Source organism: Zingiber officinale, chromosome 3A (genome assembly GCF_018446385.1).
Source record: "Zingiber officinale cultivar Zhangliang chromosome 3A, Zo_v1.1, whole genome shotgun sequence".
NCBI lineage: Eukaryota > Viridiplantae > Streptophyta > Magnoliopsida > Zingiberales > Zingiberaceae > Zingiber > Zingiber officinale.
The window spans coordinates 2,518,217-2,647,528 of NC_055990.1; the positions used below are offsets into that span (position 1 = coordinate 2,518,217).

General features: G+C 37.3%; 16 protein-coding genes across 24 annotated transcripts; 5 read left to right on the top strand and 11 right to left on the bottom strand.

The window, feature by feature from the left end:
• The first annotated feature begins 11,468 nt into the window (after positions 1 to 11,468).
• LOC122053456 (nuclear poly(A) polymerase 1-like) lies at positions 11,469 to 15,431 on the top strand. Its single transcript, XM_042615508.1, has 10 exons — positions 11,469 to 11,610; positions 11,696 to 11,773; positions 11,852 to 11,959; positions 12,203 to 12,265; positions 12,472 to 12,633; positions 12,811 to 12,924; positions 13,032 to 13,094; positions 13,182 to 13,511; positions 13,727 to 13,891; positions 13,970 to 15,431. The coding sequence occupies exons 1-10, from the start codon at positions 11,497 to 11,499 to the stop codon at positions 14,834 to 14,836; spliced, it is 2,064 nt and encodes a 687-aa protein (XP_042471442.1). The 5' UTR covers positions 11,469 to 11,496; the 3' UTR covers positions 14,837 to 15,431.
• Positions 15,432 to 19,470: 4,039 nt separating this feature from the next.
• Positions 19,471 to 22,792, bottom strand: LOC122051014 (ras-related protein Rab11D-like). The gene is made up of 2 exons (XM_042611916.1): positions 22,437 to 22,792; positions 19,471 to 20,055 (listed from the first exon to the last, which is right to left on the bottom strand). The coding sequence occupies exons 1-2, from the start codon at positions 22,652 to 22,654 to the stop codon at positions 19,614 to 19,616; spliced, it is 660 nt and encodes a 219-aa protein (XP_042467850.1). The 5' UTR covers positions 22,655 to 22,792; the 3' UTR covers positions 19,471 to 19,613.
• A 173-nt stretch (positions 22,793 to 22,965) lies between these two features.
• Positions 22,966 to 24,619, bottom strand: LOC122051013 (uncharacterized hydrolase YugF-like). Its single transcript, XM_042611915.1, has 5 exons — positions 23,937 to 24,619; positions 23,701 to 23,793; positions 23,487 to 23,554; positions 23,282 to 23,420; positions 22,966 to 23,172 (listed from the first exon to the last, which is right to left on the bottom strand). The coding sequence occupies exons 1-5, from the start codon at positions 24,564 to 24,566 to the stop codon at positions 23,167 to 23,169; spliced, it is 936 nt and encodes a 311-aa protein (XP_042467849.1). The 5' UTR covers positions 24,567 to 24,619; the 3' UTR covers positions 22,966 to 23,166.
• An 824-nt stretch (positions 24,620 to 25,443) lies between these two features.
• On the bottom strand, positions 25,444 to 35,826 carry LOC122051015 (calmodulin-binding transcription activator 3-like). 2 transcript variants are annotated; one of them, XM_042611917.1, is made up of 14 exons: positions 35,697 to 35,826; positions 35,412 to 35,593; positions 34,805 to 34,924; positions 34,536 to 34,651; positions 32,949 to 33,037; positions 31,800 to 31,842; positions 30,923 to 31,097; positions 30,684 to 30,806; positions 30,274 to 30,596; positions 29,335 to 29,721; positions 28,659 to 29,224; positions 28,004 to 28,580; positions 25,987 to 26,304; positions 25,444 to 25,766 (listed from the first exon to the last, which is right to left on the bottom strand). In XM_042611917.1, the coding sequence occupies exons 2-14, from the start codon at positions 35,449 to 35,451 to the stop codon at positions 25,653 to 25,655; spliced, it is 2,991 nt and encodes a 996-aa protein (XP_042467851.1). In that variant the 5' UTR covers positions 35,452 to 35,593; positions 35,697 to 35,826; the 3' UTR covers positions 25,444 to 25,652. The 2 variants fall into 2 exon arrangements, with proteins under 2 accessions (XP_042467851.1, XP_042467852.1); XM_042611918.1 differs by lacking the exon at positions 35,697 to 35,826 and having other exon boundaries at positions 30,684 to 30,803; positions 35,412 to 35,690.
• Positions 35,827 to 39,182: 3,356 nt separating this feature from the next.
• Positions 39,183 to 40,478, bottom strand: LOC122051019 (VQ motif-containing protein 9-like). The gene is made up of 2 exons (XM_042611921.1): positions 40,323 to 40,478; positions 39,183 to 40,199 (listed from the first exon to the last, which is right to left on the bottom strand). The coding sequence occupies exon 2, from the start codon at positions 40,161 to 40,163 to the stop codon at positions 39,294 to 39,296; it is 870 nt and encodes a 289-aa protein (XP_042467855.1). The 5' UTR covers positions 40,164 to 40,199; positions 40,323 to 40,478; the 3' UTR covers positions 39,183 to 39,293.
• Positions 40,479 to 40,696: 218 nt separating this feature from the next.
• Positions 40,697 to 41,779, top strand: LOC122051018 (WEB family protein At3g02930, chloroplastic-like). The gene has a single exon (XM_042611920.1). The coding sequence runs from the start codon at positions 40,697 to 40,699 to the stop codon at positions 41,777 to 41,779; it is 1,083 nt and encodes a 360-aa protein (XP_042467854.1).
• A 65-nt stretch (positions 41,780 to 41,844) lies between these two features.
• LOC122053457 (glycine-rich cell wall structural protein 1.0-like) lies at positions 41,845 to 43,288 on the bottom strand. Its single transcript, XM_042615509.1, has 3 exons — positions 43,242 to 43,288; positions 43,075 to 43,096; positions 41,845 to 42,830 (listed from the first exon to the last, which is right to left on the bottom strand). Exons 1-3 carry the CDS (start codon positions 43,286 to 43,288, stop codon positions 42,345 to 42,347), a joined length of 555 nt encoding a protein of 184 aa, XP_042471443.1. The 3' UTR covers positions 41,845 to 42,344.
• Positions 43,124 to 47,503, bottom strand: LOC122051016 (protein DETOXIFICATION 27-like). Its single transcript, XM_042611919.1, has 8 exons — positions 47,199 to 47,503; positions 46,208 to 46,749; positions 45,969 to 46,055; positions 45,832 to 45,888; positions 44,141 to 44,379; positions 43,692 to 43,810; positions 43,425 to 43,511; positions 43,124 to 43,348 (listed from the first exon to the last, which is right to left on the bottom strand). The coding sequence occupies exons 1-8, from the start codon at positions 47,451 to 47,453 to the stop codon at positions 43,295 to 43,297; spliced, it is 1,440 nt and encodes a 479-aa protein (XP_042467853.1). The 5' UTR covers positions 47,454 to 47,503; the 3' UTR covers positions 43,124 to 43,294.
• Positions 47,504 to 48,224: 721 nt separating this feature from the next.
• LOC122051020 lies at positions 48,225 to 55,078 on the bottom strand. 2 transcript variants are annotated; one of them, XM_042611922.1, is made up of 13 exons: positions 54,801 to 55,078; positions 54,326 to 54,666; positions 54,114 to 54,215; positions 53,157 to 53,237; positions 52,542 to 52,651; positions 52,309 to 52,444; positions 52,135 to 52,233; positions 50,653 to 50,758; positions 50,161 to 50,564; positions 49,914 to 50,087; positions 49,642 to 49,839; positions 48,797 to 49,114; positions 48,225 to 48,437 (listed from the first exon to the last, which is right to left on the bottom strand). In XM_042611922.1, exons 2-13 carry the CDS (start codon positions 54,596 to 54,598, stop codon positions 48,345 to 48,347), a joined length of 2,094 nt encoding a protein of 697 aa, XP_042467856.1. In that variant the 5' UTR covers positions 54,599 to 54,666; positions 54,801 to 55,078; the 3' UTR covers positions 48,225 to 48,344. The 2 variants fall into 2 exon arrangements, with proteins under 2 accessions (XP_042467856.1, XP_042467858.1); XM_042611924.1 differs by having other exon boundaries at positions 50,161 to 50,558; positions 54,326 to 55,078.
• A 150-nt stretch (positions 55,079 to 55,228) lies between these two features.
• LOC122051021 (uncharacterized protein At1g10890-like) lies at positions 55,229 to 58,095 on the bottom strand. 4 transcript variants are annotated; one of them, XM_042611927.1, is made up of 6 exons: positions 57,939 to 58,041; positions 57,825 to 57,837; positions 57,524 to 57,661; positions 57,178 to 57,372; positions 55,790 to 56,009; positions 55,229 to 55,662 (listed from the first exon to the last, which is right to left on the bottom strand). In XM_042611927.1, exons 3-6 carry the CDS (start codon positions 57,634 to 57,636, stop codon positions 55,396 to 55,398), a joined length of 795 nt encoding a protein of 264 aa, XP_042467861.1. In that variant the 5' UTR covers positions 57,637 to 57,661; positions 57,825 to 57,837; positions 57,939 to 58,041; the 3' UTR covers positions 55,229 to 55,395. The 4 variants fall into 4 exon arrangements, with proteins under 4 accessions (XP_042467861.1, XP_042467860.1, XP_042467862.1 ...); XM_042611926.1 differs by lacking the exon at positions 57,825 to 57,837 and having other exon boundaries at positions 57,939 to 58,095; XM_042611928.1 differs by having other exon boundaries at positions 57,178 to 57,369; positions 57,825 to 58,054.
• Positions 58,096 to 63,098: 5,003 nt separating this feature from the next.
• On the bottom strand, positions 63,099 to 72,171 carry LOC122053458. The gene is made up of 8 exons (XM_042615510.1): positions 71,923 to 72,171; positions 71,261 to 71,380; positions 70,977 to 71,172; positions 67,409 to 68,342; positions 66,171 to 66,234; positions 63,768 to 64,618; positions 63,572 to 63,674; positions 63,099 to 63,472 (listed from the first exon to the last, which is right to left on the bottom strand). Exons 1-5 carry the CDS (start codon positions 72,169 to 72,171, stop codon positions 66,180 to 66,182), a joined length of 1,554 nt encoding a protein of 517 aa, XP_042471444.1. The 3' UTR covers positions 63,099 to 63,472; positions 63,572 to 63,674; positions 63,768 to 64,618; positions 66,171 to 66,179.
• On the top strand, positions 63,899 to 64,612 carry LOC122051022 (ethylene-responsive transcription factor ERF014-like). The gene has a single exon (XM_042611929.1). The coding sequence runs from the start codon at positions 63,899 to 63,901 to the stop codon at positions 64,469 to 64,471; it is 573 nt and encodes a 190-aa protein (XP_042467863.1). The 3' UTR covers positions 64,472 to 64,612.
• Positions 72,172 to 72,498: 327 nt separating the features above from the next.
• On the bottom strand, positions 72,499 to 73,153 carry LOC122053459. Its single transcript, XM_042615512.1, has 3 exons — positions 73,051 to 73,153; positions 72,876 to 72,968; positions 72,499 to 72,674 (listed from the first exon to the last, which is right to left on the bottom strand). The coding sequence occupies exons 1-3, from the start codon at positions 73,151 to 73,153 to the stop codon at positions 72,499 to 72,501; spliced, it is 372 nt and encodes a 123-aa protein (XP_042471446.1).
• An 11,152-nt stretch (positions 73,154 to 84,305) lies between these two features.
• On the top strand, positions 84,306 to 96,233 carry LOC122051023 (oxysterol-binding protein-related protein 1C-like). 4 transcript variants are annotated; one of them, XM_042611932.1, is made up of 10 exons: positions 84,306 to 85,107; positions 85,197 to 85,553; positions 87,718 to 87,808; positions 88,673 to 89,121; positions 90,602 to 90,757; positions 92,329 to 92,496; positions 92,573 to 92,713; positions 94,349 to 94,579; positions 94,667 to 94,780; positions 95,398 to 96,233. In XM_042611932.1, the coding sequence occupies exons 1-10, from the start codon at positions 84,532 to 84,534 to the stop codon at positions 95,563 to 95,565; spliced, it is 2,451 nt and encodes an 816-aa protein (XP_042467866.1). In that variant the 5' UTR covers positions 84,306 to 84,531; the 3' UTR covers positions 95,566 to 96,233. The 4 variants fall into 4 exon arrangements, with proteins under 4 accessions (XP_042467866.1, XP_042467867.1, XP_042467865.1 ...); XM_042611933.1 differs by having other exon boundaries at positions 88,676 to 89,121; XM_042611931.1 differs by having other exon boundaries at positions 84,307 to 85,107; positions 87,709 to 87,808; positions 88,676 to 89,121.
• Positions 96,234 to 96,578: 345 nt separating this feature from the next.
• Positions 96,579 to 98,827, bottom strand: LOC122051025 (DELLA protein SLN1-like). The gene has a single exon (XM_042611934.1). The coding sequence runs from the start codon at positions 98,712 to 98,714 to the stop codon at positions 96,825 to 96,827; it is 1,890 nt and encodes a 629-aa protein (XP_042467868.1). The 5' UTR covers positions 98,715 to 98,827; the 3' UTR covers positions 96,579 to 96,824.
• Positions 98,828 to 125,508: 26,681 nt separating this feature from the next.
• On the top strand, positions 125,509 to 126,167 carry LOC122053508 (cell division cycle-associated 7-like protein). Its single transcript, XM_042615565.1, has 3 exons — positions 125,509 to 125,771; positions 125,870 to 125,967; positions 126,077 to 126,167. Exons 1-3 carry the CDS (start codon positions 125,595 to 125,597, stop codon positions 126,165 to 126,167), a joined length of 366 nt encoding a protein of 121 aa, XP_042471499.1. The 5' UTR covers positions 125,509 to 125,594.
• The last annotated feature ends 3,145 nt before the right edge of the window (positions 126,168 to 129,312 follow it).

Below are 129,312 nucleotides of genomic sequence, written 5' to 3' on the forward strand. Positions count from 1 at the left end.
TTTTTTAAATTATTAATTTCTAATTTTAATGATGAATTCTCCTCCTCAAGTATTAGATCTTGAGTTGGTTTATTATTTACAACTTGTTCCTTGAGGATTTGATTTTCCTCGAGGAGCAATTTGTTTTTATTTTCTAATTTAACTAACTTATTATTTAAGCAAGAAATAATTTTAAAGAACTTTCGGTTTAAGGTTAGGAATATCTCTTCGGAACTTTCGGAAATGAGTACGGACTCGTGGCTCGATTCGAGTTCGGACCCGTCTTTCGATCCGTCTTCCGATTCTGCTTCGCGGGCCATCAGCGCGAGGTGGCTCTGGTGCTTCTGATCTTCTGCTTCCGATTCGTCCGAGGAGGAGTCGTCCCACGTTGCTTTGAGAGCCTTCTTTTTGGTCGGCTTCGGTTTGTCGATCTTCAGTCTTAGGCACTCATTTTTGTAGTGCCCTTTTTTGTTGCATCCGAAACATGTCACGTTCCTCGAATTGGCTGGTGAACTGATCTTTTGTAGATCTTTCTTGCTGAAGCTTCTCTTCCTCCTGGTGAACATCTTCCTTACCAGGTTCACCAGGTGTTCTTCATTTTTAGAGTTCTGGTCAGAGTCTTCTTCAGGTTCAGCCTTGTTCTTCTTGGAGGAACCTGCATATAAGGCAATTACTTTCTCGGCCCCAGTGTTATTCTGCTCATGTAATTCCAATTCACAAAACAGTTCATCTAATTTAAGCTTAGTTAAATTCTAAGAAATTTTGTAGGCATCCACTATGGATGCCCGCAAACTGTTACGTGGAAATGCATTTAACGCATACCTGATTAAGTCTCTATTGTCCATCTGGTGGCCTATTGCGTGGAGCCCGTTGAGGATATCCTTGATTCTCGCATGTAGTTGACTTGCTGTTTCTCCTTCCTATATTTTTATATTAAATATTTTATTTAATAATAAACCCCTTTTTGTTACCTTTGCGTCGCTAGTTCCTTCGTGCAGCTCGATCAGTTTGTCCCACAGTTCTTTAGCGTTCTAGTGCGGTTCTACCCGGTTCAGTTCTTCCTTTGTTAGTCCGCATTGCAAAGTGTTGATTGCTTTGTTCTCCGTCGATGCCTTTTTCTTCATGTCCGGAGTCCACTGTTCTGGATCTAGTGGATTCCCGGAGTTGTCGACTGGAGGTCTGTAGGTTTTTGTGACGGTTAGCCATTGGTCGAAGTCCGTCTTGAGGTACACCTCCATTCGCTTTTTCCAGTACAAGAAATCATCCCTGTTAAAAAGGGGAGGTCGCACTGTGCTGAAGCCCTTGATCTGCGACATTTTAATCTGCACAAAAAAACAAATAGAGAGGTTCCAAGACTTGGCCTTGGATTAGTAGTGCGGGGAGAATTAAAAAAAATAACTAAATTGGTGTTGCACCAATTTAGATTTAATTGCGACGGAAGGAGATTTCCAAAAAGGTAATAATACCAGTTTGGAATTAAACGAAAAACTGAAATCCGAAAGCAAGAAAAAAATCTAAAAAATAGATCACCCCGTCTGATTGGTGGTTGCACCAAATCAGAGCGGTACCTGCTCTGATACCACTTGTTAGACCGTGATCGTATGATAGGGGGGGTGAATATCGATTACGAAAATTCTTTCGAAAAGAGTAAGCGCAGCGGAAAAGAAAGAACAATGCTAAAACAGAACCTTTTTACTTGGTTCGGAGCCTGTGTCGACTCTTACTCCAAGGCCCGTACTCGTTGAGTACTTTCGTTGGGCAATCACTATCAATTCGAATGATGATTACAAAAGAATTAAGTATAAGAATTGACAGAAAAGAAAATACCGACAAAATGAAAAGAATTAAATTGAAGAGAGCGCTTTTGTCGGAGTGGCCTCGCGGCATTGCAGGAGCACAGTAGAACAGTCTGAGAGTTTTTGAGTTTTTGTTGAAGCTCCACCCCTGACCCTTCTTTTATATGAGACTCGGGGCACCCCGGATACCTTCCGAGCGCCCTGGTGTGACGTGGCAGGCCCAACCAGTGAGCTCCACGTGTATACGCTGCGAAATAGATAATATTTGCCTCTGGGCGCCCGGATCCCTTGGATCTAAGCCGGATCGACGCCTAATGTTCCCTTCCCGGGAACGCGTCCTCACAGTCACTCCCTTCCAGTGACTTACCTTTACTCACCTGCCAGACGCGCGGTCATCCCTTCGACCCATCTGGACTTCTCGCCAGCTATCCAGTCAGCCCTTCGACCTAGCTTGACTTCGTGCCAAGCGTCCGGTCAGCCCGTCGACCCACTTGGACTTCGTGCCAAATGTCTAGTTATCCCGTCGACCCATTTGGACTTCGTGTCAAGCGTCCGGTCAGCCCGTCGACCCGCTTGGACTTTGTGCTAGACATCCGGTCAGCCCATCGATCTGTCTGGACTTCGCCTGCACACTCGGTCATAGTGTTAGATAACAACAGACCTAACTTAACCTAATTTGTCATTCATCAAAACCTAAGTTAGACCGTTAGTGCTAACCGCACCAACACTACAAACATACAAACTTCTGTACGTGATTCCAACTTGTCAGTATCTCCCTTCAACACATGTGATGGACTACCTCATATCCGAATATGACTCAGACTAGGCTTACGCTCATTCCACAATTCCATGAGAGTAAAGGGTACTGATTTAGAAGGTACCATATTCAGAATGTACACCACTGTTTCCAGATCATATCCCCAAAATGAATTTGGTAATTCTGAATAACTCAACATCGATCTCACCATTTCCATAAGAGTCATATTCCTTCGTTCTGCCACACCATTCTGATGGGGTGTACCAGGTGTAGACAATTGGGATTGAATCCCAGCTTTTGATAAGTAATTCCTAAACTCTCCAAATAGGTATTCGCCACCACAATCAGACCGTAGTGTCTTGATACTTTTACCATGACGTTTCTCCACATCAGCCTTGTACTCTTTGAACTTATCAAAGCATTCAGACTTATGACGCATCAAGTAAATATATCCATATCTCGAATAATCATCTATAAAAGAGACAAAATATTCAAAACCACCTCTTGCCTGGATAGACATAAGACCACACAAATCAAAATGAACCAGTTCTAACATATTTTTGGCTCTATACCCCTTGGCCTTAAAAAGTCTCTTGGTCATTTTACCTTCCAAGCAAGATTCATGGCTAAGGTCCAAAATATGGAATAAAAAGTATTTCCACGACTCTACCACCCGGCCAATCCTGTTCCACTTAATCCCTTTTTCATGGCCACATATCTTTACGGCTAAGGAATGGGAAATCTTTCTCCTGTTACATGAATCAAATGTTTCATTTCATCCAGGAAAAGTCATCCCCTTCTCAACACTGTCTTTGTCATTTGATACAATAGCGTTCCCTTAGATAGGAAGAGATTTGATAAATACTGATAACTCTCGGATAGAATATTAGAACGGAAAGATCCATTAGATAATGAACTCTTGCTTCTAAGCCATTTCTGGCGATGAATCAACAATTCACAGTACTTTTCTTGCCTATTCCCGATGAACCAGCGTGTATACATAGATGTAGGAGAATCCGTTTGGGAAGTAATAAGCACCTTTGACATCTCTTCATATGCAAAGAATTCTCGACGTGAAAACACAGAGACAAAGGACTGATCTTTGAATAGGAAAAAGAATGGATCTGCAGGGTCCCAAATGAATTGGCTTATTCGAAAAAAGCCTTGTTCTTTGGAAAATCTATCTCGTGTCCGGTACTGCATGGTTCTCCTCTGCAAGAACTCCTCCTCATGCTCTTGAAGCTCATCCTCTTCATGATAAATGCTTCGCTTGCCCCGAAATGATCCGGCCCGATAGGGTATACCCCTTGGCCTTAAAAGGTCTCTTGGTCATTTTACCTTCCAAGTAAGATTCACAAGTTGGAAAGTTTTTCAACACTAATGAACCCAAGAGTCCTTTGAATCCTACTCAAGTTAATATGACCAAGTCTTAGATGCCAAAGATATATTTGGTTCATTTCCGAAGGTTCCTTTCTCTTATTAGAATTAGAAGATGTGTTACTAATTTCTATTTGTTGCATCGTGGGAGTTATTGGATTTAGAGTATACAAATTGCCAACGAACGTGCCAGAACAGATAACTTCCCTATTTATCTTGATAACACCTTTGCTATCATAAATAGACAGAATATCCATCCTTGTATTGTTTAGAAACTGAAATCAAGTTCTTTCTAAAACTTGGTACTTAAAAACAATTTCTTAAAACTAATATTTTATTCCTATAAACATCTCTCACTACAACAGCTACTACATCTTTAGCATTGCCCATGTAAACAGTGATTTTTTCCTTCGTGTAGTTGTCGGGTTTCCTGAAACCCCTGTAATGATTTGCAGACATGATCAATGGTTATCATATCTACATGTCAGGTACCGGTAAATGACACTACTAAACATGTTCTAACTACTAGAGAATGAGATATACCTATATTGTTCTCTTTCTACGAGGCCAGTCCGCCTATAAATGTCCAAACTGCTTACAAATAAAGCACTTGCCTTTCGGCTTCTTCATTCCTGCTTTTAGTCCAGTACCTAGAGATCATACAGTCTTGCCTGTCAGTCCAATTCTAGTGTCCGAAGAGTTCCTTGAGATTATACGTCATGTCATGGCCAGTAGGCATGGTCTGATGCTGATGTTGCAGCACATTTGATATAAAAGCCAAATGTAACTCCGTGCCATCTCATCTGTCTTGACCCATTTCTTATGATACTCAATCTCCTCTTTACTAGAATCACTATTAGGCACATTAGGGCAGACCTCTAACAGTACAAACTTATAACCTTCAGCAGTTAGGACAATATCCAGGTTTCTTTTCCAATCTATGTAATTGGGACCAGTAAGTTTATTCTCTTTCAGTATAATAGCCAGTGGGTTAAAAGTCATCCTAAGAATCACAAAAAAACCTTTTGGTCAAGACTCTAAATTTAGAATAATATTGATTCCTCAAATAATATTATTTAAATTTACCAACACTTCAAAACATCGTGAATTTTGCATGCCACGTTAGTGTGGACGTATACAAAATCAAACTTGATATTTAGTCCATTAAATAGGATTATGCCCCTTCAGTTGGAGAAGATCACACACACCTAAATAATTTCTTATAATCATCCATAAAGGAAGTTTGATCTAGTGATCTGCAAACAAACTCATCCGTTGTGGAGGGAGACACTCAGAGCCAACACGTAAGTTTGTCGCATCACTTACAAGCCAGTAATGGAGACCGTGGAATTTATTTAAAAATCTCTCTCCCACTTAGTTATTTAAGGTGTGGAATTTTAACATGCACACGCACACCACAGCAAATAAGGCAATAAATATGGAAAAATAATTTTCCAACTATTATGGTCTTTTCCATCACTGTCCTCCGTGTGCTGTCAATCCTAGCTGCTGCCATCTTTAGCCACCGCAATCGGGTTTAGTCGCCGCATCTATCTTGCTTCTTTTTCCGATGTGCCTCTGGTCCACGATTAGTATCACGCCTTGCAAGGATACTATCCATGACAAAAATAGAATTTTACATATATCGATTCTATATTCCACAAAGGAATGTATATGTAATCTAGATCAAAACAAAAATGCAAAATCCTAAAACTAATACTGCTCCTGCTGTATTTAATACATACAATCATGCACACACATAAAATTCCCTTGACATGTTCAAAGGGTCAATCACACACAATCTCTATAAGCCATAATAGTTGGAACCTGCAACCATAGAGTTAGCATGTCCTACTATTATCCTGCCTAAATTATGTATGACATGTGCATAATTAAACTGAAAATCAAACACACGGAGGCAAACCTTAGCTCTGATACCAATTGTTGGTTAATACTTGGAATATCGTACCGGTTCCCCTGTACAAAATTTTGTACAAGTCTTGAACCATTCCTAACAACCTATTGTGTTCTTTAGAAATTAAATTAGGAATCACAAACGGAACTTAACATTATTGATTCCAAATTTAACTTATCTGTTCTTAGAGGTTTAGACTTGGATCGCAAACGATACTTAACATTATTGATTCAAATCCACCCATATTACAAATCAATTAAATATTAATTTCAGAGATTGGCTTCCAGGTTAAACATGGCGAGACACTAGACCTTCTTGGGTATGGGAGCATCCACCACTTCCTAGAAAAAGCCTTTCAACGAAATTTAATATTTAATTTCCTTATTGTAACCTTAGGTTTAACCAAAAGGAACAATTGAATCACAAGATCAGAAAAAAAAAACAAAAGAACACAAACTCGAATCACAAATTCGAAACCTAGAATCATATGCCTCTTGTGTTTGGTATTTCAAATCTATACAAAGAAAACTAGTATCGTGCGGAATAGAATTACTAGTTATACCTTTCTTTGTAAGCAACAACCTCTTGATCTTCTATCGTATTCCTCTTCTTATCTCGGACGTCGTGTGGGTGACGATCTACCGAGACGAGAACCACCCAAGCTTCCTTCTTCTCCAAGCAAGTTTCGGCCACCACAAGAACTCCAAGAGAAGATGAGATTCGGCCACCACCACCAAGCTCCAAGGGATGCTAGAAACAAAGTCTCTTATCTCTCCTTCTTCCTCTAACAAAATCTGGCCACCAACCAAAACCCTTGAGGTGAAGATGTCGCCGGCCAAGGAAGAAGAATAGGAGATGGAGAGGAAGAGAGGGGTCGACCACTAACCAAGGAAGAGAGGAACCAAAGAAGATATCTTGTTATAAGGTGAGACACCTCTACCCTCTCTTTTATATTCCTTGGTCTTGGCAAATAAGGAAAGTTTTATTAAAACTTCCTTATTCTTTTTGCCAATGAAAGGAAAGTTTAATAAAATTTCCCTTTCAAACTATATATGGTCGGCCACCTTAATCCCTCCAAACAAGGAAAGTTTTAAAATCAAAATTAAAACTTCCTAATATGTTTCCAGAAATTTTTAAATAAAAATTTCTCTTTTGAAAATTCCCTTCATGGTTGGTTATAAAAGGAAACTTTTATAAATTAAAATCTCTCTATTAAAACATGTGGATGATTTACAAAAAAGGAAAGTTTTCTCTAAAATTAAAATCTTCCTTTCAATCTACAAATAAGGAAAGATATCAAATCTTTTCTTAATCTTTTGTAGAAACTATAAAAGGAAATATTTAATTTTAAAACTCTCTTTTAAATCATGAGGATGGTTACAAAAAAGGAAAGTTTTATCAAAAATTAAAATCTTCCTTTTAACTACAAATAAGGAAAGATATCAAACCTTTCACTTAATCTTTTGTGAAAAACTATAAAAGGAAAATTTTAAATTTTAAACTCTCTTTTAAAACCATGGCTTCCACATAAGAAAGATTTAAAAAATAAAAACCTTTCAATTTATTGTGGCCGACTACACCAAGCTTGGGTTCAAGCTAGGGCTGACCACCTAATGAAACCAACTCACCTTGGTTTGGTCGGCCCTAGCTTGGGCTCCAAGCTAGGCTTGGCCGACCACCTTAAGGTGGGTAAGAAGGTGGTATAGATGGGTATAATACTTTATAAATAAGAGGCTACGATAGGGACCGAGAGGAGAAATTAGTTTTGGTCTCCTGATGAAATTAAGCTTCCCGTGTTCGCCCTGAACACACAACTTAATTTCATCAATAATAATTCATACCACTAAAGAATTATTATTGAACTACCGCACCAATCCCAAATTACATTTTGGGCTCCTTTTTATTATGAGTGTATTAGTCTCCCTGTGTTTAAGATAACAAATGTTCACTAATTAAGTAAGTTACTGACAACTCGCTTAATTAATATCTAGCTCCAAGAGTAGTACCACTCAACTTCATCGTCATGTCGGACTAAGTCTACCTGCAGGGTTTAACATGACAATCCTTATGAACTCCTCTTGGGGACATTCTCAACCTAGATCACTAGGACACAGTTTCCTTCTATAATCAACAACACACACTATAAGTGATATCATTTCCCAACTTATCGGGCTTATTGATTTATCGAATTAAATCGCACCTTTTGATAAGTCAAAGAAATAAATACTAGATATATGTGCTTGTTATTATATCAGGATTAAGAGCACACACTTCCATAATAACAAAGGTCTTGTTCTTTTATGCAGACAGTATAAAAAGAACTTACTTTAAATGGTCCTGCTCAATATACTCAGAGTGTACTAGTGTAATTTTATAATTAAGATAAACTAATACCAAATTACACTACGACTATTCCAATGGTTTGTTCCTTTTCCATCTTAATCGTGAGCTACTGTTTATAATTTATAAGGAATTGATAACATGATCTTCTGTATGTGACACCCCACACCATGTTAGCTACAATATAAATTAATTGAACAACTACACTTAGCATATAAATGTAGGCATTTGACCAATGTGATTCTTTATTTCAAAATAAATATTTACAAAAAACTAGACTTTTAGTATACACTCTAACACTTTGTTGACACTGTATATCATATTCTCCCAATTCGGTTACCCATTTGATGAGGTGGTCGACTATCTCCATATTGGTAAGGGCTTTCCCCCATAGTACTATTGGTCAAGACGATTATTGGGTGCACCAAGAAATAAGGTCTTAAGTGACGAGCCATGAGAGTAAATCCGTAAATCAACTTTTCCAGGGTCGTATATCGAGACTTGACCCCTTTTAATAAGTGAATGAAGAAGTGCACTAGCTGTTGTACATCATCCTGTTCTTTTACCAACATTGCCCCTACAGCCTCAGGGGTAGCTGACAGATATACCTAGAGCGGCTCTCCAACAATAGGCTTAAATTATAAAGGCAAGGTCTCCATGTGTTGCTTTAGTTCCTCAAAGGCTCTGCTGCACTCTTCATCCCACTGAACCTTAGCAGTCCTTTTGAGTACCTTGAAGAAAGGGAACACTCGATCTGCATATTAGGATATCAACCTGGAGAGTGTCGTAATCCTGCCCATCAGCTTCTGAGTTTCTTTCAGATTCTGAGGCGCCTGCATATCCCGGAGTGCCTGAACCTTAAACCCTAAAGATAAAATCTAATTGATAATCTCGAAGTGTCTAGATAAAATCCATGCACCTTTATTCATTCAACAGTTGTTTATTTATTTATTTTAGCTTCTAGGTTAAGTATTTTGTCTATAGGATTTAGTGATGGATTATAATGTTCAAACTAAAAAAAAATTAAATGCTAATGGGGTATAGATCAAATCCTTTGTTCCCAAAATTGTCTATCCCTGTGTCTCACTCGTCGCCCCAGTCCACTGTCGGCGGCCTCCGGCTACCGCCTCGATCAACACTATAACCCTTGAGGAAGGTGAACCCAGGGGAATCGTCATCATCACGATCGGCGTTAGAATCCGGCCGAATCTGAGCAAGGGCTCAGATCAACGGCTGAGGAAAGTCTGCTCAGATCCGACCGGATTCCGACGCCGAACGTGTCTATGGCGATCCCCTGAGTGCACCTTCCCCAAGAGTTATAGTGCTGATCGGGACGACAGTAGAGGCTTCCGACGGTGGACTGGAGCGATGAGTGAGATACAAGGACAAGCAATTTTAAGGACAGAGGATTTGATCTCCATAGGATATATATTTAGGATGCTAATAGTTTTTTTTATTAGTTTTTATTTTTTTTAGAGTTAAGTCAATTAAAATTTTCTATTAAGATTTTGGTGTTAGATTTCTGTGTTCAAGCCAAAAAAAAAAAAAAAAAAAAAAAACTGAAAGCGAAAAAAAAAAATTAAAACTAAAATTTTTTTGACACTCACAAGTACGGTATGTGTATTTAAGATAGGAGAGCTATTTTTCTCACTCCTGCTGACACCCTCCTCTCTCCGGGCTCATCATAAAATATAATGATATTTACCCTTCTACCATTTTCCTTATTCCTCATTCACGTTTTTTTGTTTTAATTTTTTTAAGGTTTGTTTTTCTAACTAATTTTATTTTTTATCAGTTTTGTTTTTTGAATAAATTTTTTATTATATATTTTAATCTTTGTTTATTTTTTATCTTAGATTTCAAGAGTTATTATTTGTAAAAATTTAAATAGTATAAAAATATGAATCAAAATAAAAATTATAAAAATATATATATATATATATAATTTTATTTTGTTTTGTTTTATTTTATTGATTTTTGTTTTTTTTAATCAGTTTTTTTTATAATTTTAATTTTTTTTATTATATGTTTATAATTTTTTATTTATTTTTTAGTCATAGATTTTCGCACACATTCCCTTCCTAGTCCCATCATATTATTTACCTTTATACCATTTTTTTTAAAGTATTTTCTCGACAAAAATGTCATGTTTTTTTTATATTTGTAATATGAGATTGGATCTTTTGTCCTCAATTTTCTCTGTCCTCCTGTCCCACTCGTCCCTCGAGCCCACTACCAGCGGCCTCTGGTCGTCACCCCGACCAGAACTATACTATAAGGGAAGGTGAACCCGGGGGTTGCTATCAGGGCGATCGACGTCGAAATTTGGCCGAATTTAAGCAGGAACTCAGATCGTCAACGAAAAAAAGTTTACTCAAATCTGACCGAATTTCGGAGTTGATCGCGTCAATGGCGACTGCATTCACCTTCCTCCTAAGATATAGTTTTAATCGGGGTGACGGCCGGAAGCCGCTAGCGGTGCCGCCGACGATGAGCTAGGGCAATGAGTGAGATACGAGGACAGGTGATTTGGGATAGAGGATTTGATATCTTATCATCTTTGTTTTTTTTAATAGTAGATTTTAGGGGTTATTATTTATAAAACATTTAAAAGTAAAATATGGATAAAAAATAAAAAAAACTGATGAAAAAATAATAATTTAAATTTATTTTAAAAAAAAACTAAGGAAGTAAATAAAATTGGAAAAAATAAAACTAAGAAAGTAAATAAAATTGGAAAAAAAATAAAATAACTTGTTATTTTAAATAAGAGGGGTAAAAAGGTCATTTAACAAGGGAGAGAGAGGGGGTGTGCTGTCAAAGGGTGGGAAAAATAATTTACTTAAGATAGGATTCGGCTGATTTAATAAAAAATAAAAAAATTGAATTGAGGCGCGGATGGAATCAGTGACTAAATTTAAAAACATTTCGGCCCGGTTTTTTCGCCTATATATATAAGTGGAGTGTCTTCTTATTCCTTACGTCACTACCTTCTCCTTTAGGGTTCTTCTAGAGTTTCTCTTAACCTTCATCTCCTCCTTCTCCGTCTTGTTTAATTGGGAAGACGAGATCGGCAATCCTCTTCGGTGAGGCTGAGCGAGGGTTCGAGAAGCTACGCGATCGTGGCAAGTTTTCTCCTAGAGGTTCTTTCCTATTCTCTTTGATTTTCTAGGATTTAGTTTAGAGTTTTTTTTAATCTTGTTTATAAGAGATAGATAAGAGCGAAGAGAATAGCCGTTAGGAATGTTTGTTGATGGTTATTTACTTTTGGAGGAATTGTTGTGCTTAGGGTTTTGGAGGAATTGTTGGCAAGCGTGAGTTATTTGTCACCCATGGAGAACTCTGGAGTCGTTAAACGGACTAACGGTCATCTTGGGGTCACCGAGCCAATCTCATGGAGTGGGCCGACAGAGTATGATCTCATCAAGACAGGGGAGCTAGAGAAGGTTCAACCTTGTATACCTAATGATTTCCCTTAAAATTTGTTATCAATGACTGTGTTTCTGTAACATTCATTATCTTTTGTATCAGTATCTTGAGGGTGCTGGGTTGTATGAAAGCCGGGAAGAAGCAGTTTGCAGAGAAGAGGTTTTGGGAAAATTGGATCAGGTGGGCCATCTATTGTTGATGCCTTTGATACATTATTCATCTCTTTTGCTGGTCCTGATGGTTGTTGGGTTTTTGCAGATTGTGAAGCTTTGGATTAAGAAAGTTAGTAAGGCCAACGGATTCAATGAGCAATTTGTCCAAGAGGCAAATGCAAAGATATTTACTTTCGGATCTTACCGACTTGGGGTAGTCTCATCTTTCCCTAAAACTCTGCAATTTTGTGATATGTTTATTACCAACTCGTCAAGTGTACTGATATGTTCATCTGCCTATTCCTATTAAACTTGTGAAGAGCATCCGAATATATATATTTGCATTATTTTGGTAGTGATTGATAATGAGAGAGGTTTAGGCTCCAAATTTACTAAAGTTTGTGCCTGTTCTATGATGTGTGGTGTTATCTGATTTCTTTCGTTTTCTTAATCTTAGGTGCACGGGCCTGGAGCGGATATAGACATTTTGTGTGTGGGTCCACGATATGCTACAAGAGAAGTAAGTATTCCTATCTATCTTTAGACATTGTTGTTTTGTGTTTTTGTTTTCACTTTCTTTGACATAAGCATTTTGCATACAACTTAATGTAGCCAAACTCAAATGGTTGGTAAATACATGGCTGTATTGCAGTTGATTTGAAACAAGCACTTGAATCTACTGCTGATTTTTGAATGTTATTAACCTATTTTTGAATCTTTTTGCAGGAAGATTTCTTCATACAACTACATAACATGTTGTTTGAGATGTCAGAAGTGACAGAATTGCACCCTATTCCTGATGCTTATGTCCCTGTAATGAAGTTTAAGCTCAATGGAGTTTCCATAGATCTTCTATATGCTAAACTATCGCTTTGGATCATTCCTGAAGTAAATTTTCTTTTCTTTTTCTCCTCAAACTGTATCTTTTATCCACACAAGTCATTTGATTTTTCTAACCTTTGAACCTTATGGACTTAAATCTAATGAATCATAAATAAAATGTGAAGAAGATTCAGATTTCTAGAATATTACTAAATCTGATTTCTCTTATATGTTGTCTTTCAGGACCTAGATATCTCACACGACTCGACATTACAAAACGCTGATGAGAAGACTATTCGCAGTTTGAATGGGAGTAGAGTCACTGATCAAATATTACGCTTGGTGCCAAATATTCAGGTGACACTTTGACACAATCCCTTGAATTTTGTATATTGTTCTTGTATTTTCCCAAGTTATACTTTTGCATGATCTTATAAATTTTGTACATGTTTTGTTTGCTTCAGAATTTTCGCACAACTTTGCTTTGCATGAGGTTTTGGGCAAAACGTCGCGGAGTATATTCGAATGTACGCTTATCGCATTACATGCTGTTTTTTTCTTTCCTTCGTCACATGAAGAAATCTTCTCTCATTACTTTTCCTTCATTTTGTCAGGTTACAGGATTTCTTGGTGGTATAAATTGGGCAATACTCGTGGCTCACATTTGCCAACTATACCCAAATGCAAAGCCAAGCATGTTGGTATCACGTTTTTTCCGTGTCTACGCCCAGTGGAGATGGCCAGCCCCTATCTTGCTTTGTAAGATTCAAGAGGGCACTCTTGGATATCCTATCTGGGATCCAAAGAGAAACTTCAGAGACAGACTTCACCATATGCCCATAATTACACCTGCATATCCTTGTATGAACTCCAGCTATAATGTATCATCGAGTACATTACACGTTATGATGGAAGAATTTCAGCGTGGAGATCAAATATCTAAGGTGCATTATTCTCTATATATTATTCTCTTTTATAAATTTGCATGAATCTGACGTCTTGTCTACTAGATAAAATCTATAATGAATATTTCATCAGTTTTTTACTTGTATGCTTGCTTTTTAGTAGCCATTTGATGACTTGATGATTCAGAAAATAGTTTATCATAATCACAAGTTTTATCCATCTTCAAAGTGCCTTATGGTGGACAATGTGCCAGGCAATGGAGGCTGGCAAAGCCGACTGGGATCGTCTGTTTGAGCCTTATACCTTTTTTGAAGCCTACAAAAATTATCTGGAGATCGATATAACTGCTGAAAATGATTCAGACCTTCGGAACTGGAAAGGCTGGGTGGAATCCCGTCTCCGAACATTGATTCTGAAGGTAAATTAAGCGCAAAACTGAACTATATTTATTGGGTAGTTAATTTGTTTTTTTAACGACTTGGAACTTCTTTTACAGATCGAAAAGCACACTTTTGGCATGCTTCAGTGTCACCCTTGTCCGCGTGAATTTTCGGACAAATCTAGAACTTTTCATTGCTGTTACTTCATGGGCCTTCAGAGAAAAAAAGGAGTGCCAGTACCGGAAGGCGGCGGACAATTCGACATAAGAGTAACTGTGGAAGGGTTCAAGCATTCGGTCAGCATGTATACTAAGCGGAAACCAGGAATGGAGATTCGAGTTAGCCACTTAAAAGGAAGAAATGTTCCATCATTCGTATGGCCTTCTTCTCCTTCCAAAGTAGTTTCCAGAGGGAGGACCTCAGTTAGAGTCCGGGCCGTAAAGGCTGTTGAGGCAGTGGCTAAAATGGCAGACAGATTTACTGACATGCAACAATTGGATGAAGGCACCTCTACTGAATCCACTAGATCAAAAAGGAGAAAGATCTTGTATGATAAAACAGAGGAGAATGGTACTCAACAAGGAATTTGTAGCGGCAGCAACATTTACATACAGGATGGAGGTACCATTGCACCTCCTTCTACTCCTCCCACAAAAGAAGTCATCACAAATGCTGCTGGTTGCTCTGTGGAACCTTCTCACACCGGTAAAACAGTGATCCAAGTAAGAACGCCCAGCGGCAGTTATACGCAAAATGGAGGGGCTGAAGAACTTGCTGATCTATCTTTGGTGTGGACTCCTGTTAAGACCACCAACAACCAACGCAGGCCCTTAAGGTATTTGGTTTTGCCAGTCGTTTCTCAAATTTCACCATCATGCAATTTACTCTGTGGTTGCTTGTTGTATAATTTGAAGCTTATTTTATCTGTAACCTGTTGCAGGGTGCGGTTATCTACTGTGTTTAGATCTAGTGGACAAACATAGTGATGTTACTCGTCGAAAGTTGAGTTCCATCTGCCATGACAAGCTTCATGCTACTTCCGAGTGAAGACAGGCACAAGATGAAGACACTGATGCCAACGTGATGTAGTCTGAGTTGCTCTGTAGAACGTTCTTATCCTGTGGCTGTGACATAGAATGAAGGTGCCGAAGAACTTTCTGCTCTATCTTTGGCGTGGGCTTCTGTTACTACCACCGACGTCCAACACAGGCCCTTGAGGTATTTGATTGTGCCAATCATTTGTCAGAATTCGCCAACACGATTACATTTTAGTTTATTGTTAGATTATATGCATCATGGAGAAGCTATACTCATCTGTGGTTGCTTGTGTTATATAATCTGAAGCTTATTTTATCTGTAATCCCTCCTTCCTCTTGCAGGTTGAGTTGCTAGCTACTGTGTTTAAATCTCCGACGACAAGCTTCATTCTGCTTCCGAGTGAAGACACTGATGCCCACATGACGTAGTTTGATAAAAGTTAGATTCTGTTTTTTTCTCTAGTTCATTGTGGGTGCTGAGAGCCTTTTAAGTGTCCCATAACTCAAGTGTAAACTTACTTATTATATAAGGTAACTGAATTAAGTTTAAAATGATAAGTCGTTAAAATGATTATTTTTTTTTGTGAGCTTGAGTTTATGTTTAAATTTGATTTGATTTTGATTCGTTTACAAGTTATCGAGCTCTCAAATAAAGCTTGTTTAATGTAATTGTTTGAAACTTTTATATTTTAAATTTGTTTGGTTTGTTATTAAATTTGATAATATAAATTTGTTTATTTATTTTAAAAGTTTATTTATTTATTTATTTATTTATTTATTTATTTAATATGTTGATAAAAATTTTATTCTTAAGAAATTAAACATGTTTAAATTTATTATTTAATTTAATAAGTTATTCATCAAATTTATTTATTTAATTAATCTTATATATTGAACATTCAGCAAATCAAATGCTTAACTTGTTAACAACGTTAAATAATGCTTGATGAGTCATCAACTTCAAGATAAAAAAAGGTTAAAAAATTTACATTTTTCATTTGAAAAGAAACTTTAGCAGAGCTAAAATATTTTCAACACAAAGATCAAATCATGCAAATTTTAATGATTACTCCATAAATTATCCTATAGAAATAGTAACAAAATAGCTAACGCAGATGATGGGAATCATTGTACTGCAAACATATTAAACAAAAAATAAGGCAACGAAATTGATTATTTTAAAGTTATTTATCAAGATCTATATTTCACTATATCCCTGTTGTAAATACTAACAATAAGATCATATTTTATGAACATGAAAATTCTATATAAGAACGAAACTTCAACCAAACAATATGATTAAATTTGCATTTAATTAACAATCCAAACCAATATATACATCATCATTCATTCTTTTTGAACAAAATGAAAAAAAAAAACAGCAAACATTTGATTCATTATACTAATTGATAACTTTTAGTAATCTCTTTAACTTGTTTCTTATCTGAATATGTTAATCATTTTGGCGTGTGGAAACAACTCCCTTGCAACAATGAACTTGATTTTAGAGAAAAGAAGATATAAACATGGAGATCACATTCCAATTATATAATACTATTGTGTTAATCATTTTGATGAAATTAGCATAGTGAAATTCTTCATTGCTATTATTAATTTCTCTATTCTTTATGGATCCAATTTTTAAATATTATCTTCATGATAGAGAAATTAGTATATATAATGATAAGTTAACCAAACATTTCACAATAGCCAACAAAAAAAAAAATTAAATTATGCAAATTCATGAACAAACAATCCCAAGTTTGACTTTAATAAAAGTTATTTTATTAATTTTTTGTATAGTTAGCTACAGGTATCTAATTCTTCAAACTAACTAATTTTGAGGACAATCGGTCCGAACCTACAAAAGTTATCTAGTTCTTCAAATTAACTAATTCTAGGGGACAATGATCCATAAAAATTTTTCATCGATTAACAAAATAAAGTAGGAGGCGCTCGTGATGATCTATCCAGATGACTTGCTTTATCATAGATCATTATGAGTATCTTTTTGAATAGAAATATATGGAAATTTAGATTAAAAAAATATGGAACTATCGAGTTGATCCCATAATTATAGAAGGAGATAAATACAAGAAATCAAACCGATAAGTGTATGGGTGGAGGTGGAGATCCTACGAAGGAAGATGAAATCTCCTATCAAGATTTAACCCCGACTTCTAGACTATTTAATTTATTACCCATGCACCCGTTAATTAGATTTATGAACATAAAAAAAATGGTATTCTAAAAATTACAAGTTCATGTCTTATTTAAAGAAATTGCATTCTAAAATACTATTATTGTTATTATTTATGCAGCATTATTTGGATAATAAAGGTTATGATGCATGGCATTATATGACAAAGACTTGAGGGAACAAAAGGAAGACTATTCATAGAATTGATCAAACAAATTAAAGGCACGAGTGTGTACACATTTTTCTTTTACGATGAATTAATTAAAATGTTTACCCATTTGTGATGATGATGATAATTGATGGATGTGATCCGTGAGTGGAATTGCAACACCAATTTCTTCTCCTCTTCTTCCTCCTCCACATATTCACATCACATGCTACTTTTTATCTTCTTCTTCTTCTTCAATAATTTTTTCTGGTTTTTGATTTGATCATGGCCAGCTAGCTAGCTAGCTCTGGTTATTCTGAAAGTTTCGGATGAGGATCTTGGAAGGAGCTGGCTCCTCCACATCTTGCTCTGGTTCCACGTCCCATCCGGGATTCATGGCGCCGCCGCTGTCGGTGGGGAACTGCGGCAGCGCCGCCATTTGTGATCGCGGCGGCTGGAGGAACGGCGGCGGCGGCGGCGCGTCGAAGCTGGCTGCTGCTGCTCCTCCTCTTTGTCTTTGCATGTCGTCGTTTAAGAGCGATAGATTGAATTTGTCGTGGCCACGGTACTTGGGAGGGATGGCGTTGGAGGAATCGGCAGTTGCACTGACGGTGGTCGCGAAATGACTCGGGGGCGAGATGGTGCGGTCGAAGAAGGAGGCGACGGAGGAGGAGGAGGATGAGGAGGAGGAGAGAGGGGAGGGGATCATGTTGTGGGCGGATGGCCGGAGGAGGAAAGGGGGGACGACGCCGGCGGCCGCGGCGCCGAAGAGGTCGAGGCGAGGGCGGGCGGGGAAGGGCGCGGCTACGGCGGCGGCGAAGGGGGGAGTGGGGAAGCCGGTGAACTGCTGCACCATGGCGCGGAAGTTGGAGGCCTCGGTGTTGATGACGGTGGTCGGCGCCCGCCGGGAGGCTCTCGTCCGCTTCTTGGCCCCTCGCGGCGGCGGCGATTGAGATGGAGCGGAGAGAAGCGGCTGCGGCGGCGGCGGCGGCGGCGGGGAAGGAGGAAGAGGAGGAGGGAGAGAGCTCCAGGCGGCTGAGGCTTGGAGGGAGAGGGGCGCCGCCTCCGGAGGGGGCGGGAAGGGGAAGGGCGCGAAGTAAGGCGAGAAGGAATCGAAGATGGAAGATGAGGAAGAGATGAAGAGAGGTGGATGAGACGGAAGGAGGTTTAAGAAGGAGGAGAGATCAGCTCGGGAGCCGACGGCGTCGTCGTCAAACTCCTCGTTGTCGCCGCTGCTGGAGCTCTGGTTGCTGCCGCTGTTAGTAGAATCCATGAACGACAGCAGTAACAGCAGCAGAAGAAATGGGAGGGGAAGGGGAAAAAAAAAACAAACAAAACACACAAGGAGAGGAGAGGAGAGGAGAGGAGAGGAAGAGAGGTAAACAGAGGAATAATTGAGACCATGCTTCCGCTGATACTTCATTTAAGAATTGGTGGGGCCCATCCAACAAAAGCTTATACCTTCTTACCAAGTTAATTCGCCTCTGTCAAATTGTTATTCAAATATTCCTCTTGGCTATTTAATAAAAATTGAGACACACAAATGCTTTCTAATTTATAGTTTTTCAATTTCTTAAATATCGGATCTAATTTTGATGAATCAACATATGACTTTTTTTAATAAAAATTGAGCTGATAAAATAATAATAAATAAATAAATAAATAAAGCAAAGAGAGAGGGGTTTGGTTAGTTTGGTAAACCATTTGGAGGGAGGATTTAGCTGCAACCGCCGGACTCCCTCCGACTCGACCAAATTGGTTGGACCATGTCTCCAGTTTGTTGCAACCACATCGAATATCCCAGCAATCTCTCCTTATTTTAATCACTCCATCGTCGTAACGCATTACAATAATCATTTTTCATTCCATTGTTTAAGATTAAAATTAACATGATCCGAGGGTAATCCAGACTCGCCATGCAGCTTTATATATACAAGTATATACATGGCATCTGTTGTGAGGTGGATTATTTTGACCGGTAACACCGGTCGACATTAATTAGCTGATGCGTATTTACAACTTATATTTTATTATCCATGCTGCAATTATTATAATTATATATATATTTTTTATATTTTCTTATAAAATTCGCCACACATTTTTGTTCTTCTAGATAATTTAGCCTTTTTGAGAGAGTTTCGGATAAGAAAGAACAAGTATATTTTTAAGTTTATAACTTATATATTAGCTTACTTGGAAAACAGGCCATTTCACTTAAATCTACAACCAAAATAACACAAACCAAATCAATTTCATTCCAAGTTCAAAAGTTGATCCCTTAACGGGATACCAATTGAGAGATATCGCTGGATAGGAACTCATAAATGAATCGAACAGTCAACTTTACAGTCACCAATAAATGAGACGACCGATACTTACGAACTCATACAGCATGCCTTGTTCTTCGGTATCTCCTGAGCTGGCCCAGGCATGATAATCTTCTTACCGGGCAGGGTCGACGTGCCATTGCCGTTTTGCGGCTCTGAAGTTAGGTTTTTCTTGTTGACGATGTTGAAGATCTCGGCGAGCAGTGTCTGGAAGGCGTTCTCAACGTTGGTAGCCTCGAGTGCGGATGTTTCTAGGAAGAAGAGGTTTTCCTTCTGTGCAAATTCTAGAGCAGCTTCTGTTGTTACTGCTCGCTGGTCCTTGAGATCGGTTTTGTTGCCTACTAACATGATCATGATGTTCCTGTCAGCATGGCTACGCAGCTCCTCGAGCCATCGAGGAATGTGATCGAAGGTTTGACTCCGCGTGATATCGTAGACGAGCATCGCCCCAACTGCGCCTCTGTAGTATGCACTAGTGACAGCTCTATACCTGACAATTTTATCAGCAAATATTCATCAGATTGCAGTCCAAGCAAGCATACGATGCACCAAATCGTTTTGTCATTAAACTGAGCAAATATATTGCAACAGCTTACAAGGATCGGAACCAGTAAGATTGAGAAATAAAAATAATTGAGCATATACGACAACTGCATCCAGCTAATTAACTCATTGGGGTTTAATTTTTAGGTTGTACAAATTAAGAAAAATAATATGAATAGCATTATAAATTAGTATACAATCAATGTCAAGAACATAAGCAATTCACTCTGAACATTGCGGATATAGCTTCTCTTGCATTGCAACAGATTCTCATTCTGGCACTGTATTTCTCTATGATCAGTAAAAGTTCTAGGATGAGTTTAAATTCACGGATTAGTGAATGGCATGTTCTGACTGGATGTATATGAAGTGGGATCCATGACTAAGAAATTGTCACTGTTTGAAGTAGAGTTGATAACAAGATACTTGTATCTTGTTTGTGGCACTAGCCTCAATCAACAAAGTTGCTCCAACAGCAGGAAATGTATGGTTGTGTATACAATGAAGAATGACAAACTCGGCTAATTCCAATATGATTTGGCTAAGTTGGATCAAGATTGGCACCAATTCTGAGCCAGAAAACAATCTCTTTGATTCCTACTCAGTGAACCTTTATTGACTAATAGGAGAGGGGAGTGGACATCCAGACTATTAGGAGTGTAATGATCTGCCTAGAGCAGACTAATCTTGCATTCTTGGAACAACACAAATCTCAAATGCAAATATTAAATATAAGTGTGCGCGCATGAGATCAATATGAAAGTGTGGTATATGCAACAGAAATAAAAACAATAAATCACAACACTAACAAAATCGTATGATGTGATTTAGAGTCTCCACTTATACTGCATGACCTATGATGTGTTTGATGTATCACCTCTGAAAGTTCATTATCCCACCTTTTAAATCATACAATGTAGTAGGCCTCTCTTCAAGTAAGAATGGTACGTTGCTATAACTCCTTAAGACGACAAGCTTTAAAGCAGTCGATGTAGGCCCTCAACTAAATACCCCAACTAGTTGAAAAAAATCATTGACCTAGGACATTTAACCCTTTACCTAAAAACACCACTCAGGTCATGCTCACCCAAGGTCGACTTAGGCAAGCTCTTGTCATTACTAGAGACCTTCTAGCAAAAGATACAGTTCAATCCAAATCAAATACTTGTAGATACCCTCTAGAAGCAAACAAGCTTACAAAACTCAAACACACCTTAAAGATATTGATCTAACCGTAGGTTAGAAGTGTTACCTAAAAGTGTTTCAAGATTAAGGATGAAATCCTTATATTTTACTTCCAAAAGTCTCTTATTTTCCTTTGGCACTTGAAAGAAAATTAGGATGATCAAAAGTGTTTTTATGTAAATATTAGGTGCCAAAGAAAACATAAACAGATCCTTCAGGCACACAACCCATCTTTGGACTGCATAATGATTGTCGATCTCCCTCACCTTGAGTTTTGTTTATCTCCAAAAACAAGATTCCATTACAGATGTATATCAACCTCTTTTCTATCACCAACAATCAATGACCCGTATGTTCAAACAGTCTCACTCTCCGCCCATGTCTGTCAAGAAAGAATTCTAAGTAGGAACAAAAGAATTCAGCTGTATCAGGCTATTTTTTTCCAATTTGGCTGTTTTTTTCTCACTATCTCAATCAATTACCAACTACTAATCACAAATTCATACCAACTTGCTCTTGATTAATAGGGATTTCACAAGTCTCAGAGGGATGTCGGATTTCTCACTTAGAATTGGATCAACATTGGACGATCCTGATCCAACTCAGCTGATCAGATTGCCGATCTGACCACCAATTCGAGTGAGTTCATCATCCATGATTCAAATGTTATTTTGTCATTCACTTTTGTAACAAAAGGTGATTACGCTCCCCAGGTTATTTTGCCATTCACAAACCAAAAATATGTTGACAAAATGCTAATATGGAACAAGAAATAAGATATCTCATCATCTAACAGATACCATCTACCAAAGAACACAAGATTCATCGAATAAATTTATAACTTTCTCCACTTAGATTCATCCAAGAAAAAGCTATGCACGATCGCCCTTAAGATAAATACCACATAAGAACCCAAATTGTGAAAACCAATTTCAAAACCGCGATTAATTCACCGCCCATATTTCACTGTCATTGCAAGTAAACATTCGCTTCCCGAAGTGTCAGATAAAGAAACCCAAATTCAATAGCGCAAGAGACAGAATGGAAACGAGTTAGCCAAAACTGCCGGATGCCAATCACACAGAAAAAAGCTAGATCTAAGCAGTTGGTACGATGAAAAGCGAGTTAACGAGTAAATAACACCTCTCTTGTCCGGCGGTGTCCCAGATCTGGGCCTTGACGCTCTTGTGCTGGATGACGAGGGTCCGCGTCTGGAACTCCACCCCGATGGTGGCCTTGGAGTCGAGCGCGAACTCGTTCCGCGCAAACCGCGCCAGGATCTGCGACTTCCCGACCGCCGAGTCGCCTATCAGCACCACCTTGAACACGTAGTCTATCTTGTCGCTTGCGCCGCCGGCCATTCCCTCCCCTCACCGTCGCGCTCGCACTGCCACTTCTGTCCTGACGGTGGAGAAGAGCAGGAGCCGACATGGTCGAAAAAAGCTACTATTAATAGAAGAGAACGCTACCGTCGAGTCGGCTCAGTGTCGGTGAGGCGGTAAGCGGCGCGTCACTTCTCCTACAGAGGGTTCACTACCTTCTACCTAATAAGATCTACACGCTTCTGTACCTCCTCAATTATTAGACAGCCGAGGAAAACGGTAAACTTGCTAATTATTATAAGCTTCCTGTCTCTTTAATTCATATTTATGTTAAATATCAATTTCTTTGTTTAAAAAAAAGAAGAAGCCAAATACTCCACCTGGGAGAATAAACGTTAAAAACGGAGTATTTATACAAGGTTTAATATGAAAAATTATCGGCAGCTCTTTCTTCAAAATCTTCATGAAATACGGAGAAAGAACGACAAGAACAAATTAGGGAAGATTTTTGGGCTCCGGATTCTTCTCTGATGCAACAAGTTCAATCTTTACTAGACCTACAATGAAACAACAAAATTTTAGGATAATTAATGCAACGAATTCACGAAAAGAATTCCAAATTTCTTTGTGAATTCTGATAAAGACCTATCGTTAAGAGACTCATACCTTCAGTCCGTTCTGATCAGTGTAGGCAGAACCATGAAAGAATTTGATTATATTCTCACAAAATTCTCTGGATTTCTCGAGATTAACAGCATGGCCAGCATTGCTGATGACGACGAGCTGAGCGTTATCCCCTAAATGCCTGTAGATTTTCACATTAGAAACATGTATGGACTCTGGAGCTGCACTTGATAATCAATTTACTCACCTCTTTAGTCTGTGTCCGAGTTCTAAAGGGAAAATTTGATCTTGCTCGCCCCAAACTATCAAGGTTGGCTGTAAAGATAGAAACATCTTTAGCATAATCGCAAGCGGTTTTTCTTTCGAGTAGTTTAGTTTAGATAAGATGGAACAATCTCCAGGAGCATGCTAGTGGATTCGGCAAGGGTAAAAACTGGCAATGGAGAACAAGGAATGATCACCTGCGTAATCTCTGGAAGGATCAAGTGTTTTCTTTCGTTGATTAAAGCATGGAGTAACTCGACCTTCTCTCGAGCATAATCTGTGCACATCACCTGGGAGAAATGACAAGGCCAGTAACCTTTGAAGCAAATTGAGAAAAACCAGAATGCTGTTTGGTAGATGAATTAGGAGGTTTGGAATCAATCGGGGGCAGGAACATCGATAATTTTAAGAGAGGAGAGAATCGATCATTTACCTGTATGTAATCGCGGAGGAAGCAAGAGGGCATTATGCGCGGCGGGCGGACAAAGGACAATCGGACGAGCTGGCGTAGCTTCTCCGGCCGCTGGGGAAGCAGGATCTCCGCCGCGTCAATCAGGTTGGACACGACAAAGAGGCCCTCGGCAAGATCCCGCTCCTCGAGGCACACGCCGGCGCAGCAGAGCACCACCCGCTCCACCGCTGACGGAAACATCGCCGCCATCTGGTACGCCACGAACCCTCCGTAGCTCACCCCGACAAGGCCGAATCGCCGCAATCCGTGTTCCTCCATGGCGGCCATGACGCACCGGGCTTGGTAGGCCTCGGATCGGTCCGGCCTGGGCGATTCGGAGGCGCCGAAGAAAAGGAGGTCCGGCACGTAGAGGTCGAATCCGGCCCGGCGAAGGGGGCGGAGGTGGCCCGACCATTGCCAGATGGCGGTGGCTCCGAACCCGTGTAGGAGGACGAGGGGAAGGCGAGAGGGGTCCGGGCGCGCAGGGGCCCAACAATGGATGACGGCGCCGTCGGCGAGGATGGTCACGGAAGGGCGGAGGCCAGCGGCGAGGAAAGCTCGTCGGTGGCACCAATCGCGCGAGAGGGTGACGCTAAGGCACGGCAGCGCCATCTCGACGCCGGTGCCGGCGAACCTCGGAATCGGTTCCGGCGATTTGCCTTTATTGGGTCGGCTTCGATCGGGACTATATGGCCGCGCCAGAAGGGATCGTCATGCTTCCCTGCGGTGATCGAGACAGGGATCAGGAAATAAATAAAATAATGACGTCATTAAAGACCACACGGGGTCAAATAAGATGACGTGGACATGGCTGTGAACGGATCATATCTATTTCCTGTGACCGAAGAGACACCGTTTTCATGGGGAGCGAGGCGGGAGTCACGGGGCGGTCGGCCGTTTTAAGAAGTGCGTAGTGAGTTGCCAAACCGAAATGGAAACGTCATTGGCATTCGCTACCTACCAGCCTGTGGCTTGTCTACCTGTTAAGGTTTATTTCAGCAGGGGCCCACGTTAGATGAAGCATGGTCCAATCACTAAATAGATAGGCGGTGCCTTTTATTAGGGTGGGAAGAAATAGGAAAAAGTCTTTTAAAAAAGTGCCTAATTTTATTTCCTGTATTATTAAGCTTTTTTTAATCAAAATATTCCTATTTTTAAGGCCAAGATTTGTCTTCAATCCTAACCGGTTAATCCATAAAGACCAACATTTAGTCATGATTCTTGCCCATTGGTCCACGTTGACGGGTGGCGTTGAGTGTGTTGACTTCCAACGTCGACTAACAAGTATTTTGGTTTGAGATATTTACATTTACAGTGGTTTTTTTATTATTTATAAAGAATTACTATAGAGATCTGATACTTAAGAACGTTTCTATTTTTTTTTCTTGGTACAAGGTTAGTTTTTTCTTTTGGGGGTGAGATTAAAACTGATCAGTCTTGAAAGAACACAATTTTAAGCTTAGAAACGATAAAGTGAGAGATTTACATGGAAGGAAAAATACAAATCGGACTTAATATTTACATCCCAATTCTTTCCCATGGTACAAACTGCAGTCAAGGTCACTCTACATCTTTCTTTAGATATCGAAATGTTAAATGTAATCCCAATTAGTAGATGGTAATTTACACTAATTGCTAAAGAACTTGAGGTGGGTCTAAAATGCTGATTAGCGCATGAACTGACCGAGTTTAACTCCCTCAAGGTTGAGCATTGGGCAGAAGCATGTCCCCGTCCCACAACTCTTCGAGCTCAAGCATGAAGTCGTCAGCCACGACCTCCTCTGTCTCATTTATCATGCTCTCTTGCATTGCCTGCAGCAATTTAGCAGATGAATAAATGCAATAGAATCAGAATAATATGATCTAATCTTATCTTCTAATGAAAAAAAAAAGACTTGGGATGAATAAAATTTTTCAAGCATCGAAATAAGTTCGATATGAAAAGATGGCCCAAAAGCACTCTGTTTCAGTTAAGTTTGGAAGATCCCGGCTACCACTTGCAACACTGTATAAATCGGCATGTAATGTTTACCTTGGATTCTTGTAGTTCGGTAACAACAGCTAGAAGTCTTTGATACTGTTCTCTAGCTTCTGGATACTGAACCATAGACTTTACCCTTGCAAGTGCTCTCTGCATCCTAACCTCAGTCTGTTTTCTGCCTTCTTGTAGGAAATCATCATCCTTAGCCGGTGGGCATTGAATGGAAGAGCTCTCCATTGGGCTTTCAGACCGAAAACCACGCAACCCACTTCCTTTTCGTCTCCAGCGGAGTATAATTTTCTCCACGATTCCTACTGACCAAACAACATTTTTAATGTGTTTCCTCACTTGGTGACCACGTACATGAGCCTGGACAAAGTGTATGCAGATCAGGAATGCATCCAATTAATAAGTAATAGTTGACAATGAGCTACTTCACCAGGAAAAAAAAGTAAAAAGGTAATTAAAAAAAGAAAACAATCAACATTTTATGCGTTGCCTATATTAGGCTTAGTAAACTGAGAAGAGTGCCGGAGATCCAAAACTGACTGGTAAAGTAGAATAACTGCTTTAAATATAGCAGTCAAGTTACAGCAAGAGAAACATAGTATCTAATAAGACTAGTTACAATGAAAACTTTGAAACGAAAAACATCAAACTTCAGTCTCTCCAAGAAGTCTTATGCTGACAAATAACTTATACCGAGGCAAAGGCTTTGCTGCAGAAATCATCAACAGGCTCCAAGATTATTAAGACGAGTCTTGGCAGTAAACATGACTAACAAAGCATACTAGAAGGCAGATGGACAAAATTAAAGGACTACAAATCTTTGCTGAATAAAAATGAGAAAATTCTATTGGTTGGATTGAATTTGGGTAATGAACAAAACTAGAAGTAAATTAATTATATCAAGCACTAAATCTAAAGCAAGTATCAACTAACTGTATCTGTGAAGTAGGATAGAGTTAACTTTGCACTTCACAAGAGATGAATTAATTCATTAACATTACCAGAAAAAACTAAGCAACCAACAAATACTTGCGAATGGTGGTTCCCATGCAAAGCAGATAAGGATAGTCTAAATTTTGAAAAGCCGCATATATAGTTCAAAATAAATACAAATCTATGATCTATGGGAAAAAAGAATCAATTAAAATTTGTTAATACACTTGTAAAGTTCACCCTAAGTAAAAACAAACAAATATTCAGGCTAACATATAAGGCCATCCTTCGTGATGGTTTACAACCTGAGAGTAATTTGCATAAACATCCATAGGTCTTCCAGTATATAACTTATTGAACACTTAATCCATGGATTGAAACTACCACTACATAACTTATTGAACACATTATCATTTTTTGACCTTGCAATGTTAATGACTAATTTTAGGCACCCCATAAGTAGTGAAGTGAAGAAGCACACTCCTATTAATTACACTTAATTTAGTTGTAGCTTGGAATTTATTTGAAGAAATAATCATGTTCCAATTGTAATGGATTATGATATCATTGCCTACTTGATCACCATGAACCAAGGTATTAGAATGCACATATTTTAAACAAATAGTCAATGTAACACATCTCGTAGATGAAGATTATAGTAGTTAGGCTATATTTTCCATGAGCTGGAAAAGAATTGTAAATTATCTATCTGGAATCTTTACAAGAGTAAAATAAAATAATTAATAATAATCCCAAAACTTCTTATCCTCAACAGATGACTGGTCTCTTCTACATCAGATCTGGCATTCACAGTTCTTTTAGCGCAACCAAGTTTATAATAGTTACTAGTTCAACCAAGTTTATAGGAGTTGGGAGAGAATTATCTACAAAAACAACTTTTCCAAGAGGATCTTTGTCAACGACAGTAGAAATCCTCATTGATGGGTATCCAATCCTGTCTCTAAGACATTTTCCATTGCAACACACACATGCACATTGAGCATGCACATAATACACGAGATAACTAGAAGCTGCAGCACATGCAGCAATAGTATGGAGTGCGTGACAGCAAGCAAATAAGGAAATGGAGAATAAAATACCAAAGTGAATATCAAGAAGATCAAACCTGGATCTTGACCACTCGTTGCCTTAATATTAGAAATTCCTTTCTCCCTTTCCACCCTCTAAATTTGTTTTGTATACGAATGGCAGCAGCATGTAGAGGCATAACAGACTGTCCTTGTTTTTGTGATTTAATAGATACAAGTGACAATGCTTGCTCATCAGACATTCCAGACTTATCATCCCAACTCTCAGAAAGCTTCCTTCTGTGAAATGAATGCACTCTAAAGGCTTGGTATATCCGAGCTGCAGCTTGAGAGGCATTGCGAACTGCAGTCAACGAGTCCTGAAGTGAAAGCCCAGCCTGCATATCACCATATGGAACCTCAAGGAAACTAGGTTCTGCAACACGTGCACCTGCCAAGGTAGTTAAATTTGGTATTTCATTCCCTTCTGGCTCGATAGTGAGGACTGAAAGATGGCTGGTCAAAGATGATTCTGCAAGAAAACCAGCAATCCCTTTATGACCATTTGCTGATGCTAAGTCAGCAGGAGTTCTCCCAGAAGGATAGTCAAGAGTTGGATCAGTCAATAAACCAGGTGATGCACCCATTGCAATAAGTTCACCAACTGTACGCTCCCTGAAAACATGGAAGACAAATATGTTGGGCAAGTACAAAAATCAACATGTATGACAATAAAACATCCAGGCAAAGCACCTGCCACTAAATGCTGCCCAGTGAAGGGCGGTCCACCCATGTGCATCTCTGAAGTTTATGTTGACACCTGCAGCTACTGTTGGTTCTAGAGCCCAATCATATCCAAGAGCAGCTGACAAATGTAGCACACCCTGGCCCTCCTCATCCCAGATGTTGGGGCCTTTACCATCTTCAGCAAATTTGTTCATAAGCCAAATATGCAGCCTCTCTTGTAATGATGTTTCAAGAAATTGTTCTTTTGCATTTTCAGAAGAAAACCCCAGAGAGAGTAGCTTACTAAGACGCAAATGAAGAAGCATTTCATTTGTGTTATAAATATGAGCATCTGCCTCCTCCATATGGCGAGCATCAGTTTCACGGAATTCAAACTCTCTTACTTCACTGCAAGCAAGCCTGTTAGAGCACGTCACATAAAAAGGAACCCTTCCGCATTTATGTGGTGGAGCACTGCAGCTAAGTATTCCATCTCCTACAATCTTTGCTGGAACTTCAATTTCCCCAAACATGCATGACCAATTAATTTCCTCAATGTCATCATTCTTCAAAAATGTCCCAGTAATTAACACCTGTAACATATATCAGTAAGAAATATAAGAAATGATGAAGTATTCCAGTATCGAATTATACAAAAATACTTAATCTTTGATCAAAAGACATCAATTATATTCTCAAATACCTTAGTCTCTGATCCTGAATGAACCCAGCTTGGATAGAAGTCAATTATACTGAAAAGCTGATCTTTTGAAAGTGAAAGGCTCATTATGTATGGATCTACAGACCCTTGATTTGTAATGTAAGAATCTCCAATAACAATATCACCTCCTATAGTGCTCCAGTATACTCCAGAATTGGCTTTTGTCTGTGAGTCCACAACCTCCCCTAGTTCTTTGCTCATCCACCTGGAGAAGCTATCATACTTCTTCAGACCTTCACCTTGTAAACTGGAGAGGTCCAATGACAACTGCTTCAAAAGGGAAGGGCGATTATAACTTCCATCTACAAATGCATCATTTTCTATGGCAATGCTTGTTGTAACGGTTGAATCAGTGTCATCATCAGCAATCTGGGGGAGAAAGACATTTCAAATGAGAATGTAGTAAAACAATAAGGGAATTGCCTAAGAATGAAGAAGTTATCAAAAGCTTAGAAAGAACAGAGGGAATATTGTTCAAGGCAGCATACTTCCATCCATTCAACAAAACTCTCAGGTGTCATAAATGGTAATTATCTCCATCAATGCCTATACATTTATATCCATATGACCTTTATAGTGCTTCATCGAGTAACAGAAAAATATGCAATCAACGCAACTAGATTCAGGGAAACAAAACATCAAATACCCAAACCTCATGTAGTTCAAAATCATTACTCATTAGTACTGAACATGTGAAAATTTGAAAAGAAAATTTGACAATCTACTGTAGTCAGATAGATCAACAGCAGCATGAAATATTTCTAGAGTTATTGTCCAAACTTAGCCGTACCAATTACAAAAATAAAATTCTCATCTTTCATTCAATAAGAAAATTGCAATGGTAAACTTAATGTCAAGGTAACACTCAAAACTGTCAAAATCAATTAACTGGAATTAATTGAGTACAATAAGTGATAATACCTTCATTGCAGATTTTCTTAAAGCACTGCAATCATCTGGCCTAAAGTTGATATTATCTGAAGATAGTTCTCCCTCTGTGGTAGCTTGAAAATTACTATCAAATTTCTCTATGGAAGGCTCTCTAAAGCCAACTGATGGCTGGTGAGATGGCATTTGAAGTGTTGCTGCATGTTGCAGAACTTCATTCCATGAGGCTAGATCAAACTGTGGTTTGGACCCAATAAATGCAGACTGAGAACCTGTTCCATCCCAGTCTTTGCTTACATTTCCCTGAGTAGAATAAAGCTCTGATTTTGGTTCTATGTACTGTCCTTGAAAATCAACTGGAAGGTTTTTAACAACATTACTACCAGTTACACTTCCATTATCAAATTTAACTGAAAGGAAGTAACAAAAAAATATGCACTCACCTTGACCATATATGGAAGGATCACGAACAAAAGGGTCCAATAACTGAACACCCTTCATTTGTCCACCATCATACTGCCGCATCGTAGTGAAAGCGTGGTGTCTGGAACTTGATGGATTATCTGCTGCATTGAATTTCGCTTTAGATACACTGAAAGAAATGCATGATTGGAATATGAATCAGTGGATCTATATTCAGTGTAAGATGATGCATAACAGCTTATGCTGGTGTGGTTGATACCTGATTCAGCATCTTCATAATCTAAATTGTGTACACTGTTGGGGCTTTCAACATCGGTTAATTGTGAAGGCAGTTGGCTGTGGTTACTAAAGGAATTAGAAGATGCAGGACTCTCAATGGGGTTAACTTGTAGAACTGCAACATCTCTAGTGCGGCTGGAACTTGGTTTGTGACCCTGTATAAGAAACAAACACATGAGAGACAAATTCATCATATCTGCAGTTATAAGGGTCAATAATCTCCCATATAAGTGCTCATCCTATGTGTGCTGACTAATCAATAACTACTAGTCTAAGCTTAAATATAAAAAGTAACTGCCGTAATACTCAAGACAGTGTAGCAATTCAATAGTCTTTTTCTTAAAATAAAAAATGATGTCTGCTAGTCAAGTTTTAAACTACCTTCAAGTAATCAAACATTTCTATGCTAGAGAATACAAAATAGCAATCAATCATTTTTTTTTAAAAAAAAAGTCATGCAAGAATTGTTTGCCCGCAATTGACTATTACTCAAGATGGGGGGCACAAGTATTACTCATGATTGTGTCGGATCCAAGCCTCTCGTAAGGTCTTCTTTAGGAGTATCTACACATGATTAATTGGAATGTTGGGTGTTGACTTAGAAAGACATTGTCAAGAGTTTCTATCTAACACAAGTATGAAGAGGGTAGATAGAGAGTGCCAGAGATTACTGAATAGGTAAAACACACATTTACATCTTGTTCCTCAGGATATCAAACTGCAAGAATATATGAAAAGAGATATTAAGTAGAGGATCAATAAATGCTACAAAACCATCCAAAGTTTCAGACTTTCAAAAACCTCAAAATTTACTGTTCTTAAAAAAAACAAATTAACTCAAGGTGATGGGCTACCACCTTCACTTCAAGATAGTGGACAAGCACAATGTGCATCAAGTCCCTGCATAAATCAAAATGGTGGGTTGTCAAATAATCAATGTTCCAAAGCACAATTAAAATTAGCAAGCAGATTTCAGTTTAAGAACATAGGTTCATATATGCTAGTAATTCCAGAAAGTGAGAAATAAGCACAAAGAAGTTATCAGTATGAAGAAAGGGGAACAAAAGATCAATCTTCTTAGACGTAGGTTATTCCTAGTTCCTATAAGAAGTATCCTTTTTACTGTTGTAGTAATTATTCTTTCCAACTATGTCTGAAGTTTCCCTTGCTGAGAACATATATACTAATGGACCTAAAGATAATTCTTAATGTGTTTCTCACACTATTCAACCAATGTAAAGAGATATTATCAATACCAGTATCAGGCTAATACAAAATAATGCTAATTCATGAAGATATTTTTGAAATCTAATAACAAGTCTACTCTTCAAATCATGTCCACAAATGTAGCAAAAAACTTTACAAATTCTTGCATTAGAAGAGCCAACTGCAATAATTGGCCATAGGAGAACCAACATCGAGGCAATCTGCAGAATTGCATTCATGCAACATTCCATAATTGGATTCTTCCAGAACTGGAACTCCCAGGTCCTTAATTTGGGAAAGCTCAGGCATGATTGCCAGTATAGTTTCTCAGTCACCAACTATCATATAAAAAACATGTTCTATAGCATAACTCCTTTGATTTATTTGAAAATTGAGCAGCAATTACAAAGTAAACACCAGAGGTCAATAATTATTTAAATCCTTATATTTGAGAAGAACGAATTCAAAATAACATCATTTCATCATTTTCCAGATGTTAGTCATTATGCAAGTAAAAGTTAATCCATGAAATATTGAAACTATGGATCCTATTAAGAAGAAAATTATAAATCAATTTCCCATATCCAATAAATAGCCCAACTATAGTTAATGTTGTAGCATAATTCTTTTACTTTTGTTCAGGATTCGATCGACAAATTCAAAATAATGTCAAAGGTTGAACATGATAAGAAGGAATTCAAAGGAATACCAACTCAACATTTTTTTTCTTTGAACGTTAGTTACTATGCAGCATGAAATTTGCAACAATGGATCATACTAAAAGGTAAATTATGACTCACTCTTCCAACATCCAATAACTCCTCCTCTGAAAACTTTCATTCTCTTCACCATGAGCATAGTAGCAATGAAGCACATCAACACTCCCAGCCTGAAAATGTTAACATTTAGGAAGCATGCAACAATATAGAGCATTCAGAAATTAAACTATACCACATCCTACAGAGGAGAAAGAAATTGCTGTAGCTTGTTTATGGAATTCACTTCTAAGTGAATTAACCACTTTGTACTAGTGTGCTGTAGTGAAACTAGGAAGCATGCAACAATATAGAGCAGTTAAGCAGCATTGATCAATAAAATTAGCAAAAAAAAAAAAAGATAATCTGTAAATGTCCAAAATTGATTAATAAGCTCCACAAGTTGAATCAACCGTGTGTGAGGAATAAAGTACCATATAAGGGAACTTTACTCGCCAGAATTAAAAAGAGGAGATAATGTTTTGGTTGATGTACCATTCCAGAGCTCAAAATGGCAGATAAGACTCATTTAGTTGACCCCAAACAGTTGAGAAATATGAGGTTGTCTACAGGAGTGTATGCATGTAAAATTATTTTTTATAACATTATCAAGGTTTTCTGTGGCGCGTTCTATTCAAACATATGCAAACTTGCATAGAATGCATGGTATGTCAATTATTGTTACAAAATTTCCTATAGACTTAAAAACTGAGGAAAAGCCATGCTCTTTGTTTGTGGAATTTTGGATATGCCTGCCTACATATAAAAATCTAATATGACAAAAATGGAAGGACATGGTTCACCTTTTTTGCAAAAAATGAAGATTATTCTCATGGTTATGATTTTCCTCTGTTTCTCTAAACATTTAGGTGTGTTTCCTTGGAAGGATAAAAAATAATATAACGACAGACAAGCAGAAATAGAAAATGAAGAGAAGAGGAACAAAATGATATTAGCTTTAGTTGTGTATTCTGTGAAAGGATCAAACTAAGAAGAGAATAAGTTTTCTAGTATGACCATTATTTTTCAAAGTTAAAGATTGGTTAATAAAGACAAAGGTGGCAAGTGGGCTCAAATAAGGGTAAAAGCTGAGGTGGCAGCAAGAGATAAATGAGTGACTATCATGATAGTTTTTCATCTAATTATGGACCAATATGGACCAACCATGGGGCAAAGAAGAGAAAGCCATATGCCTCTTTCTCCTACTATCCTTCCTCTTCTTCCTATGCCTCCTGATCAATGCTCACTAACACCAGCTTGTGCAGACAATTGATGTCAACTAGTGTTAATAAAAAAAAGTCATTTTTGCACACCAAGTTTTACTATTGTTTTACCCCCAATGGTTTTAGCTTTATCCAACTTTGAACATTTGTAATTATATTTATTTCATTACTTGTCTACTTATGGTTTTATTGTTTTGACTTCACCTTTAGTTAATGTTTTTAAACATACAACTTTGTTTCTTCTTATCTATAACAGAAAATTACATAAAAAGTGTGGTAACTGTAGATGATAATCGGATAAGGATGTGGATAAACAGCTTAAAAAGACCATGTTTGCCCTAAAATACTCTCTCATTAGCAAGTCTTCAAATGATATACACAGAGAAGGCATTCACCTAACATAATTTACCTTTAGTCTCTCATGAGCTTCTTTTACAGTCTTCCCATCCTTCTTCTTTCTCCAATTATGACCATCTTTCCTGAAGTATCTCAATACTTTGCGATCAAAGAGAAAAACAGATCCACCTGGAGAACATGACAAATGCTGATCACTGAAACAGCATATCATGAAAAAATATGAAGAAAACAACTGAACACCTAGAATCATAAATCAAAATTCTTTAGACATCAATTAATGCAAGCAGTTGATGACTATAAACAAAGTAGTAGGAGCCATACTGGGTGGTCTATTTGGTGGTTCTGGCGCAATATTGAACTTCCTGTAGTTCTGTAGTATTTCACAAATTTCAGCAGGGCGCAACCACCGATGTTGTGCTTCAATAAGTATCTGATCAATGTCTATACATGCATATTGAAATTACAGGATCATCAAATACAAAGAAATATATATATATAAACACAAGAATACTGTCAACCATCTAAAAGTTGAGAAGGTGACCACGCCATCACTAGTGAAAAATCAGTGTTAAATATTAAGGCCAGACGACTGTGTCGAATCATCAACAGAATACTCAAGATTTAATCCATAAAAACTGTAACCATATGCGCCAACACTGGAAGGAAGAACCAATATAAGTAAAAGATAGCAAACCGACCCCCTGTTTTTCTAAATGAAAACAGTTAATTTGCAGGAAGCCAATAAATAGATTTTTTTTCGCATATAATAACCTTTAACATGAAAAAACGATAATAAACCTCCTACTATTAGCCGCTAATAATCAACTTGATCGACAAAGAGACACCAAATCGACGACGATCAAAACCCATAACTGGAGAAGAAGAAGAAAAAAGAAACGAAGAGATAAACGAGCAACCAAAGCCATACCAAGCTGAGGGGTCAACGAGAACCGCCCGGTATCCGCCATCAAGCGCTCAGTAAGATTCAGGAACCCCAAACTCGACGTAGAAACCCTAACGCCTCGATCATCAAATTCCGTCGCCGGTCCGTTCGTCGGAGCAGAACCACCAGTGGATCAGTTAACACCGGGGCAATTCCACGTCCAGGATCTTCAGAAATCCACGAAAAAAAGTAGGAATTTCCGCAGCGCGGAAGAGGAGATCCGGATCAGAAAAGAAATAAAAATAAAGGGTGAAAAGAGTGATAGCGTACCTTCCGGGAAGGGAGAAGCACCAAGCCGCCGACTTGGAACAAAGAGGAACGTTCTGGCGCAATTTACCACACTACCCTTATCGAATCAAGTCCGGATCGACACGTGGGCGATTCTCATTCGGTCACCAGCAAAGACGTCGGATGCGGGCGGGACGCTGCCGGCGGTGCATGCTGGCGCATAGGTTAGTATATGCGGACAACGCTGTGAGCAGGAGGCCGTCAGTTATTGAGAGATGTATGCCAGTCCTTGTCGTCAGTTCCAGTTGTCAAGGAAACATTTATGTCGAGAGTGGAAAATGTAAGAAGCGAACAAAAAATAATAATTATCTACTCTCTTTTTTTTTTTTTTTTTTTTTTTTTTGTTAGTTCATTACAATTTAAATAAAAAATAAAAATAGAGACGAATTAAAAAATGAATCTAGAAAAAACAATTCTACTGTCGGTTTTGCACGGTGTACGTGTTGATTTGCTCGTCGGGATTTCACTGGATTTCACTCTGGCTAGCATCGGGTGTAACTGAGAAGAACACAAGGAGTAGAAACAGCCGCCAATGTTGGTTGCTGTTGCATGCCGAAGAAACAGCAACAGCAGCAGCGGGTGCCTTCGGTAACACGTATGTTATGTTTACTTCCAGGTGCGGATAGAGAAAGAAAACGATTCAATTAAAGAAAAATATCTTGTGAGAAGGGATGGGAAAAAATAAATGAAGAAAGAGAATCCTTACGGAAAGAAGCGAAGGTAGAGAGAAACACTTTGAAAAAAAAAAAAAAAAAAGGAATTGCCAGCTTGGGGGCGGGCTGAGAGGAAAAAGAGAGTGGGTATATAAAACGGATAATACAAAGCTGGCTGTGACGATAAGGAAGAAGGGAAGCTCTTACAAGTCTGCAACGCGCTACCCTCCTCCCTCCGTTAGCAACGGCGGACACTGTCAGTATGGCAGTGAGCTGAAGCAACTTAAGCTCTTTTACCACTACTTAATTTCTCACGTCTTACACCTGATCCTGATCCGCTTTCATGGCACAACTACCGTCCGCCCTAGCGGTCGCAAGCTCCTCCAGATCAAGCATACCCTCCCGCCTCCACCTCGTGGTCACCTGAAGTAGCCTGTAAATAAGGCAAGCCGAATCAAATTTTAAGGTGCTCAAACTTGTTTAATAAGATAACTGAGCTGAGTCAAACCAAGCTTAAAATAAACCAAGCTTTTGAAATGATTGTTTAAGCTTGGCTTGATTTATTTTTTATGAGTCTGAGCTTGTTTAAAACTTGGCTTGAGCTTGGTTCGTTTAGATATTATCAAGCTCTCAATTCAAGCTTAACTTGAGCTTGATTCGAGGTTGATTCGTTTAAATGTTATCGAGTTCTCAATTCAAGTTTGTTTAATTGTTTAAAACTTTTAATTATTTGATTGCTTATTGAGTTTGATAATTTAAATTTATTTATTTTATTTAATTTTATTGAAATGTTTATTTAATATATTGAAAAGAATTTTATTAATGAATATCATTCGTGAATACTGTTTATGAACGTTGTTCACGAATATTGTTCTCGAACGTTGTTCACGAACGTTAACGAGCTGAACACATATGTGTTCAAATTTATTTGTTTAGCTTAACAAATTGTTTAAGCTTGTTTGTTTAATTAATCTTGTGTATATTGAACAAACATAAACAAACTCTTACCAAGTCGAACACCAAATTTATTCATGAACGCTTGGTTTATTTACAGCCTTAACTTGAAGATCTCCAATGCAAGTCTGCTTGAGGTTGCTATTGCTCAACCAGCAGCGCTGCAACCTCTACATCTAGCAACAACAATAGCACTGTGATCTTAGCCTTGATAATGATCCCTACCAAGCTGCCGATGATGATGATGAATCCGATAAGGGGAGGAAGGCGGGCCTAAAGTCGAGCATCTCATGCTTCGATTTCGACCAGTTTGACAAGACCAACAAGGAGGAGAAGGGACAAATGCAGAAGTTCTTCAATTGGTTTTTCTTCTTCATCAGCATCGGATTGCTACTCGTTGTCACCATCTTGGTCTACATCCGAGATCACATCAGGCTGTAGTGGGGGTATGAACCACAAGGCAATATAGATTCTAGTGGTTGGTGGGGAGCCTGCTAACATAGATCTCGACAGTGGTGGTGGCGGCAGCATGGTAGAAGTAGGGGAGAGATTTGTTGTCAGACCCGACATTGTTGTATATTGGCACAGCAGAGGAGAAGGGGGCGCTGCAACACATCGAGCAATCATCTCAACGGCAAGGCAAGCGCTGCACCCCACACAAGCAGCAAAGGCGAAAGGGCTTTCCGTCCAATTTTGAGTAGATAAAAAACCCCCCAAAAAGTGATCCGTAGATAGATTCACAAATCCATTTGTTCATTATTTGACAATAGGTAAATAACGGAAAAGAAGGATAATCAATCCTTCCTCACAAACTAAATAGCAAAAGATTTTTCATTAGAAAATTTTCTTTAGTTTTTTTCAATCCACTCTTACAAGTAAAAGAGCATGAGAGTGATCATCGAATTTAAATGTAGATCCGTTATATTAACGATTCTCTTTGTGTCGGTCCCATGAATATGGAGGGAGGTACATGTAGATACATAAACGTCAGACGCATAATGGGATAAACTTCAAGTCGTCAGTTCTTGAAAATCGACCTCTGATTACTACGCTATAGATATCATATGCCCACTGTCTGTGATACGTCCTGAGAACAGTGATCCTTGAATTTCACGTCCTATGATTGTATGTTCCATTTAAAAATAAATTTCTTATAAATCCATTATAGTAGGGAATCGAATTGTTAATATCTCGATAATAACTTATCTTTAAATATTTGAACAAAGGCAAGAAGAACAAATGGATAGTTGTTTGTTTCCATCATTACCGTGAAGAAGTGAAATTTTTTTGTCCTATTCTCCCACAAAAGATTAGGGATAGTTTGGAGGGAACGAAGAGGTTGAATAATTGAACGATGCTATACTTTTTGCTCCTGTCTAAATTTACTTTTAAATGAATGTACAAAAGGAACCTCACAGTCTTTACCATCTGTACTTCTCAATTATTCATTCCACTTACCAACCTTCCAATTTTCTCTCTCAACAAACACAGCCAAGACTGCAAGACCTAATTAAACTAGCTAACCGAGTCAAATTTTCCAATTATTTGTGAGAATGAAAGTGACAAATCTCAAATTCTTGACTAATAAACTTGTGCATATTCAAAGCCAATTGGCTACTGAGAGCCAAAATTGACAAAAAGATTTTCCAAACAATGGAGGGCTATTTTATACTCTACTGAGACTATTCGAATGTGAGGAGTCTGGGTCAAAAATATTATTCTAAAACCTAATATGGAAAGTGGTGAGAATAAAACAAATGCAAACTTTTAATCAGCTAAACTTATCAAGCAACAAATGCAAACAAATATAACATTTTTTTTCTTTATCAATATAAAAGGAATCTAATTTGAAGGTGGCTTTCATATTCATATATTGGACATCAAGGTCATCGATTTTGTACACAGTACAAAACTAGCGCATAAAGGTGATGCTGTAGAACAAAGAAATGGGCTACCTTTGGCAATGGAGTCATCAGGGATCCCCCAACCTGGGGCTTGGTACCTGCACCCCCGGTGGGCTCGGTAACATCATCGTCTGATAGGCCGCCTGAGGCGATAACAGGCATCCGAACCCCAGTGGCGAGCTAGGAGGCTGGAGCATCGGCGCCACCGTAGAGGATGGAGCATAGAGAGGAAGTCCGGCGCCGCCGCCGCCGCCGCGGAGATGGCGCATGTAAGCTGAGATCGGTGACTCGGCCGCGGCGCTGACTGTGGGAAGCGGCGGCAGCGGAGAGAGCGGCGGTCGCGTCCATGGATCCACGGCAGGCAGCGGTTGGACCGGGACGGGGGGCGATGGAGGGCGAAAGGTAAGATGGGCGAGCGGCGGCGGCCGGATGCGGTGGAGACGAGAGGTTGGGGCTGCGGGCGGGGGCACGAGGGAAGCGCTCGAACAAGGACGAGGCGGATGCGGCGGAGGCAGTTCTGCAGGCGGACGGCGGATCTGACTGTGAGCGGGGGAGCCGGTGAGCTTCTGGACGACGTCGCGGAAGTCGTTCTTATCGATATTGTAGACGGGCGGCTGCGGCTGGTAGGGCGGCCCTCCGGCGCAGGATCTGCCACTGGCACTCGTCGCCACCTCCGGAGCAGCAACAAGTTTTTCGGTAACCTGGTCGGGATTGGGGTTAGGGTTTCTGGGAAGGGACTTGGAGATCTTGTACGAAGTTCGGTTTAGGGCCCTGAGTGAGCCCGGTAAGCTGTTACTACTCGTCTTCCCGACGCTACTATGGCTGCTGCTCGAAGTGTTCGGGATCACGGTGACGACGTCATCGTCGTCGGCGGCGGCGGCGGCGGCGGAAGGAACAGCAGAGGAATGGTTGTTCTTCATCGTTATCTGTGATTCCATTCTGCGTTTGAATCTTATTTTGTTTTATTCTCGTCTCTGAGAGGAGAGGTAACGCCAACCCCAAAAAACAACAAAAATAAAATAAAAGTAAAGTAAAAAAGAAAAGAATAATCCAGACTTTCAAATTTACAATATAGCACCCCTATTTCCATAAATTACCTAAAAATGCCCTTGACGTCAACTAGTTTCAATTTCAATCTGTCGCACGTTTACTTGGGTGGATGTTGAGTTGAACGGGAGAGGACGGGGTCCTGTTTACTTAAAATGACAAGATAAATCAATCTGAAAAGACTAGAATACCCTAGAACCCAAAAGGGAGATTCACTCTCTCTGCGGGTGGTGCTCCGCCCACCTCGGCGTCCTCCCAAAACAACTCCCGACTTCCTCTCCCGTCTTCCGATCGATCTCTTTCAAACCTCCCCCCTAACGAACTAGCGCGATTGATTCCTCCTCCGAACCCTACAAACTCATCGTCCATGATCATCGGTTCCGTTCCAGAGTAAGTTGATGTCCTGACTGTGAAGGAGACGATAATGGCGATGGGAGACGAGTCCGAGGTGGTGCACCTCCAAGAACATCTCCAAATGCTTGAGGAGCGAAACCGAGCCCTGGAAATGCTGGAGGAGATGCAGTCGAAGATGATGGCGCAGTGGGAGAGCCAAGTCCGGACGGAAGGCCGCGTCGACGAGCTCGAGTGCGAGCTGGAGAAGTCCAGGGAATCGGAGACCCGCATGCTCGAATCGTTGACCTCCCAGACCAAGCAACTAGAGCAAACCAAGATCCTGCTCGAGGAGATGAAGCTGGAAGTGCGGATGGTCCGCACCGCGTCGAACTCGCCTCGCAATGGAAGAGACGAGGCCGGCGCGCTGCGGACGGAGCTCCGCCTCGCGCTGGCGGCGGAGGAGAAGAGCAAGCGCGCCATGGACGGCCTGGCGCTCGCGCTGAAGGAGGTCAGCACTGAGTCGGGCTGGCTTAAGGGAGAGCTGGAGGCTGCGCGCGGCGAGGCGGAGAGGGTGGGCACCGCGCTCCGCCTCGCGGAGGTGGAGGCGGGGCGGCTGAGGGTGGAGGCGGAGGAGTCGGTGGCGGCGTGGCTGGAGAAGGAGGCCGGTTTCCTGGAGTGCATCCGGACGTGCGAGGAGGAGCTGGAGGCGGCGCGGAGGGACTGCGCGTGTGCGGAGAGGAAGCAAAGGGCCGCCCGGGAGGAGGCTTCCAACCTTCGCGACATCGTGAAGCAGGCGATCAAGGAGGCGTCGGTGGTGAAGGAGGCGCTGGAGATCGCGCGAAGGGAGAACGCGCAGCTGCAAGACCTGCTGGAGGCGGTTCGGCGGGAACTGGAGGAGGCCAAAGCCACGGAGGCCGCGGCCCATCAGAGCGTTAGAGACATGAAGCTCATGCTGGTGTCGCCGCCGCCGGCCACCGAGCAAGGGATGAAGGTGAAGCGGGCGGCGAAGTACCCTTCGGAGAACTGGCGGCACCGATCGGCGGGAGGGGAATTGTTCGACGCGGTTGAGTACTCGCCGAAGCAGAGGAAGATGACAACAGCGGAGGAGGGCGCGGCGACGGAGGACGGGAGGGATCCGCCGGCGCGGCAGAAGCTAAGAAGAGGCAGATTCTGAAGCGTAAGCAGTTTAATATATTAATGGAAGAAGCAATCGTCTTTTTCCACGTTGGCTTCATTTGGTGTCAGAGTATAATCAATTACAATTCTTAATGCCTTTTAAATTACGTTCAATTTAATGGAACATATTATATCATAATTTATGTAATTTTTAAAAAGAAAAACCGTAAAATAATTAGACTTTTAGGCCACTGCTTAATCAATAACTAATTAAATATCTTGATTTCATGCTGGAAATTCCACCAACACGTATCGAAGTGTTCACATTTTTCCATGCATTCCTGGCCGTTAGATCTCCGTGTTCTCCGCCGCTCTTTAAACCTGATCGTCCGATCCAATCCCCATCGTCCCGTACGACTCTCCTCATTCACGTCTAATTTCTATCCCGAGCCAATTAAAAAGGCATTTAGTGATTTAATTCAACGATAATTATCGTCGATAACCACCAAAAGCGGCTCTTCTTTAGGAATAGCGTTTCAAATTAAACGCTTTACGAGATGTGTATTAATATCTCTCGATGCTTCATTAATTCTCGTGCCAAACCTAGCGCAAACCCTTTCATCTCAAGACATTACCATGGCCGACGCCTCGCTTCTTCTCTCCGCGATCGCTCTTGCGGTGGCGCTGCTCGCCGTCGCCTCCTCTGCCCAGGGCCCGGGCCCCGCCCCCGTCAAGCCTCCGACCGCAGCGGCTCCCTTCGCGCCCCTGCCCGTCTCCCCTATCGTCCTGCCGCCGTCCCTTCCTCCCGCATCGGGAGCCTCGCCTCCCCTCGCCGTGTCTCCCTCTCTGCCGCCGCCGTTCCTTCCGCCTTCCGCCTCGCCGCCGCTCCTCCCCCCGGCTTCCTCGCCGCCCGCCAAGTATCCCTCCGTATCGCCCGTCGCCTCTCCTTCCGCTCCGCCGTCTTCCGTTCCTTCCGCCGCCCCGTCCTTCCCTGTCTCAACACATCCGTCTGCAGCGCCGGCCCAGCCGCCGTCCCCGGGCAATGGCGCCTCTGCCAGCGCGATGAGCTGGATCGCCGTCGCCAGCGCCGCGATCGCCGCCGTCGCGCTCTAGGTCGGAGAGGGCCTGCTTTCCGACGTCGCTTCCTGATCGGACGGCCACGCTTTATTGGGCCGATGGCTAGTTAGACATAGTTAGCATTAGCAGTTGCAGAAGCGTCCTGTTTGGATCTGTTTTCCTGTCACCAAACCCGTACGCTTCTGTAATTACTGTTTCCCTTTTTTTTAGATGTTTTTTTTTTTCTCGTTTAATATTTTATGGCCAAAATAAGTCTAACAACAAAGGAAATACTACATGTGTCTGTCTACTTCCTTCCCTAAGAAATAATCAATTCCCTAAGAAATAATCAAGAAGAAGGGCAAAGAATAATACAAAGATTGCAACTAATTAAGGATGTTCCAAGCCTTTTAAGCTAGCTAAAGGAATCACATAAGAATAAAATTATTAGTTGTTTTTATTACCTACTGTTTAATTTATTTGATGTGAAATTGTGCAACTCTTCATCCATTGGTTGCTACGGGCTGGCTGAACCAGCCCACTTCTGCATACGTTCCTGAGCAACTGCAGCCTGTAGATTAAAAACATAACCGAGATGAAATTTAGAAATAGTCACTTAAACTCACAATAATTGGACAACGTCTCACCTCCTTAACCCAATCGCATTTTATGGTAATTATCGCTAAAATCAGGGTCTGTACTGCAGTTCCACCAATCATTCCTCCCCATATGCCCTGTAAGAAACATTACAAGGTTTCTATTGGCTTTTTGAGGATCGTCTTATTGATGTTGATGCACACAACTTGAACTACTAGATTAAAATCATACTCTTCTCCTTCCTAAGGTGTGCAAATTTAAGCTTTGCAATGCCCATACAATTCAAAAGTATGATGCATATGGAAAGAGATACATACCGAGACACCGAGATTGAAAATCCATCCCATCACAACCCCAGCAGGGATCCCAACCAGGTAGTATGTACCTATATTAACATAGGCTACAAAGGATTGCCATCCTGATCCAACAGCAACACCTGCAAAAGATGCAATCAAGTAAGAAACAATTACACACCACATAATGTTTTCAGATGTTTTATTAAACGAGAGCTGTAGTGATGACCAGTGAGACCAAAGGATTGTGATATACAAAGGAAGAGAAGAATGAATTAGTTCTCTGTTTGGGAATAAGACTAACACAGGAGCATAGTAGAGGCAGAAGATAAAACCGCCTTTTATTTCCAAAGTGACGATATTAAAGGATGTGATTTTATGCTAGAATAACCATGTTTCATCAGAAGCTGCCATCAAGGACCAATGGATGGTGCTAGGATGCAAGAGTGACCACAGAAAATATAACTACTCACCGGAGAGAACTGGCTGTATGCTGTTGAGAAAAATTGTGAACGTCAGTAGAACAGACAGCTTATCCACAGCTTTGATAACGACTGAGCTCGATGTGTAGATCAAGGCAAACTTATCATGAAGCACCGCGATAAGAAGGCAGAAGATTAAACCTATCAAAGAAGAAGTCACCACTGATACAATGGAGGCAAACCTTGCAGCTTTTCCATCACCAGCTCCGAGCTCGTTGGCCACTCTCACTCTAGTGTATCAGTGTATCACAACAATGGATAATGTCAGCAAGCATCAACAACTACGATCATAATAATATGACAGCTGAAATTTACCATTTTGATAAATTATGAAAATCAGAACTAGCTGGCACAACAAGCATGGTCATACTCGGATCCATATTTTTCAGATTCATACTCACGTTTAGGGATGTAATCGAGCCGAGCCGAACTCGAACTCGTGCCAACTCGAGCTTGAGAAAATTACATAGGCTCGACTTGAGCTCGAGCTCGATCGAGCTTGTGAGTTTGAGCTCGAGCTCGAGCCGAGCTCGAGCCTAACTTGGAAAAATAAATTAAAAACATGTTCAAGTAGGGATTCAAACTGTAGACCTCAAAGACACCAAATGATATGCTCTAGCGGCAAACTCCTCCTTAACTTATCTTTCATTTTAAAAGTAATAATAATTTTAATTATTAAAATATTAAATTAATCTGGCTTAACAAGGCTCGACGAGCCTCAAGCCAGTGTTAAATGAGCTTGAGCTCGGCTCAAATGTTAAACGAGCCGGCTCGAGCTCAGCTCGAGCTCGAGCTCAGCTCGAGCTCGAGCTCGGTCAAATTCGAGCATCCAATGTGAGTAGGGGTGCAAATGAGTCGAGCCGCTCGCGAATGGCTCGGTCAAAGCTTGACTCGAGCTCGAATTTGACCTAGCTCGAGCTGAGCTCGAGTCGAGCTTTGACCGAGCCATTCGCGAGCGGCTCGACTCATTTGCACCCCTACTCACATTGGATGCTCATATGTTCATACTGGAGTCCAAGTAACAGTTTCTCGACAACGTTGAGATCAAAATTTATTAGACAACCATGGAAAAACATGTTGACTGATTCGTGTATTTTGAACTGCAGTGTATGAAAGGGGTAATTGCAAAGTTCATCCATTACTAATTACGGCCGGATCGTAGTTGTGATTCGGCCGTAATTGGTTATGATCCCTTTATGGGTTCACCGTCCCCAACAGGTTATAGTTTGGGTCGGAGCATGCTCAGCGTTCGACAACCTGGACACTTACCCACTTCCAGCGGCCTCCGGCCGCCCACTCTAACCCAAACTATAATCTAATGGGGACGGTGAACCCATGAAGGGATCGCAACTAATTATGGACGGATTGCAATTACGATCTGGCCGCAATTGGGAGTGGACCATCCCCTGCTCTACTTTTTTGTTAGGGAAATTTGACCACTTTCTATTTTACTTTAGTTGTGTTAGTATTCCATTTCCTTAGTAACTGAGCACCACAGAATATACTTGAACTTTTTTAACTGCACAACGATCTTAACCTTACAAGTTTTAACTGCAAATATATCAGGTGAAAAAAATAAGTCCTCAAGTTAATGTTCATGTTTTGCTGACTATTTGAATAATGAAATCAAACGTATAACAAAACAGATAGAAAGTAGCATGGTTTAGTTAGTGTCTACGTACCCTGTACCAGCAAAGAATGCCAACGGAATCATCAGTTCCCAAGCATTAATACTCATGCTATTAACAAAACAGTTAATTAATTTAGGTATAAAATTTTATTCATGTTGAATAAAATAAATTGATTTGAGGCAGCATACCAAACAGAGATGGCATCCACGGCGATTTCTGCATCCTCAAGATCTCCCGTCAATAAGATCAGTATTCTGTAGTACCAGTTCTCCAAGCTGCAGAACGACCAAGTACCAAGAAATCACTACTAACGAGTCCCTTTAAGTTTTTGAACTTGAAATACGGCACTAAAGTATTGGCAAGACCTTGCAGAATTGTCTATCGCATGAGTTACTTATCTTGTTCAATGATAAGAGTAATTAAATACCAGAGCATGATCCCGGAGGCAGCCGATAGCTTAACGAACTCCCACAGCTCGGAAAAGGCTTCCATTGAGAATCCATTCCACGTCTCAGGGCAGCCGCCGCACGTCACGTACGCAAAGAGGCAGATAATGCCGACCCACCAAGAGAAGTCGAGGGTGAGCGCGGTCCCGATGAGGCCAAACTTGAGCTTAGACACGAAGAACCAAGTCACAAACAGGTGGACCACGAGCGCGAAGGCGGAGACCGCAACGATGATGGAGTTCTTAAGTTGGCACTGCAAGTATCTTTGGAGAGGGAAGAGGAATGCGAAGGATAAGTGCAGGGGAATGAACCACATAGACACTTTCCCAGCCTGCTCCGCCAGCTCCGTCGGCTGCCCCAACAGCAAAAGGATCGGCGTCGCGAAGAAGTACATGGGGAGCAGGAGAAGCGCAAACAGGAAGAGGATGATACATGAGCGCTGCAAGTATACGCCCAACATGTGGTACATTTTCGCCCCGAAGGCCTGCCCGCACAGGGTTTCCAGGGCGCTCGCCATGCCAAGCTGCAGATATGGCAGCAACAGTTCCAAGTTTAAAAAAAAAATGACTAAAATCCGAATGCAATGCACCAACAACACTTTCATCACGAAATTTGTACTAAATTTCGCGATTTCTGGAATCATTCATGTTTTTCCTGTAATTTTGAGCATCAAATTACAAATTAAGAACAATGCGATGCCGTCGTTTAGAAAACAGTGCTACTGCTAAGCAAGCAAAGAGGACCGCTAGTTGAAAGCTGCAAAAGAGCGACTGAATCTGAGCGCAAAATGCAGCTTTCAGGACGTCCAGTTCCCAACTATAGAAATGTGGAACGAAAAAAAAATCGAGAAAAAAAAATAAAATTTGCGTAAAATCGCATCAGAAATAAAAGCGAAAAAACAAAAACAAGATGGGATTTAGCAACAGGGATGGAAGAGGCAAAACATTGACATTTTTAGCAAGGAAAAATAACCATGAGGCCGAAGTTGAAGCCAACAACGACGGTGTTGGCGATGGAAATGGAGGCGAGTTCGAGATCGCCGAGGTGGCCGGCGAAGGCTTGAGTGATGACGTTCATACTGTAGGTCACCAAGCGGGCGAAGATTGCGGGGCCAACGATCCTCCACAGTTTCTTGGACTCAATCCACCACCTCCGCGCCAACCCTAGCTCCTCCGCCTCTCGCTCGCCGCAGAGGAGAGGAACTCTACCGTCAACGCCGCTCGCCATAACCCTCTTCCTCTTTTTTTTTTTTTTTTTTTTTTTTCCGTCGCGGAGCGACGCCTGAATTTGAAAGGATAGGGCGTCGGTGGGTAGAAATTAAAATTGAAATGATATTCTTTATCATTTATTTCTGAAAATATTTATTCATTTCCTCCTTTCCATTGGAGGGCAATTTGAATTGGAGTTAAAAATATTAATAATAATAATAATAATAAATATAGATCAAATCCTTGTGCATCTTTTGAGTATTATAAATGTCTACTTACTTGCTTTTTAAAAGCAGATGGAAAGCATTGTGCATTTGTATTTTTAACTTTGTTATAAAATATATAAATTCATGCCTTTACACCTGGCTCATAATATTCTTACTCTAAAACAAATTAAAATATTTTCTTATTAGCTAAAAGAGAGTTAACAGAGAAATTATTTCATGCTTTAAAATGATAAAAAGGTGAAAATAAATAATATAAATAAGGAAAATGATTTTAAAAACAAATTAGAGATTAAGCCGTGATTTATGAGCGGGAATCCCAGATCCCTGAACAACCCTAATCCCTTATTCATTGGATGAACTAGATCTCACCTATTTATTTAATAGATGAAGTCTAATTCACCCACCCAATGAATAAATAAGATTTCTTATGATTTAAAAAATTCTAGATCAGGGGATCTGATTTCATGATTTATACCTCCTCTTAAACACATTCATAACAAATTTTCAAGTTCGAACGCAAATTAAGCAAATCCTGCAATCGATATATCACCCTAGTAGAAATCTTTTTTAATCAATATATCACAAGTTTATTAAAGATGTAGACCAATTCAATAAACTAATACACAGAAATTAAATATATATAAAAAGTTGAGAAGTAATCAATTATAATTTACACAACAAATCTATAAAAAAATCTGTTGAATGACGGTATCGGCATTCCCGTTATACTGCATCAGGAGATGAATTGCATCTGCCCGGGGCAAAGCCAGGAATTCCTGCAGAGGAATTATATCAGAGTTATCTAGAAACCCAGTAGGACAAAGAAAAATAACATTCGCTAAATAGAATTAGGATTTTTTTTTTAACAAAACTAAACAGAGGCAGAAGATGCTAAACATGATTCTTGGCATTTTATTTTCAACTGATTTAGCAAATTGAAAGTTGCGTAAACAATTAGATGAACATCATCATTTATGATGGAAGGTGGCAGGTTTCCTTATCCACTTTGTGGAAGTTCTAGGCGAACTATGTTCGCTCTATCAATCAGAGTAGGTTAGGAAGTATTAGAAAATGGACAAGACGAAGAACAAATAAAAGTATCCAACAGAATTGTGTGCTGCCATGCAAGACTTACCATAACTTTAAGTATGGCATTTTCATCACAAACATTTTCACCAGGTGATACTTGAGAGCTGCTACCATCTTCCTGAATTTTGCTATTAGAACATATAGTCATTTGAGAAGATCCATTTGTATCATCTGCAGCTGGCTTGGCTGCAGGATTACTGAATAATGGATACTCAATTTCTTTCAGTTGATCTATTTTCAAGAACTGCTCAAATCTGTCTTTGCACATCTGAAGCTTAAACCACTCGTTATGTGTATGAAGTGTCGCTCTCACTATTTTCATTAGTTGTGGTTCTTGAATGCCAAGCTTCCAACCCATTGCAACCTGCCCAAATAGAAAAGACATCAATTGGCACAACGATTTTAAATGATGCAGAAATGCTAATTACACTTTCTGGATGTAAAAAAATACAGCACAGTGCGCGAAGCTCCCGCTATGCAGGTCCCGGGGAATGATCCATTATACGCAGTCTTACCCTGCTTTTTGCAAGAGGATGTTTTCAGGATTTGAACCATGACCTTTTTGGTCACAAAGCAACAACTTTACCGTTGCACCAAGGCTCCCCTTCAATTACATTTTCTGGATGTAATGAACATAAATCTAGAATACAACTAATTGACTCAACCCTGTTATTGAAACAACTTTCATGCATTAAATAAATGATAACTATTACTAAGGAAGAGAATAAATTGTCACGGATGATTCGATCAAACTGTTTCCCTCTTTTATTACTAGCCAATCAGTTTAATGAATGTGGCATAACAATTATGACCAATCGACTAGCATGGTTAACAAGTACACACTCCTAAAAAAGAGTACCTTTTGCTTGAATCAAGGAAACAAGAATTCACCTGCAGAGATGTTGCAAGGATGGGCAATGGTACTGCTTTTGTAAGAACTTCTTCACAAGGTTTAAGTAAACATGCTAATGTCTCCTTCAAAGGTTTCAGCAGATCTTCATTTTTCGTAGCTAAAGGGGCTAAATGAGCGCGTGCCACCATAAGAGCCTTCTCATGTTCACCGCTATTGACTAGAGAGAGAAACTCAAACTGAAAACATTGCATAGATTAGAGTGATTCCAATCCTTACGTGTTTATCAAAGATAACAAGATAGGATAGTTACCTGTTTTAGCTGGAAAAGTAGATGAGGATTTTGAATAAAGAAGTCTGGATCAATCACCTTTATTTCTTCAACTACTTTTGCAGTCATCCCCTTGTAAGTCAGATCCCTCATCTCTAGAATAATATCATATTTATTCTCTACATGTTTCATACTTTCAAATAAATGTTTTGATACCTGAATAAGAGAACAAAATAATCAATCTATAAATACTGGACTTCACTCGAGAAAAAATGAAATCAATCTTTACATGATCCTCCTGGACAGTATCCTCCAAACAACCAACTGGCACATGCAAAATTTCTTGGGTAGGCATCTCCATCAGAGATGAACATGGAGCATACTCTTGTTCTTCAACCCGTCCTCTCCATTTTTTTCGTCTTTTTTGTCCTGTCGCATAATTTCTGCCACTCCTAAATCTTCTACAAGAAGTCTCTTGATGAGTAATATCACTGGTGCTGCAGTTTTCATTATTGTCAACCACTTCACATGCAAATCTTATTTCACCAATGCTTGTTGAATCAGCATAAGATTCTGGAACACCTTCAGCATCAGCATTGTCCACAGAAGTTTCACCATCAGAGAATTTACTGCTGGTGCATTCTATGTTTGACGAAGAGCAATCTCTTGATGAATTATTTTCTTGTTCTGATGCTATATCAAAAGATGTTAGGGAAATGCAACAATAGCAAGGATTTAATTATTGTACTGGAGGTTGAGCTCATTGGAAACAACATTATACCTGGTGGAGAATGAGAAACACCATCAATAATGCCCCTATAAATACAATACTCATGAAGAAGCTTGTCGAGAATTGAAAGATCCAGTTTCATTCGGCATAGTTCATTCTGTAACAAATCAAAGAAGAAGAAATAATGGATCTCCATTTTCCACTGGATAAGTTAGCATGAAAGTTGAAATAATGGATTTGACTATCTAGATAAGCATGAAATAATGGTGCTAATATATCCTACCATTAGGAGCATAATGCAATGGCAAATCCACCTCGCTCACACATCTCCTTTATTGATAAGATCTACCTTTTCCCTATTTCCACAGCTTGGTCATTTAATAACACGTGAATATTTAAGAATTATCAATGTTCCCTCTCCAGTCCTCGCCCTCCCTTATCCAGCTTGTTATTTCCCCCTTTCAATATGTCTTCTCCCTCCTCTCTTCCACTTCTTCCTTCATCTTCTCTTTCCTCTTGTCTCTTCTTCCTCCTTCCTAGGTCTTAATTCTCCTCCCCACTTTTCTCTATTCACAGCAAAGTACATTAAATTTGCTATAATATTGCAGCTATTAGCTTTGCCAAACTGATTTGCATTTCTATATATAAGTTGATTAATTACAGAAAACTGATGATCTCTCATGTGTCTCTAAATAAGTAAATTGTGTTAAGTTGATGATGTTGATATAAACATAATGTGCTTACTAAAACATGTTTACTAATATCCCTCTGAACAAAAACATGGATATGCTACATTTGGTTGTTTTCCATTTAGAAACTACCAACGTGAAACATTTGTCATTGGTCTATGACTTTAGTGAGTTTAATTTGAGTAGGTTTTGTGTTCTTAAAATCCTACTTTCAGATCCTGGCCCGCCAATGGCTCCTTCTCGTAATCATGAGTTCACAATCTAGTCTAGAACTATGTTGCTCACTCAAACTGTGGCATCCTCTGAATTGCATCCTCCTCTTAATTGACTCGACACCCATAGCGAGCATTGAGGGGGATAACTTATTGTGTCAAACCTAACCACTACAAGACCTATTGACATCGTCTAAACACTTCTGCACAAGCTTTGATGTTATGGAGTCCTTATGGTAGGTAGCAATAGTTTCTTTCTTTCTTGTAATTCTCTTATGCTTGAAGTGTCAGTGGTCATCAACCTGCCAGCTAAACTTCCTTTTTCATACAGTGATTTATTAGCTGAAGAGAGGTGTCTAGACCAGCAATATACATAAGCATATTGTGAATTGGAAATGTATCATACATAATTCAAGAAAGACAATCCTTGGTAAGCATAAGAAAGTTATTTAAGAACTCAATGATCATATTTTTACAAGAAATATGCAGGTATATAATTCCAGCTTTCAGGTGTTAAGTGCAAATGAATTTGACTATTGGAAGTCCATGAAGATACAACAAAAGCTAGACAATGATGAACTAAATAGTGTTTTTAATGGTACAACATAAGAAATGTGTCATTAGAGAAGAACCTGAAATGCATGTAACAGATCTCCTTTAGCCATTCTTAAGCTATCAATTGCTCCTTGTCTTGTCAACTCCACAGCATGTGCTAGGGCTTGAACATCAACCTGAATGTTTAAACTAATGGCATGAATCTAATAAAATAAAATCTTGAAAAGACAAGTAATAATCAAGGCAGTTACTTCATCAAAAGGAGGTGCCTCATACACAGCATCCTGCGCTGTTGCATGAGGATCCCTGCCCTCAAGCAATAATCTTTCCATCGGATCCAAGATAGGGGATGAAACACCTTGACGATGGCAAAACATTCTATGAATGCTGTATAAAGAAATTATAAGGTCACAAAAACTGTTACTAGTTAACAAACACAAACATGTATTTTTAGATAATATAAAAAAGGAGGAAAATTACATACCTTATTAGGTATCTTAACGTCAGAGAAAAAATTGGATCATAGGCATGCAAATGAGATCTTAATATGGAAGTTATGAGCCCAGCAAGATCCAATCGTCTTCTTTCAGACCACTGATTCACAAGAGACAGTCTTTTTTTCAGAACCTCAATCTTGCAATTCTACAATTGGATTCATAGGCAGATAGCAAAAGCCTACATGAAACTTTCAGTTATGCTACTACTACAAGACATTTCAACAATAGCAAAAACACTGTACTGTTTAGAGCATATAAAACCCATATGCTGGTAAATTTGTATCCGCCATATTCAAATTATGATCAACTTGCAAAATGTCAAAACTTCACTTTGTAAAACAAACAAAGGAGGAATTAATTAGATTTCAGAGCATGACCTCTTATGATCATGGATTGTCAAAACTAAACACCACAATTCCCAACAGTTGCGCACAGTATAAATAAAATAAGTAGTGAGCTTTTTATAGCATAGGAAGGCAAACATTAAGAGCTTCCACAAAGAATGTTTTACAAAAGAGAAACCTAAATTTATCTACATGTATCAAGTCCGAACAGGAAATAAGCTGCCAATTGCATATATCAAGGAGAGCTTGTGTCAATACCTCATAAGCCACAGGAGAACTTTGGTCATCCTTGTCAAATATCAATACCAGAAGCAAATGTTTGAACTCCTCATAAGCTTCCTTCAGATAGGAAAAAATTGTCAGAACTTAAAAAAAAAGAGTGGGAAAAAAGGATGTCTCAACATGAAAAATATAGGTTAAACTTTAGTAAAAAAAAAATAATAGGTCATAACAAATACGAATAAACTGTAGCAAAACTAAAAAAATCTAATAATTTTATTACATAAGCGATGATTGACCACAAAAACACTCCCTTCTGCAAATGAATCAAATTTATGATAAAATGAAAAAAAAAAAAAGAAGTATAATATGATAGTTATATCTAGAAATTTCAGTACAATAGTCAAGATAAGCTCAAGCTTTAATTTCTAGTCAGTCTATACATTTGTTACATTTGTGTCAACCATAAGTAGTCCACGATTCTATGCATCTTAAATGGTAATTTGAATCCTAAATCCTGTGTATACAAGTAGAATGAGCTCATCGAACTTTACAGAGACATTCTAGTTCTATACATCCTAGAGAGGTAGAGGGCCGCTAGGTACATGGAATCTAATACTCCAGTGTACAAGTAGAACGTGATTATTGCAATCTAAATCTTCACAGCCAACTCAAGCTAATTAGGTGGAGAAGCTAATTGGTCTCCATTCTATGTTTAGTTTGTGAAACCTTCAAACGAAATTTTCTCAAGCATTCTAGCTTGGCAGCCATGTTGCTGCAATTCCAATACACGCAATAAAAAACGAAGGGGCATCAACAAAATATCACAACGCGCAAGCAAGTAAAATATCACAACGCGCAAGCAAGAGCAACGCTAGTTGTAAATTTCATATACCCAGCCATAACCAACCAACCATAAATATTCCTGTTCTATTCATCAAAAGAATCATTGGCCAAAATGTTAAAAGAAGCAGAACCAAATAACAAATTACTTACCGGGTACGCATCGAGGGCACGGGGAGCGAGATCAACGCGAAGGCACTGAATAGCCGAATCACGATCCCCCGCCGTCCCACTCCTCAAAAGCTCAATAAATTTCTGCAAAAGAAGCATTTTTAATTATACGATAAAATATTTACCCTCCGCGATAAAAAAAAAACTAATTTTCTTTCTAAAAGAGATTCGACTACTTTAGGGTAGAAAATTACTTGTTTTTGCAGCCAGAAGAGTATCCGGCGTTCGTCAAGGAGCGCGGGGACGTGAAGGCGAAGCAGGTCGATGGCAGCGTCGACTTTGCCGGCCTCGATGGAGCGGCGGATCTGGCGTATTAGACGGAGGGAGCGATAGGAGGAAGCGGAGGAGGAGCAGGGGGAGGCGGGGGGAGAAGAGGAGGGGTCATCGGGGAAGAGTAGGCGGTCGGACTTGGCGAAATCGACGACGAGGGAGTCGAGCGCGTCCCAATTCACCGGCACGGAATCCATCGATGACTACGAGGACAGAGATGTGATCTTGGAACCCGAGGACACGGAACCCGAGGTCGACCCTTGATCTTTTATAGCAACGGCGAACAAAAAAATAACAAACAAAAAAAACTCAGAAATTTAAAAGAAATGAATTCGATTATTGTTATATTTAGCAATGTTTTAATTGCCGTCAAAATGCAAGAAAGAAACCGATCGATACAAAAGAGAACGACATCTTTGCATTTGATTTGAACAACAAACAAATCGACCCCTTTCAGAACCACTGACAAGCACGTCGCAGCTGCAGTCATTGCACTGAGAAGATTTGTGTATAAAGGATATCAGTTCCCAGTGCTGAATCAGAAGCATAATCTCTTTTTTTCTGTGAATTTATGTATAAAAGACATCTAAACTTCTTTCAAGAAAGTGAAAGCAATTGAAAAACATGCTTCACAGTCCACTGCTAGTAGAGATGATTGGATTTTCGTATGCACAATGTTTCAGTAGAAACCTAATACTGCAATATGTGCTTATGATAGATACACTACAATATGTCTTACGGGACACACCACCAACTGCTTTGCCCATATCAATCTTTCAACAAGCCAACTAGCCATATGATTAAATAGGCCGGGGAAAGGACCAAAATGGCGTAAATCATCCTCGATATGAAATTGAAATTTTCTTGATTCAGTTTGATCTCCACAATTTGAACAGCTGGTAATTAGCTGGTACCAGGCTAACAAGAGGCAACAGCACATCCTGGTTTTTTTGGGTCAGAAATATAACGGCCAAACTTAATTCCTCAGTTTCTCTCACTTGACTCCGAATGCAAAGGATAACTTCGGACGAGACTTGTTCTTGCCTAATAGCTTCGTCTGATTTGCTCTTTCTTCTTTCTCCTCCATCTTCTTTCTTCGCATTGCTTCTTCCTTTTCTTTCTGAATTCTTTCCAGCTCCAGATACCGCTCCAGCTCTTTTTGCTGCTGCTCCAAAGCTTCTTTCCTTTGGGCCTCTTCCACTTTTCTACGGTTCTCCTCGAGCATCTTCTCCAGCTCCTCCCTCTCTCTTCGCTCTCGTTCCTGCAAGGCCAATGGGGCAAAGCACATCGAACAACACAGTGAATCATGTAGTTCAATTCCAAATCAATATTTTATGTTTATCTATCAATAACAAAGCACATTTTGCAAGGTTAATGAGTATACTAACCGCTTTCTCCCTTGCCTCGATAAGAGCTGCTTCCTTTTCTTTCTCAAGTTGAGCTGCAACCTCAACGACTAACTTTTTGCGGCCTTCTTCAATTCGTCTTTGTATCTCAAGCTTGATCTCCTCGGAGTTTAGAGACTCCTCAACCTTCTTTTTGATAGCTTCCTCAATCCGCAAAGCAGTTTCTTCTTCTATGAGTTTCAGTTCTGCTTCCTTTTGTCGCCTGTTCGTGGAATAAGGATGTTAACAAGAGAACTGTCGTCAAAAAAAAAAAAAAAAAGCAACAAAATGTAGTCTGGGGATATTCTCATAAGCCAGATGAACAGCCTTGAACTAGATCACTGAACAGCATGATAAGTTACATTAATCATGATTTGCCAAGCCTTCCTAAAATACAAGATTATGTTTTTTAGGCATACCTCTAAAGAATCCAGATCCAAACAAATGAATTATCAAACTGGTGAACAGTAGATAAAGCAGGCACCAATTGCATCATCAAATATAACAAGTTGAACTATACCAGTAGCTTCCTTGAGAATAGCCTGTGGAAGAAAATGTCAAGTAACTTGTACAGGTTTAAAACTAGTCACTTAAACACAACAATTTCTCCATCATTAATACACAGCCGCCACACTATACAAGTTCTCAATTTGCAACCATCGAAGGCAGAGACAGTGCAATTTCCCATTCTTTTATTTCTTTTTCATTTTTTTTCACTTGGAAGTGCGGGTAAAATTAGAAGTGCTTTTCAAACTCCAATGAGCAAACAAATAGCAAATGCCACTGACTGCACTGTTTTTAAATTGGGACATGCCACTGGGTTGTTCAGGGCCTTAGCTCCCCAGCTCAGGAAATCCAGACTGAAAATAAAGAAGAAAAATTAAAACCATGTCAGTTGGTCCAGGTCATCATGTGGTTTGATTGATCCTCGAACAGAGTTAAGTGATCTATGACTGCTATAGGGCTCCAAATTACTGAATTTGGCACCAAATTTTGGTTGACTTGGTCAAGCTAGCAAGTCCAGTCCCCCTTCCAAAGAACACTAACTGAAGGTGAAGTAGTTTCATAAATTCAGGACACTAGAAACTTTAGTTATCAACTGCTTTGAAGGAATGAGTGTCGTAGCAGTCTAAACATAGGACTTGTCAAGGGTGTCCCCTTGTTATTCTTTGCTAACACAGACCCTGCTATATTCATCTTTCTTATTTACAAGTAAAATAAAGGTTGAAACTTTAAACACACGCTTCACAAATTAATTTGAACAATGGTTCCAGCTGCACCACCTCCCTCCTCCTCACACGCACTCTCACACCATAAAATGCACAGAACAGAAGTATTGCAACTAAACTAAAGCCTCAAGATCCTCTCCAGAGTAGAAGATAAACTCTTACCGTTTCTTCTCCTCTTCCAATCTTTGTCTTTCATGCAAATCAAGACTAGGGCTTTCAGACTTGCTTAAGACCGAATTTGATATGCTCCTACTCCTCTGCCTTCTGTGTCTTCTTGGTGGCGGAGATCGACTAACTCTTCTTTGAGGACTTGGAGAGTGACTCTTTCGCCATCTTGGTGAAGGAGAACGACTTCTTCTACAAATAGAGAGATGTTTTCAGACAATTACATTAATAACATTTAGAAACGCTCAACAGTTAGGAAAAACCATTATTCTCCAGGCACGACCTTAAACAAAAAGATATAAAAGCAGGCAAGTGAACGCTCATGGGAATTAAGGCAGATCACCTATAAGAATAGGGGGATCGGCTGCGATCCCTTCTGCTCCTCCTGCTGCTGTACCGGGGAGAAGGAGAGCGCCTTCTCCTATAAGAAGGAGATCGAGATACCGTCCGAGGCATTTCTTTTTGTACAAGCTCAATCAATCTAGCAAAAAAAGATCCGATTAAAAAAAAATTTAAAGGACAAAAACAAACTTCTCTGGCAACAATAATCCCATAAACAATCAAAGCAAAATAACAAAAAAAAAACGACATATTGAACAGATAAGTCATTTAGACTAATATCAACAAAAAAATTTTAATTTTACCAAAAACCATAGCCTCCGATTGTCGATATTTTCATCCAAGGACCGGAAGAAACCAAAATTAGTTGCCACGCAGGAGTACGAAAGGCGATTGTCACGGAAAATAGAAGGGATTACCGCAGCCAAACGAGGCGATTGCTCGACGGGATGCAATCTGGAGGCGGGGGGGCCGAGGAAGAGAAAGATTGAAGCAGCCGATTGGAACTAGTCCACGAGATCGGAGGTGGAAAATAAAATTAGGGATTGGGAGGCGAAGAATAATAATATTGGCGGAAGTACCAAACCGGCCGAATGTCTCGGCCCATTTAAACCTAAATCGGCCCATGCAAACTGTTGGGAAACTTGTGAGAAGCATCCAAGTTGAGATGCAAAATATAATTGAGTGTTAAAGTTAATTATATGATTTTCATAAATCACATTATGGATTCTAAATAGTCATAAAAGTATTTTATTTTTTTTTACTTTCATTGGCACTAAATTCTTTCTTTTTTGTAAAATTTTTCATTGAATATTAGTCAAAATATAGTTCTCGTGAGGCTCAATTCAAAACATTAAATAATTTTTATAAACCTTGTAAATTATAGTATGGTTCTAATTAGCTACAAATACATCACTTATTTTAGTCAACTATTTTCTTAGATTTTTTTTATTTAGGAGTGCTAGAGGATTAAGGAAAAGGCTTTAGGATAGAAGGTTTGCACAGGCTCGAAAAGATTTTATTTTTATCATCAATTTTTTATCAATATTTCAAATCGTTAGTGTCTAATTAAGATAAATTGAACTAATTAGAATGCGTTATTATTTCATTGTCAACGATTATGTTGATTATCGATTTATATGATAAGGGCATTCTAAGTTCATAAACATGATACACTTAATTAGATAGATCCGGGTAAATCGACTAGAAGGGATGTTGAATAATCTGAAAAAATAAATCTAGACATTTCTCGTTCTTTGGACTCAGGTTAACAACAATAGTGTAATAGAAATAAATAATACAAAAAATTGAAAGAAGAGATTCGAAATTTTACTTGGTTATAATCAGGGTGATTGTTAATCCAAGACAATGACAATACTAGAAAAACTCTTTTGTGTAGGCAGAGAAACCTCTTACAATCTTTGAACGCTCAGACTATTGCTAGGAATTGAATGCTTGAGTTGATTGATTATTTCCTAACTCCAGGGGCCTTTTTATAGCTCTTGAAAATTCTATCTATAACTTGAGGGTGCCTCCCAAGGGTATGGAGGGCACCTCCAACGAGACGGTACGGATAAAACTTTATCCGCTACGAACGACCACTTTGGCCAGGTCGAGGGTGCCCTCTACATCATGGAGGGCGCCCTCAATCATGGAGGGTGCCCTCTACCTGCAGCATATAAATAGCTTCATCCTTCCTTTAGATCTTCTGTTGCTCCGTTCGCTTGGGTGATTGCGGTCAATCGAAATAGGGCTCACCCAAACCCAATTTCCGACTTTCTCCTCGAGCAGGCTTCCGCTCCTGCTTCTCGTCCCTTGAACGCCGCATACGTTCTTCTCGTCCACCTGTGTACTCTTCCGCGGCACCTCGTCCCTTAGACACACCAAGCCTGTCGGTTCTCTCCCGTATCATCCTTCTCGCTAGCCGCGTCTACTGCTCGACTTCTTGTGCTCCTGAATTCCTGCACACTTAGACACAGGGATTAAACCAAAACAGGACTTAACCTAACTTAGTTGATCACACCAAAAATAACCTTGGGGATCCAACAATCTTTGATGTGAGTCATCCAAGTTAAGTTAGGATAAAACAATCATAAGGTAAAGATAAAATTACAAAAATAAATAAAATTACAATTATGCAATAAGGTGCAAAGATAAAGATTTTCAAAATTTAAATTTTGAACTACCTACCACTAAATTTAATTTTCCCTTTTCCCCTTTTGATCACGAAAAAAATTAGAGTACATAATAAAAATCTAAGGGTAAAAAAGTTTTAACGGGGAAAAAAATTTGCAATAAAAAAATCTAAGTGAAATTTTGAAAAACAAAATTCTAAGTGAAGTTTGCAAGTTAAATGAAAAATATTTTAAATGTTAAACCATTAACAAAAATTGAAAACATTTAATTAACAATTTTATGCTTATCAGTTTGTCAATTAAATATTCAATTCAAAAATTAACTTCCAGAATGTGACGAGGCACTAAGCCTTCTTGGTTATTGGATTATCAACCACTTCTAGACAAAGCCGTTTAATGAATTTAAATATTTAATCTACTATCTGAAAGCCTAATAGAAATTTTAATTCAAATATTCTTTAAGAACCTAATATAGGTTCCTTCCTACTGGGTTAATTAGAAATTTACGGGGAACGTAATTTTTTGGAATTTTTATAATTTGACTTTTATGAAATATAAAATACCAGTTCAGATTTCTATATTTCCTAATATTTTCAGTGTATGAACATGCATGATTTTTCAGATTTTCTATCTTTGTTTTTAATTTATCATTTTCTATTTACAGATTACCATATAAATCTAGTGGACATGTTTTGGACAATTGTATTTTCATATCTATATTTTCTTTTTCTAACTTGCAACATTCTTTTGTTAATAACTTCACAAATTTAAACAATTTGTTAGGTGGGAGAGATCGTACCTTACTTACCTTGTCGATCTTGTTGTCCATAGCTCCCCCTGAACTGTTGCTTTCTTCTGTTGACGCTCTCCCTTCATCGATGCTCTCGATGCTTATTTCGGATGAGCTTGCTTCGTGTTCGTCTTCTTGGTAACTTGCCATCAATGCAAGTCTAGAGAAAGCTTTGACCTCTGATTCGGACGACGTTTCGTCCCACGTCGCCTTTAGGGTTTTATGTTTGTTTGTTTGGACGGGCTTCTTGTCTTTGCCTTTGTCCTTCTTCTTCAATTTACAGCGATTGTCTTTTACATACCCTTCTTCATCGCAGTGGTAGCATTTTATTTCCTTCTTCTTCTACCCTGCACTTGATTAAATTGTTTAGATTTAAATAATTTTTAAAATTTACGTACCATCAGCGCTATTTCATCATCATCGAAGGAGGATTTTGACTCTTGTTCGTCCATTTTTGCTTTAAGAATAATATTGTGTTTTGGCTCCTTTTTTTGAATCTGCACATCTTGTTTCATGAACTTTAAAAGTAGAGAATAATTCATCTAAAGTAACAGATTTAAGTTCCTTAGAGATATAATAGTCATCCACTAATGATACCCATTCTTTATTTCTAGGGAAAGCATTAAATGTGTACCTTAGCGAATCTCGGTTGCTTACATTTTCTCCGAGATTCGAAAGACCGGTGATTAGTTCCTTGATTCTTGAGTGAAGATGTGTGCTACAGTCTCGTCTTCTTCTAATCGGAGGTTGCTAATCTGGTTGCGAAGTAAGTCCCGTTTTGCAAGTTTTGCCTCCGAGATTCCTTCGTGAAGTTCCAGGAATTTTTCCCAGAGCTCCTTGACGGACTCGTAAGCTCTGATCCGGTTGATTTCTTGTGGCGATAGGACGCTCAGCAGATGAAATTCTGCTTTGTCGTTTGCCACGAAGTCGACTTGTTCCTTCTTTGTCCAGTGGAATTTATCTTTACCTTCGGATGATGAAAAATCAACCTCCATTATCAAAAATAAATCAAAATCAGTCTTGAAAAATACATCCATCTTCTTTTTCCAATTCGCGAAGTCCCCTTCGACCTTCGGTGGGTGAATGCTTGATCCGATCATCTCGTGTGATTCGTTCGACAGTTAGTCCTCTTGAAGCGTCCTTGGCTCTGATACCACTTATAGGTCCGGGTAGGTCGGCTAGAAGGGGGGTTGAATAGCCTGAAAAAATAAATCAAGACTTTTCTCGTTCTTTGGACTCGGGTTAGCAACAATAGTATAATAGAAATAAGCAATACAAAAAACTGAAAGAAGAGACTCAGAATTTTACTTGATTACAACCGAGGTGGCTATTAATCCAAGACAATGACAACATTAGAAAAACTCCTTCGTGTAGGCGGAGAAGCCTCTTACAATCTTTAAACGCTCAGACTATTGCTAGGAATTGAATGCTTGAGTTGATTGATTATTTCCTAACTCCAGCGGCCTTTTTATAGCTCCTTAAAATTCTATCTATAGCTTAAGGACACCTCCCAAGGGTATGGAGGACGCCTCCAGCGAGGCAGTACGGATAAAACTTTATCCGCTGCGAACGACCACTTTGGCCAGGTCGAGGGCCCCCTCAAGGCTATGGAGGGCGCCCTCAATATCATAGGGTGCCCTATATGGAGGGTGCCCTCAATCATGAAGGGTGCCCTCTACCTGCAACGTATAAATAGCTCTATCTTTTCTTTGGATCTTTCGTTGCTCCATTCGCTTAGGTGATTGTGACCAACCAAAATAGGGTTCACCCGAACCCAATTTCCGGCCTTCTCCTCGAGCAAGCTTCCGCTCCGGCTTCTCGTCCCTCGAACGTCGTGTAAATTATTCTCGTCCACCGGTGTACTCCTCCACGACACCTCGTCCCTTAAATGCGCCGAGCCCGTCGGCTCTCTCCCATGTCATCCTTCTCGTTAGCCGCGTCTTCTGATCAACTTCCTGTGCTCTTAAGTTCCTACACACTTAGACACAGGGATTAAACCAAAACAAGATATAGTCTAACTTAATTGATTACACCAAAAATAACCTTAGGGATCCAACAAATTATAGCTCTTGCCAACATTGAGTATATAAAAAAAACAAATAAACAAAAACTCTATTGTATAGTATTGAAGATTAAATAAATGTTGAGCTTAAATAATTAATTATTTTTATAGAAAGTTGTAAATTATTTACAAGGACTTTAGTGATTTTTTTAGGAATAAAAATATATCACGCTGAAAAAAAATGAAATGTACTTTTTTTTATTAAACATATTTTTAAAGAACACAGATACATACTATTTCTGAGATATATTAAATATAACGCATTATACATTTGTACTTCTTTTCCACGATTTACGAATTATTTTCTAAATAGCCTACCATTTTAAAGCCTTTAAATGATATCCTAGAAAGAAAAAGAAAAAAGAACAAAGGAAAAAGACGAGTATGATATAAGCCGTGAAGGTATTGAAAAGGAAAAGAAGTGGGAAAATGAAATGAAATAGAGCAAGTTTAACCAAGCATTTCATGTGGATTTGGTAAACCATTCCTCAAAGATTGAAGGTACCCAACCTTAGAATATTAGGCACATCGGTTTGCTTTCCAATGCCTCAATAAAAGATAACTTTGGTCATGTTTGTTTTTTAATGGAGTGTCTAAATAGTCCCAAGAGATAGAATCTATCAGATAAAGTCGGCCTTTTAAAATTCAAACTTTGAGCCTCTTATTAAAGCAAGAAGAGCAGAGCTTGAATTTCAATGGGGATGATTCTAAAGATCTATCTTTGAACGTGCATAAGTTGTTCTTTAAATCTATGGCGACGGTAAGACAGGGAAGAAGAGTTGCATGGACGCGGCTCCAGCTAATAACTACCTGTTGGCTTGCTGCAGAATGCATCCACCTTTCCAACCACGACTGGGCTCCGCCACGCGCTGACAGAATCCTATGCATCATCCTCCACTGCCAATGTGAAACTGGAAGCTGCCTCCTTTCTTCTCTTCGCTGCTTCCTTCCTTCCTTATTCAATGCCTTGCATGAAATGAATGATTGATTGACCACAATGCCAAGAAAGTGTATTTAATGTTTTCAGAAAACGGACAGAGGTGAGTGAGTGAGTGAGTGACAAACCAGATTGTCGACTGGCTCAAATCTCACCAATAGTACCCAGCAACGCAATGAGTATGCATGTGCTTACTTGAAAGGAAAACAAACAGGGTTTCAGTTCTTTTCCCTGCAGCCAAGTAGATCACAGAGAAATACCATTGATTGTTGCTCGAGTCAAAAATCCTTGGTTCCTGCAACATAAACAAATAAATAAACTAACCTGGAGTTTGCGCCCATGGACTTTTGTTGTTGGCTTCCACACCTTTGCGAGGAAACCATCTAGGCATGTGTCGTCTATAAATTTCATTAGAGAAACCACACGGAGCATAAGGCTATCACCATTGTATTTCCATGGGGAAGAGTAGTTCGGTTCGCTCCCAAAGCTCCAGTAAGAGACAGTACAAGGGAGTGAGGAGGAGGAGCTGGGGATCCTGGGTCTCAGAGATCAGAGCACCACATCAGAAAACCAGGATATGGCTCGGCTCTTACTCCACACCGGAGGCCGCGGCGAGGGCTTACGATGCAGCTCTGCTCTGTGTCAGAGGCTCATCTGCCGCTCTGAACTTCCCGGCCTCCCTTCCCCCTCACCACTTTCCTGCCACTGTCATGTCGCCGAAGTCTATCCAAAGAGTTGCTGCTGCAGCAGCTGCCAATGCTAACATTGCGGGTTCACTTTCTTCTACCAATCCATCACCTCCTCTTCCTTCGCCTTCTCGATCACTTGATGCCGATGAAGATCAGCATCCTCTAATGGCAAGCTCAACTACTTCAACCGCAAATGAAAAGACGGATGATGAAGCTTTTATTGGACTTGGAACCTTCCAATCACCAAAGTTCACAGATGAGATGATCAACCAACTGATCTATTCCTGGGAGGAGTGTGAGGAGGAGATTGATGACTTCAACCTGTGGAGCTTCTTCTAGGAAAATACTTGTAGGTTCATCCAATTTTTTGCTTCTATTCGTGTTATGAACACCAAATTGCCCTTAGTTAATCTATCTACTAGATAGCAGGCAGCTGTAAAACTTTGTTCTTGATGTATTATACAACAGTCATTTCTGCAACAGGAACTGAAGGAAAAGAAAATCTAAGTTATCAGGTACTTTTCACATGAAATGAAACTCGAGATAAAAGAGTTAAGCTGTGAGTTCGATGACAATAGGAATCAGATCTCTTTCTTGTAACAATAAAAGAAGGCTCATATCTCTTTTAGCCCATATTGAATATCCAAATTTGGACTGAACATCGCAGGATCAAGTATCAACTTTAAATTGCAACAAACATTACTTTCAGTGTTTGTAGCTTGAATTGACTTGTAGAAATGAACACAAAAACAAAAAGAGATCAAGGAAAAGAAAGGATTCATTCAAAAGAAGTCATCTATGCAGACACACACATACATCCCTTTCACACTAACCTTCTGTCCTGAAAGCATGATGTTTTCCACATGGATTTAAAGGCCCATGTTTTATGTCCCACATATAGCTAGGCATATACTGAAATACGTAACAAAAAAGGATCCAAGCTAACAATAGCTGTCACCAAACATTTATATCTTATGGCATTTCAAGTAAACCACACAATCTTTATCATTATCGATGCTCATTTGTTAGCCAGCTAAATTGATTTGTGTTTGCTGCATAAGTTATAGCTTGATATCTATGAAGAAGAATGGCGCAAAAGTTTGCATATTCCACAGTAGCTATTTAAGAACTACTTTTTCATTTCTTTAACTCTTATGCTAGATTAGACCCAAAAAAAAAGTAAGCAAAAAGCTAACATCATTGTAATATATGAACTGAAGAAATCTATTAAGTTGAAAACTATGTGCAAAGATGAGAAGTCTGTAAAAGGTGGTCAGCAGTCAGCAATCAGCAATCACTATAAGTCTATAATAAATTGATCTAGTAGGAGTAAATGCAGTATATAGCAGAACCTGTTTAAGCAGCATGGATCCAAAGGTCAATTGATATCTTTAGAGAAATTACAACAAAACGTCGTCAAGGAATACTCAAATCCTTGGATAATACAGTGAAATATAACCAGGGTACAGCTATACACACTAAGTATACAAAATATTCAAACTCTTGCATCTAGCAATCTGCGATCCAAATCAAACCTAAATGAAGCAAAACAGACCATTTCGACATTAACATAAAACCAGGACTAATTATTTAACAAGGGACATAACCTGAACAGCTAAATCAGAAGGCAAAAATGACAATTGATAAGATAAACCTAATTGGTCAAGAAGGTTATACATGCAGCTGCACATTCTTTGCAAAACTCAAAATAAAATTCTGCCACAATATGACAAGTGACAACATAATTATAGCTGTGAAAAGGCAATGGCATTGATAGTTCTCCTGTTCCTTTTGCTTTAGGTGATCAGCTCATTGTTCTCAGTATGATGTATGAACTGGCTTGGTTCTCAAAGCTTTTGCAGGGATAAATTTTCATAATTTTAGCTTCATTAAACCTGCTAAAGGCATTTGCTGGTAACAGATAAGCCTCTATCAACATATTATCCGATTAGTAACAGAGTTGTCTAAATCAAGATCATGATACTCTGGCTTTCACAAGTTTTCTGTTTAATGTAACTAATAAAGGTATTGAAAATACCAGATGAGCCTATATCAAGACCATGGTTTCTCCTAACGTAGAGTGTCTTTTTTGTCTAATGTACCTGCAGTTTGCAACAAGCAAAAAATTAATTTGCAGGGTGAAAACTAGCACAAAATGTCCCACAAATTAATTTGCAAATAATGTAATTAGATGAAAGATTACACATGGCAAAGAAACATATAATGAGTTCACATAACTGGATGCAACAAGAGAAGTATATTAGGATTATGGTATGATATGAATTATCTTTTATAATAGGGTAGTATACATTTGGATGATAATCACAATCAAGTGATTTTTATTTAGGTCAAATGCTTTTCTATGATTAAAGAAACTCGGTCAATTGGATTTTAAATGAGAATCGTGCCATAGGTCATTAGTTTTAATATATGCAAGCTAATTTGTATGGCCAAAAATCAAATTTCAATGTTTAAAGAGTGAGAGACCCTAAATTGATGGTATTCAGTTGGAAGGTGCTTAAAAATCATATTTTTGTCAATGAATCATATTGCAAGTTAATTCTCAAATCAATTGGAAGGTGTCATTTTCACCATGCAAGAGTCTACTTAAGTTGTGCATAATTAAGGCGCTAGAGTTTACTTAATGACCATCTTTGAGTGAAAGGAATCCAAATATCTTGGTTGATGGGTTTGGGAATGAGGGAATGGAATGATAGTACAAGATAGTGTTTGGATTGTGGGTTTGGGAATGACATTTTGGGAATGATTACTAGATTTATGGAAATCAACCAAACCCATATAACTTGATGGGTTTCATTTCCATTCCTATTCCCATTCCACCCTACTATCAAACCCATACCCATAGTCATACCCATCATTTAACCAAACGCCCCCCTAGTCTTTGTTCAGAAATCATACTGCAAATAATATTCATAAATCAACTTATGAGCCATTTTATGCAATTTTTAACCATGTAATTGTTTTTCAAATAAGTTTGCAAGGTTAAATTTAAAATTTATGCAACATTAAGATGTAAGAAATTCCAATTTGACTATCTTAGATTAGAAGATAACTCAGAACCTATCTATTTTTCACAAATTTGTCCAAACTAAATTGTAAATTGTAAATCAGACCGGTTTAAATTGATGAGGAAAGTTGAAAAATTCAAAATATTATATGAGAGAAAATAAAGTAAGTGGCATAATTAAGGCGCTTCATTGTAAAATGCTGAAAAAAAAATCATTGATGAACCAATGAGATAAGCTTTAAAAATAACTTGATGTGGAAGGGGAGGCGGCGGCAGCGGTAGCAGCCTTGAGCTTTTTCTTAGCCTCCTTATACGCCTTGAGGTGGAAGTCGACGAAGAGGGCGAGGAGCGAGGCGTTGAACGCGGCATTGAAGAGCCAGCCGCGCATCCCCTCGCACCCACCCCCGGTGAAGTGGTACCAGAGGAAGACGCCGGAGACGGGGAAGCTGAAGACGAACTGCGCGATCTGAAGCTCCGTGACGGCCCGCTTCCACCGCGGTGTCCATCGCCAGCCCGCGCTACTGGAAAGGTAGTAGGCGTACATGACGACGTGGACGGATGCGTTTGTGACAAGGGCGGCCGGCATCAGGGACTGCGCGCTGGCGAGCCAGACGTAGCACATGACGATGACGATGGCGTGGTGGTAGACGTGGAGGAAAGTGAGGCGTCGTCGCTCGGAGAGGAGGATGAGCAGTGTGTCGGCGAGCTCGTAGAGCTTGGAGAGGTAAAAGACGTGGGCCCAGAAGAAGAGGGGACCGGATCGGACGGTGGCGGAGGGGGGAAGCAGAAGAGCCAGCGGGGGGAGGGGAAGCGGGCGGCGGCGGAGAGGGAGCATCAGGCGGCCATGGTAGCAGAGAGGAGGAGGACGAAGTGGTTGTGTGCGAAGGAGAGGCGGCGGAGGAGGGTGGGCGACGGCCGGGGGAGGGGGAGGATTCCGCGGGCGAGGAGGACGAGGGTGAGATAGGAGGCGACGAAAGGGATCGAGGCGCCGAAGGTCTCGTTCGGTCTCCATTCGAAGGATTCCATCACCGGGTGCTCCACCAGCCACCGTCGGAGATGAGCGTACATCCACGACACTGCCATGGTTGCCCTGACTCTCCTCCCTCCGCCTTCCTCCCGGTAAATCCCTAAGCAGTGGAGACCCAGTGTTTGATTCGCTTTTTATTTTCTGAACGCCCCTAACTTTGACAAATGCCAATAAAACACTCCTAGTTTTGAAATATTCCCAAACCGGCTTGGCGGAAACTTTAAAAATGAAGAATTTTTTAAATCGAACCCTCATGCTTCTTGAATTTCAATTGGCATCCCTCTCTTGCTAAATTCTTAAAAGAATTTTTGTTTTCCGTTGTAAATTTTTTATTCTCAAAATAGTCTTTGAAAGTTTTAATTTTAAAGATTTTTTTTTTACATGGTTGCGCCGACTAATTTAGAAAAAATTTTATCAGTCACTAAGATAAGGACTCATATAGGGCGACTAAGATAAGGATCCATATAGAACGATTTATCAACAATTGAATTAGGGGTGCTCTGGTTATAATGTTATTATCTATTGATTGAGGTGTCAGGTTCGAGACCCTACCTACGCAGGCTCTTATCAATTAAAAAGTCTCCAATTTGGGGCAATGTAGACTGAGGTGCCGAGTTCAAGTCCTCTTATCAAGGGGCGTTTGGTTCAAATTTATCAATCGGAATGGTAATTGGTTTGATTATAGAGTCAATAGAAGTCAGTTCGAATCCTCTGGACCAGTTTCCCCTGGACCACAAACAACCATTTAAAAGGTTAGCACGTGCATTGCACGTGCACGTGGAAACACAACTCACGTAGAAGTCAATCTCACGCGAAGCCCTAACCTCTCACCTTCGGCCACCTCCGCGATCCGCCAGTGCCATCTTCCACCTTGCCCAAGCCCTAACCTCTCGGAGCCCTAACCCCTCCCCGACGGCCTCCAGAATAACTTCGACGGCCTCCAACCGATCCTACTCGCGCAGAGACCCACCACGATTCGGCGGCGACGACCCGGTTCCCTGACTCCTCCGAGGCCTAGCCCTAACCGCCACCGGTGACGGCCCAAGCTCTGTCACCGTTTCTGCGTGAGTTCAACTGTTGGTTTCATTCAACTTTGAGCTTTCATGGTAGTCCGATTTTCCCCTAAAACTAAAACTCTCCCTCTTGTTCCTCTTAAACTGAAACCAAAAGGCAGATTATTATAACTCCAACAGATTGGAAATTCTGATCTTGGTTATGTGATCGATCAGCAGCAAATTAAGGGCCCATACCACCCACATAGTTTTAATCTTCATTGATTCCTCACATATGAAATGAGCAAAATTTTAAAGAACTTTAACTAGGATAAAATTTACATTGCATCTTCGGCCATGTTTGAAAACATAGCAGGTTGATTGAATTAGAACATGTGGAAGATGGCGAGAGGTTAGGGCTTGGGCGAGGTGGAAGATGGCGCCGACGGATCATGGAGGTGGCCGAAGGTGAGAGGTTAGGGCTTCGCGTGAGATTGGCTTCTGCGTGAGTTGTGTTTCCACGTGCACATGCAATGCACGTGCTAACCTTTTAAATGGTTGTTTATGGTCCAGGGATGGTCCAAGGGAAATTGGTACAAAGGATCCGAACTGAATAGGAATGGGAATCAGGATTACATTATCAGTGTTTGGTTCAAAATCTGGAATGGACATGATTATAAATGATAATATTTGTTTCAATCAACATTGGTAATAGGAATCAAATAAATTTCCAGTTTTACCCTTATTAGTTAATGCATTAAAAATTATTTAAAAAATAATATCTCTATTTTTTAAATAACATATATGTTAAAATTATTACAAATGATATTTTAATTTTTTTTTTTCATTTTAATTATTTATGTATTTTAATTTGGTTCATTTTAATTTGAAATAGAAACGCTCAATTTTAAAATGTAAACTTTTAAAGATTTTAAATTTTTTCAAGAGAGTAACTTTTTAATAGAACCATCCGAATCCTAAGAATTATGAATATTTTCTCCCCAAAGTGTAGGTCTAGGAGTCGTCCATTCACACAACTCAGCTCCAAGTAGTGATGCAATTACATGAAAAGTTGTCTGAAGAGGTAATGAACTTGCCATGTGAGAATATGAAAAAAAAATACAGTTCTATGCTTTAGCAATCTTTAACACCAACACAAAATCAGGGGATGGATTAGCATATTTTCATATATCTCAAGAAACAAAATCAGGTAATGAACTTGTCAGCATCTTCTTCACCTCCTCCCTTGACTCCTTCCTCATGCAGTATGCAAGTGTAGGTGGCAAATCATAAGCATTTGGATCCAACAGTGGATGCACAAGCACGTGTTACAGATGCACAAGATTGGAGCTATTTTTTCATAGAGAAATAAAATTTATTTTCTTTATTTTCAAAATGAAATAAATTCAAGACATCAAGTAACATATTCAAAATATCACCAAAAACAACATCAGTAATAACATTGGCTAAAACCATTTTAAACATCATCTACTTGTTTAATATAAAATGAAATGTCTCAATGCAAAACCAACTATGAGACTTAAGCAAAATATAAAGCTACCCATAAAACATTAACCTCAATAGTTGAGGATAACAATGCCAAAATCAGGATCTTAACAGACTTTAGTTATATTAAAGTGAGCACATATTCTCTCACTTCAGTGGAATCTAAACTAAATAACAAGTCAACATTCAAAGAATCTTGACAAATTGCTTTAGAAGCCTTGTACTTATCTGGACCACTGAACCAATGCTTTTCCAGCAGTTCAAGAACTTGTGGCATTCTTGAGGTTGTACCTTGCATCCAAGTTGACATTGTGCTAAGGTGACCATCAAGACTATTCATAAAACCCCGAATTTCATCATTAAACTCCTTGTACTCAGTTTCAGCATTCTTCATAGGTGCAAACTTAGTCTTCTTTGAAACTTTATAAACTTGATGATGGTATTTTTTTTTAGCAGCACGTGAACTGAAAGAATTAGATGGCAGTGACTCCATGGTAGATAAAAATTTAATTTCAGTGTTAGAATCACTCTCGTTTGTCATAGTCAAAGTAACATCAACATTTCCAAAATTCTACCTCAGTAGTAAGTGGATCTTCAGCCAGATCCCCCGTCGCTCGATCCTTGCCATACACAATATCCAAATTCGTAAAGTAAGGGAATGAGACATTATACAAGCCCTTAGCATCTTTATGAATCTGTAAAAAAAAAAAATACAAAACCAATATTGCAATTAGATTCTACATAAAATAACAACATAGCCTTTTAATTATAGATTCATGAAGGGTTCAAGAACTGATCTATTTTGTTTGGCTTATGCAGAACTATGTTTCTGTAGTTCTGTTTGGCTGTTTGATGGCACACATGCTTATGCAGTCAAATTGAGCCTCTATTTGATAGCATACAAGAACTGATCTATTTTGTCTACGTTGATGTACTTAAACAGACTTATCTTTGTGGATGCTGCTAGTTAGAATTTCATGTGTATTGTGTCATGAACTTAGGACAGCCCAGCTAGAATATAGATGGCTAGGCAGTAACAATACTGTGTCTGAATCTGCAATGGTATTCTACTCTAGGATAAATACGACGTTTAAGCTCTAGTAAACATGGTGCAAATCAAACAAAGTTCCCCTGTAACTATAAATAAAAAAGAAACAGTAGCCAGAGCGGAGTTTGAAAAAAAGGTACAACATACAATATTATAAAATTGTAAAATAAAACACATGAATTTACATACCTTAATCCATTCGGTATACCATGTAAATTCACATGCAATCTTTTTTTCAACATTATTCCAAGAACATCCACTCTTCTTGCACATTTCATTAATAGCATGGTACCTTCTCTTCAAGAACTTGATCCTAGAGTCAATGTGCTTTACTTCTATTATCAACTGGGGTAACTTTTGCACCATTAATCTTTTTATTTCGTTCATGTAATTATTCTTAAAACCACCATCTGTTTTCCAAAGAGAATCTAGGGCCATATCTTATAAACATCTAATTAAGACCCAACTTTCCTCCTCTATCCAAAATCGCTTATTCTTGCCTCTTCCGTATTCCACATCATTTTGTCTCTTGGTTATGGCCATCCACTGTACTGATTTTCATCATATTGTGGTTCAATAAATACAAATTCCAAAAGTATAATAATATAATTATACACATTATATAACAACTCAAAAACATAAATATCAAATAATGTTGAAACAGTTAGGCGGTACATAAGGCAGATAGCAGAGTTAAACAAAATCCTACATCACATTGAAAATATTCTAATCAAAATACAACAAAAGCACAAACATATGCAATAGTCAACCCATATTAAAAACTCCATTTCTCCAATTATTAAACATTTCAATTGTCATATTATTCCTGAACGCATTCCACTGGTCAGTTGGGGCAATTGTTCGTATGTATTCCACTTCATCATCATCATCACTTTCCTCATATTCACTTTCTTCATCACCCTCTATCGATTTCTGAGGATCTGTACTCATAAATTTGCGAATCAGATTATGGAGTAGATAACAGGAAATAATAATACGGACTTGGGTTTGTATTGGGAAAAAAGAAGGGGATGCTAGAATTTTCCAACGACCCTTCAACAAACCAAAACACCTCTCGATTAGATTTCTTGCTCTAGAGTGTTTCATATTAAAATATTCTTCCGGAGTCTCGGGTCGATGACCATCAAACTCATTAAGATGATACTTATGTCCACGATAAGGCGCAAGAAATCCAGAAGAATTACAATAGCCAGCATCCACCAAGTAGTAACAACCTTCGGCAATAAAACAATACTAAATGTAAGACTACAATAAAAATTAAGGTAATTGGTTAATTCACAACTTTTTTATGTATACCTTGAGGAACTTTAAGCCCAGTAGACCTACTAATGGCATCACGAAGAACATGACCGTCGTGAGCAGAACCTTCCCATCCGGGTAACACATATATAAATTGCATATTTGGAGAACATACTCCCAACACATTTGTCGCTATACCTCCTTTCCTTATGTGATAACGTTGTTTTTCTTTTTAGGAGGTGTTACTGGAATAAAAGTACCGTCTAACACGCCTAAGCAACCCTATAATAATCAAATGAATTAATGATAAATACTACTAAAACATAATGACCCTACCATGTTACTAAATACTTATCATATGTTATTACCTTAAATGGTTTCCATCTGTCATCTTCACAGCTTTCGGGTATAGGTTTTGGTGTTTTGAGTAATATGTGGTGAAGCTTTAAAACTGCATGAAGACACAGATTGAAGTGACGACTCACAGTCTTTTGACTTCGATGAAAAAGTAGATTAATTGTTCTATTTTTCTTGTGATGTGCCAGAACATAGATAAAAAATACAACAATTTCATCAACAGATGCATTTCTTGTGTCTTTTAATCCCCCAATGTCTCTTACCATATAACATAATATCCCAAAGGCTCTCCTATCTATACAGAGTTCACTAATACAAAATACATCACTCTCTTTTGTAAGACTAAATATCCATTGCATTCGCTTAATTCATTTTTCTTCCTTATTTTTTATTCGGCAAATCTTAGTACATCGATATATTCGATATGAATGTTGATAAAATATGAGAACCAACACATTCATAAGTATAACATGTGTAACCCACAATGTGCACATTAAATTTTGACTTCTGCTATTAAAAGGAGGTCGTGCCATATTTTTCTACAACAATACAAGTAAAAAAATATCAATGAAATATAGGAGAAACAAACAGCAACTAATGCATAACTAACGATGATATGTAACAAGGACACAAGTTTAATAGTAAAAAAATCATGTCTAGTTGAACAAGTAATATAGTGACCAAATGAAGGCAAAGGATTATAAACACTAGTGTTGATGTATAACTACTGATATATGATGGCGAATGGTAGATTTGATTTTAAATCCTGTTAATTTCATTCTTCAAGCAAGCAAGTTAGTCACTATAAAATTTTCTAAAAAGAACAAGGAATATTAAAGGAAACATATAATAACAATCCATATTTAATCAACATTAGAAGGGGGCATTTGTGACTTGGACAACTTTCTGGCGAACTTAAACTCTATTTAACCCTCTCAGCACCTTCTTTCCATTGATATTACATCAGTCAATAGTAGAATAAGTGCATCATGCAATCCATTATCTGTTGTGTGTTTTGTAAATAAAAACAAATTCCCTAACTTAAATACATTTCTCATTGGCATAAAATCCTATAAATTTTCAAAAGTTAACCAATCATAACTTTTTCAAAGGCAACCCCTTCTTTAATTGATTCCGCATCAGTCTATAGCAAAATGTTCTTACAAGCTGTTAACTATTATGTCTTTAGTAAATTAAAAGGTGTGAAGAAATTGCAATGCATTGGTGGTACCTGTAAACAGATAAAATAATAGATTCTAAGAGAATAGCAGGGTTGTTTGATCTTTATTCCAGAATATTTATGGTATCAATGTTCTATTCTTTGCATATTTAGCATTTGTAATTGTATTGACCCTTTCACCTATATGTTAATGACAAATAAAATATATTTATCAAAATTAGGCTTTACTTATCTGTAAAATGAGTTTCTTTTCTGTTGATTATTATTCAAAGGGTCATAAGAAATCCAAAGAGACTCTGTCACTGAGCTATAAAACTGATAGCACTGTATACAAACTATGACTCTTTCTTAAAGGATTTTTGAAGTTGAGTATGCTTAGCAGGGGATGATATTTGAAGTTGATTATGTTTAGCAAGGAAGAATATACTATGTATAACTCAATACAGATATAATAAAATCACAAATTCACATATTAGGTTTTCATAATCCTGTTAGTTTAGTCAATATGAAATTTTCTAAAGAGAACAAGGAATATTAAAGGGAACATATAATAACAATCCATATTAGGTTGAGGGCATTTTTGTAGGTCTGATCTTTTAGTAGAGATACACAATTTCTATGAATTTCCAACATATTCTTATTTAAGCATACTTGCTCCAAGCTACCGTTAGAAAAAGAAAATAATATAACGCCTCTATTTTAAGTTGAGGATGATCACTCCTACAATCGAGAGGAAAAGACATTACAATGAAGAGGTACTTGGTGGTGAGCGTGGAGAGGAGATGCAGTAGTTCGTGATCATGTCGGAATACCTAAATCACCAGTACAGAGCTACTGGGGAAGGCGGAGGAGTTCGGGTTATGGGAGGAAGGGGATCTTCGAATCCCCGGCGAGGTGGCGACGTTCGACGAGGTGGCAGCGTTTGGCGTCGTTCGAGAGCGACGTCGACTTCGTTCGAGAGTAGCTACAAACAGAGGAGAGGAGATGCGATGGGAAATATTAGGTTAAGGGTATTTTTGGTATTAAGGAGAAATTTTGATTACTGCAAATACAGGAATAGATGATTGAAAGGGTGGGATACGGGAATAAACCATTACCCACTAATAAAAAATCATTCCCTCATTTGTACTCCCATTCTTATAAACCAAATACTAACATTGATTGTTATTCTCATTCCCTACTTGTATTCCTCCCAACCAAACACCCCCTCAATTCTTTATCCGCCGGATACGTGATACTGAGGCTCCCCAAAAAATCCCTTCGGGGGTTTCTAGGGTATGGGGCCACGAAGCGGTGGGCCCAACCACGTTAAAAAGTTTATCCTACCTTAGTTTTTAGTCCCTCAGATGGATCTAGTGGCTAGCGCATGAGGTGTTGTCACCATGAGGTTTAAAGTTCGAATCTTGACAAAGTCAAAATAAATGTCTACCTTATGTGCTAGTCATTATTCCAAAGACCAGTAGCTATCCGTAATTTACTTACTCCGTGTTATCTTGGGATAAATTGATGAAGACATTGAAGACGAACGTATTCATTTTTTGATATCATACAGGACGACTTATCAACTCAAAGATATTGATATTTTGGCACCATATAGGACGGCTTATCAACTCAAAGATGTTATCAATAGTCCATTTCGAAACAAAAAAAAAACGTGAAGTTAGTGTGTTGTTTGGCATTTTAAAATTTAAAATTATAAAAGAAGTCAATGCACGACTGTAAAAAAATTATTGCCAAATTGATGGCTAAATATCATGATATATTTAAATATTCAGCCAATTTCGGTTTGGTCGGATTGGAATTTGGTTTGGTTGGTCCGATTCAATTGGGGCTTCACCGTGTCCTCCTCATGAACCGACAGAAGCTTTACGAGATGAAAGCATGCAGAATGTGGCGTCCGCGTAGCGGGGAAGCACTAACCTCATCACGATTCGAAACTGATTGTTTGATTTTTCTGAAATTATCCATTCGATGGTTGCTATAACAAATTTATCATTAATCTTAATTGTTGATTATAATTCAAATCGTCCATAATAATATAAGATAATTATTTTTTCCAAAAAAAATAATACAAATGACTTACACTTATAAGTCTACATATACCTTACGATTTTATCCTGAATTTTAAAAGTATTGATATCCTCATTTATTATTAGTTAATTTATTGTCAAAATTTATTTAGGTTTATTATTAGTTAATTTAATATTGTTATCCTCATTTAGATTTTCTCGAGATGGTGAACACCTTATCATTAAAATTTTAAAATCAAAACAAGACACTCTTATTAATATGTGGATAATTATTTCAGAAAGGTAAGTATTTATTATTAATTATTTATTTTTCTATACTGATTAATAATAAAATCTCACAAATTAATAGGTATATTAATCTTAAAATAGTCCTAAATCAAATATATATCTAGAGGGAATATGAATATCTAGATCAACGCTGAGTATAACTAGATTGAGATAGACCGAGAGATAGATATTCAAATTATACTTGGGATGCCTTGAGTTTCGAGGTACACCGGACACGATTAAGAGGAGACCACATCTTAAACATCCTTGATCTTTTCTCTTATGAACAAGTGTAACTGATTTTTTGACTTAAGACATTCATTTAATTTATTTTATGTGTAGAGTTATGTACTTTGATGTCGTTAAAAATATTTTTTAATCATATTGTGATTAATACGGTAGTTAAGTGTATAGTAAAACGTAAAAAGAATGGTGTTGAGTCAATAGATGATTCATCGCTCTCTTGGATTAAGAATTAACATCTTGACCACTTGATAGAGATATTAGTAACTCAAAATTCATGGTCATGGGAGGAATGATTTATCATTCAAGAAGAGTCTATTATATCTTAGAAATCATGTAAAATAATTAATTTAGTAATGATGCATAATGTACCGAATTAATTGAAATGTATGCTTAAATGAAAAGATTGAATTACAGTTCATGATGGTTTATAGTTTATAGTTTATAGTTTATGACTGATATTAATTTTATCACGTTGGGTAGCAAAAAATTATTGTTAGACAATTACCTTAGTCCATATACAGATTTACACTACCTTTGTGTATAAAATCTATAGGGTCACACGCATAGTATGCAGAGATGAATGATTAATTATTTTAATGGATATTAAACTTAATCAATTTTACTACTTCTAAATTATAATTAATTGGATTATTAATTAATTCAGAAATATCAAAAATTAGTCCATTCAAATATTGATTTATTTGATCTAAAGATAGGAGAATTTGAATAATTAGAATCATAATAAGTAATTAATAATTAATGGAGAATTTGAAGAATCACGATAATTAATAGAGAATTTGAAAAGTTATCATATTTATCGGTCTATCCTTGATTTTTTTTTTCTCAGATTTCTTCCTCTACATATTAGTTTTCTTAATGGAGCATATGAAAACTCATATCTATTCATATTCATCGGAAGCTATAAGTAGTTATCCTTGAAAAAATTCAAGATGAACTTTTTCTCTCTATTTTCTTCCTCTAAATCTTCTTCACTTTCTTCCAATAAAAAAAAAAAAAAATCGGTATTGCTTCCAAAACTTTGTTGATCCAAGAGACTAACACCTAACGGATCATATCAAATTCACGATCTAATATGTGTAGATATCGCTAGAGGAGTAATACGTAGGGTTTTTATTTACCTGTGATATTATTCATTTCTATTGAGAATTCGAGATATATTTTTATATTATTTTATATAAAATTATATGTATTATAAAAAAAATCTAATTTAGTATATGTATTTTGGTGCGCTCCAATTCCAACAAATGCATGATATACGTGAAAATGATGAAACAAACCTTTTATTTATAGAATTTAAAAAATAACATACATTAAACCATGGTCACTCTCCCAACGATTATAACAATATGTAATGGTCAAAATTACTTTTATTTATTATCTCTGCATGCTCTTTTTTTTTTTTGGAAAGAAAGCTATTTAATTAATTATTAAATAATTAACTTATATAGACGTCACGATGGATAGGATATTTGTCCCTTGCATTCCAGTGCTGATGATGCCATTATTTTGAATAAATTTTCATTAATAACCAACAAGGAAAAATAGTTCAAAACTTTCGGATAACAAATTATTTTTACTCCCAAATCCTTGTGTAAAAAGTTTATTCTCACACTCTATATCTATAAAATTATTAAAAATTTCCTAATATATGCTGATTTATTTATTTATCCTATACTTTTATAAGTACAACCATTTTAAAAGGAGACATAATTCTTTTTAAATTTAATATATTTAAACTAGAATTTAATATAATTTTTATCAAATTAAATTCGACTTTTTTCTACCTGACTAATCGATTTAGAGTCATACCAATCAATTAATTTATACTGAATCGATTGACTCTAAGCTGAATTGATTGGTCAGATGGAAAAAAAGCAGAGTTCAATTTAATAGAAAATATTAAATATATTAAATTTTAAAAATTTATATATATTTTTATTATTTTAACCTATAAAAAACAATTAAGTAAATTAGTGTTCAGTATATTTGATTAAGGACTGAGAACAAATATGACATGGGAAGTAAAGTTTAAGTTGGGGTTGGGTTTTTTTTTTCACAATTTAACACCATCTAGGGATATTAAAAAAAAAAAAGCATCATCTATAGTGAAACCGGTTTCGAGTAATTGGGTCTGGCCCAGGCCGAATCCGATTCAAACCTGACTCATGAGTAGGTCTAGAAGCGCACCACCCTGAGGTCTTGGCGGGAGGAGACATGCTTCCTTTGAGAATGATATTCGATTTATTCCCCTTTCAATCGTTTCCTTTTCTGAGATCCTTGCGGACATCAGATTACTAGTTGAATTGCAGCAGTCATCCGTCGAAATTGCGTTCTCTGTTCGGAAAATCAGGGTTTTCATCGCGACTCATGTTCCTTTTGGGCAAATTTGATCCTTCAATCGATCGACTGCTCCATATATTACATAATTGCATCCTTCTGTATTCTTGTTCCTCAAGCAATTTGTGGTTGTAATATCGATTATAAGTCTCGGTCGTTGATTTGAATGTTTAAATAGTTTCTTGACTATGCATTAGGCGCATTTTCTTATGAATTTAGGCAATTTACACTCTACGGTGGCAGAACCATTCCTAATAGAGGTTAGGAGGAAAGACGGGAGTTTGGTGCGGTAATGAAGGACAGACGGTCTACATGAATGACCGAGGAGCCCCGTGATAGATTGCTCTTATCCCAACTGTTGCCGGGCGAACTGTTCCAGCGGAGAGTAGTATATCTAATATCTATCTGCCTGGTGCATCCATCCATTAACAAATGCTGTCTGTCTATAATTGTTGTTCACTAAATGAATATTAATTGTCGCATTAAATGTAGTTAAATGCAGCAAATGCTTGAACCTGTTGATACATTACCTGAGGAACGTATTGTACACTCAGATCTTAAGTCTGCCAACTTCTTGCTGGTTAGGGATCACTCAGCATCATACTTTGGTATCTACAATGAACGATATAATTATAGTAAAAGATGATTATATTTACTTCAAATGTCTCGGAAAGTATAATGAGTGATAATACAAACTTACAGCCCAGGTAAAAAAAAAAAATGGCACTAAAACTGGATGTATTTGTTTTAGAGTGTTCAAACAAATTACCTTCCATAGTTTACTATGAATCAAGATATCTGGTGACACAACTCCACGAAATAAAAAACAATTGGATTTTTTTAATAAAAAATAGGAGTTCAAAGCCCACTAAATTTATTAATTTATAAATTAGTTAGTCGAGATGTTTGGTGAAGTAACTTGACTGATTAAATTATTTTTTTTTTCCTTTTTTGTCTTTCAAAAGTTAGATACCCATTAAATTGTATTTTTATACTTCTTTTCATTTTTTTAAAAAGAGGAACCCGTCTTATGAAATTGATGGACTTATAAATAATTTTATTTATATTGAAAAAGTCAAATGTCCATTAATTTTATTGGTAAACATTTTTAATCTAAAAGGGTAGAATGAATTAATTTAGTACTATTAAGCTTAAACCGTTTGGTGAAACAACTTGATATTTTTTTTTTGTAAAAGTATATATGTCAATCACATTAAAATATATCTCCATCCTTTTTTATAAACAAATGAAGTAGATCTGCTTGACTAACCAAAATCAACTAGTTTTTATATTTCTGGCAAAAAAAAAGCTCAAAAATTTATTATACTTACAATTTTCTTCATTTTTAAAAAAAAAAATAATTACAATTTGGGCATTTATAAATCTCAAAGCTAAGGATCTCTTTGGCTAATTGCTCTCATTTTCGTCCAATATCATGTAAACGGTTTTCCCTCGGTTCCCTACCCGGTAAATCCTGAATCGTTTATGCACATTGACTTTTAGAAAATTTGCCCCCGGCTTATCGATAGTAAAAGATAAAATCGTCATCTCGACGGTCCATACCCTAGCTTATCCATCTTACAAAAAGATGTCTTGTATGGGACTGCAATGAAAGATGGAGACTTCCTCGACTTCTTCAGTGCCCATTTTCACTCCCAAGAATAGAGAAAGAGCTGATTCTGTTTGGTGATCGACACCCAATATAATGTAAATTGCTTGTTACTGGAATAATCCTGGAGTATCTAGGCTAATAATGCTCACAGCTCAATGAAGACATAGTCAAGATTGAGAAAGAACACAAGATGTTTCTTAGTGTTTATATATGTAGTTCGAGACTTGAGTTATTTTATTCAGGTGGCTCTTTCAGATAGGGGTATAATTAAACCAAACTCATGAGCTTGGCTTGAGTTTAACTTAAGTTTTAATTCTTAAGCTCAAACTTGACTTGTAATAAAATTAAATAGTTCGCGAATGATTGGAGCTCGCTTGGCTTGAAAATGGCTCATTTAAAAATTAAACGAGCATAGTTCGTTCAAATTGGATTTGAAAATTACTCATTTAAAATTTAAACGAGCTTAATTCGAACTCGGCTCGTTAAAAGGGTTTGTTATCCTGTACACCCCATTTGTTGATGACTCTCATCCGAGTGTCTCGAGTGGATTTTGGACGCTCGGATGAGTTCCAAGCGTTTGGACTCAGTGAGAGTTGTCCACAAAAAGGATGTGTAGGGTAACACCCCTTTATATATAAGGAGTTGTTATCCTGCACACTCCTTATATGGGCGACTCTCATTGAGTCGGGCCCTTGGAATCGTATTGGCGCCCGAGCGGATTTCAGCCACTCAAGGCGCTCGGACTCAATGAGAGTCATCCATGATTGACTAGGAAAGTGGTGTGCAGTGTAACATTTCTTTCTATCTCTCTCTATATTTATATGGAGGTGCCTTTCGTGCAAAGAGGTATTCATTACGTCGCCTTGGATAAAATCTCTCTTTCTGTATATAAATAAGACTCTTAATGAACATGCTCACGAGATTCTTAATGGATATATTCACGAGCTTCTTAATGAACACGTTCGTGAATCGTGAGCCTCTAAATAAATATTCTATTCACGAGCTCATGAACCAAATACTATTAAGCTCGAGCTCAGCTCGATAATATTATCTTCGAGCTTGAGCCTAGCTATCTAACTTAATCGAACGAACTCAAATAATTTTTTTTTTTCAAATTAAGATCCGAAGAGCAATTTGATTTATTTATACCCCTATCTTAGATACATGTTTTTTCTCTTTTTTACTTGTTCATTTACTGCACTGGTACTTTTAGGGCATAATGAATTTAACCTATATTACTATTTTGTTTATTTCTAATTAGTTAGAAGATGATGTACTTATTATAACTGTTAGGCTTCGTTTTTGTATGCATGATAGATAAGATTTGATTGATTAGGATAGGATTAAAAGTAGGATAAATAATTTTTTTTAAATTATATTTTTAATCATCTATAATTCTACTCCTAATCAATTCTACCAAAAGTTAAATTAATTTTTTTCTAAAAATAATCCTATTCTATCATGCATATCAAATGGAGTGTAAAAAATCAATTTTCAATGAACATATATCCTTGAAAAAATAAAAAATCGCTAGTCAATTGGACAGTAGTTTGTAAACTGAATCCTTAATTTATTTCTCGTCCCATAATTGGAGACGGATGTGAGAGATACCTAAAAGAGCACAATCACTTTTTTGTTTTTTTTTTAAACAACGGACCTATATTCAAATGTGCAGTCTGCATATTTGCTTTTGTAGCCATATACTGATAACTGGTTTCCCTGCTAGCTTGACATTTCATTGAAATACTGTCTAATCATGTTGTACATCACTTGTTAGGTCAATGAAGACCTTTAGTGATAGCCCTCCTACTATGATGTACAGAAAGTGTCTCTATAATCTTTTAAATATTCATGATTTAATTTTTAATTATAACTCATTGTAAAATATTTTTCTCAAGTAAGATGACAAACTTAAGATATTAAAGTCATCCCTTATAAATACTTTCCAATTTATTTTGACGGTTGATGTCAAAATTAATCGGTCCAGAGGATTAAATATCTAGTTCTAACTAGCTAAAATAAAATTGAAAACCTTTAGTGGTTACTTTATACAACAATGCTTTATCCTCACAGAGCCACCATAATCACCATCATAGTTCTATAGCCATCATAATCTTCCAAAGGTTCCTAAGGAGATAATTCACTATATTAGAGATTAACAGATAATTATATTAATGGCTCACAATCGTCCATATATTATCTTCAATGAGATAAGCTTTAATTCAACTCTTATCTTCGCTACAAAGGTGTATCATGCATGATTTCTTGAGGGATCTTGTAGGTGGTAGGAGTCATGAGTAATGCATTCATCCTCTTTGTGGTTTGTGGTTTCATCCATTATTATTAAGTGTCATGTTCATGTTACCTAACCTTCCTTAATAGTATGATAATGATGTTTAGCCATCTAACACGACCGCCTTAGAACAAGTTTAGTTCATGCGCCAAAGATAATTGCTCGCTCGCTCGCATGATCATCAAGGAACTTATTGGGAAATAATGTCTATGCTTTTTAGAGTAGCACTTTCTATCACTAGATGATTGCAAAAGAAGAAAATTGATCTTTAAAGAATAAGAGAGGACTTTTTTTCTCAATTTTTTTTTTTTATATTTGGCACATGGTAATCGAACTTTATTTTTATATATATAGTACCTTAAGATTAATTTTAAAAAAATATTTTAAAAATTCCTCTTACAAGTTTTACATTTTATTTTCTTTGCAATGATGCCCAACTTATGCTTTAAGTTTTGCATAAAATGTTTAGAGTACTTTGCAAGCAAACACTATTTCTAGATTAAAACAAGACAAAGATCATCTCTAACATTTACATTTATATTAGAGTTTAACAAAAAAAAAAATCAACTCACGCGTTATGATAGAGTTTAATGCCGTAATATAATATATATATATATATATATATATATATATATATATATATATATATATATATATATATATATATTTATTTATTTTAATGTCTTTACATATTCATTCTATTCTAAAAGTAACTAATACCAATATTTATATAAAATTATTGTGATATTTTTAAATTTAATAATTATCTTTGTTTCACCGTTTATTTTTTATTTTTTAGTTTTTATTTATCAGTACAAATAAACTAAAGAGCATTTTGATTATTTAAAACTTTAGATTTTTCATTTAAAAAAAAAGAGATAAATTAAAAGCGAAAAGTGGTTTTTTTTATGACCGTCGATTCTTATAATTTGACGGAGCGCATTTGCAATGTCTTTAAAGAGTGAAATAGAGGACGGCACTTTCTCTCTCATAGCATCGCTGGCCACGGGAACTAAACCGTGGCCAAATAAGAACGAAACGAAAGCACCACCAGCTAACGCCACCGCACTCCCCGCCCGTCGCCGTCGCCGTCGCCGTCGCCGTCGCCGTCGCCGCCGGTCTCGCGATCTCCGCCATCCTCGCCATTCCCACTGCCTCTCCTCCCCTCCTTCATATAGATCAGATACCTCCTCGGATGAATACTTTCTGCTGCACCGCCCCCGCCCCAGTTTCCCCTGCCGCCCCCGCCCCGGTCCCCGCCGCAGCTTCTCCGCTCTCTGAGCCGCATCCCGCCCCTCCCATGATCCCTTCCCCTCCGCCTCCGCCTCCTACATCCGCCTCCGGTCCCGCCAGAAGCGGCGACTCCTCTCCTCCCCACCGCCCCAACCAGAACGGCGTCACCGCCAGATGCCTGTCTGCCCCTCACCGTTCCTTCCCTTCCGAGCTCTCTGCCTCCGCCTCCCTCCGCTCCTCCTTCCATGACGCCCTCGATCACCGCGGGACGAGACTCAACAACGTCGTCGGAAACGGGATCTCGGGAATGCTTTACAAGTGGGTCAACTATGGAAAGGGCTGGAGGCCTCGGTGGTTCATGCTCCAGGATGGCGTTCTCTCGTACTACAAGATCCGTGGTCCCCACCGTATCGAGGTTAGCCAGGAGGTCGAGAAGGGGTCGAAGGTCATCGGAGAGGAGTCCGCCCGTCGCATGTCCCGCCGCAGAAGCAGTCTCTCCTTTAGCCCTTCCAAGCCTGTCGGCGAAGTCCACCTTAAGGTAGTCACCACCCTGCTCTTACGCAGAGCCAATTTGGTGATCCCTTCCTGTTTTCTCTTTGTCCCTTGATCAGAATATCTTTTTTTTAGGTTTCTTCTATTCGCGAGAGCAGATCGGACGATAAGAGGTTCTCCATCTTCTCAGGAACGAAAAGACTCCACTTGAGGGCGGAGACAAGGGATGGTCGCTTGGCATGGATGGAGACGCTGCTAGCGATGAAGGACATGTACCCGAGGATTTCAAACAGCGAGCTCATGGCGCCAGTGGATAACGTTGCGGTGTCTACCGATAAGTTACGGAATAGGCTACAGGAAGAAAAACTGAGCGACGCGGTGATACAAGAGTGCGAACAGATCATGAAAGGCGAGTTTTCGGCTCTGCAGAACCAGCTTGCTCATCTTAAGCAGAAGCAGACCCTCTTGGTCGACACCCTCCGCCAATTAGAGGTATCAAAGGGATCCCTTTTCTGTTGTTCACAGCTTCTTCTTTGCGTTTATGAATCTGTATAAACGTTTTAGATTGTGGGTTTAGTCATTCATTTCGCCTTACTAATAAATTGCAACTGTAGCATAATTAGTTTTGCAGTCTATGAGGAAAGCCTGTATGAGTAGTAGTTTTTTGTAATTGCCATCCTAGCATGCACCGTGGCCATTTTTACATAACTTGCAGGTCTTAATCATCTTTTAGCTATGAACACACAAGTGAGACTAATTGTTAAAATAATCTTTTTAGCTTTATAATTATTAACTATTTCATTAGTGGTTTTTAATATTAAAAAAAATTGATCTTGAATTTTTGAGCAAACTATAGTTCACATATGGACTTATCAATCTAAGAATCCACATCTGTTGCGGCTCAAGAATATACACAAAGATTAATGTCATAGCGAAACTTACTTTTGATATAGTCTACTCAAAGTGTTAGCCATATCTCAATCATATACTTTACTCACCCTTAGAAACCTTAAACCTAGATTTTTGAGAGAAAAAATTTGTGATAGCTAGATGCAGCAATGCAAGAGCAGTTGATATCGTAGAGAACTTAGATTACAATAAAAGCATCAACAAATCAACCAATGTAGGTATGTTAAAATCATATGTAATATGAAAATCATAGAATAACCGACTTCTTTTCTTCTCCCTCACCTATCATGACCTTGATAATATGTTAGATTTGAGAAAATTTATATTAATTATTCTAGTTTTGATAAAACATACAAAGTGACAAATTTGACACTAACTAGATGAATATCACGCAGGAAGTCTAGTGTGTAATTTGACAAATTGATAAAGTGAGAAGTGGATGTCATGTCATATTTTAATAGCAACTGGATGAATACTTGACAACTGATATTGTATTTTAGTAAGAAATACATACGTTTTGCTAGATTTGACAAATTTAAGGGATGTGCTAGATTTAAGAACTTCAAAGGATGTGTTAGATTGATGTATTAACTCAACATATTATCATCTTACTGACTTGTAAATTGCAATTGTAACATAACTAGATTTGCAGTCTCCAAGAATAGTAACATGACAATTTTTACACAACTTGTAGGTCTTAGTCATTACATCCAGTTTCATAATCTCTAATACTCAAATTAATTCTTTGATTCTTTTTTTTTTCATGCATTTGAAGAACTTGCTATTTTTGTAGCAATAAAACAAAAACGAGTAATCCCTGCTCTAAGATCAAAAAATAAAAACAACATAACGATTATACTTGGGGAAAATTAAATTTAAAGTAGAATTATAAGTGATCTTGAGCTGATTATCTCTGTCCTAAAGCAAGAACAATGTTTCACGCATGGTCACTCGGATCGATGCCCTAAGTATACAATCAGTGCTGATGACTCTGCTGCCAGTGAATGATGAGATACCGTGTCACAGATCCCAACCAGTTTAACTGACAGAAGGTGGTCGAAGAAAGAGGGTTAATACAAAAACTTTTTTTAATGGTCAAGCCTCTGATTACTTCTAGTATTCTGAAGTTTTAAGGAAAAGGCAAAGAATGGAAAATATCATTGTCCATTGGAAAAGGTTTTCGATTTATGATGGGAAAAATGCATCCTAATGATTAGTCGTTGGCAGAAATATGGAGGAGAAGATAACAAGCCATTTTTCATGCAACCAAAAGAATCTTATTTCTACATCTTTTTTAATCTCAATTTATATGACTTGTTATTTGGCAGATGGGGCGCATTACTCACCAAGTTATACCATGTTATGCTGATAATTTAATATCAACTCTTGCTGGTATCTTTTAATGAGACCAATGTATTAACATGCATTCCAATATACTTTCATTATAATAATCTTTTCAAGCCCTATTTTTGTGAGTCTCCAAGTGAAAGTTTTAGTCCTCAAACCAGTTATCTCCAAATTATTTAAAACTCACATTACTCAACCTGATTATTTCTTATTTTAAAATAATGTTAAACAATCCATTGAATGACAAATAATGACTGTTCAGTTATGCTGGACTCATATTAAAGTGTTTTTTTTTTTACTTTTTAGTACATCAACTGGAAGTATTTTTTTATTATTATTTTTACTTTTTAGTACATTAACTAGAAATACTTTATCTCATTCTTTTTTTTAGACAGAAAAGGTTGACTTGGAGAATACTCTTGTTGATGAGAGCCAAAGACAAACTAAAGAACATGGACTTGCTTCTAGATCAAGACAAGAGAAATATAGTGGTATGATGGTTTATACAATGGCTTATGATAACATGCTAGTTTCTTACCACAATATTATATAGATGATCTTTCCTTTCTATTAAGATTTTAACCTAATCTGATTTAAATGATTCAACATGATTTTAATTTTGATGCTTTTATCAACCTAACAATTTCCACAATAATCTTAACCTTTCAATTAAAAGGTAATAGAATTTACTATAATTGTCAAAGTTTAGGTTATTATGCTCATATGCTGTATGTGATTTCTTAGAACAATAAGGTCTTCAGTTTCATGACGGATTATGTATATGCTCCACTGATGTATGTCCTTTTATATTTAAATTCTTAATTTGGCTGATGATCAGTGTGTCTCACAGTTGTTGGATACATTTGATTTACACAGGAGGTCCAATGTTGAGCAGCAAATTCTCATCATTTGGTGACTAACAAATCTAATGGATACCTAATATTGCTTAGTTTTGTGTTCTTCTTTGTTCATTTATAGTTTATGGATGGAGATCGACATGTGCAATCTATGACACTAACCAATGGTGCAATTTCTAAAATAACTATTTTTGTTAGATGTTTTCCTTCATTAATTCTTCGCTTTTGTGATTGCTTAAAAATATGACTGTGGTAGTTTTTTGCTTCTTGTTTGTTTTATTTTGTTTGTTTCTACATGAAAACCTGTCTTCAGTCTTCGTTTCCTTCTACAAACTCACTCTTGGTCAGTATTGGCACATATTTGACTGCTGCTACCCTTTTTCTTTCTCAAGTGATTTATATTTTCTATGTTTGTAGTGCATCTTTCTTGCTAGTTAATTTGGTTAATTGCTTGAAGTTGCATTATCTGTGTATCTTACCCATTAAATATTTTTCCAGAAGGGAGTGCAAGCGAATCTGATTACGACAATGAACGACCTGATGCTGTCGAAGAAGAAACAGATGAAGAAGATAATGCCTTTTTTGATACACGAGATTTTCTATCATCGAGCTCTTTTAAGAGCACAGAGTCTGATTTCTATAGATCTGAAGTTGATTCTGATGATGAGGATGATTATGGCATCTGTATTGGAGATGCTAGTGACTCTTCTATGAAATCTGTGGGATTTAACTATCCCTATGTTAGGAGACGTAAAAAACTACCTGATCCTGTTGAAAAAGAAAAGGGAGTGAGCCTCTGGTCAATGATCAAAGACAATATTGGAAAGGATCTTACAAAAGTTTGCCTTCCAGTGTATTTTAATGAACCAATTTCATCACTGCAGAAGTGTTTCGAGGATCTGGAATATTCCTATCTTATCGATCGAGCATATGAGTGGGGAAAAAAGGTAATATGAACACTCAACTATTTTGAAAAGAAATTATGTTAGGTTACATTACTAGTTATTCTGTTTGACATATCAATAGGTTTTAACTGTGACACATGTTTAACATCCTCTATCTATTTTCAATTATGTTTGGAATTTAGCATGCTAGGTGGTAAAGGGACTGTCAACATGATTTGAATTATCAAAACTTGCATTAATTTTTTATTATTATAAATCTGTGTAATGGTGAAATTAACCCACCTGTAAAGATAATATTTCTTGAGTTTGATTTTTTTTTATACTGACACGTGACATCCATGCCCTTGCTGTCTATTACACTATATTTTAGCTGTTGTCTATATTTTAGGTTCTGTTGAAAATAGAGCTGAGCTGGTTTGTGCCCAATTGCTAGTCACTTCAAGAAACATCTCAATATAAAAACGAACCATGAATGACCACTGCAGTTACCCACAAGGGACCTGGATCTTGAAAGTTTTAATGGGACTTATGCCTGCCAATCGTGGCTTATAAAATATGGCCCTGACTCTGATCCCATGTTTGACAGCAGGGCAAAAGGCAATTCCATCTTTAAATGACTTACAAGCGGAGTGCCCCATAATATAAAGACACTTTTGGGGCCACTATTTGTCAATTTATCTGTAGGACTGAGCGGATTGGAATCCCATGATCACAGGAATGTGCTTTTTGTGAACAAGAGAAATAGGAGAGAAAGAAGTGACGGATGAGGGGACTGCCTCTCTTTAAGGGAAATCTTCTAGGAAACCATAATCCAATGAGAGGCTCTCATAGACCATGTTGACTTTGGGGAAAGAGAATTTTCTATTCCACTGGCAGAAGATATCTTTTTATATGGATATATCATATATGTGTGACACTTGATAAAACCCTAAACCTGGAAGTTCCATTGTTGATGTTTGGATGCTCCATGTCCATGAATCTCACATGGATAAGTGTTGGGTTCATTATATAAATTATTATTCTTCCTAACAATTCAAACTTTTGTAATAAGTGGTTAGCCACACAATTAACATGGAATTAGAGTAAGAGATCCAAAGTTCAAATCATACCTATGTCAAGAAAAAAACTTAGGTTTGTACCTCTAAATTATGATGGTCATGTGGAGGCAAATTGAATTAGTCTCAAGTGGGCAATTGCAGGGATCCATGATATAAATTGGTTTCTTTCTAAATAACTCGAGCTTTTGGGATAGGTGGTTAGATAATTAACCTTAACAACCACAGTGGGACTAAAGCCACTATTCCTCGTAACCCTATTAATTTTAATACTCATAATTGCTGGTTTACTTGATGCTCCCCAATCCATGTCAGGTTACTTAAATATTGTTTTTAAAATTCATCTGCAACATCGTTACTTAGAATCATAACATTGTTTGTGGATGCCGATGCTATTATACATTCTATTTCATCAAATTTAGCTTTGCTTTTGTTTTTTTTACCTTTATTTTCTTCAAAATTTCTAGGGCAATGGTCTTATGAGGATTCTTAATGTTGCTGCATTTGCTGTTTCTGGATATGCTTCAACTGATGGCAGAATCTGCAAGCCATTTAATCCACTTCTCGGTGAAACCTATGAAGCTGACTATCCAGATAAAGGTCTTAGATTCTTCTCAGAAAAGGTGAGTGGTTGGTTTCAATCATACAATTACAAAACATAATCCATTTCTGGTTAAATTTGGCCTTAGTTTCCACCTACTTGTTCTCGATCTATATTAGCAAAAAAGAAAACAAGCTTTTATGTTATACTTACATATGGATAAGTGCTTATGCCTTTATATTGAAGCTTTTGTGAGGGGCAATGAAATTTCTTGTAGGGCTTTGAACTCTTAATTTACGGCTGAGAATGTTTTTTTTTTGGTTTTCTCAGTATTAGTGTTAACATTTGATAGAAATGGCAAACCTTAGACGGTGTTATCCTTTTGGCTAAATAGGACATTTTTCATGAACGTGGTCATCAGCTCAGTAAAGAGGAGAATGCTTAGAAAAGTAATAATGCTTACTTATTTCACTAAGAGGATGTGACATCAGTTTGAAAGATGGCATGCTATTTCCTACTACTGTTGGCACATGTGATTCTCTCGATTGATGGTCTTCTCGGTGGTTTTCATTTTTATCATTCAAGCATTGTCCAATATTTTGTTATGGTTTTGCTAATTTAGGAATGCTGAGTAATTCTATAATTTTCAAATATGGCAATCCTAAGCGCTGGTTCTGCAATTCAAACTTGTAGAGTGTTCTTGGTTCTTAAGCCAACCTTGATTAAATGATATAATAACATTAAATAAATTACTTGATTAATGTCAAAATAACGATATAAAGAATTATGTAATTACTGTGTCAATTAATGTTAAAATATTTATATCAATTCCATCAATTAAATCATTTAGTTAATTAGCATTTAAAATTATAAACAAATTCATTAACTAATTAACTTATTTATCAATTGATATCAACTTACTAAGACTATTCATAATAATAAAATGATTATTTATAATGATTTTATTATAATAAGAATGACAACAGAAATAGTAACTTTTTATAACATGTGACATCAATAGATCCAATAAAAATGTAAAATTAAATAAAATGATAATTAATACTAAGTACTAACTGTAATTAATTTGATCATTATGTATAATGCTCAATGGTAAGGTAACTTTTTATAACATGTGACATCAATAGATCCAATAAAATTGTAAAATTAGATAAAATGATAATTAATACTAATTGTAATTAATTTGATCATTATGTATAATGCACAATGGTAAGGTCACTTTTATTAATTTATAATTTTCTAAAAAGTGCAGGCATTTTAGATAAGGGACCACATTACTGATGTGATATACAATCCCTTTTTAATCAATCGAATGATTTTTTTTTTGTGTGTGTGGTTTGAATTATCCTCTGGTAGATCCATGCACCTGTCATTGCAAAAAAAAAAAAGGAAGAAGAAGAAAAGGGCAAACAAGCACAAAAAAGCAACTTCAACTTGGTCTTCTGACTAGAAATGTGTATTCTACTTTGATTCATTTTCCTTTTATTGATGGACTAATCTTGGATATTCGACGTGATTTGAAAGTTAATACAAATCACATGTCCTTTGATTTCTTTTTTTCCTCATTATTTTTCTTCTGCTGTGCATCATAACAGGTTGGATTAGTTATAATTTTATTCTTTATGACTTATGTAGGTCAGTCATCACCCTATGATTGTTGCATGCCATTGTGAGGGAAAGGGATGGAAGTTCTGGGGAGATAGCAATTTGAAAAGCAAGTTTTGGGGTCGCTCAATTCAGCTGGATCCAGTTGGTGTACTCACCCTTGAATTTGATGATGGTGAAATTTTTCAGTGGAGCAAGGTATTAGGTATTGCATGAATTACTTAAAAAGTTTGGTTTTGGTTCTATATATAGATTTTGAGTCTTTCTGTTTTAGGTAACGACTTCCATTTACAATCTTATATTGGGGAAACTTTATTGTGATCATTATGGTGCTATGCGCATACAAGGAAATTGTGAATATTCATGCAAGCTAAAATTCAAGGAGCAGTCAATAATTGATCGAAACCCACATCAGGTTGCCACTTTTTTCCCTTGTTCTTCCTAATTCTCTTTGTAATGATGATGATGGTGACATAGTAGATACTATATCCCCCATCTTTTTCCTCAGTTTTTATTGCATATATTGCCTTTTCTATGTTTTCTTCTATTCTAGGGCTAGTTGAGCAAGGTAATTTAGCTGCTATAAGATTATAGCTGAACCTCAAAGTGGATCACAAGTTTGCTCTGGTGTTTTGAATAACTATTGATCATATTGAATGAAGATAACTCAGAAGTTTCTAAAGAAGCACAATTTCAGGAGGGTAATTCAATCATACATTATGTTTGTTTAACTTGAATCCCTAGACATTAAATATCAAATCTTTGGTCTTTCAATTTCCTCCTTTCCTTTTTTTTCTTCTCTCCTGTTTGTTTTACTCAAGAAACATTGTGATTTTCTGATTTAAAATCCTTGCATAATTTTGCTCTTACCCTTCACTCCCTTTAGCAGAAAATCTTTTCCCAAATTTCTCTATATTACTTTTATCCGATTTGAAGAAAAACTCACTTCACTTTCATGTGTGATGGAACTCAAATCTGACCTTCAAAATTTTAAAGTTATTATCTAAAATCCATTTTGTTTTATGATTTTGTTATTTCCTCCCTCTTTCTTTCCCTCCAAGGAAATGATTGGATGGTAAATATTTTGCAATCTTTTTCATATATTTCTATGAATTTTTCTTCCTGGCCTCTTTTTTTCCCTAGTCATTACCTTCCTTATTGTGGTGGGAAACATGGCATTAGTGAATTGTCAGTGAATTTGAAGATGGTATTGTCACCATTATAAGAATGTATAATCATCAGAAGTCAATCTCCCTTCAATGAAAAAGAAAAGCGTAAAGAAAAAATTGTTTCTTTATATATGCTGTACAAATTTTCATGTGCAGGTTAAGTATCAGAAACTTAAGTATTATTAATTATTAACATTTGGTTAACACTTTTTTTGTGGATTTTATATGATAATTTCTTAAGAATAATTCTGTTTTGTCAATATTTAGTAATAGATATCGTTATAATGACTGTATATCTGTTTGCATAACGTATATGCTCTGGGTGATGCGACCACATGACATTAGCTGCATGTGCTTTTTAACACCTTCATTTCTCATGTAAATTTCTAATCAAATTTAGTTGCTAATTTAGCATCTCTAATGATTTGTCTGTTTTTCAGCACATACGATAGTAGTGATCAGCCACAGTGATCATGTATAATCTATTTGCAGTTGCAATATAGTTAATATTAAGTATTTTTATAATGTTCGTGTATTCGCCACCACTTAATGTATATGGCCTATGTGGTTTTAGCACCTTCATTTCTCATTTAAAACTAATCGAAGTTTGCTGTTAGCTTTTGTTTGCTATTTAGCCGATAGAATAGAAATCACCCCGTGGAATCTATTTGTAGGTGAAATATAGTTAATATTAAATATTATAATATGATATATTTGGTCACATAAGGTACTATGCGCTATGTGGTGATCCAAACGCATCTTGCTTGCATATGTTTTTCAACATCTTCATTTCTCATTTAAAATTCCTTTTAAATTTAACTGTTAATTTATTTGCTTTTCAGCCAACAGAATAGTGGTGACTATGTGCAATCTATTTGTAGGTGCAAGGTGTAGTTCAGGATCGCAATGGCAAAACTGCAGCAACACTCATTGGAAAATGGGATGAGAGCATGCATTATATAAATGGAGATATCTCTGGAAAAGGTAAAGGATCTGAATTGTTGTCTGAAGCCCAATTATTGTGGAAACGTAGCAAGCTCCCTAAATTCCCCACTAGATACAATCTCACACGGTTCGCAATAACAATGAATGAGCTCACCCCAGGATTAAAGGTTACAATCCTTGTTTTACTTATTATCCATGCATCTTTGTCTTAAGTTTTGGTTTATTTCTTTATTCTTATCCTCGATTTCAAGCAGGAATTATTGCCACCAACTGATTCAAGGCTGAGGCCTGATCAAAGGTGCTTGGAGAACGGGGAGTATGACATGGCAAATGCTGAGAAGTTGAGACTGGAACAGAGACAACGCCAGGTTAGGTTTTATATATATTCCTTTACTAGTGGTAATTTATGTGGAAGCCATTGCTTTCTTGGTCAGCGATAGGTATTTTTTTTTTTTTTTTTTTTTTACTGTTATGACCATTCGTTGAACTGCCTATAAACTTTTTCAGCCAATCCAAAACTAACTGAAATTTGAAACTTCATGAAGCCATTTGCACTAGGATATCCCAAGATGAGATCCTTTATCCTGAAAATGTTGTGTCCCTATGTCCCAGTGCCGATCGGACGGCTATGATCACATCTCAAGGATGCAGTGTACATCATGAAAATGTCATAGCCATCCGATCGGCGCTGGGACACGGGAACACAACATTTTCAGACAGAGGATCTCATCTCGGATATTCCAAGGAACTTACATTGTCCAGTAAGACAAATTCCGTTAAGGTTTTGAAAAATGAGGGGTCAAAACATATAATTGCATAATAATAGAAAATAGCAAGAATATAATCCTTGTTGTAATTTTGTTCAGTGGCATTGCTGACAAGGACAAGTTGTCATTAATGTCTAATTTACTGTTTGTGGTATGCTGTACTCAATCATGTTTGCCTTCGTACTTTCCTTTGATGCACTAGTTGTCACGTGTTGCAGGCGAGAAGGATGCAGGAAAGTGGCTGGAAACCACGATGGTTTGTGAAAGATAAAGGGACTGAGACATATCGGTACATAGGAGGATACTGGGAGGCTAGAGAAGACCGCAAGTGGGACGGATGCCCTGATATCTTTGGCCAAGTTCCCAGCGATCCAACTATTGATTAACTCAGCAATTTATGAAGTAAACAAGGTTCTCCTCTTCCAGTTTTACCCTCTAGTTTCTTTTCTATTCCTTATCTCCTTTCGTTTCTTGTGAACTGCTCGCAATTTTTGAGCAGCCAAAATGAATCTTAGGCCATAAAGAGGAGAATTAACAAGTATAGTGTTTTGTTTTATAAGAATAAACACAAAAGTTGTGATCTTCCAATTCTTTCAGTTCATCCATGAAACCAAGCCGTGTGCAAGTGATCTTGTTCTTGCCACCCTTGAGTTTCATCTCAGGTTGCTTAGCTTTGTACCTCATGGAATTGTATGTTTATCCAGTGTTCAAAAACTAGTCCAGATGGTCTGGTTCATACCAATTCTCTTTACAAAATCAGAGAAATTCAGGCCTACTCGACTATTTCCAAACCTCCTGGAATCGACAGAACCTAGTGTGATGCCATAACATTGATGCAATTCAAAATTTCTCTTTATGTAGTAGATTTCAGAACCTAGTGGAGTCGACAGAACCTATTGGAAGAACTTTCTTGCACCTATGCCAATTCTTTAATGCTCTTGTGCATTTGTCTTATTTTATTTGAACTGCAATCAAAAGGTATTCTATGAGGTTCTTATTCTTATGTGAATCACTTCAGTTGGCTTCAGGTATGTTTCAGTTTACTTAAATTCTGCACCGACGCATGATCGACTAATCACTTTGTGCATATTTAGTTTACCCAATTTAGTTATAGGTAAAATTTTCCTTTTTAAAGTTTATATTCAGAACGGTTGCAATTAGTAAAATACCTTTGTAATAACGTGATCTATTGAACATTTGGGGGTTTCCCCCTTTTGTTTTAAGGAAATGCTCTCCAGTTTGGAAGTGTTTCTTTAAAAGGTTAATACAGAGGACAGTATTTAACATTATTGTGTTTACTTCATAAGAGAATTTAAGGTTAAAACGAGGCCAGATTATGATAAGTTTGAGTTAAAGTCACCATTAATTAATTTACATGTAATCTAGAATTTAATTTACATTGGCAAGAGAAAGGATCTGATTTAAAGAGGCGGCGGTTCTCAGAGCTTATTTAACATGCTTGGAGATTCGTGCAGCGGGATTAATCATATACGTTCGTAGATAGGTAGAACAAAAAATAGTGGAGCCCCATCAGAGGTGTGCATTCAGCAATCAGCACTATGTGAGACGTCGAACGCGGTCAGATTCACTAGATTGTGCGGCCAGGAGTTACCCGTCAGCCGATCTAATGGCTGGGGTGCGTGCCCTAGGAAGAAGCGGTTCGGCAGGAAGCAGAGGTGCTCAAGGGATCGCCGGCTGCGCGCCAGGCGGAGGTGGCGATGAGGGGCCGCGTGTGCCAGCCGAGGGTGAGGCACCCGTCGTTCTCCTCCACCCGGTAGCCTTCGCCGCCGGAGAAGAGGGCGAGGAGCATGCTCGCCTGCTTGAAAGCGTTGGATCCGATGGGGACGGAGTCGAAGCCGGCACGGGACATGCGCGCGCGCCACTGCGGCAGAGTCTCGTGCCGCTCTGTTCGTTCCGCCCCTTCGCACGCCACCACGTTGTAGATCTGACGGCCCAAGTAGATCTCCGCCATCGCTTGGTCATGCCCGCCCACCTCGACGGCGGCGGGCGGCGAGGCGCCCCCCTCCAGCGAGTCGAACATGGTGGAGTAGTAGTGCAGCGCCTCGGTGAACCGATCCAGGAACGCCCTGCCATTATGGTTCGCCTCCTGTTCCACCACAGTCACGATCACCGGCCGTACCGCGCGGATCGTCCCCAACACCTTCTCCAGCGCCCCTGGGCGTGCAAGCAGTCGATGCAGCTCGAGGATCGAGTTCACAGCTACCACCTCCGGCTCGTCGTCCTCCACGCCGCCGCCGTCCGCTTCCGGACCGAGAAGCATGTAGGGATCCAGATCCGCGAGGCTAGCGGCCACAAAGCCGCGGTACCGGAAGTCGACTCGGATGGTCTTCGCGAGCTGGGCGAGTTTCCAGCCCACCTCCTGCAGAGCGTCAGAGTTGTCGGGCTGCGGTGGGCCGATTCCGGTGAGGCGAAATGACGGCGGGCCTCCTTGGCGGAGAGCCAGGGCTTGGAGGAGCGCCGGCCACTGCAGTCCCTGACGCATACCAAAATCGACAACGTGAACGCGGCGGAAGCCGGCGAAGGCTTCCAGAATGGCCTGGTTAGCTGTGAAATGGGCGAACTTGAGGTAGGGACAGCTCTCGTAGAAGTGATGGTGAAGCATGTCGTCCAAGGCTGCGGATTCAACAGTACTCGAACAGCCCATGCCCCGAGGGGGCTGCGGCCGGTAGATCCGGCGGGCGAGAGCCTCCGCAAAATATCCGGCTACTTTGCGCATCGCGCCACCTTGCGATGCGGCCAGAACGGATATCTGTTTCACGATAGCGCCCGCCGCCTTCAAGTTCTCCTTCTGCACCGCCTCTGCGCACGCCATCAGGGCGTGTACCAGACGGATACCTGCCTCCTGCGAATCGACGATGACCACCTGCTGCGCTGCTGCTGCTGTCGCCGCATCCGCGGTGATTGTCGACGAGGGAGGTGAGCTGCAGACCTTTAACCTCTTTCGATCTCTCAGGGACATCGCAACTTCTGGCTGATGACCAGACTGGGAAATTAGCCAGCCCGAGGAGGCAGTAGAAGCTTCCGGCTGAAGTTCATCGACATCAGCCGGTTTGCAAGGGCTGCCGTCCGGTAGGTCAACCGTCCCGATCGTGTATTGCTCTGTGACAGCGGGGGGAAGGTCGAACTGAAGACTAAGCGGGTCATCAGGCGGCGGCGGCGGCGGCGGTTGGGGAAGAGGCGGAGGGGCATTAAGCTCCGAGAGGATGTTGTCTACCCAGTTGGAGAGGTCTGAGGGGTTATAGTGGACAGTGTCGAAAGCGAGGTGGGCAAGAAGTGCGTCGTCGTTGGCGGCGGCGCTACTCCCCATGGCCATCTCCAGCTGCTCCAGTTTCTGCGCCACGTCGGCCATGTCCGACGACCGAACTTTGTAACCCAGCGCCGCCAGAAGCTCGTCGACGCCGTCGTCCGTCCCCATCAAGGCCTTCCCCTTTTCTTGCTCCGCTGCAACATACCAATTTCCTTCTCCTCCTCTTCTGTCGCCGCCGCCGGCAGCCTCTTGATGCTCCCTTTTCATTTTTCCTTCTTGTTTTTCTTTTCTTAATGAACGCCACCCAAGGTTGCGCGCGGTGGAGATCTGGGAAGAGAGGAATTATAACGGAGAGAGGGAAGGAGTTGGCTGGCTGCTGAGCAGGGTAAAAACCACAATAATTAATTACCAACAAAAACAATTGCAACATAAATAATTTTAAAAATTTACAACATTAACAATAAAATAAATCGTATTCTACTAACAGTTAGGCGTCAAACTGTTACTCGATTAAATTAAGTACGCACATTGTGTGTCGTAGACAATAAAAATAAACATATCAAACCAATGCGGGCCCAGACCAAGAAAAAGGAATCGTACCACGCCCACTAGCTTTGTTACGGTTTCAACATAAAAAGTCTCTGCAGCAGCTGCCGCTGCTACGATGGCCAGGTGCGACGAACCATACATAGCTCTCAGATCCGGTCCTCGTCGTCCACGCGTCGCAAATCTCTTGGCTCTCCAAAAGCTCAATACCAGTGCTTTGGTAAACTTGTGGGTGACTACCTCGATCAGACCGCGAATTTTAACAGGGGGGGGGGCACCCACGCACGAGGGCGACGCCAGCTGTCGGAGCTCACTGCTGCGTGGGCCCAGCTGGCCACTCGCCGGTCCCGCGCCGTACTCCTGAGACGGCCGTGGCGCTGTTCGTGTGGACCGTCCCTGCCCTATCGCGCTGCCACCCCCGTTACGAGACTCCGTTTTGGCTGATGCGATCCGTAACGGCCACGACGCCTTCTCCTCGCGTCGCTTTCGCCCGCGGACTCCTCGTCGTCATCATCGCCGGTTCGTTTATTTATACTTCCTGACGGCGACCTGATAAGTATTTTTATATAATATTTTAATTAATCTCTACAGTTGTGGTTCTCCACCGCTGAGTGATAATTTGTGTTGTGTTATTTTACTTTTGTTGATTTTTTCCTCCTTTTTTATTTTCTGAAAAAAAAACAGAAATGGCCTCGAATTGAGGCGCTGCGGAGGGCCGGCGGCTTATCCACCCGGCTTCATTTCCGATGCGGCTTGGGTCGATCATGACGTCGACAGAACAGCCGGCGCCGCATGTGCTGCTCCCACGTGTCCAGATTCTCTTCTCGCACGGTCCCCCACCTGCCTTTCCCCGGGAATTTTTTTACAATGATAAGGTTTTTCAGATATACTCTTCTTCGGAACTCGTCCGATCACCACGTTCTCGACTGGCAGTTTGTAGTGGGTCCGGGTGGAATCGCCGGAATCTCGTGCGAGGATGTCGGGCTCCAGGTTGGGTGAAAAAGCGGGTACGGCGTGTAAAGTCCAAACAGGTTAAATTTGATCTCGTACGCATATCTTTTTCCCATGCACGCTGACTCAGAGATGGGAACAATCCAAGATGTGGAGCCCTGAGACTGCGGCTGTTTTTTAAAGGATAAATTTTAATTGATCTTATTTAAATCATGGATCATGTTAATTTTTGCCATGTCAAATCCCAATCTTATTTTTGTTCCCGCGATTAACCTTTATTCTCCAATTTTCTTCTTTACTCGAACACAAGTTAAAATATAAAATAAAATTTTAACATTTTAGGGAGCTTGCAATTTAAATTACCATGGATTAAAAAAAATTTCACTCAAAGCATCTCGTTTCTAAGGGATCCGATCCGGTCCGTTTATCCTTATCCACTCTTGGATTGAGAAAGGAGATTGGTGGAGAACAATGACCCCCACTTGTTAACAGGTGGAGGATTATTATCCTCACCAATATAAAGACTGGATCATGAATTAGTTCAGCCTTTGCGGACCAAAGGATCCGTCCTCTGTCTCTATTGGTATCCTTGTATAGTAAAAGGCCGTTAATTGTCATCAATATATTTGTGATTCGATACTTATTATGATTTATTTATAAAAAAATTTCTTCAAAATGAAATGTAACTATAGAATGCCGAGTTTTTTAATTATTCGTATAATAATAATAATAAAAGATGAATATGTTCATCCTTAACGTTCTCGTCTAAATTATCTGCACAAGTATTTTATTATTTTTATCTGATGATCGATAAAAAATTTATATAAGATTTGATTAATCATCCCAGATTTAATATTATCTGGTTGAATATTTTCCAATGATATCCTTGTGAAACTATTTTGAAATGGTGAATTTTGAGCCCTGCAAATGTATGTGGATCTAAATTAAATGTAAAATTGGAAAAATAAAACATAAAAAATGTCTAATGGCTCAAGAATGACCTCTTTTGCAATTTAAAAAGTTTATAATGGTTTTATTAAAAGATTGCTATATATATATCTAGATTTATTATTAAGCTTGCAAAATTATATATATATATATATATATATATATATATATACTAGTTTAGTTGTTTAGGTCTATAAAGTAATTTTATCTAAATTTATTATATGATTTAAAACTGATTCAAATTGCAAAACAAAAATATAGGACAAGCAAAAAGGTCCAAGAAACTGTAATGAGTATTGTTTTCTAAATTTTAAGTAGTTTGGATGTGTTTACTAAGAAAAAATTATGAATGACAATTAAGTGGGTTGTAATTTATTTATTTTTTCATTTATTTAACGGTAGAAAAGTACTTTTCATATAAAAAAATATATCAAATTTGTGATGCAAAAGTGATAACGTTCACCAAGATACTCTTCCATTGTCCGTCTATTTTAATACTATTAATTTATCACATATAAACTTGAATATACGCAACGAAGAAGAAACAAAAACACAAATTTATCATTCTTATATTATATTGACACCATCGGAAAGGCAAAACTAGTGATTTGTTTATGCTAATTCGGTTAGGAATTAAAAATATCAACTCGTTTTATTTTACTCTCCAAATCCCAACCTTTATAGCAACCCTATTAAATAATAATAATTGAATAGCCCTTTTTTTATAATTATAACAAATTGACTAATAATTACATTGTGGACGCATAATTGAGGCATGCGGACCGTGACCAGCCAAGGAAAGCCTATTGAAGCGCGGCACGTGCCGCAAGATGTCAGGCGGTGCGGGTCCCACGGACGGAGCATCTAGTCACCCGCAAACCAAGTGGATAGATGCCCCGTCCCTTCAATCACGTCGGCTACCTGCTTTTTTTCCGCATTAGAAAAAAAAGCAAAGGAGGGCATAAAAATGGGGTTTTGTTCGTTGGGTAAAAATTAAAAGAGCTTTTCATTTTTAATGGAAATCAACTAAGAATACTTTTATTTAGTATTATCAATAGTTTTTTAAAAATATTTATTTTTAATAATATTATTATAATAATTTTGGGATCATACGCACAGGGATAATAATTTTTTTTTTTCAAAATTTGATAAAAAAAATTGATATGCGACTGATATAGAAGAGGCCACGAAGGATCATCAATATTTTATATCTGACTTAAATATCTAATTAAATAATATATATTTAAAAAATCTAAATTTTTTTAATTATTTATTTGAGATTAGGAGTGATCTATATAAATATTTAATATATTTTTTAATTATATACGAATAAAAATGATACTTTGCATATTCTTATTTTGTAAATTGTTAGGTGATTCTCACAGATGTAGGTATCTGGATGCTCACCTAGACACCCCGATTCACCTTTGATATTCGAGGCATCCAAATGAGCATCCGGACGTCCGAACTTCTGAGGATCATCTAAGACTGTGCAAGATAAGCATCGGTGCACGCTCCTATGCAATCCTCACATGTCCGGACGCATAGAACACCTCCCGAGCACCTCAATTCACTTTTGAGAATCGAGGTGCTCGGGAGGACATTCAGGCACCCCGACATGTGAGGTGCGCCCAAGAGTGTGCATCAAATGGGTATACAAGGTAAAATTGTTATATATAATATATAAAGATTTTACCTTGCACACCCGTTTAATGCACACTCCTATGTGTCCTCATATGTCCAGACTCTCAAACTTGTGAGAATCATCCAAAAGTGTGCACCGAACGAGTGTACAATATATCAGAACTATATAAATATAATGTTAATTCTAATATGATTTTGTTGAATGGAAAGAAAAAAAATATTAGTATAGAAGATATTTAATCTTTTAATAGGTATAAGGATGTGGATATAGAATCTAATCCATTGTCATCCTTATTTACATAATAGTTTTTTTAATTATCTAAGTATCCAAGTCTGACATAATACTGGAGATGATCGTTCCAACCCTATAAAAATTTTCCATAAATTATTAAAGTCAAAAATACAAGTGACAATCCACATAATAGCTTGGCGATCTCAGTGGTTCGAAAGCACAAGTGACAAATCCACACGATAGTTTGTCCTAGTGGTTCAAACATGAGAGTCGAATTTCTTACACTCCCTAAGTTTTTAATCCTGGTGCATGGAGAGTCTCAAGGTGTATTTACCACTTTTAGCATAGCCTAGGAAGCAAGAATTTAATAGTAATGATTCAATAGTTATTATAATTACATTGTTGTGATAATTAAGATCCTCAAATTGGTACAATATAATGTTGATCTTTATATTGTAGCAACTACAATTCATACTACTACAACATAATATTTTTTTAGTTAGCAACATATTACTACAACATAATATTAATCAATAGTGAGTAGAGATAACTATTATAACTGTATAGTAGTTACAAAAAAAATATAATATTGATAAGGAATAAATAGTCTATATTATAACAACTATGATTCATAGCTACTGCAAAATAATATTATTTGTATTGATCAAAATTGAAATGCACATCTTATAATAAATATGATCTCATATTTGCTAAGATAGAAAAAAAGGAGTATTTTTTAAAATAAAAATATATGGAGACACATTGTTTTGATACAACAACATCAAAAACTAAGTCTTATATCACTAGATGAGGTTGGCTATATGAATCATTTTACGTCATTAGGTTCTATACTATACTATATCATTATCTATACTTAAATAAATTTTATATTATTTATTTATACTAACCAAGTCTCCTTTTTTGTCTTCCTCTTCCTCGTATGATGTGCGCATTTGTCATAATTTTACATTGTCTAACTGAACTATTTTTGTTTTCGTCTAATTTTATATTCATATCATCTTAAACATATCTCTTGATGTTTTTTCTCAATAGATGTAACTTTCATTTTTTTTCTCTAATGCTCTTATTTTTATTATATCCATCATCGTATATATGTCCACACATCCATCTTAATATCCTTAGCTCTACAATCCTTATTAGGGGTGCACAAGCAAACGAATCGAGCCGGCTCGCTAGCTTTTCGAGCCGGGTCAAAAAAATATTTGATTCATATTCGAATTTATTGAATTTGAGCCGAACTCGAACATTTTCAAACTTTTTTTGAGCTGAACTCAAGCCCAAATTATATTATTCGAATGTTCACAAGACACTTGAGAGTCTTAATATTTTATTAATATAAGTTACTATATATTAAATAAATAAATTTTGAGCCTTTTGAGTAGCTATTTTCGAGCAATAATTCGAATAGTTTGTAAACATATTCGAATCTTTCGAGCTGAACTCGAACCCGAGCCCTAATTCGAACCAACTCAAACCAAAATTTTAAAATTTTCAAGCTTCGAATCGAGCTCAAACTCGAATATACCTATTTCGAGTCGAATTCGAGCCTTAGATTTTTTCTGAATATTCGGCTTGATTCGGTTCGTTTACACTGAATCAATTTATGATTTGGTTTTAAAATTAATTTATGAACACATAAAACATCCGATGCTCTCCTCCATTTCAACTATCTTGCTTATAGTCCTCTTCTTATGCTCCAACTTGCTTGGATAGATGTCGAATTTCAGATATTGTATATAGTGGTTTTAAAACCCCTTGTTTAGCTTATGAACCTTGAGTTTTAATTTGGATTTTATGTGCACCATCCTCATAATTGAATATGATTTTGTGGTTAATCATCTTAGTTGCAAATTTTATTCTTATGAAAGACATGTATATTAGTTTAACCACTGATTTAGGGGTTCCTTATCTTGAGGATAACTCTATAAATGTTCTATGACCTTCCATGTGATTACCCTTAGGGATTAGAAAATTTGGTGTGCTCAATTTATGTTATAGAATTCTTAAGTTCTGGATTATTTTAGAGGATTTTTATTCACTGATTTTAGGGGTTAATCATCTTGACGAATCTCTTCAATAGCTTCATGTTTTCCATGTGTTTATTCCTTGAAGTTTGAGAAACTTGCATGCTCAACTTGTAGTATAGGAATTCTAAGATTCGGATTCTTTAAGAGGGATTTAAAATTTTGTTTTAGGAGTTGCTCATTTGAATGATGCACTTCCTTTTTGCTCCACGCTTACTAATTGTTTTCCTTTAGAAGTTAAAAAATATGTATGCTCGAATTCCATAGTAGAAGGTCTAAGTTTCAGATGTTATAGATTTCTATGTTGTATTGTGTTTTTAAAGGATGATACCATGTTAGCTCCTATGAATTTTGTAAAGTCTAGATTTTTAAGATCCTTATGCTCTATTGTGTTTTAAGAAGATGATACCATGTGAGCTACTATAATTTGTAAGGTTCGGATTTTTATATATTCCTATGCTCCTTTGTTTATTTAGAAGATGATGTCATGTTAGCTCCTTAACTTGCAAGTTTCGGAATTCGCCTTGTATGCTTGTATTCACTTTTGCTTCACATCATGATAGTTTAGTAGGTTATAGGTATGATATAAATTTGCATGCATATGTTTAGATTTATGATTATGCCATGTTTAAGTTGCTATGCATGCTCATGCTATATTAATGCACAAGTCTATGCTTAAGATTATGATATGAATTTGCATGCTTATGTTTAAGGTTTACGATTATGTCATGTTTGAGTTGCTATGTATATCATGCTATGTTAATGCACAAGTCTATGCTTAAACTTGTAATTTGAAATTGCATGCTTATGTTTAGGGTTTACGATTATATCATGTTCAAGTTGCTATACATGCTCATGCTATGTTGATGCACAAATCTATGCTTAAGCTTATGTTATGATTTGGCATGTTTATGTTATGATTTACGATTATGTCTATGTTTAAGTACTGATCAAGCTTATGTTAAGTGCATGATTATACTTATATCCATGTTTATGTAATTATGTGATCGAATGTGATCGGTGTCCTTAGCCCGGGAGCTTACCAAATCTACGTTGTCGAGTGTGACCAATATCCTTAGTCCGAGAGCTCACCAAATATACGTGGTCAAGTGTGACCGGTGTCCTTCGTCCGGGAGCTCACCAAATCTCCATGGTCAAGTGTGACAGGTGCCCATAGCCCGAGAGCTCACCAAATCTACGTAGTCGAATGTGACCAGTGTTGTTAGCCTGGGAGCTCACCAAATCCACATGGTCGAGTGTGATCGGTGTCCTTAGCCTGGGAGCTCACCAAAACTATATGGTTGAGTGTGACCAGTGACCATGGCTCGGGAGCTCGCCAAACCCTAGGCAGTTGAGTGTGACCGGTAACCTTAGTCCGGAAGCTTACAACCCTATGTAGTTATGTTTATTTCCATACTTAGCTTAATTACACGCTGATACTCATGCTTAGGTCTATACTTAATAGGTGTATGTATATGTCATGCAAGTATACTTATAGCTATGCATATGTACATGCTCATGATTATATCAGTTTCATGCTTAGTTTATTTATATGCTCATGCTTATGTTTATATTCGTATGCTATATCGACACCTATGATCATGCCCACAATATGTCAGTAGGTAAATCCTAAGTTACCTAGCCTAGATATCCCTTAGCACACTAGATCATGAGCGCTAACTATTTCATAATACAGTTTTGAATATGCTGAGTCTCTAGACTCATAGATTATAACATTTTTTTTTAATTGAAGTGAATGAGGCAGGTGGCAATGACCAATGAGCCAGCTCGGGGCATTGGTGGCACAACCCGAAGACCCTCATTAGTTTTCCTTTCCACATAGTCTAGTAGTTTATTGATTGCAAATAAATTCAGGAACTCATGTTAAGAATTCAATATTTTTATTCATGTCGACGGTGTTGGTTTAAGTTTATATATATATATATATATATATAATAATAATAATAAAATTAGGGATGTTTCAAGAGGTTGGGAAATTTAAATTTTAAGCTTGAAATCACTATATCATTTTCAACATAACATAAAAAATTTAAGTGTAAACCACAAGTTTCTGTTGGTGCAGGTTGTACTAACAATCTGTTTTTGATGTATGACAAATAGATTCAAGTTAGATGCGTTGTTTGTCTAACACTTCTATCAAGTGTGCAGAAGTTGACTGGTCTGAAAGATCTCACAAGTCCGCGGGGCCCGATAGCTGGTGAAAAATCCAGCTAAGTCCACAATGCCCGATAACTGGTGTCATGTCCAGATAGATCTGCAAGGCCCGATATCTAGCAAGAAGTTCGGTTGGATCTGCGATACCTAACTACTGGCTGAAGTCTAGTTGAGTCTATAGACCTGACAACTGACGAGAAGACTTGGTGGGTCAGAGGCAAGTCTAATGACTGCAAGTGGTAAGTAAAGGTAAGCAATTGGAGGAGACATCCAGTGAGGACGCGTTCCCTATTGAAAGAACTGTAGGCGTCGGTCCAACTTAGGTCAATTAGGGAAACCTAAGCTGAGACCTTAACTAGATGCTAGCCTCGAGGAGACAGGATCTAATTACTACTAATAATCTATTATGTTGTGCTAACTCTGTTTTCCAGGGTAAAATATATTTTTTGATTGCCTGAACTAACATTTTCTTGCAGGTGAAAAGGCTGAAGAAAAGGGTCCGGGTGCCCGAACTAGGCTCGCATTGGCAGGGTTGTGGGCGCCTAGGCAGTCCGGGCGGCCGGACTCGGTCCAGGCGCTCAAACTCAAAAATTGATCCATAAGCTTACGTGGAGTGTGTCGATTGGCCGAGCCATGTGGTCCAGGCATCCGAAGGGGTTCCAGGCACCTAGAATGGACCTATTTAAAGACCTTCGATCCGGAGCATCAAAACAATAACTGCAACGACTTTCTCTTATGCTCGGTGCTCTGAAAAGGCTCCCACAACGCTGCTACGCTCCGCCGACAACCGGACTTCAGGTTAAATTAGTTTTTTTATTGTCGGTAATTTTTATATATAGTTCTTATACTTGCAATTTGTAATCATTTAGAACTATTAGTGGATTGCCCAATGAAAGCACTCGACGAGTGTGGGCCTTGGAATAGGAGTCGTCGAAGGCTCCCAACCAAGTAAAATCTTGGTCGTGTTAGCATTACTTCTTATTCTTCCACTGCGTATATGTTTTTAATTGAATTTTCGATGATCGTTATTCACCCTCTTTTAGCGTTCTTTCCGATCCTACAAGTAGTATCAGAGCCGGTACTGCTCTAAATTGGTGCAATCCCTAGTCAAGCAAAGTGGGGATCATTTTTGAAAGAAAAATTATATATCATTTTTTATTAAAAATGATTCTTATGTCTTTCATTTTTTCTCTCCAATTTTTTTTTGAAAATTTCACTATCATTTTTTCACCATTAGATATAATTGGTAAAATAACCCTTTTGACAAAATATGTCATAATATTTTTTATTATTTAATTTTTTTTTCAAAATTGGTGAAACGACTTTATTTTCATTTTATCTCCCACACTACCTACCCCAAGACAATGTCTTGGAAATTGCTTCTCGTCTATATTTTTTGCCAGTATACCAATATCTCATCAAGAAGGACGGAGCATCCACGAACCACCACTATATGAGATGTACAAGAAGCAAGAATTTAATCTATTGAGGATGCAAGTGGAAAATTTCATCCTTATGAACGACTTCGATGGCGGCATGACACTGAGACGATCATCCCAAAACACCGAAGCAAAGCAAAAGGTAATAAAATTAATTTCAGATTGATTACCTAATGAAATTACATGCAGGATTAGAGAACACCGAGATGCCTACGAGTTCTAGACTCGGCTAACTAAGCTTCAAGAGGAGTCAATGGAGCTAGAGGATCAATTCAAAAGTGAATCCAGATTCGATTCAAATCCAACGGAGAAGCAAATTAGGGGATGCACTTCATGTTAGTATAATTTACCTAAATACGCCTATTAGTAGTAGTTTAAATAATGTGCATGATAAGTTAAATAAATATAAAATTATCCTAAATATGACCCATGATAATCTATATTTACATGATTCAAATTTAGAACCACAAAATAATCTAGATTCTTATTAAGTCAATAAATATTTTGATCAAATTGACATTAACCTTGACTTGGTCAAACAGAACATTGACCAAATCAATTCAAGTAAATTAACTAATTCAAAAAATTTTAAATTAAATAAAATTTTAGAAATAATTAATTCAAACATTAAGTAAATTTAAAACTTAAAAATGAAGAAATAGATCTAGATAAAATTAATAAATATCTTAATAAAATATTTGACAATTTAGATAATATCAATCTAGAAAATCTTATCTAAAATCAATGTAATATAATTAATAAAAATTTAAATCTTAAAGTTATTAAAATAGATAAAACTAATTTAATAAATTCAACTTATAATATAAACTTAAAAGACAAAGAACAATATTATGATAAAATCAAACACTCTTCTAAAATCAAAACCAAATTTAATAAATTCGAAATTAAATATTAAAGATAATATCTTTAACAAAGATAATCTAGCAAATTTAAAATTAACAATTATTAAAAAGTTAAACATTAAAGATAAATCTTTAAAGAAATATAATTCAAACAATTTAACTAATTCAAAATTAAAATTTAATAAAAACTTAAACATTAAAAATAATATCTTAAAGAGAGATAATTCAACTGGCGTTATAAAATTAAAATTGAAATAATATTAAATACACCTTTTTAAATAAGGATAATTTAACTAATTTAATTAATTCAAAATTAAAAGCGTAAATTGAACCTAAACTATAATTTAATTAAATTAAACTTAACAAATTAAATAAAGGGTTCCTAATGTTGGATCGTGAAAGTCGATGGAGAGGGGAGTGAATATCGATCGAAAACATTCGTAGAGAGTACGCAACGTAAAATAAATAGAGCAATGCTAACAAGAACCAATTTACTTGGTTCGGAGCCTTGGTCGACTCCTACTCCAAGGCGCGCACTTGTCGAATGTTTTCGTTGGGCAATCATTGATAGTTCGTAAAAGATTTACAAATTTGAGTACAAGAACTTTAAATAAGAAATACCAACAATAATAGAGAAAAGGAAAAAGGGCACAATATCGGAGAGGCTTTGCAGCGTCGCAGGGGCACAGCGCAGTAGAGTAGATGTCGTTGTTGTTCTTTACTCCAGGACTCATCCTCCGCAAATATAAGAGGCTCCGGGCGCCCGGACCACTTTTCTCCAGAAAGTCCTTCTCTTGCAAGAAAATGTCAGTCTGATGCAAAATAAAAGTTATACTACCCTACAAGACAAAAGTTAGCGCAATAGAAGAATAGTAGTAATTAGATTCCGACTCATCGAGACCGGAATCTAGTCAAGATTTCAACTTACAGTTCCGAAATGATTCAACTTAAGTTTAAATAATTTTTAAGAAAATTTGTAAGTTAAAATATTTTTTAATAAATTTTTTAAGTTAAAATAATTTTTTTAAAATAAAATTTTAAGTTAAAATAATTTTTAAGAAAATTTTTAAGTTAAAAAAAAATTTAAATAAAATTTTAAGTTAAAATAATTTTTAAAAACATTTTAAGTTACAATAAAATTTTAAAATCAAATTTTAAGTTAAAATAATTTTTTAAGAAAATTTTTAAGTTAAAATAATATTTTTAAAAAAATTAAGTTGAAATAATTTTTAATAAAAATTTTGAGTTTAAATAATTTTTAAAATAAAATTTTAAGTTAATTTTTTTAAAAAAAAATTAATTTTTTAAGTTAAAATAGATTTTTAATATAATTTTTAACTTAAAACATTTTTTAAGTTAAAATATTTTTTTTAATGTAATTTTTAAAAATAATTATTTAAATTATAATAAATTTTAAGTTGAAATAATCTTTTAAAAAATAATTTTTAAGTTAAGATAATTAATTTTTTAAAATAATTTTTATGTTAAAATATTTTTTTGAAAATAATTTTTAGGTTAAAATAATTTTCAAGTTAAAATAAATTTTTAAAAATAATTTTAAGTTAAAATATTTTTTAGTTTAAAAAATGTTTATGTTAAAATATTATTTTTAAATAATTTCTAAGTTATACTAATTTTTTAAAAAAATTATGTTAATATAATTTTTAAAATCTATTTTTATGTTAAAATAATTTTTAAAATAATTATTTAAGTTAAAATAATTTTTATGTTAAATTTATTTTTAAATTAAAATAATTTTAAGTTAAAATAATTTTTAAGTTAAAATAAATTTTTAAATTATTTTTAAAATTAAAATAATTTTTTAAGTAAAAAAAATTAAATATTTTTTTAAGTAAAAGAAATTTTTAAAATATTTTTTAAAACTTAAATAAATTAAATTAAATTTGATTTGGTTTAACTTAATTAAATTAGATTTAATTTAATTTTAATTTGATTTGATTTAATTTAATTAGATTAGATTTAATTTAATTTGGTTCGATTCGATTTGAATTGATTTGGTTTGATTCGATTTAGTTCAATTTGATTCAATTTGGTTCGATTCAATTCGATTTGATCTGGTTCGATTTGATTTTGTTCGATTCGATTCGATTTTGTTCGATTCAATTTGATTCGGTTTGATTCGAAGTCCTTAGTCATCTCACCCGATCTATGTTTTCAATTAGGGAAACTTATAATTTTGATGAGATGAAGTTACGTTTAATTTTTAGGGTTTAGTTTAACTTTGTGATAGATTCAGGTTTAGCTTTGGACTCAACAAATAGACATTTTTTGGATAAACTTCTGGACTATGGTGAGGCACTTAGACATCATTAGAGTAACCATACCTTTGAAGTTTTCCAAATAGTTCTAACCATTGAACTTAGTCTAAAACCTTGGTCTAACTAGTTGGAATCTGAAAGGATAGCTTCAGTTAGTTCCACTTAGCCACATGCATTAGGTTGAAGTTATATCTTCCTAGACATGCATAGACTGAGCTTCCCTAATCTACTATCATCTAAAATTCATCAGTATCGTAGGTCAAGTTAAACTTAGTCATTTTTTAAGCTAATCCTATTAACCCTGCCGGTAGGTTATTTTTGAAGGTGTCAAGTAGTTTGGAGCCTCCCCTAAATTATTGATTTTTTCTTTTAAAATTTTTATATAATTAAAATTAGTTTTAGTAAAGATTTAATGTTTAATTTATAATTTAAATTTAAGTTTTTAATTTTGAAATAATTAAATTGATCAAATTGTTCTTCTTTAAAAGAGTGTATTTAATATTTAAATTTTCTTTCAATTTTAATTTTATTAAGTTAATTGAATTGTCTTTTAATAGATTATTGTTAATGTTTAAGCTTTTACTAATTTTTAAATTTGAATTAATTAAATTGTTTGAATTATATTTCTTTAATGGTTTATCCTTTAACTTGTTATTAATTGTTAATTTCAAATTTTCTTTAGTATTTAATTTTGAAATTGTTAATTTGGTTTTGATTTTAATAAAATGTTTGAATTTATCCTTATATTTTCTTTGTCTTTTAAATTCATATTATTAGTTAAATTTATTAGATTTTTTTGGTTTTGGATAAAATTTTTTAGATTGATATTGTCTAGATTATTAAATACTTTATTAAGGTATTTATTAATTTTATCTAAATCCACTTTCTCATTTTTTAGTTTTAAATTTAAATTTATTTTAATGTTTGAATTAATTATCTTTGAATTTTTACTTAATTTTAGATTTTTTGAATTATTTGAATTAATTTGTTCACTGTTCTGTTTGACCAAGTTAAGGTTGATAATGATTTGATCAAAGTCTTAATTGACTTAATTAGAAACTAGATTAATGTGTGGTTTTAAATTTGAATCATGTAAATTTGGATTATCATGAACTATACTTGGGATAATCTCATATTTATCTAAATTATCATATAGATTATTTAAACTAATACTAGCAGGGGTATCTTGGTAAATATTACTAACCTTGAACGCAACCCCTAATTAAGTAAGTTTTTTGATTGAATTTGACTCGAGTCCAGATTTGATTTTGACTTGATCCTCTAGCTCCAACGACTCATCGTGTAGCTTGATCAACTGGGTCCAAAGCTCATGTGCATTCTTGTACTTTTCTAACCTGCATAAAACATTGTTAGACAAAATATTACAAATAAGTTTACTTATATTGTAGTTCAATTCTGAGTCCCAAGAAAGTTTTCTTAATATCAGCACATTATCGAAATTTAGGCTTCCTAAGAACCATTTCATACCTCGCCTCCAATAGTTGAAATCTTCTTTATCTTATGGCGGTGGTTCGTGGATACTCCGTCTTTCTTGAATAGACATTGGTATATTTGCAAAAAAAAAAATAATAATAATAATAATTTCCAAGACTTTGTCTTGGGTAAGTAATGTGGGAGATAAAGAAATATGCGATTTTTTTTTTAAAATAAAATATTATTACAAATTTTGTTAAACGCAATGTTTTGTCAACACTAGCTAACGGTGAAAAAATTAAAATGAATTTTTTAAAAATACTTTTGGAGGGAAAAAACGAATGTTTAATTGGTGGTTGTGTAAATTCAAAGCGGTGCCTACTCTGATACCGTTTGTTGGGTCGTGAAAGTCGATAGAGGGGGATGAATATCGATCGAAAACGTTCGTAGAGAGTACACAGTGAAAAATAAATAGAGCAATGCTAACAAGAACTAATTTACTATGTTCGGAACCTTAGTCAACTCCTACTCCAACACCCGCACTCGTCAAATGCTTTCGTTGGACAATCGCTAATAGTTCGTAAAAGATTTACAAATTTGAGTACAAGAACTTTAAATAAGAAATACCGACAATAATAAAGAAGAGGAAAAATGACACGTTGTCAGAGAAGCGTTGCAGTGTCGCAGGGGCACAACACAGAAGAGCATATGTCGTCATTGTTCTTTTCTCCAGGACTCACCCTCCTTATATAGGAGGCTTCGAGCATCTGAATCCCTTCCGGGCGCTTGGACCGTGACGCCGTCGGACCAATCAACACGCTCCAAGCTGTCGAGGATAATTTTTGCCTTTCGGGCGCCCAGACCAGTTCTGGCCGCCCAAACCAACTCCGGGCGCTCAGACCACTTTTCTCTAAAAGGTTCTTCTCCTGCAAGAAAATATTAGTTCGAGGCAAAATAAAAGTTATACTACCCTGCAAGATAAAAGTTAGCGCAATAGAAAAATAGTAGTAATTAGATGTCGTCTCGCCGAGATCGGAATCTAGTCAATATCTCAACTTAGAGTTCCAAAATAGTTTTAAGTTGGATCGACGCCTAAGGTCCCTACCCGGGAATACGTCCTCACAATCACTCTTTTCCAGTGACTTACTTTAACTTACCTGCCAGACGTCCGGTCAGCCCGTCGACCCATCTGGACTTCTTGTCAACTATCAGGTCAGCCCATCGACCTAGCTAGAGTTCGTGCCAGACATTCGGTCGGCCCATTGGCTAGTCTGGGCTTCATACCAGCTATTAGGTCAGCCCGTCGACCTAACTAGGGTTCGAGCCAGACATCCAGTTAACTCGTCGACCAGTCTGGACTTCATGCCAGCTATCAAGTCGCTCCGTTGACCTAGCTGGACTTCTCCTGCACACTTAGTTAAAGTGTTTAGATCACAATTAAACTAACTTAACATACTTTGTCATTCATCAAAATCTGGGTTAGACCGTCAGTGCTAACTGCACAACACCTAAAGCTTATATAACTAAGTAAGAAGAACCAAACCAAATTCACATAAAACTAAAAGTTTAATAATTCAGGGGGAGACTTCAAATTAATTGATACCTTCAAAATAATTGTTTACTCGACTGGGTAATTTAATATGTCTAAATCCTAGTACAATTTATGGGGGAGTGTTAATTTAAGGACGAAAAAGGGTTCAATTATTTTGAAAATATGTTGAAACATTAATGTGAAATTTTTTTAAAAAAAAATTTACAACTTATGAAAAATTATTTATTTTTAAAAAATCAAATCATTTTTTTTTTGAAAATTTTTTCTTCTACTTTGAAAAACTTTCTTAAATCTATTCTATAAAATTACCTTGAATTTCTTTTCAAACTTACGTTTGAAAAACTTCCTTTGAAAATTTTTTCTTCAAAATTATTTTGAAAAATATTTCTATTTTATTCTAAAATATATTTTGAAAATTCATTTACTGAATTTTTCTGAAACGTTAATTTGAAGAAACTCTTCTAAAATTAGCCTAAAAATATATAATAATCCTTATAACATGCTTTCTTAAATCTTGTTTGAAAAATTTGTAATATTTCAAAACTAATTTTCTTCTCTTTGAAAACGTTTTTCAAAATTATTGCAAATATTCAAAGAGACTAAACATTTTTTTAAAAAAAAATACTTTGAAAATGGATAACTTAGAAAGTGTTTTTGAAAATTGCTTTATCATATCCTTTAAAAACCTCTTATTAAATTATGCATTCAAACATGATTTTAATATTTTAGAATATTTTTAAAAGTTATTCTATATGAAAATTACTCTTAAAATATTAGAAAAATTAATTTAAAGAATTTATTTATTATCTTTTACCTTAAAAATCTTTATTAGAAAATTTTTCTTTGTAATTATTTTGAAATTACTTTTAGAAAAGTTTTTCTAAATCACTTTGAAATTGTCACTTAGAAATTTTTTTTTAACATTGTTTTACTAAAGTTATTTTGAAATTTTTTAAAACTTCAAGAAATTTTTGCAAAGCTTTACTTCAAAAAATACTTTTAAAAATAACTCCTTAAAAGTTTACTTTAAACCTTCCTTAAAAATAATACTTAGAAATTGCTCTTTAAACCTTCGTTTGAAAATCTTACCTAGAAAATTTTTCTTTAAATTGCTTCTTAACTTTTCTGTCCTTTAAAAAAAGTCCTACTTAGAAATATTTAAATCTTTGGAAATTAATTTGAAAAAGAACTTTACCTTATTTTGAAAAGTTATTACCTTTAAAATATTAAGAAATCTTACTTGTAAAATTTCTTGCATTACCATAATTCTTTGAAACTTGCTTGAAAATCTCAGCTTGCAATATTTTCTTACTTATTTTTTGTGCATTGTCTTTATTTTTTTATGTATGCCAAAGGAGGAGGATAGTGTGTTAAGTTAGAAAATTGAACTCACTTTAACATTTTAAACATTTTTATGCTTTATTACTTTATTGTATTTTTTTCTAACTTTAACCCGGGTTGACATTATATTAAAAAGAGAGAGATTATTGGTGTATATTTCACTAACAGTCTAGTTTTAATGTATGACAAATAGGTTAAAGTTAGATGAGTTGTCTGTCTAATGCTTCTACCAAGTGTGTAGGAGTTGACAGGTCTGAAGAACCTGACACCAGGCTGAAATTTAGCTAGGTCTGCGGGCCCCGATATCTGGTAGAAAGTCCGGTTGGGTTTGCGTGACCTGACAACTGGCCGAAGTCCAGTTGAGTCTGTAGACCTAACAACTGGCGAGAAGACCTAGTGGGTCAGAGGCAAGTCGAGTGACGGTAAATGGTAAGTAAATGTAAGCAATTGGAGAAGAGATCTAGTGAGGGAATTGTAGGTGTCGATCTAGCTTAGGTTTATTTAGGAAACCTTAGCTGAGACCTTAACTAGATCCTGGTCTTAGGGAGACAGGATCTAATCACTACTCATAATCTATTATGTTGTGCTAACTCTGTTTTTTCAAGGTAAAATATATTTTTTGATTTACTGGACTAACCTTTTCTTGCAGGTGGAAAGACTTTAGAAAAGGGGTCCGAGCGCCCGGACCAGCAAGACTTCGTTCCACGTGAATCCGTAGAGGGGGTCGTTATTGGCAATAGTTCAGCTCGGTCGATTTGTAGTTGGTTAAAGACCTTCTTGAATATTATGTTGACCGAGTTGCTTGTGTCAATGAAAATGCGGTGAATAGTATAATTGGCTATTACCGCTCGGATGATCAGGGCGTCATCGTGAGGGACTTCAACTCCTTCGAGGTCCCTGGGCCCGAAGCTGATCTCGGGTCCGCTCGCCCTTTCCTGGCTGTAGCCGACCGCGCGGATCCTCAGCTGCCGTGCGTGTGCCTTTCTGGCTCTGTTAGAATCTCTGCCGGTCGGACCTCCGGCGATGATGTTGATTTCTCCCCGAGATGCGTTGCCCCTATTTTCTTCCTCCCGAGCGGAAGGTCGAGGTCGTTCGTGTGATGCCCGATGGTGAGCTCCGGACTGCTGACGATGCTGCCGCTCGGGGGATCTCCTTTCTATCCTTTGGACGGGGCTCCGTTGTCGGTGTTGTCGGTCTAGTGAAGGCGATCGATGACGGTAACTCCTCGGTGCGGGATGAGCGATGGGGGGAGGCTCCGACAGTCGCGGGTGTTGTGAGTAGCCGACTGATGGAGTGAACAAAACATCGGGGTTCATACCTTCCCCCTGGGTTTGGGCCGATCAGCTGCGACTTGCTGGACGGCGTGCGACCGAGTGTGCTGATGAGGACGGGCGGCTTCAGCTCTCGGTCCTCTGGGTGGCTGGTGACTGATGGGCTGCTTCCGCTCGGCGGGAGCTGGTTGGTCACTCTGGGCTTCTTTTCTTCTCGCCGCCTGGGCTTCCTCCACATTGATGTATTCGTTGGCTTTATGTAGCATGTGGTCATAGTCCCAGGGTGGCTTCCGGATGAGTGAGCGGAAGAAGTCACCGTCTACGAGTCCTTGCGTGAACGCGTTCACCATAGTTTCCGAGGTGACCGTTGAAATGTCCATGACCACCTGGTTGGAAGCGCTGAATGTACGCTCGGAGCGGCTCTCTCGCGCCTTGCTTGATGGCAAACAGGCTGACGCTTGTCTTCTGGTGGCGCCTGCTGCTTGCAAAATGATGGAGGAACGCCGTTCGGAATTCCTTGAAGCTTGTGATGGATCCGTCCTGCAGTCTCCGAAACCACCGATGCTCCGATCCCGAAAGCGTGGTGAGGAATACTCGGCACTTCACACCATCTGTGTATTGATGCAGAGTGGCGGTGCTGTCGAACTTACCCAGGTGGTCGTCTGGGTCGGTTGTCCCGTTGTACTCCCCGATCACAGAAGGCACATAATGCCTCGGCAGTGGATCGCGTAGAATGGCATATGAGAACTGCCGGTTGGTCCGCTCGGGAGACGCGTCAGATCGGGGCGCCTTTCCTTTTCTGACGTCCCAGATGAGTGCTTCGTCCGATGAAGATCCCTTGTCTTGGTTGGCTTGTGCTACCTCCAAGGGCGTCTGGAACATAGTCCGATGAAAAGGTATCGGGGCGGGCGGCGCCCCCATCTGAGTGCCGGCCGACCCTTTGTTTTGCCCCCATATTGAGAGCTGCTCCTGCCTGTCTTCGGGTGGGGCTCGGCCCCCCAAGGTTGATGTCGCTTGTTGTGCTGCCCGCTCGGCCTGAGCTTTCTGCTGCTGCTCCACGATTTTTGCTGCTCGCGCTTGGACGAGTACTTCGAGCTCTTCGGGAGAGAGCGTTACCAGAAGTTGACGTCCAGCTTCTTCCATCTTCTCGACTCGGATTCAGGTGCGTTCCCACAGACGGCGCCAATTTGATCCTGTCCGAGCGCTGAGTCGACGGACGCTGGGGACGTGGCACGCTCCGCTGTCTCCGACTGGTGGTGTAGCTCTCCGGCGAACCTGCAAAGAAGCCGAGCCGGGAGGGGTTTCCCGGCGACGGCCCTCCGACGCTCAAGTCAGGCAACTAGAGAAGCAACGTAATGTGGCTACAGTATAGATGTGCGCATACCTTCGTCGACGTCTAGGGGTACTTATATAGGACCCCGGGGAAACGCGGACACGCTTCCTGATGCGTGCACGCTTCCCCAAATATACCTTAACGAGCCTGTGTCAGAAAAGTACCTCTGGCGTCTTTCCGCAATCGTCCGAGCATATCCCGGATGTGACGGTGGAAGTTTTCACCGTATGATCTTGTGTACGGCTCAGCCGCCAACTCTACTGCTTGTCGGTGGCAGGCGTCTCGAGGATGATGTTATCCCCTGTCTCCTTTGTCCTCTTGCTTTCCTTGTCTGTTCCAGGGCCGAGCGGGTCGGCCGCTCGGCAGGCATATAACTTCTGCCTCGGTCGTATGCTCAGATGAGACTGCTCCCGCCTGTGTTGCCTTGTGTATCGGCCGAATGGACATCCCGCTCGGGACTTGAACTTTTTTACCTTGAGCATCGGAAACCCGACCTCCAGTCGGGTTGTCTTCCTTCGGTTCGAGAGATTCATGGCCGGTCGGTCAGCTCGCTTCCTCCGGTCGGGCGGTCGGCCGATCTAAGGGTTGAATCTCTTGACCTTTGACCTCCACGTGCCGTTAACCTTCCGCCAATGAGAATCCCCCGTCCTTATCACCTGATCACTGTCAATAACCAAATAAATTTTTAACTTCTTTGTTTCAACTAGTAGTTAACATAATTTATGAAGAGAATCGACATCATTAAACCTCGGGTCCTCAAATACATCAAGCTTGTAATGATTCAATTAAGTTTTCAAATATTTCTTGTCATCTTTGGAAAAATCATTCGAAGAAAAATTTTCAATTAAAGAATAAATTTTACTTTTAGCGAATGATTTGAAACCATCGCTTGGATTCAACGCTTCACACAGAGTAAGAAGCACTATTGATTACTCAAAAAATCTTGTATTCAATTCCGCCAACTATTTGTCAATCACAACATTGAATACTTGGAAATGATAGTATTCCGATCTACTTTAAAATGAATTTTCTATCGACAAGAACGCTTAGTACCTTCAATATAACGATCAGTCAAATTAGGCACTACAATGTCATGAGTATCACAAAAATTATTCACACTCTACAAACAATCATCTCATTCATCATCTCACATATTTTCAAGCAAATGCTTAGGTTGTGTCAAGACGTTAAATATATGTATTTTCGAAGTCAAGGAATTAGTGTCATCTATTGGTGCAGCCAACACTAATAATCAAACACAATATTTGATGCATGACAAATTATTAAAGTTAGATTATATGTTATCTAATCTGTTTACCAAATATGCATGACTGAAAGACTTAATGAATCTAAATGACAAGACACCAAGCTAAAGTTTAGTCAGGTCAGGGTGGATCAAACGATTGACAAAAAGTCCATCTAAGTCAGAGAAGACTTGGTAGCTTTCCCATATTTTTTTCCTTTCTTCCCTCATAAATTTATTTACAACCATTATTAGCTACCTGAACTATAGTGTAGGTAGCCGTTAACGTGGCTCCGCCACTGTAACCAAATCATGTCCACTAGAAGAATTTGATAAAGTTAAAAATGAAAATGTAAAATTAAAATAACAAATAGAATATCTTAAAAATTTTGTATGCTCAAATTTTTTACAAAATCCAAATTCTAGAAATTATTATGCGCTTAACTAGTATTTACAAAATCATAGGGGCTAAATTGTAAAAGTAAATAGAAAATTTATTTCTAAAAAATATTAGATAAGTTTAGTAGGAAGGAACTTATTTTGGATTCTTAAATCATGCACTAAATTAAATTAATTTTTATACATGCTCCAAATATAAATTTAGCTTAATTTTAAGGTTACTATCAAAATTTAATTGTTTCATACAATTATTGTTAATAATTTGGGTTGATTTTTTTTATTTGCAAAATACAAATATTATCTACTTACAAAAATATTTTTGAAACTTTCTGTTCATTGTATTTATTTTTAAAATTGCTCTTTCAGAAAATAAATTTTGATAATTAAAAATATTTACAAAATAATTTTTTTGAAAACATAATTTTTCTATGATAAAAAATTATGTTTTCGTTAGTGTAAAAATTTTCAATTTTTTTGACAGATATATGATTTTTTATAAATATTTGATCAAAAAATATAATTTAAAATTTGTTAAGAGATTAATTTTAAAAACCTTATTTTTGTAAAATTACCATTATATTTTGCGTATCTAGAAAAATTAGTCAGATTTTTATAACTCAAAACTATTTTAAAATATTTATTTTAAAAAAATAACTTTATCTGTTTAAATATTTGTTTATAGTTAAAATAAAAAATATTTTATATTTAAAATTTTATCATAGTTTCAAATTATTATGCTTATTATTTTTTTTATGTTATTATTTTTGACTAACTAATGTGTGTTGTTTTTGCTAAAGAATAAAATAAAAGATTGATTTTAATTTTAACTTTTATGCTATTAACCTCCCTCTAGCCAGCTTCAATGGGATGAACACACTTTGGTCCTTAATTTTCATTACATACAAAATATAGATTGCACAAGTGCTTCCAAAAAATGTTTAAAATTAACAATTTAACAAGGGAAATTTTGGAGGTTACAAACTTGAAATGAAACATTAATTACACCAAAAAAACTTTAGGGCTATCAATTGTTCATCATCCATCCACATAATACACACTCTTAACACCACTTTTAACTAACACATGCGTAGATTCATTCAAAATAATAAATAGTGTCAAAAACTTAGCTCTAATATCAATATTGGGCCAAGATGAGAATGTTTAATTACAAAATTGATTTTCTGTAATCCGAATATCTCATTACATGATCTCGATATTTTACATATTGACTCAAATTAATTTAATGGAACAAACAGAAAATCAAGGTCATGCTTGAAATGTGATTTCAATATTGGATCTACGCTCCAACCCTCTAATATGTTATCAAGGTTAGGCTTTATAACAGTGGGTGCGGAATGCACTGTTGATTACTTCAACCTCTTAATGTATGGATTGTTGTTGATGAGCGAAGTCCTTATAATTTATCTTTCTTTCAAAAAATAGGAGTAATCTTGAAAGAACAACTAAGGTGACAGTTTCACTTTTTAACTGTAAAAAATTCGACTTTATCATATCTAGATTAGTACAAAGTTTTATTAAAAAAAAATATCTAGATAAATATTTGATAATTTCTTGTCGTCACCTATCTTACCATGTGTACAAAACACATGTGAATATATACATGTTATATTCTACTATAATGATTCATTATAACTCTTATAATTTATCTGAATCTCACTCGAGACTTAATTAGACTAAACTCCAATAAATTAATTTTGACCTAGTTAACTCTTAACTAGCGAAGAGAATTTAATAATCTCATTCTATTCCAATAAAATTATGAGATTGCACTATTAATTCAACTGAAATTTCTGAAGCTTATAATTAATAAATATATCTCTGATTTATCAATTTGACAATTTTAATAATAGAAAAAAACGCACTCTTTTAACTTTATTTGTTCTTTCTCTAACACATTAAGTCGGGAGATGTCTCAGTGTTTAGGAGAACATATGTACTTTAAAACATATGTTTTCATTTCGTTTTCGAAGAAAATGACGATTGAGTCGACGTGCTAGTTTGTTTTGGAAAACCTAATTAAATTTTTTGTTTAGTTAGGTCTTCCATAGACTTTGTTTTTTTGTCCCTCTCTCTGTATATTTAGCTTTTCCTTTGGTTGATGTAACACAATGAACTAATGCTCAAAATTGTATTTAGATTCAAGACAAACCAATAGTGAACTCAATCAATCAAAATATCTTCGATTTGATTTAGTATAGTCTCGAAGGAGGACATGCTTCCCTTCAATGATTGTGTTTGGAGGAATACAATATGAGTTCTTAATTGTTTTGTTGAAATTATAATAGTTGTTTCTGTGGCAAAAGGTGAAGTTTTATCGACGGCTTTATGTATTCCGAAAGGTGTAAATCATGAGAGTTTATTCAGTTTTAGCCGAACGGTCTCTCAAGACAGAGCCACGAGCTAACTCGAAGTAATATTTGTACCGGTCGGGAATTAAAATATATCCCTTTGATGGCAAGCCTTGTCTGAGTATCAACTCAACTATATAGCGGAAATTAAGAAGCTAAGTGAAATTTAACCAAAATACTTGATGTCTCATCATTTTCCAATTAAGTTGGATTGCAGGGTAAGTAGTTTGTGTAATGTGTACGAGTGTCAAATACTATATAAAATAATTATGCAAGATTTTTTTATATTAAAATATATTTTCAAATTGGATTAAATTTGCTTCAATAATGTTATACTATTTTGGTCAAAACTGCTACATGTCCAAGTTATTATGAAATAATATTAATCAAAGTTTACATTATAATAATTTTGGATAAAATTATAGATGTTATTTTGAATGAAGTTGTTAAAATAATTACGGGGAAATAATTATAACAATATTTGAATAATGGTATTTATAGAACTGTAAATCAATCAAATATTCATAAATAAATTTCACAATAAAATTTATTTCTGATCATTTAATATATAATAAAAAATATTGAAAAACTAATTTCCAATTAATTAAGTTTTTGAATAATTATAAATAAATAATTTTATTAATTTGTGTAAAAATAAACTATCTATATATTTTAAAAAAGTTTAAATTATCCATAATATATTAAATTAATATTTTACTTTCTTGCGCACAGATTTAGGAATTTCTCATTTTGTATATTTACTTTCATCATATCAAATCGCGGAGCACATTACCCCTATTCCTCCCATTGCACTCAAATTTTGTTCTTATCTAAATTTTTACTCTACTTATTCAGTCAGTTTTATCCTAACCAGAATGATGAACCTGTGACATTTAAAAATGGGAAAGTTTGATATTTTTTTTAGCCAATAAAGTTCTAAGAACTCATTATGTTATTAGTTAGTAAGTATTATTCTTCTAAATTTTATAAGTTTAAAATTTTATCATTCTTAATTTATGCGGTTCAATTTAGATATGAGGGCGTATGGACACTTTCAAAAGTATCTTAATTTTGATTTAAAATGATTCATTAGTTAATTTTATAAAAAAAAATAAAAACTTATGAATGTAAAGAACTTCGAATAACTTCAAATCAAATTCAATATATTATTAAAAAACTCCTTAATAGATTTGACCCTATATAAAATTAGTAAAATACCGATGAGTTAACTTCAGAGTTAATTAGAAGAAGACTTTGAAGCAAGAACTCTTACAAGCTCACGAAGATTGAAGAAAAAGGAGCATTAGCAATTAGGTCAAAAGATATTTTAACATAATCATTTTGACGTTCAAGTTAGTAAAGTGGAGGAAAAATATAAAATGAATAATGAAGAAAACAAATCTAGGATGCATAATACCTATGCCCATGAGGATGGGGCCTTTTTATACCTCACTAACTTTTTTTATTGTAATATTTCTCATTAATGAGTATTTTATCATAATTAGAGAAATGTCATGTTGTTGTATTGAATAGTCTTATCACCCATATCCTATATCCATATAATGATATTGTTGCACATGCTTCTGACATCTCATGCACAACATTTAATGTAGTTGGGCCTGTGAACCTCAGGACCCATTGGATTTTTAGGGACTAACCTTCACAGGAGAAATTTAATGGGGCCCCAAGGACTAATATAAGATATAGGGGCCAAACCTAAATTGTGGGTGAGCGACGTGTCTATTCATCTATAATGGTTTGAAAAGAGTTCAGCCCCTAGGATTGGAGGAATCCAATCAACATATGGTGAATATGTGTCGATCGGGTAAAGGAATCAGGGGAGTGTGACCCTCGTGAATCGGGGGATCCAACTTGCATGTGATAAGAATTATCCGATCGATAAAGTGTCTATGGATGAATAAGAATGTTGGTTTGAAACATTTGTCAAGCTTTCGTTTAGTTGATCAATTGATGGTCTCCCAATTTTGTTAAAATAGGGCATTGAATCAAGGAAGCATACCTCTTGGGATTGTGATAATTTGCTCAGCTAGACTGAGAAAGGTGGAGCTAACCACTGGGGCGCAAGAATTGGATTGAGTATCCACAATTATCATCACATTTACTTAACTGAGCTTTGACCACCTCATCAACAAAAGGGTTAATCATCTTATCCTACGTAGTGACTTTCACTATTATTCGTAGCAATATATATACTGTCAAATTTAAATTCGATTGTGTAAATTGAGAACGATGAATTTTTTAAATAAGTAAAATAAAAATTTAAAGTAAAAAGAGAAACTTCTAATCACAACTAAAAAGGTAGTGGTACAATAAGAATACACCATTTAGATATGTGAAATGAGAAATCTTGAAATTTATATGTATAATTTGCCATATTACTTTAAACAATAATAAAACTAAGAATTATGATATTGATACGAGTTAAAATTCAATAAGATTTTTAATAAATATTTTTTGATATATATTTTTTTTCATTATTTTGAAGCTATGACTATTTTCTTCGAGGGACCTTTATATAAATATATTATATTACATTATTATTTTTAGACACAACCTCATTAATTTGCAATCGCCAAGGCGGCTTTTGCGCAAAATTTGAATTCACATAAGTTCGGGTCCCAAAGTTTTCTGGCACGTAACCCACAAACCCACCGTCGTCGAAATTGGATAACAGCCGAAGAATTTATCTCTAGGCGCAGGGAACGAGAGATGGACGGCCAAAATCGTCGGGTGGGATCTCGGGTTGGTCTAACAATGTGCAGTTCTATCCGACGGTCACCACCATTCCATCATCGGTCCCGTCCGTGGAGGAAACAGAAGCCACTCTTTTCCAACTAACCCATAATTCTACCACATTTGTACGTCGACGGTCAACAATCGAGCAAGGCGGAGCCCACAGAGTTAGGAGGGGGTAGATCTGTGAGTCTATGAAAGAATACATATGACGAAATGATGCGCTTTTATTGACCCGAACGGCGCGGTTTCAAATCGCGCTCCAAAAATTTGACGAATCCCTTCTCCCTCCCTTTCTAATCGTCTCCTCTCTCCTTCCCGGATCGCCGATGGCTGTCCCTCGCACCCCCAAGGGCAATGGCCACCGCGCCGCCGGGAAGAGCAAGAAGCCGGACGAGGCTGCTTCCTCTGATGCTGCCTCCCCACGCAAGCGCACTAAGTCGCCCGGAGTCCGGGTCGTCGGCAATCGCATCTACGATTCTCAGCGAGGGAAGACCTGCCACCAGGTGATAACTGCTTCCTCCTCCTCTTAAGTTTCCATTTTTGTTCCCGAGCACTCACTACGGAAGAGTTCTCACTCGTTTTGCCACGCGAGGTGGCGCAGTGTCGGCAAAAGACGATGGATTTCACGGCGGCTTGCAAGCAGATGAAAGGGGGCAAGATCTGCACTATAAAATTCTGCCACAAGTGTCTTCTTAACAGGTTCCTTGGATTTGTCATCTCTTGCCAGTCTCCATTTTTATTTATTTATTTATTTTGTTAATGGGTTCGTTGAGATCCGCTGGCGGTGGATGCCTGATTTGGGTTACAGGTACGGGGAGAATGCAGAGCAGGTGGCGGTGCTAGAGAACTGGAGTTGTCCAAAATGCCGTGGCGTTTGCAACTGTAGTTTCTGCATGTGAATTGCTCTACTCGGTAGAGATGGCTATATCAAGTTTTAGCAAGCAAACTATTCTATTTTGTGACTACTACTAATGGTGGATTTTCTTTTGCAGGAAAAGAAGGCCAGTGACTGGGGGATTCTCCATGCCAAAGCAGCAACTGATCTACATCGGTGCACGACGAATTGTTGAACAGCGGGTCTGAAGTGTTATCTGCGCTGACGGCTTAAAGTCGTCTGAAAGGAAACCTCCCCAGTTGAAAAAAGCGTAGCTGTTGTTTGATTTTTCCCACTTAATGCACAAATAATATTGCCTTTGCGCTTTATACAGAGATGAGTCTTTGATAGGGTGCAGAGGAGCTTCGAAAAGAAGCCGCAATTCCTGGAGAAATTCCTTGGGGACGTCAAGCTGCTGACAGCAATGCTGAGAAAGATGAGAAAGATGAATCGCTTCTGAAGAGAATGAATCAAAGAAGTCAAAAAAGAAGTGATAATAGTGTTGGGCTTGGTTGATTGGGCAATGAACCAAAAATGGTAATAAGTGAAGCAAAAAACGTGAAAGAAAACCTCTGAAAAATTCAAAGATGATGACAGAAGCAGGAAGCAATTTGCCAAGGCAATCTATACAATCAAATGGATGTGGAAAATGGGCCAGAAAAATAGAAAGAAAAACCAAAAAGCAAGAAAAAGCAAAAGAAACCGGCCCTCAGAAAACATGTCACTGAAAGTCAAAGTTTTAGTTGACCAAAGGTTGACACTCTGAACACAAAAACAATGGGTAAAGCGGATGGAAAGCGGATAAGAAAGTGAAATGCCCAGGCTAGATTCAAGAAAATGTTGCGCCTGTGGTTCCCTGTGGTTCACTGGGCACTGGGCACCTAGAGGTTGCAGGGTCTGATTGGATGTTGACAGCGTTGGATGTTTGGAATTCTGCAATGCCTTTTGCAATGGTATTTGTTTTCAGAGGTATAATATGTAACATACATACAAACATAATATAATATATTCCAGTTTGTTGATTATGGGTGTTTGTGGTAATATTTATATGTATCCTTGTGTATCCTTTTGTATCAATTGAATGTTCAATACTAATAATTTAGACTTTGATTTGGAGGCTCTGTTGGGATATTCTGTATTTTGTTGGATGGTTCATTTACTATCTAATACATATGGTGTCTTTACAAGAATTTGGAGCTGTACAAAAGGCGTTAGCAAAATATTATTAGTGATCCAAATGGTGCAATGTGCGGTTGTGTTTAATATGTGTGTTTGATTTGTTTTTTTCTTCCTTTTATCAGAAATCCTTTTACACTTTACAAACATGTCCTTTACAACATGTCCTTTGAATTAAGTATTGTAATATTTACAACTTCATCCTTTACAACTTCTATTCTTGTCCTCCCCAGTATCCTCTTTTTGGTTCAAATACATTGTTGTTAAATCTTAGGTCGTTGCAAATTAGTTCAATTTGGGGTCCTCTGGTTTTTGGTCAGGTTTGGTAACTGAAGACAAGGTCATTCTATTTGCCCGTCATTTTTTTTTAAATAAAGTGATGATCAATGTTTTTTAGTTTATTCTCTTTAAACATCACATTGGATTGATGAAAATATAGCTATTGTAACAAACAGCTTCATTCATTCCATAACAAACACACTACAAAGGTAACTATTATTTAAAAAAAAACAATCACATATTGCTAATTTCACACCTTATATTTCATTTCAACACTTTAGTTTTATAGTACTTGTTTTTGCTTTTTCTTTTCTGATTTGGAAACATTGAGATAATGTTATAATATGCCATGAAAGAAAAAGAATTGGAAATGAAATCACCAAGCCTCAAAGAAAAGATGCTTGTTTCTATAGTACTTCAAGCATTCTAAAAAGATATTTAATTCTTAAGTGACATGATTATTTTTCACTATCAAATTATTTTTTTTTTTGCCATTTATAAAGGCGTGTATACATTATTTCTTGTTGCAAGGAACTACTTAAGTTTGCTATACGGAAGAAAATTTTGTTTGTATATTGAGCAAAGAGTAAAGCAAATGCCTACAGAAGAAAGTAAAGAAGTTGGACTCTGAGAAAATGGATTTTATATTGAGAATTTATCATTTTATAATAGACAACAAATAAGAATATAAGATTAAGGATAAAGTATAAATTAATAGGAAGACGGTATATTGGTTTATTTTTTTTTTTTTTGTTTCATAGTCAAATAGCATTTGCTTTTTTTTTTTTGTAAATTAACTGTACAATATCAATCATTGAGTGTATTTTTGGGTGGGTGGGGTGGTGTTTGTTTATTTTTGATGGATGTGGATGGATGTGGGTTGAAACTCTGGCTGCCATGCCTGGCTTGATGAGTTATTCAGGTAGATTGATTGATGATCACCTTGTTTCTGTTTGTTGAGAAGTGAGAAATCATTGTTCTTCTTAACTGTTGTATGCTATGAGAAAATCGAAATATCATTAATGGTTGTAAATGTATGATGTAATGAATAAAATTTCATTCTATGAATTTTCCAATTTTCCAGTTAAAAATCAATTTATTTATGTTCTGTGAATTTTCTTTCCTCGTCTACAACTGAAATTTCCTAATATAAACCCAGTTATTATAATATTTCTTTTTCTTTTCTTTTACTTTATTCATTCTTTTCTTTTCTTTCTATTGTTCTTTCATTTTGTAAACCACAATTGTTCTGTTGGATGCTAATTACTTCTCCAAATTAATTAATTTTGTTCTTAGATTGCCTTTAGGTGGAGGAAACCTTTTTTGTGTTCTATTGAACTAGCTTGAGGACTAAGCATGCTGTGGGCTTTATTCTTCGCTGTAAAATTTTTATTCAAATTGTTATCGTTGGGGCTTCAGCACGCTATCGAAAAGTATGATACTCACTAGCTGATACGAACACTCATGTATATTTGTTTGAATGTTCCTTATGTTTATTGTTCCACTTCATTCTGTGTTCTGCGGATTTATTTTAATCAATTTTTCGTTATTGTCATAGATGAGAATGTTTCTTGTTTACAAGATGAAGAATGGTTCTTGAAGAAGGATCTATTGTCTCTTGTTGAAGTGGATTGTTCAAATGTTTCAGATGGATTGTCTAAATAAGCATGACTTAGAACTGAGTGAGTGACCAAGAGTTTAGGAGGAACTTCAAG

Coding starts and splice junctions, on each gene's coding strand:
- LOC122053456 (XM_042615508.1), top strand. CDS start 11,497: ATGGAGAACTCTGGAGTCGTTAAACGGACTAACGGTCATCTTGGGGTC. Junction 12,925..13,031: donor GCTTGGTGCCAAATATTCAG/GTGACACTTTGA, acceptor TGTTTGCTTCAG/AATTTTCGCACAACTTTGCT. Junction 13,095..13,181: donor GTCGCGGAGTATATTCGAAT/GTACGCTTATCG, acceptor TCATTTTGTCAG/GTTACAGGATTTCTTGGTGG.
- LOC122051014 (XM_042611916.1), bottom strand. CDS start 22,654: ATGGCCGGCGGCGCAAGCGACAAGATAGACTACGTGTTCAAGGTGGTG. Junction 20,056..22,436: donor GACACCGCCGGACAAGAGAG/GTGTTATTTACT, acceptor TAAAATTGTCAG/GTATAGAGCTGTCACTAGTG.
- LOC122051013 (XM_042611915.1), bottom strand. CDS start 24,566: ATGGCGCTGCCGTGCCTTAGCGTCACCCTCTCGCGCGATTGGTGCCAC. Junction 23,794..23,936: donor TCCTCCGCGATTACATACAG/GTAAATGATCGA, acceptor CATTTCTCCCAG/GTGATGTGCACAGATTATGC. Junction 23,555..23,700: donor TCCTTCCAGAGATTACGCAG/GTGATCATTCCT, acceptor CTATCTTTACAG/CCAACCTTGATAGTTTGGGG.
- LOC122051015 (XM_042611917.1), bottom strand. CDS start 35,451: ATGGCGGATACCGGGCGGTTCTCGTTGACCCCTCAGCTTG. Junction 30,597..30,683: donor TCCTTCCATATATGGTCAAG/GTGAGTGCATAT, acceptor AAAACCTTCCAG/TTGATTTTCAAGGACAGTAC. Junction 29,225..29,334: donor ATTCAGGATCAGAGACTAAG/GTATTTGAGAAT, acceptor TATATGTTACAG/GTGTTAATTACTGGGACATT.
- LOC122051019 (XM_042611921.1), bottom strand. CDS start 40,163: ATGGAATCACAGATAACGATGAAGAACAACCATTCCTCTGCTGTTCCT.
- LOC122051018 (XM_042611920.1), top strand. CDS start 40,697: ATGGCGATGGGAGACGAGTCCGAGGTGGTGCACCTCCAAGAACATCTC.
- LOC122053457 (XM_042615509.1), bottom strand. CDS start 43,288: ATGGATGAAGAGTTGCACAATTTCACATCAAATAAATTAAACAGTAG. Junction 43,097..43,241: donor TCAAATAAATTAAACAGTAG/GTAATAAAAACA, acceptor ATTATTTCTTAG/GGAAGGAAGTAGACAGACAC. Junction 42,831..43,074: donor AAGGAAGTAGACAGACACAT/GTAGTATTTCCT, acceptor TCTCCGACCTAG/AGCGCGACGGCGGCGATCGC.
- LOC122051016 (XM_042611919.1), bottom strand. CDS start 47,453: ATGGCGAGCGGCGTTGACGGTAGAGTTCCTCTCCTCTGCGGCGAGCGA. Junction 46,056..46,207: donor GCCTCCGGGATCATGCTCTG/GTATTTAATTAC, acceptor GTCGTTCTGCAG/CTTGGAGAACTGGTACTACA. Junction 45,889..45,968: donor GTGGATGCCATCTCTGTTTG/GTATGCTGCCTC, acceptor TTTTGTTAATAG/CATGAGTATTAATGCTTGGG.
- LOC122051020 (XM_042611922.1), bottom strand. CDS start 54,598: ATGGATTCCGTGCCGGTGAATTGGGACGCGCTCGACTCCCTCGTCGTC. Junction 54,216..54,325: donor TCTTCTGGCTGCAAAAACAA/GTAATTTTCTAC, acceptor CTTCTTTTGCAG/AAATTTATTGAGCTTTTGAG. Junction 49,115..49,641: donor TCCTTGCAACATCTCTGCAG/GTGAATTCTTGT, acceptor CTATTTGGGCAG/GTTGCAATGGGTTGGAAGCT.
- LOC122051021 (XM_042611926.1), bottom strand. CDS start 57,636: ATGCCTCGGACGGTATCTCGATCTCCTTCTTATAGGAGAAGGCGCTCT. Junction 57,373..57,523: donor CGATCCCCCTATTCTTATAG/GTGATCTGCCTT, acceptor CTCTATTTGTAG/AAGAAGTCGTTCTCCTTCAC. Junction 56,010..57,177: donor TTGGAAGAGGAGAAGAAACG/GTAAGAGTTTAT, acceptor TTCCACGAACAG/GCGACAAAAGGAAGCAGAAC.
- LOC122051022 (XM_042611929.1), top strand. CDS start 63,899: ATGGGGAAGAGTAGTTCGGTTCGCTCCCAAAGCTCCAGTAAGAGACAG.
- LOC122053458 (XM_042615510.1), bottom strand. CDS start 72,171: ATGGCCCTAGATTCTCTTTGGAAAACAGATGGTGGTTTTAAGAATAAT. Junction 71,173..71,260: donor AAGATCCACTTACTACTGAG/GTAGAATTTTGG, acceptor TCTACCATGGAG/TCACTGCCATCTAATTCTTT. Junction 68,343..70,976: donor AATGTCAACTTGGATGCAAG/GTACAACCTCAA, acceptor CATTTGTCAAAG/TTAGGGGCGTTCAGAAAATA.
- LOC122053459 (XM_042615512.1), bottom strand. CDS start 73,153: ATGCAATTTATATATGTGTTACCCGGATGGGAAGGTTCTGCTCACGAC. Junction 72,969..73,050: donor TGGGCTTAAAGTTCCTCAAG/GTATACATAAAA, acceptor TTATTGCCGAAG/GTTGTTACTACTTGGTGGAT. Junction 72,675..72,875: donor TCATCTTAATGAGTTTGATG/GTCATCGACCCG, acceptor TTATGAGTACAG/ATCCTCAGAAATCGATAGAG.
- LOC122051023 (XM_042611930.1), top strand. CDS start 84,532: ATGAATACTTTCTGCTGCACCGCCCCCGCCCCAGTTTCCCCTGCCGCC. Junction 85,108..85,196: donor TCGGCGAAGTCCACCTTAAG/GTAGTCACCACC, acceptor TCTTTTTTTTAG/GTTTCTTCTATTCGCGAGAG. Junction 89,122..90,601: donor CATATGAGTGGGGAAAAAAG/GTAATATGAACA, acceptor CAAAATTTCTAG/GGCAATGGTCTTATGAGGAT.
- LOC122051025 (XM_042611934.1), bottom strand. CDS start 98,714: ATGAAAAGGGAGCATCAAGAGGCTGCCGGCGGCGGCGACAGAAGAGGA.
- LOC122053508 (XM_042615565.1), top strand. CDS start 125,595: ATGGCTGTCCCTCGCACCCCCAAGGGCAATGGCCACCGCGCCGCCGGG. Junction 125,772..125,869: donor GAGGGAAGACCTGCCACCAG/GTGATAACTGCT, acceptor GAGGTGGCGCAG/TGTCGGCAAAAGACGATGGA. Junction 125,968..126,076: donor CACAAGTGTCTTCTTAACAG/GTTCCTTGGATT, acceptor TTTGGGTTACAG/GTACGGGGAGAATGCAGAGC.